The 144,179-nt window shown below is 43.7% G+C and overlaps 2 protein-coding genes and 1 long non-coding RNA gene across 10 annotated transcripts; 1 reads left to right on the forward strand and 2 right to left on the reverse strand.

The window, feature by feature from the left end:
- Window positions 1–11,192: 11,192 nt before the first annotated feature.
- TMEM255A (transmembrane protein 255A) lies at window positions 11,193–89,159 on the forward strand. 7 transcript variants are annotated; one of them, XM_059679483.1, is made up of 10 exons: window positions 11,193–11,420; window positions 17,824–17,966; window positions 29,555–29,617; window positions 31,733–31,822; window positions 36,834–36,902; window positions 38,351–38,422; window positions 38,805–38,893; window positions 48,099–48,261; window positions 54,865–55,008; window positions 88,542–89,159. In XM_059679483.1, the coding sequence occupies exons 1-10, from the start codon at window positions 11,363–11,365 to the stop codon at window positions 88,545–88,547; spliced, it is 897 nt and encodes a 298-aa protein (XP_059535466.1). In that variant the 5' UTR covers window positions 11,193–11,362; the 3' UTR covers window positions 88,548–89,159. The 7 variants fall into 7 exon arrangements, with proteins under 7 accessions (XP_059535466.1, XP_059535460.1, XP_059535461.1 ...); XM_059679477.1 differs by lacking the exon at window positions 88,542–89,159 and adding an exon at window positions 65,028–65,186; XM_059679478.1 differs by lacking the exon at window positions 88,542–89,159 and adding an exon at window positions 65,028–65,186 and having other exon boundaries at window positions 48,102–48,261.
- Window positions 26,437–44,089, reverse strand: LOC132224341 (uncharacterized). Its single transcript, XR_009450653.1, has 3 exons — window positions 43,941–44,089; window positions 43,661–43,832; window positions 26,437–27,717 (listed from the first exon to the last, which is right to left on the reverse strand). It is a non-coding gene; the product is annotated as an uncharacterized LOC132224341 (long non-coding RNA).
- On the reverse strand, window positions 68,003–76,737 carry ZBTB33 (zinc finger and BTB domain containing 33). 2 transcript variants are annotated; one of them, XM_059679476.1, is made up of 3 exons: window positions 76,501–76,737; window positions 74,683–74,898; window positions 68,003–72,911 (listed from the first exon to the last, which is right to left on the reverse strand). In XM_059679476.1, exon 3 carries the CDS (start codon window positions 72,907–72,909, stop codon window positions 70,891–70,893), a length of 2,019 nt encoding a protein of 672 aa, XP_059535459.1. In that variant the 5' UTR covers window positions 72,910–72,911; window positions 74,683–74,898; window positions 76,501–76,737; the 3' UTR covers window positions 68,003–70,890. The 2 variants fall into 2 exon arrangements, with proteins under 2 accessions (XP_059535459.1, XP_059535458.1); XM_059679475.1 differs by lacking the exon at window positions 74,683–74,898 and having other exon boundaries at window positions 76,501–76,735.
- Window positions 89,160–144,179: the final 55,020 nt, after the last annotated feature.

Genomic DNA, 144,179 nt, shown 5'->3' on the forward strand with positions numbered 1-144,179 from the left:
TTCAATAATAGTTTTTTTATCTAAACTATTCAAGGTGTTTTCTAACTTTGAGTACCATCTCTACCCTCTATGGTTCAATTCCACCTCCAAACCCTCCTACACACATACACAACTTATAGTGGCCAAAAACACTAGTCAGTTTTTTGGTTCCTGGATTCCAAATTTATTTCATACAGAGGGCTGTGGGGTGGTGCCTCAGGCAAAACCTAGGAATCTTGCCCAGAGAGAAGAAACTGCTGAGTTGTTTTTGTTTGTTTGTTTGTTTGTTTTGAGTTTAGAGAGAGTTGTTTCAACCATATCCATTTTAATCCCTTTGGTCCTCAAAGACTACCCATTCACTGTAAACTGGGGCCTTAATTACAAGCACAGCTGTCATCCTGGGGTAGATCCTTGTGGTGACTCTGGGGTATACTCTGGCAGGCTTATGTGAAAGTTTTTCATACTAAAGGGAGAGAAATATCTGCAAGAAAGTGTGACTAGCTCATTCAACCTATCTCCACTACTGGGAAACATCTCAAACTACAGAAACTGGTGAGGAAGGCCCAGCATAGTCAGCTTAAATAGAAAGGACACCATGTCATTTGAGTGATGGGACATGCAGTCACCTAGGTCTCTGCTGTATGTTCTACCTGTTAGGGAGTATAATACCAATTACAGAATTTCTGCAAGTCAGTATAATAATCCCTGTGTTTCTAATGGAAAAATAGGCCAAGAAGGGTTAATTAGACCAGGGGACTCCCGTCATTTTGTGAGAAGAGGCCACTTTTCATTTCACTTAAGCCTTGAGAACACCTGTGGGAGGAGGGGAGCTGTATGCTTGAATGTATGTGTCAGTGCTTTGGAAGAAGCTGTGAGCGAAGGTCTTGAAGCTGGGGGTGTCTTAAGAGGGATGGATCTGAGGAGGCTCAGGGAATAGATAATAATGATAGGAGGGGGTCAAAGGAGCTGACAGGAAAGACTCTGATGTGGGGAGGGAAGTTGACAGTAAAGGTCCTTGAAGTGAGGAGAAACTGACAACCTGATAGTGATGATCCTACATGGGGCCATAGAAGGTCTGCTGGTGTTTGCTGCATTTCCTTACTAGTTGATCCAGCGGCCCAGTTGGGACCCCCTGGGCTGGACTAATAATGTACGTGCCCTACTACAATGCCAACACATCAAACAAGCCACCATTAGAACAGGATCGTTTTCCTTCAGGCAGCTGCTTGCTGCAATCATTCTGCTGATTAAATTTCATTCTGGAAAGTACTGCACAGACATTAATCAGGTGTCACAGTCACTCCATCCTATAGAGCCAAAGCCTCTCTGACCTTTAAAAATACACCAAACAGTTGCTAGAACACATCTCCTTAGGGAGGACAGGTCCTTGGGCCAGCCCACAGAGATCTACACTGGCCTCACCCCCTGAGCTGATCTTCCTCTTCCCTAGAGAACTTTCTGACAGTTTTGCTTGGGGGACTCTGGCCAGTTTTCTGTCTTGGTGGTGCCAGAACCCCCCTATATCTGTGAATCTGAAGGTCTAGAAGGGTTTCCACGTTTTAGAATAGCTTCCCCATTGGCCTGCTCCACCACCTGCAATTTTTACTGTAATAAGTGCGCCTCCCAGTTTCAGTTGAAACATTGTAGCCTCCAGAAATCCCATGTTTTTTAAAAAATCAAATAAAACATTTATCTGGAAGAGAGAATCCATAAATAATAATGGAACTTAACAATAACAGAGCATTTTTCCTTGCTTTTAATGTACTTTCCATATTCTATCTCATTTCATTTTACATCAACAATGTGAAGAAGTTATTATTACTATCCCCATTTTACAGATGTCAAAAGAGAGGCTCAGAGAGATTAATTGATTTGCTCAAAGGCCTCGGGCTAGAAATTGGTCTCTCAATGCCAAGCCTTAAGCACTCTCTGTCACACACAAATTAATACTGGCAACAGAATTCTAAAAAGAGACGTGTTTTGATGGGAGTGTAGGCAATGGCTGAGGTCACCTCTAAGTAGGGTGTCAGAGAAAAAGCCAGCAAACAGCCAGGAGGCTTTGTGGAGACCTTGAACACCTGAGTAAAGTGTCAGGGGGCGGGGGGCGGGGGAAGATGGGGAGGTAAGAGGAGTAGAAAGCAGCTTGGTCTTCAATACAGATGTTAGTATTCCTGCTCCCCTATTACTTTCCCTCAAGCCGGTAGGTGGCAAATAAAGTGCCTTATGTCTAGTTGAGTCTTCTTGCCAGAAGTAGTGGAGAGATGATGGATGTAAATGGAGGCAGAAAGATCACATATGTGTGTTCCCCTGGGTTGGGCTGCCCTTGATATGTACCAAAAGCCTCTGGCCGCCCACTCTCTTTAGGCAGTAACCATTCAAGTCCAGGTAATTAGAATAAAGAGCATAACAGTGTATCAGTAATGTAAGACAGTGTCCTGTTCTTAAAGCATAATGTCATTTAAAATGCAGTGTGTAGTAGACTGCAACTTAATTGGAAAGGATGCTTTTGACCATTTGGGACGTTACAGAACATTTGGCATAGCCATTAAGATCTGTTTTCCAGAGCCCAGGAAGCTAATTGCAAATGGTTAGGTAATGCACAGCTGATGGAAAGATTTCCCCTTAAATTGATTCCATGGTATATGTACAGGGATGCTTATTGCAGTATTGTTTGTAACTATGAAAAACGAACTAAATCAAATGTCCAACCATGGGGGCTTGGTTAAACAAATCTGAAACATCTGCAAGATGAAATGCTATGCAGCTGCTAAAAAAATGAGGTAAATCTCTATATATGACATGGAAATATGCCCATTAAATAATATTGGGAAAAATAGTATTAGGTTTTTAAAAAGGTAAGTTACAGAATAATATTTATGGTTTTGTTCCATTTTAAAAAAAATCTATGTGTTTAACTCTGTGTGTATACACATATTTGTTGTATGTGCATATGAAAAGTGGAAATGTCTGGGGAAATATACACCAGACATTTTAAAATACATTTTATTGATTTTTTACAGAGAGGAAGGCAGAGGAATAGAGAGAAACATTGATGAGAGAGAAACATCGATCAGCTGCCTCCTGCACGCCCCCTACTGGGGATGTGCCCGCAACCAAGCTACATGCCCTTGACCAGAATTGAACCTGGGACCCTTCAGTCCGCAGGCCGATGCTCTATCCACTGAGCCAAACCGGTTAGGGCGACCAGACTTTTTTTTTTTAATATATTTTATTGAGTTTTTACAGAGAGAAAGGGAGAGGGATAGAGAGTCAGAAACATCAATGAGAGAGAAACATCGACCAGCTGCCTCCTGCACACTCCCCAATGGGGATGTCCTGCAACCAAGGTACATGCCCTTGACCGGAATCGAACCCAGGACCCTTGAGTCCGCAGGCCGATGCTCATCCACTGAGCCAAACCGGTCAGGGCTGGGCGACCAGACTTTTAATAGAGGTTACCTCTGAGGAGATTAGGGAGGGAAAGACTTTCCCTTTTTAATTTATATATGTCTGTAATTCTTTGAAATTTAGATGCATATTTTATTTTTGTAATTATTGGCTGCTTGTTAAAAGATGGCTGCCTTTATTGAACAGCCCCCTCCTTGTTATAGCAGGATTCTGAGCTCCTGAGCAGAGCTGAGGGGCAGACATGAAGTTAGATGCCTGTCACCTTCAATAGAACTCACAGGTCCAATTGAACTGCAATGCAAGTATTTTATTTAAACAGCAAAACACTAAAATACAACCTTACCAAAAAAATCCTCTCTAATAAAGTTGCTCATTTTATCCTTTTCTCTATTCTATTTGTCCCTCAAATTCCCATCATCCCACCCCAGGCAGAGTTCCTTTATCTTCCCAGAGAGGTTAGTTTCCCAGAAAGCTGTTCCCTTCCAGCAATCCACAGAGTAGACAGCCCCCTGTCGGTGTAATTCCAGGGGCATAGGAAGAGCTGGACCAGAAAAAGTACTTGCCCACCTGCCAGCGCCAATAAGGTTTAATGACAGGATGAAAGAGTAACACAAATTCCTTTGAGAGAGGTGACATATTGCCTGAAACTTGAGAGAGGTGGGAGGTGGGTCCTGAGCAGCCCTCAGGGAGAAGAGTGCAATTAATGAAACATTCACTTGTTTACTTATAAAATGGAATTTGAAGGTTTTTCCTAATTTTAGTAATAATACATGCTCACTAAATATATTTGAAAGATACAGAAAAATATAAAGAAGAATGTAGTTACCTGTAATTCCACCTCCCAGAGATAAAGTGAATATTTTCATAACTTTCCTCAATTCATTTTTCTCTGCATATATATGCAATTTTAAACAAAAATTGGGACCAAACTATACATGCAGTCGTTCGCCTGCTTTTTTATTCATTATTATGGATATTTCTATGTCCTTACCACTTGAAAACACGATTGTAATAGCTGTATATAATATATGCATCTTATGGCTGTGGTGTCATCCAGTTAATCATTTCCCTAATTTGGGGCACTTCGTGGTATTTTTCCAATTTTCACCCTTATTATAAATAATGTTGCCATGGACATCCTTGCACACAAATTGTAGTCCAGATTTCTCTTTCCTCAGTACAGATTCCCAGAAGTGGAATTACTGGGTCACAGAGTGTAAACATTTTTACAGGCTTTGTGGAGCTGTTTGAACTGGGAGCAAATCTACTGATTTCCCAGAAACCACGGAACACAGAAATCCTCTCTAGTCCAAACCTGAACAAAGCAGTTGGACATACACACACATACCTTGCCTGTAACAATGCCACATCCAATTAGGTGTGTAATGAGTGTTTTTTATGGGGATAAAGGAAAAGGATGTATTGAGCTCTGTAATTAATTAGAGGAAGGAAACAAGGTAGTTACAGCTTAACTGAATCCTATCATCACCAACCGCCATCTCTGGGAGGTAAACCTCTCTCTCTCTAAACTGTGAGACCCCCTTAGTGATCTCCAAACCCATTCCTGTGGACTTAAGGCCACTCATCCTCACCTCCTGCCCTTTTATCCTAATTAAAAAGTAATACATGTGGTGATTTTTTTCTGTTTAGATTTTTGCTTCAATACCTAGTTTACTGTATAAAATATGTTGTTTATTCATTGATTGACCTCACTCTATGCTTACCACTTGTAATTATTAACCTCTGTTGCATTCATTCTAAAATTCCCCAAATCATTATCTAGCCTTTTAAAATATTGTTCTCTGTTGTTGTTTTCTGCCTTCAAATTAGGAAAATATGAAATTCTGTGGAAAAAAATACTTTGATCTTAAAAAGAAACTACCTCCTTTGTGTAGTAAGAAACAGATTGTTCTTCTGAAGTTGCCTAGCAAGAATTTACTAGATGTATGCCTGTATCATTTTAATGTTTTTGTTAATGTTTCCAAACAATGTATTTTAAAATCAGAATAATTTATATTCACTTTCCTAAAGTTCTCCTGATGTTCTTCATCACGCTTTAATGATCAGAAACAAGATGCAATTTTTATCCCCTGCCCATAAAAGCAAGGTAGGTATCCTACCTAGTAATAGACAAACATGGTAATTAACCGTTCCTCCAACACGCTTCCCATTGGCTAATCAGGGTGATATGCAAATTAACTGCCAACCAAGATGGCGGTTAACCACCATCAAAGATGGCGGCTAATTTACATACTACAAGCAGGGCGGGACAGCGCCATCCCGTCTGCCCCCCTGCCATCCGGGCCTGCTATCTGCGACTGGGGCAGCAGGTAGCCCGTATGGGACCCAATCCAGGGATGGCCAGCGGGACCACAGGGATCCGTTACCGGACACTCCCATAAACGGCCCTCTCGCAGGAATGCGTGGCTGGCAGGTCCTAATGCACAGATCAGCCACTGGCTTAGCCCACAAACAGCCCTCCTGCGGGATCCCGGGTTGGCAGGTGCTAATGCACCGATCAGACACTGGCTTAGCCCACAAATGGCCTTCCCATGGGGACCCTAGGTTGGCAGGTGCTAATGCACCCATCCTGCGGGGATCCCTGGGTTGGCGGGTGCCAATGCACCGATCTGCCAACACGCACACCCGGCCGCCTTTGCCCTGCGCATACTATGCAACTGGGAGAGGGGAGTGGGGCCGCTGGAAACAGGGCGGGAACTGCCCAGGGTATGCGTCAGGCAGCCAAGAGCGGAGTGCGAACTATCCCGACAGGTAGCTGCTTGCTCATTCACTTACTTGCTCAATCATTCACTCATTCACTCACTCATTCATTCACTCATTCACTCGCTCATTCATTCACTCACTCAGCAAACCCTCTCAGGTCCCTGGCACCAGGCCAGACACTGAAGGTGAAGCAAGATAAGACAGAACTATGTCCTCAAGATGTTAGTAATTCAGTAGGGCGAAGCAGGCACATGAACGAGGCAGCTGTATGCACAGATGCACTGTACTGGGTTCGGTGAGGGCAGTAACTAATGCTGACATTGTTTTCTTGATAAAATGGGGCCTCGGGAGCCAGGCCACCCCAAGCCTGTAGGCCTGTGCCTAGGCCAGGAGTGGCCAGGGTCCAGGAATATGACAGAGGGTGTAGGTCGGGGTGAGGGGCCTGGCCCCACCCCTCACCCTCACCCCAGAGTGCACAAATTTTTGTGCACTGGGCTACTAGTCCTAATATAAATTGAAGGGAATTTTATTATACAAGAATGAACTACTGTTCAGTTTGATTGATTTAAGATGGACTTTGATATGGTGTATTTGAAAGCTATTAAATGCAACTTACAATGCTTAACAAAAATATATTTTATGATTGAAAAAGTTTACTTTTTCAAAGAAGTATTTAACTTTCTCAATAAATAAAAGTAGAAGTACATATGGAGAAAAAAATTTCGGGGAAAATGCATTCCAAACTGGAAAATTGTTGCTATCTCTGGGGAGAAGCATTGTGGGGGAGGATAAACTTGCTACACTGTGCACCTCTGCAGTTTGGGTAATTTTTACAGTGTCATGTTTTATTCTAGTAAGCAGAATAAAGCAAGATTAAAAGTGCTATATATTCACCAAGTATTTTAAGTGCCTACTATATACCAAGCATAACTAAGTGATCATTAGAGAAATTTTGATAGCTACATAAAAAGAAGACTTTGGGTATGTGCAACAGAGACCAATAATGAATAGGACAATGAAAACAACTGAGATCTCTAAGTTGCAGGTCTCTAAGGGACTTGTGAACTATGGCATAGTGTTGCCTGCCTGCTGGGACTGCACTCAGCCTCTGGCTCTTAGATCTGTGGTTCCCACTGGCTGCCTAGTGCCCAGCTGAACTCCAGTGTGGCTTCTTGACTGCCCCTGCCTGTTTCTAACTGTAGCTAGGTGTGTCTTAAGTGCTAACATATCTCCTTTGGCAGGTAAAGCCAAGAGGGTGTGAGGACCCAGGCACTTTCACTTGCTGATGGTGGGAATGTACTTTGCCACAAATATTTCGGAGGACAATTTGGCAATATGTATTAAAAGCCTTAAAAATATTTGGATTTGATGATAAAAATCAGAAGAGCGCTTATCTCTAAGAGGGTTATTGCCTGGGAAGGGGGCTCAAAGAAGCCATCTGGGATGTTGGAAAGGTTAAACATCTTGATCTGGATGGTTAAAGGGTGTGTATATGTAACATGTTGAAAAAATGTTTTCATTAGAAAAATATATTTTGAGTTTTTGAACCAATAATTCCACCATAATATGGTATCCTATGGTAATAAAGATGCAAAGATTTAGCTCATTGAGTTATTCATAATGGTGAAAAATTTAAAACCTTTAAAATATTCAATAATAGGGAATGGTAAATAAATGATGCTCCATCCATTTAAAGTCATGTCATCAAAAATGTCTTACTGGTATTGGAAAACACTCACGATATAGTGTTTGGTAACCGAAGCAGGTTGCAGAATAGGAAGGAAACAATAACAAAGTAAAGACAAATACCAGTTTTGCTCCCTGATGCTATGGTGATTTTCCTGGTACCTACAGAAAATGACCAGCTGACAATGGGAACCAGTCAAGCTTCATGGCTGAAATCTCACCATCAACCATAGTTCTCTTCAGTTAAAATTCAGCTGCTTGTGGTGTGAGCACTGGGTACCAGGCATTAACCTGAAGTCGTCCAGTAGGCACAACTGCAACCTCAATTTGGCTGTTTAGAACTTTTGAGGTTCTCCATTATTCTGAAGCTTCCTTTATATCCTTGGTCAACTCAATTCTGGGAGTTGAGAGGTGGGTGGTGATAATCAGGATAATCAGGCTAGAGAGACAATGGCTAGGATGTGTGTGTGTGTGTGTGTGTGTGTGTGTGTGTGTGTGTGTGTTATAGTAGCCCTCACTGGCATGAAACATCTGTTTTCCTGTTCTTGCATCTAGGTGGCTTGTGTATTGATCAGTTTTGCTATGAGTCTATTAATGTATCAAATCCACATGTGTTTTGAATAAAATCAGAATGGAGCTCATGAAAAAAATGCCTTTGCTTTTTAATTGTCCAGCTCATTCTGAGTTAAAATAAACTTTCTTTTGGGGGTCTTTGTGCCAGACTCGGTTTAAATGTGAGCCTCCCCCCCCCACCCCAGTTCCCATTCTAGTCCTTCCCCTTATCTCAGCTCCTCCTCTGTCCAAACAAGCGTACAATCCCTGGAGAAAAGACTGCTACTATTTTCTGAGCTGCCACAGCTGCTGCTATTGTCACTACCACTGGACTCAAAGTCATTTTTAACTTGACTTGCTGTGTTCCAAGTTCCATAAGGTACCTCAGGAGACAGTCTAAAGGAAATATACATAGTTCTTTTAAATAGCCAGCTCCTGTAGCAATTTCTAAAATAGCTTTTAATCTTCACACAGGATTCAGTAATATAGATGTTGCATAAAGCAAGGCTTACCCCCATTAAGGGCATCTCATTAGTATATGGCTTTGATTTACAAAGGTCAAATTACATATGCCCTCTGTGTCAATTGATGAGTAATGTGCTTCTCTCTAAAATGAAAAGACCTCATTCTCTCCCTTGAAATCAGCATGGTAACAAGTTTCTATTTGGTTTCTTTAGGGATCTCTAGCTATATGGTTGCTATAGGGAAGCCAAACATCTCTAAAGAAGGTGTAAAACAGTCTTTTCCAGCCTGTATAAAACCCTCTTTTCTTCCAGGCTACTTTCACAGAGACAAAATCAGTTCATTATGAAGTACTCCTGAGAATTCAGTGCTGATTGTCAGAGGTTTTTTTTACATTAAATATATGAGGTATTTAGAATTGGGGAGGAAGAGATAAGTAAACAGACCAGAAGACCAACATGGCAAGAGTGCAAATACGGGATTTCTCTCTGCCTTTGTGCAGCTCATGGAGACGGACACATAGGCCAAGCATGCTTAAGACACACATTTCTACAACATCTCATCTCTATCTAGGACATATATCACAGATTTCTAAACCACATCTATAGCGTAGGGTTGCTAATAATACCTGACACAGCATTCAGCCTGGCCCCTGGGGTGTGCCCAAGATCTTTACAAAGTGTTTCCTTTTTAACCTTCAGGAAGCATCTTTTCTTCCTTTGGAAGATTGGAAAGGGCCAGGGCCCTTGGTTCCATTTCCTGCAAAAGGAAACAAAGTCTCAGAGTAGATTAGCAAAACAGAGCTGGGAGAAAACAACTACTCCTCTTCATCAACTCTCAGCAGTTCTATGCTCAGTTCTGAGATGGATTTTTGTGTGTGAGGTGGTGGTGGCGGCAGCGGGGGGGTAGGGTGGTGGGGTAGTGGGGGTGGTGGGGGGAGTCACAGAGAAAGGGCTGCAAGCAATCATCAGGGGAAGGTGGTTGGAAGGAAACCTGGTAAAAGGAACCTGGGAGCTCTCACTTTGAGAGATGGATGCCTTCAAACAGGTCAATTCCCTGGTATGCACAGAGAGGAGTTTCCTGAAGGAGCTGGCACCCACTGTTATCCCCTCCCTCGCCTTCCACTTCCTGTGGCCACCAGGCAGATGTCTCTGGGCGCTTCAACAAAGCCTCATCCTGTTCTGCGACTGTTTTGAGGGCATCAGAACCACCCTTCTGGGCTAACAACATAATGCTCCCAGCCCAATATTCTAACGGGGTCCAAAAGGATGCATTGGAGAAGGACTTGGCTGCCCTCAAAGATTAAGGACATTGCCACCTCATCCCCAGTTTTCCTTAACAATCCACAGTGGATCTCTCAGCCATGACTTGATCCTCTTTCCAAAGCTACTTATGTTTTCATCCTATTGCACCTCTTGGGGCTAATGAATTCCTTAGGTTTTTTAATATGGTATATAGAGTAATAATAATGTTAAGCTGCCATGGTGGGAAGATCACTGACCTGGGAGTCCAACAGAACTGGGTTCTAATCCCACCTGCTAGCTGAGTGACTACAGGAAATTTTCATTCCTTTTCTGAGATTCACGTTCTTCATCTGTAAAATGGGGTTCTTGATACCTCATCTTTCTGCCTTGCATGGCTGCTAAGATGAGAAAATTAGGTGTTTGACTTAAAAGCTCCTTCAACAAAAGCACAAACGGGGGAGCTGATGCAGACTCAGATTTCTTTTAGCTGGATCTCCTTCTAGCTCTTGGATGCTGTTGGTTCTAGAATTCTCAGATGTGGCGAATAAGGAAGGCTGTGTTCCCTCTTTCTATCTCTGCATAATTTTATACACTCTGGTCACATCCCTTCCTAGCCTTCATCTTTCTAGACTGAAGAGTCTGCGTTTGTTTAATCTATCTTCATATGGCAGTGCCCTCCACCCTCCTCCATCCCCTTGATTATAGAGTGGCCCTTCTCTGGATTATGTCCAGCTCCATTATGTCATTCTGGAAGCACTAAGACCAAACCTGCACAAATGTGTGTGTGTGTGTGTGTGTGTGTGTGTGTGTGTTCATCAGCTCTGAACCTCAGACTCTACCCACTCCCCAATTATAAATCCTAGAACACGATGCTTGCCCAAGACCCTCTCTCCAAACTACAGAGAAGGCCATTTGGCCCCAGACTGTAGCCTCCCCCTCTTTCTCTGCGCAGCCTTGGCCCCAAGGGGCTAAAACGGCTCCCTGTCTGGCTTGGGAGGCTGGGAGGTGGATAACTAGGATGGGGAGGGGGGGGGTCGAGGGGGAGGGGGGGGTCTTGCGCAAGCGCACACCAATGCTGGACCGCCAATGCTGCTGCCTCCCGTGCCAGAGGGAGGCAGAAGAGGAGGGAGGGAGAAGAGGAGAGGGGAGGAGGAGGCGGCACTTGGGCTGCAGCTTGCAAACCCAGGCAGTCTCTCTCTGAGAGAGACGGGGAGCGGCTGCCACTGAGTAGGATGCTCCTCGGGGCGCCCTGAGCCAGGGACGCCTGAAGCAGCGTCGTTGGCTAGGGCAGCAGGGCAGCTTTCACCATGCATCAGTCCCTGACTCAGCAGCGGGCCAGCGATATGTCCCTGCCCGATTCTATGGGTAAGTCCAGCCGCTCTTCCTAGGCAGCGGCAGCAAGGGGTGAGTGCACTGCCTTCCGGACAAGGAGTGCCCTGACTGCCTGGAGAGGCGGGGAGCTGGGTTCAAGAGGGGGTCTGCACGCCCCAGCCTCTGGGTCTAGGACCAGAGCCCCAGGGGAGTGGCCCAGCGGGGGAGGGGGCGAAGCGCTGAGGTTGGAGCGCCCAGCTAGCCTGGGAATCTCCCTGCCCGGAGTGTGGGTGTGAGTGTGTTTGTGTGAGTGTGTCGACAGACTTGCAGCCGGTGGTAAATCCCAGCTGTCTGGGGATCAAAACAGTTCCCTGCAACCTGCGCCTTCGCTTGCCATTCGACGGTCTCTCTTTGCAAAGTCCGCGTCACTTCTAAGAGCTCTATAATAACAATAATTAGAAGAAGCGGGGTCCTCGCCCCCTCCCAACTCCATCGAAGCTGCCCTGAAATTCAGAGCTATAGTGGGAGGGGGACTGACTTGCACCTGGCTGACCGGGAGGTTTGCGCAACCCTGGGGGATGGGCGGGTGGGAGAAGAAAAGAGGGGGGCTGGCCGGAGGGGAATTCCTGAAGATTCACTCAAGACAGCCCAGCCCTGCCGTCTGCAGTGGCAGGATCAACATTTCTTGAATTTGATTCCTGTTATGATCCAAATACAAGATATGCAATGTGCGTGAGTGTGTGTGTGTGTGGGGGGGGGAGCCAGAGCGCGAGAAAAAAAGATCGAGCGCGAGCCCGCGCATCTTCTGAAATCGCACTTTCCCTCTCTGGGTGAAATAGAGGGGGGGCGAGGGGGGGTGAGAGGGGGGAGGGGGGAACCCACTAGCCTGATTTGGTTCAACACCTTCCTCATCAAAACTGGGGGATGGCTACCTCCAGGCACTAAATTGGTTGTCCCTCAAAGCTGCTTTCTCCTGGTTACAAACAAAACACAAACCCAGTTCTTCTCAGCTGTTAGGCACCTTCCCAAGCCCTATGATTTCATTGGGCGGAGAAATTAATTTGGAGCCCAGGAGAGCGGGAGGGGATTGTTAAACCCTGATCCCACCTAATCTTAAAAATTGCCTCGGATACACTTTAACCAAATCGAATTCTCTCTTTCCAACATACTTTGCATTCTGCAAAATCCCTCTGTCTTGAATTCCTTCCATCTAGTCTACTCAGGTCTTCTCCGAAGAATTTGCGGGAACATCTGGAGGGGAAGGGCGGGGAGAGGATTGCACCCAGTCTGTGAGCTCCCTATTGCTGGCAAAAGACTAGGTCTCAGCAAAATTAGTTCACTGGAGGGGCCTCATAAATTATAGTCTAGATGGGGGAAAAATCCATATTTTTATTGGTTTTGCATATTCAGTATAATAATTTGCTTTTTTTAAAGGGCGTAGTTATTTGCAACGTGGTACAAATGAGGCCAAGGACTTGGGTCTGAACCAGAACCCAGCAGTACCAGACTCCCCCCAGCTCTCTCCCTAACGTGCACACACACGCACACACAATGCACTCCTCACCTTGGCCAGCTGTGGCGCCAAAGCTGTCCTGGCTCCCAGACGCCAGGCAGCTGCGCAGGAGGGCTGGAGGGGGGAGGGAGTGTGTGTGTGTGTGTGTGGGGGGGGGGTTCTGCAGTACACTGCCTGCAGCCACCACAACCACCTGCCAAGCAGCCCACCCCCTCCATCGCGCCTGGCCATCCAGTTGGGGAGGAATAGGCAGGTTAGTAGCCCAGGGCTTAAAATGTTGCTAGTTGGCACACTGCTCTGTGAGTTGGGGAACAAGAAGAGATTCTTGGGCTCCCAGGGGCCTTCGGCCAATCTTGTGTTTCCTGAAAGGTCTGCGCAACAAGAAGTTAAATGGGCTTCGTCCAGATTCTGCAGGGAAAGAATCATGGATCCCTTATGGAGCGGGAGCATGCTCTATGCATCCCTCTTTGGAAAGTCCGCAGATCCAGGGCTCCAGCAAATTCCTGAGTGGAGTGGTAACCATGGATTTTCACACTTTGGACAACTGAGTCTCCCCGGAGCTTCCTGGCGCTGGCCCTGTGCAGCCCAGGCCTAAATCAGCTCTGGCAACACCATCTTCCTTTGCATGGAGTGGAAGGGTAGTGGGTGGGTCAGTCTCCAAGGGCAGAATTTCTGAGGGGATTCTCCCTACAGGCAAGACACAACCACAGCCAAACAATAAAATTTAAAATTTAAAACACACAGATACACTGAACCAAGGTGTCTGCACTATATGCTGAGTTACTTGCTTACTCGCTGCCTGGGGATGAATGGTTAGTCCATAGCTTGGAGCTGAGCAAAGTGCTTGGGAATAGAAAGATGGTAATCTGACTCCAGTGTCCCTTAATCCCTTCCCAGTACCCCCTTTTTGCAACATCACCCCTAGGGACTAAGGCACCTCTACTACAGCAGGGCACTCCTTCAAATAACACTGCAATTCACCGATGGGTGTCTCTGGTCAAAGATTTGCAAATGAGGGTGGGGGGATTTCAGTGCTTTTAATGAAATGTTTGGGAGACTGGCAGAGCCTTGAGACTCTTATGTGGGCAGCCACCTGTTTCCATCGATGCTCAAGGCTGGGACTTCCTGGGACACCCCCTGTGTGGCAAAGCTAAGGTAAGCAAATCCTAATCAGTTCAAAAGATCAGCCTCGAAAATTAGTCAGTCATCAACAACAACAAATTAGTCAGTGCAAAAACAGGATTCTGGGCCCCCATCCTCCCTGCACTGGGATTACATAATTTATAATCAGGAGGGTAATCAAGAACATGTACAAGGTAAAACACAAGTGAGCAGAGACTATCACTCTACCTACTGGCAACTCTCACCTTGGTGTTCCTGTCAGATACATAATCCTGAAACTGGTGGACATAAGATGTGTTGTGAACCAGACCCACAATTACAATTATAATTGTAGCAGTTATAATTAATATACTTACTGAGTAAGGTACCTAGGAACACAGGGACATGAACTAATGAGTGACTCCAGTAGAGTGAGCTTGGCCAAGGTGACACTTGGAGGAGGTGACTTTTGAACAGGTTTCAGAGGAAGGGAAAGACCAAGATGTGGGGATGGAGTGGGGGGACTTTGACCAGGGGGGAAATACAGAGGAAGGAGAAGCTGGCTGTATTTGAAAGGGTGTAGACAACAAATAATTGGGTGCTTCTAGAGCTGAGCATCCTGGTCCTCATGAATCTGGGGTGGAGGTGGGGCACTGCGGAGAAGGAGGGCTGCAGCAGTCCTGCAGGGAGGCTGCCAGACTGAGGGGGGCAGGCAATGCCAATGACGGGATTTCAGACTCTCATTGCTGTCGTCACAGGGGAGGTTGTTGTTATTCAAACTGGAATATGCTGGGCACCAAGTAGACAGGCTAGTGAGAGACATTGGGGTTGTGACACTAGTTGGCAAGAAAGCTTTTAGTTCTGGAGAGCCATCAGGTGTGCCCTATTTTAAAAAATCAATTCCATGAAAGTTACCTATATTTATTCATACACACCCCCCATAGCCTGTTTTATTAGAAAGGAAGCAATTCTGAGATGTTGCCTCTTGTTTATTCAACAAGTATTGACTGCTCACTAGGTATCAAACACTGATAAGCACTGTTTTCAAGTACCTGCTGCTTTATTTAAGTACCTGGTGGTATTCGAGGGTTTTTTATATGTTCATTTACTAGACATATTCAGAACCAGATGATCCTCTGTTTACAAGAACATCTAAGACAGGTCCCAAATAGTACCATAATAAGAACAGGGCTCTACTTCTTTCCAAAATAAAACAACCACCAGGAAAGTGTCCTAAGCAGACACATGAGTTGCCTTTTAGGAGACCGGGCCACACCTTCAGAGAAAAGGTCTGTCTTGCTCTAAGTAGAGGTGACTTTTAAGTCAAATTAACACTGAAGATAAATGGAGGGATGATTCTTCACTTTTCAATAGAATTCACCCCCAGCATTCCTTAAAATGGTCCATTCCCCAAGTGCAACTAGAAATGATTTCATTTACACAAGTATGGTCTTTATAGTGCAAAATAAGGGGTGACATGGGGGAGGAGGAGGGGACAGAGAATAGATATTCAACCTAGTGATGGGAGAGTTTTCTTAGGAATTTTACCCAAAGCAAATCCTAACTAGAGGCAAGGCCCCGGTGGAGCTCTAGGATCTTTGCCTGGGTTTCTCAGCTGACTGGATTTTCAATTCAGGTTCTAAAGCAGGGGAAAAAAAATAGATTTTCAAATGACACCATGTGGTTTGCTGAGTCACTTTTCTGACCTGGTTCCTGTGCTTTTAAGAGTTAGAGTGATATTTGCAAAGGAGACCCAAAGGCTGTGAATAGGATCAAAAGCCATGTGGGGAAGAAGCAGGCGAGTGATACAAAAAAAAAAAATCAGAAAGACCATGCACACATACACTCCCCCAATTAAGTCTCTAAGGTTACATGTGAGGTGTAGAGATACTTTCATGTGTCACAAAGATAACCTTGGTATATCTAGATGTTTCCCTTACTCTCTTTTGCCAATTTGGGGCAGAGATGGTATGAGTGACAAAGGAGAAAGGCAGACAGGAATGGGAGGTGATATTGGTAAGTTTAGCTCAAAGTCCCTCTGTGAAACCAACTGAAAGATTCACTGAGTAGTATCTATTATTGAATAGACGGAGGGACCCTGGTTTAGAGAATCATTTCGATCCCCTCAAAATCCAGAGGAAGGATTAACTAACCTTCAAGGTAAACAGGTGAAATAAGTCCTGCTCCTCTATCCGCTCCACTTGTAGTCTGGTTTCTCCCAGGATTGCTCATCCTGTTTACCATCAGTCTGCTTGCCAATTGCATCCCAAATAGCCCTTTCACACAAAGGGCCCTGATGTCACAGATCTCTCTAGTGGTCCTTTCTGTTTTCTCAGTGGAGGCTGCACTTAGGCACCACTGGAGGGGAGCCTCATTTCCCAATTCTCCTTACCTCTCTCCTCCCCGGGTGCAATAGGGTGCAGCGTGGGTGCCTATAAATGCTCATGCCACTTCTACATTTCAATGTAAAGTAGTCTTAGACTAATATCCTATTAGAAATGACCCTGATGAGTCATGCCCTCACTTTCAAGGCTGACGTCAGGGGAGACCGCCAGCCCCTCCCACCTCCCTTGGAGCCTTGCAGGGACTGCACTGGGGAAGACAAGGGGATGTCTGCTGGGGGCTGAAGGGTCAGCAACCACCCATCCCTCTCACCACCACCAGGCCTCTTGAATCCCAACAGTTCCCTCCTCCCTCCCTCTTTCCTCAACTCCTCTCTCCCCTCCTTCCTAGTGGTGCAGTCTAGGCGGTTTCATTGGGCAGCAGTTTCCTGAGGCTACAGTGAGGCCTCCCCAATGACGGGATCCAGTGAACAGACCCAAGCGGCCCCTTTTAGGCCCATAAATGACAGTCAAGCCACTGGGTGGGCGACCCCATCAAAAGGCTCCCCACTGCTTCATCCTCACTAGAGAGCTAGATTCTCATAGGATAACTCGTGCCTGGTATTTCCTGTTGAGAGCCCCTCCCCAGGTCAGAGAAATGAAGAGTATGGAGCAGCGCTGCAGTGCTCCAGTGCTCAATTCCTTTAAAAAAATTAAATTGAAAAGCTAGTCTAGATATCATTTTTCTATCTGACTTAATAAGCCTGTTTTCAAAAAAAATATTGGTTTGTGTGATCATGTCTGATAAGCACTGAGTACGAGAATGGGTTTATCATTTATATTTATGTCACCCTCACATAAGCTTATACACGTATAAGTTATAATCCTCTCCATCTACCTCCCCTGATACATATCTTTGCAGACTAATGGCCTCCAAACACTTACTTTATTACACACATTTGTTATGTGACAAATCTTGCCAACACACTGTTTTAAAGTTTATGAGGTAGCAAATGTCAGAGATAAATGAAAAAAAATCCCAGTTCCTAGCTTGGTTCTGATATTTACACCGAAAATGAAATTTCATATCTCCAGCTTATGAAAAAAGCCCTTCTTAGTTACACATTGGCTTTAAAATATTTTCATTTAATACATCCACACGCACACTTCCCATTTATCATATGCCTTATAATTTAGACTAAAACACACTCTACTAAGTGGGTATGACACATCTTTTATAGAGTGCTGAAAGCACAAACGTTTGCTCTTGTTATGTAACTGGTAAGATTTCTTCTGTTTTTTTATTTTCAAACTGGAAATATATATATTTTTATTGTGAATGTGGCACCTGATGATTGCCAAAAAAACTAAAGCTCCATTTCTTCCCCACAATTCCACTCCCCAGAGATAACCCCAGTTACCAGTTGGAATAGGAAAGGAAAACCTTACTAGTAATTTTTTCTTTGTGTCCATCTCTTCTCCAGCCAAAATGAACAATTTCAGTTTCTCTGTGTACTTTCAGGAGCCTTCAATCGGAGGAAACGAAACTCCATCTATGTCACCGTGACTTTGCTGATTGTGTCCGTGTTAATTCTCACGGTGGGCCTTGCTGCAACCACCAGGACCCAGAATGTGACTGTTGGGGGTTATTACCCAGGAGTTATTGTAAGTATAAAATACATAGTTGGGTCTCAGTAGCTTGCTGGCTACAGACATTTGGGTTCTACTTCAATAGTTTTTCAATTCGGTTTGAGTTTCTAATGTTTGCTAAGTTTTCCTCCTTTATATATCTCTATATGAATATATACAAAGACAACTCTGAGCTCATTAAGAAGAACACTGGACTAAGCATCTCCATCCCTAAATAGCAGTGTGATTCTGAGCATTTCTCTCTGGGCATCTGCTTTTCAATATATAATAGAAGTCTCCTGATCTTACCTGAAATCTAAGGTCCCTGGCAGCTTGACACTCTGTGATCCAAAGTGATCCTACACTCCTATCAGGAAAAATGTGTAGAATATTTATTCCTAAAATATGTATATTTGTTTTTTATAAATTATGTACATGTTTATAAAATATACAAAGTGGACATTCAAAATTTAGATACAGTGAAATAAACAGTAATTTTAACATCTTTATATTAACACTAACTAAATTACAAAGAATGATGTGCACATAACATGAAGTCTGTCATTTAAGATAGTGGCTATAAATCCTTATTCAAATAATCCACTAGATAATTTTGAATATTTTTGTCTGACTTCTTACCAGATGATTAGATTGCCATTGCATCATTGACCCAATGCATGGATTCGTGCACATTGAAAGGAAATTAATTAGAAGGTGGCTGGTGGGGGAGAACTGGGTGGGGTCAGACATGCCCTGGAGCCAAACTCCTGCGGTCCCTCCCCAGCGTCTGCGGAGTGAGTGGGATCCCTCCCGCAGCTGGGGTCCATTGGCCTGGCCTGCGGGGATTGGGCCAAAATCGGCTCTCCAACATCCCCCAAGCGGTCCCAGAGTACAAGAGGGCACTCTGCAAAGTTGCTGTCATACAGGGCATGGGATGCAAATGCAAGTGTGCAGTAAACCAGATTCAGGGCCAACAGTGCCCCAGAAACAACATAACCCATGGCTGAAGATGGGATCGCACAGCCCCGCAAGGAATTGGGCTCCCTCTGCTCTGGTTTTGGGGTGCATCACCCAAGAACCTCTGCTGCCAAGTCACTGGAGCTTGGCAGCTCCTGTGTTGAGTGTGTGGGCCCTGGTGGTCAGTGCGCATCATGGTGACCAGTCAATCAGACACTTAGCATATTTGCCTTTTATATACATACTAAAGGCCCAGTGCATGAAATTCGTGCATTCGGGTTGGGGGTCCCTCAGCCCAGATTGCAAGAGGGCACAGGCCAGGCCGAGGGACCCCACCAGTGCACGAATAGGAGGGATGTGGGAGGTTGGCCAGCCGGGGAGGAACCGTGGGAGGGCTCCAGGGTCTGTCTGTTCCGTTTCACTCAGTCCTGATTGGCCAGACCCCAGCAGCATGCTAACCTACTGGTTGGACCATCTCCCCTCTGGTGGTCAGTGTATGTCATAGGGATTGGTCGACCAGTCGACTGTCTGCCCCCTGGTGGTCAGTCACATCATAGTGAGCAGTTGAACAGCCTTAGCATATCATTGGCATATTACACTTTGATTGGTTGAATGGACAACCAGACACTTAGAATATTAGGCTTTTATTATATAGGATGTGTGTGTGTGTGTGTGTGTGTGTGTGTATTGATTTTAGAAAGAGAGGATGGGCCAAAACCGGTTTGGCTCAGTGGCTAGAGCGTCGGCTTGCGGACTGAAGGGTCCCAGGTTCGATTCCGGTCAAGGGCATGTACCTGGGTTGCGGGCACATCCCCAGTGGGGGGTGTGCAGGAGGCAGCTGATCGATGTTTCTCTCTCATCGATGTTTCTAACTCTCTATCTCTCTCCCTTCCTCTCTGTAAAGAATCAATAAAATATATTTTTTAAAAAAAGAGAGAGGATGGGATGGGAGAGGGATAGAGAGATAGAATCATTGATCAACTGCCTCCTGCATGCCCCACACTGGAGATGGAGCCCACAACCCAGGAATGTGCCCTGACTGGGAATATAACCAGTGACCTCTTGGTTCATGGGCTGAAACTCAACCAATGAGTGTCATTGTTTTTTACTGTTGCTCTCACCATGTGGCTGACAAAAAGCTCATCCTAAGAGTTACAAGTGTCAACTCTATTGTTTTCTTATTGCTGGCTTGTGCTTATATTATTAGGATCATCTTCAATTTGTGGTTTCTCAGCAGGAGTCTTTCTGAACTACTTGTCCATTTTGTTGGGACTAATTTAGTTAAAACTAGATAAGACAATCTGGTCACACATAAAATGCTCCTCCATCAACCCTTTGCTGCTTGGAACTTGCCCTCCTCCCTCAGGTAGCTCACCTTGTTGTCTGATATTCACATTGAGGGAGGGTGCCAATGACAGTTTGTTTATTGAATATTTGTAACACTTAATTCCTTTCTTATCTATAATAATAAAAGCTTAATATGTTAATTAGACCGGATGTCCTTCCAGACGACCTTCTGGACAAAGCCAGGACTGCGAGGGAAGCCCAGGTCCTGGGTGCCAGAGGGAAGCCGGTGCCAGCAGCTGGGGGAAGGAAGGCCTACTCTTGCACAACTTTTGTGCATTGGCCTCTAGCTTTAAATAAACAAATAGGAAACAAAAGTTCTAATAGTTTATTTCCATACTTCAGTGGATTGTTTTACCCACTCCCAGGGTGCATGCAATCCACTTTGGAAACTGCTGCACTCTTTACATACAAAACCTTATTTATTTATGTATGTATATATATATTTATTTATTTATTGTAATCCTCACCCAAGGATTTCTAGAGAAAGTGGGAGAGAGCAAGGAGAGAGAGAGAGAGAGAGAGAGAGAGAGAGAGAGAGAGAGAGAGAAGAGAGAGAAACATCTATGTGAGAGAGACACCACGGTTGGTTGCTTCCCCCACTGGCCCCTACCGGGCTAGGGAACTGGCAACCTTGGTACATGCCCTTGACAAACCCGCAACCCTTCAGTCCGAGGGCCGACACTCTAACCACTGAGCAACTGGCCAGGGCACACAAAACCTCATTTTATATAAAACCATCACACTGTACACTTTAAATATATACAATTTTATTTATCAGTTATGCCTCAATAAAGCTGGGGGGGGTGGAGGAAAGAAAAACAAACAAAATCTCATTTGTATCCACACTCCACACACACTGCTGTTAAACCCCAAAACCTAACTCTAGAATTTGGCTCATATTTTCAATATCAAATGAATTCCCAATTGTAATTGTGGGAAAACAGGAAGGTACTTTAGGATGGTTCATTCTTTTAATATATTTTTTAGGATAGCAAAGAGTTCAGATGTATTTGTTGTTTTCTTACTTTTCTTTTTTTCTTTGAGAGGTGGGAATGGGAGAGAGAAGCAAAGAGAGGGAAAGGGGTAAAAGATGGATGCCTTTGACAAGCCAGCAGTGAACAAGCCTGACGCCTGCTGCTTGGGTCACTAATTCCATAGTCAGCCTCCTCAAGAGCCCAGCAAAGCTAGGGCATGACGTGGGCTGGACTCCCAGGAGCTGAAGGTGGCCTGGGGATGTGGCTTTACAGTTTTAGGACCAGCAGAGCTCCCCTAGCCAGCCAAGAGCAGGTGTCCCACAGACACAGTTTGGTGCCCTCTGTTAAACATATGATGTGAGAACTCAGTCCACTTCCTGTGGTGGGGCAAGAAAACCAGTTGTCAGCAGAATTGGATTTTACCTTTAAACACAAGCAAGGGGGGCGGGGGGGGGGGGGCGGCGGGGAGGAAAGGGAGGGAAGATTGCGTTTTGGTGGCTTAGAAAAGCAATCTATAGGGTCTGTGTGACTTTGTGTGTTTCAGGTAGCTTGCATTTAGTGAAATATTTCTGACTGATGAGCTAATAATGCTTAAGCCAAGATTCAGATTCTCCATGGGTGAAGGAAAAGCATTTTCCATGTACTTTAAGAGTAGGAACTCCTATTCACTAAGGGTGGCTATGAACTTTCTCTGTAGAAGATCTGGCTGTGGGTGGCTAGGTGGGAATACATTAACAAAGGAAGGAGGGTGCATGATTGTTGTTATTTGAGTACCTGATGTTCAGCTAGAGCTGCCAGTTGAAGCCGTGGGGGCGTGTGTCTCTGTGTGTGCTTTTCACTAAAAGCTAATCTGGAAATGTTAATAGGAGAGCCATCTTTAACAGACAGTGTGCCCCATGGTTTAACCTTTAAAAATTTGTTCTTATAGTTCCTGTTGATTTTTAAAGGGTGTTAATTATAGAAATCGAAGGGGGAAGGTTACAGTTTGAAAAGCAGAAAAATCCATTTGAGTCTATAGGTCAGATCATGTTGTAACAAATACAATTAGGATTCATACCTGTGAAACAGTAAGTGCCTGAGAATCAAGATTTGTCCAGGAATGGGACACTTTCACTAATTGAAGAGTTTGGCTATTAGAGAGGTACTATATAAACTCCAAGCCAGTAATTTCCCCACCTTGGCATGCATAGAAATGACCTGGTGAACATGTGGAAAATACAGAGCTCTGCTCCCTACCCCCAGAGATCCTGATTTAGTTTGTCTGGGTGGGATCCTAGGACCTGAGCTTTCTTTTCCTGCACTAACCTTTGATTGAAAGAGTAAGACATGCTGAATATGCATTTTAATGAACACCTCAGGGAAGTCTAATTCAGGTGGACAAGCAACTAAAACAATAAATAATAGTATGCTTAGCAATAAAACCAGAATGAGCATAATGTGGCATTTTAAGATTTATACTGTCAAATTGGTCACTTTGAATATAAAATGCTATTGTATAGGACTGTGAAAAATTTTCAGGTTATTTGGAACCCTACTGTTTTGGACTCTGGTTAACTGTGTTAACAATATATGAGAAGTTAAATTTCAAAACAGATAAATTAGGGAGCAATTATTAGATTAAGAGAAGACTTACCATACAATTCATTTAAATATTGAGATCTTGGGCATTTTAAAATATAGCGTTTGCATAACTCTAAGTCATGTGAAACTTTTCTAGGGCATACTTATTTTGCCAAAAGAGATGCCCTTGTAAAACAAGGTGCATTATAATAGTTAGCTACTCACCTGAGCTAGAATGTAGTATCATCGCCCTAAGACACACATGTACACATGCATCTTTAAAATTATACTCATCTATACAGGCTGAATTGTACAATTTAAAAAAATTTAAATCTCCAAAGAAAAACATCAATTTTGCATTTTTACTGTCTTCACATATTTAAGACATCCTATTCCAAAAGAATTTTGGTGAACTTTCTACTCAGAAGGCCTAAAAAAACAAGAGCCTGGTTGTATGAAACTGAAAAAGGCAGGGGAGAGAACCTGCTCCTTCCCTATAATTCTGTAACTTTAGATCCAGAAGAGGGAGGCCTTTAAATGTGTTTCCCAAGCAACCCACAAGATGGAGTTGGCCACCGGATCAGTGCGGAAAGCCTTTCATTCTTGAACCTTCTTCCCAGCTGTTGTACTGATAGGGCCCACACCAGCCTGGGTTTTCTTTCAGGGGAAAAAAAAACAAAACACAGGAGTTTTTACCCCATTTCCTTTGGAGGATGTGGGGTCAGTTAACTGAAAATTTTATCAGGAGACAGGGACAACAGGGATCATTCAGAAACAATTAATAGCCCAGAAACCTTCATTAGGCCAGTGTGACTTGAGCTTCACAGGTAAAGACTCTTGATAAATCCAACCAAGTTTTGACTAACTTGAATGCTCAGGAAATACAAGGAGTTCTGGATAGTGGGATTTGGTGGTTTATTATGAATTAGGCAGAATTTTTGTCCACCTCTTGTTGAAAATGTTTCTAAAATATAAGATCATTCTAAATTAAAGTTGCTACTATAGTAAGTACATTTAAAGATGACATGCAAAACTTGATTTGCAAGATAAGACTTATAATGCCAGAAGGTCCTAACCTTCATTGGTTCCTTGTTGCTTCTTGAGTGTTCTCATTCAAAGCTCTCGCAAGATGCCTTTGGCCTGGTTTCCCATGACCTCTCTTCTGCCAAAATTGTTAATTCACAGTCCCCTGAACATGACTTGGGCTTTTCTGCCTTGATATTGTCACTTTCATGGTTACCCCTGTCCCGGAACATTCACCCTTCTTTCTCTTTCTGTATATCTAAAATTCTAAATGCTCTGTCTTATCCCAACTTAATGACACAGTAGGGACATTTCTCAGCTACTAGGGTCCACAGTGATGTCTACTGTATTTGAACTTACCATAGATTCCGACTAATGATTCCTAGAAAATTCTCCCATCCTGCTTTGTGGGATATTGCACTATATTTTCATTTAGCTTTGTTTATACAGGTCCACAATCCCTTATCTGAACCCTTGATTCAGGCTAGATGTGTTTAGACTTCAGACTTTTTTATTTTAGAAGGCAATATAGTGCACATATCATATGTTATATAACATCCCAGTGGGGTCGTGAGGAACACCCCATAATTGAGCACCTTCATATTTCTACCATAAACTGAATTTTTACACTAGGCCAATAAAGATGATTTGTAAAAAAAAACCTCATATCAGTTTAAAGTCTGGTTTTGCTACCAAGTTAGTTATGATAAACCCTTCTGGTTTTCAGGGCGTTGTGGATTTCATGATAATGGAAAGGAATTGTGGACCAGTTCACCTAATTATAGTTCCTGAAGCTGAATCTTATTGGTGGTCTTGGTGTCATACCCCTCCCTGCCTCCTGGACTCCAAATCACAGTGCCTGCCACAGAATAGGTGTCCAATTGATATCTGTGTATTGAATGACTAATCCTTCTGAGCTTCAGCATTGGGTCTCTGGGGCAATAGATGGAAATAGGCATAGGTTATAGGGCCCAGCCCCAAAAGAGCACTTGCCACTCTGACTTTGATTTCTAATGATTTATCTTTTTTTCTTCTACAAGTGGAGGGTAGCCAAAATAAAGCAAAGTGGCTATTTGTTCATGTAATAGGGGATCAAGCTGGAGGTCCAAAGGTCTGAATGTTCCATGAATCCATGTAGCTCTCAAGGGGTGACCACAGAGATTACCCTTCTTTTAAAAAATAGTTAATTTTTTTGTTTTTTTTTATTGAATTTATTGGGGTTACAATGGTTAATGATATTATATAGGTTACAAGGGCACAATTCTATAATACACCATCTGTATATTGTTTTGTGTGTTCACCACCCAAAGTCAAGTCTCCTTCCATCACCATTTATCCCTCCTTTACCCTCTTCTACCACCCCCACCTCCCGTTCCCGCTGGTAATCACCATACTGTTGTCTGTCTCTGAGGTGTTTTTTGTTTTTTTGTTTCTCAATTCCTTCACTGTTTTCACCCAGCCCTCCAAACCATTCTCCTCTTTGACAGTCTGTTCTCTGTATCTGTAAGTCTGTTTCTATTTTGTCTTAGTTTATTTTGTTTATACACACTATAATCATGTGGTATATATCTTTCTGACTGGCTTATTTCACTTAGCAAAATACTCTCCAGGTCCACCCATGCTATTGCAAAGGGTAAATTTTCCTTCTTTTTTTTTTTACAGCTGAGTAGTATTTCATTGTGTAAATGTACCACAGGTTTTTTTAATCCATTCATTTATGGATGGGCTTTTGGGCTGCTTCCAAATCTTGGCTATTGTAAATAATACTGCAATAAAATTAAGAGTGCATATGTTCTTTCAAGTTAGTGTTTTGGGTTTCTTCAGATATATTCCCAAAAGTGGAATCACTGGGTCATAAGGCAGTTCCATTTTTAATTTTTTGAGGCCCCTCCATACTGTTTTCCACAGTGGCTGCACCAGTCTGCATTCCCACCAACAGTGCACGAGAGTTCTCTTTAGAGATTGTTTTTCTGAGGCTTCGGGAGAGCAAACAGTTGATTAGAAGCAGCTGCCCTTGCCATAACTGGTTTGGCTCAGTAGATAGAGCATTGGCCTGCAGACTGAAAGGTCCCAGGTTCGATTCCGGTCAAGGGCATGTACCTTGGTTGCGGGCACATCCCCAGTGGGAGGTGTGCAGGAGGCAGCTGATCAATGTTTCTCTCTCATTGATGTTTCTAACTATCTCTCTCTCCCTTCCTCTCTGTAAAAATCAGTAAAATATTTTTTTTTTTTTAAAAAAAGAAGCAGCTGTCCATTTTCAGGAAATTCTGTTGATTTTTTTCTTCTTCTTTACTTTCAACCCCTCAGCTCTTCCTCAAATAGGACTTCTCACTCCATCCCCAGAGAGAACTTCTTCCCTGGGGGGGCGGTTGGACAGCTATAAAGGTGACTATAATTACAAACACTGGCCACAAATGCATCAAAGCATGGTTGAAAGTACCCCGACTCTCATAAGACCTGTGGGCTAGTCTTGGCCCTTCCAGTAACTTGCTACAAGAAGGAACATGCCCATACAATGCTATAGACCTCCATTTTCCTGTCAAATGGGAATGATATGAGCACTACCAAACTCCATAACATTACTATGACCAAAATAGAGGACAAGTGCTTCTCAAAATTAAAATACTTTTCAAAGGTATGGTAGTTTTAGTGACACTGCTGAGGTCATCAACCTGTCATCCAGGTGAGTGAATTCTTCCAGCCAGGATTCATAAGATAATTACTTTCCTGCCTAGTGAATCTACCTATCATTTGAGCTCATGTCAAAATGCCTCCTCCTCTGTGAAATCTTAGACCTGCCATGTATTTAGCAGCCTCCTTTATGCAAGTCACACTACACACAGGCATATCTCATTTTATGGCACTTTGCTTTATTATGCTTCACAGATGTTGCGTGTTTTACAAATTGAAGACAAGAACCTCCACCAACATATAGATTACAACTCGCTTTACTGCGATGCAGCTTTATTGTAGTTGTCTGGAACCGAACCCACAATATCTCCGAAGTATACCTGTACCTTATCACATTTAATCCTCATAGTAGCCATGCATTATAGGTAACATTGTGAGTCCCATTTTTAAAATGTAATTTATTTTACTTTTTAAATATATTTTTATTATTTCAGAAAGGAAGAGAGAGGGAAAGAAAGATAGAAACATCAATTATGAGAGAGAATCATTGATAAGCATGCCCCACCCTGGGGATTGAGCCCGCTATCTGGGCATGTGTCTTGACTGGGAATAGAACCATGACCTTCTGGTTCATAGGTCAATGCTCAACCACTGAGCCATGCTGGCCAGGCATGAGTCCCATTTTTTAGATGAGGAAAATGAAGCACAGAGTGGTTCAAAGACTCGCCCAAGGCCACACAATTTATAAGTAACAGAGCCAGGATATAATAAAAAATGAATTATTCTCTGCTCCTATAGCACTTTGTTTATACCTGTAGTCCTTAATCCACACTCTGAATCTCCTTCACTAGATTATGAGTTCCTGGATGTCAGGGCCATATCTTCTTATTTATCTGACAAAATACTCAGTGAATGTTAGAAAATTGGATGAGTTGGAGTAGAACAGAATGGAATGGAAGGAGATGTGAGGGAATTGAATGAAGTAACTGGCTTGCCTGGGATTTTCAGTCCCAGTGTGCCTTGTCTTGCCATTCAACCCCCTGAGACTTTAGCCCATCTCTTCTGGTCACTGCCATTAGATAGCCATATGAGAGTGCAGAAATAGCTAGTGTCTTTGCTTCCCATCTTAAGGCAGGCTGCTGCTGGCGTTCAGGAGACATTCAGTGAATACCTGTGGAAACTGAACTACTCAGTAAAAGCATTTATTTTCCATGTAAGAAGATGCCTCCAACTTCCTCTCAATGTCCACAAGTGTCCCAGAGTTCCATAAGCACAGACTATTCATAGAGTTCTTCCTAAAAAAACTAAAAGCTGTGAAACATATTGGAGGGGAGGATGAGATAGAACATAAGTCTACTACGGAACACAGCAAATCTATAATAATAAAAGTGTAATATGCTAATTAAATCAGACAGCTGAATGACCTTCCGGACAAAACCAGGGCTGCAGCGAGGGCCAAGCCCCTTGCACGAATTTCGTGCATTGGGCCTCTAGTAATGATATAATTTTCTAGCTCAAATCAGGTTAGAGCTGCTCAAAAGTTAATTGTTTTTTAAAACAGTAATAATAATCACTAGAAGAGTAATTAATATTTACTGAATACTTACTATGTACCAGGCACTGTGCAAAGTTCTTTGACTGTATCATCTTGGTTAATCCTTATAAAAGTCCTATAACAGGGCCACTACTACAGTCACTGTTTTCCAAATAAGGAAGCTGAGGTTTAGAGAGGTCAGTCAGTTTGTTTAGGATTGCACAAACATAAGTGGAACACAAGCTGGGGTTAGAAGCCAAGCTAGTCTGATAACCAGGTTTTTTATATTTTTTAAATAACCAGGTTTTAATCAGTACACTTTAGGACAACTCTTTTAAATTACCTTTAAAATAAGACCAGGTGGGAGATAGGTATAGTTTAGCTGTTGAGTGAGGATGTTCTTAGTAGAGTATTAGATGGCATGGGATCTGTACAACCTTATGCACTTCAGCGTCTGTTTCCCAAGAGGGTTTGCTGGCTGAGTGGCCCTGCGGAGTGAGTCTTTGTACATTTGTATTCATTCCTTTCATTCTTGGGTTTCCGAGACAACCACCCTGTCCCCCTACACTGCCCCACCAAACTCCTGCCCAGTCCATGGGTCCATTCGATTTCCAAGCCTACGTGTAAAGTTTAGGGCCTTGGACTGAAATAGATGCCCCTGTGAGCCAAGGTAAGGCTGTAGATAGAAATCCAGACCATTAGTGAGGCTAAAAAGATATGTAACTACATCGCTGAACTTGTGTTAAGGTTTATTGGTCCATTCTCACCACTTTTTACTTCTTTTATTTTCATCCCCATCAACAGCTATCAGTTAGTGATCATTTTTAGCTGAGACTGGCAGACTCAGTCCACTAATGGCAGAACTGAGACGAAAGTGGGTTCTGCTACACCAAACCATCAGCCCAGCCACTTACTAGTAGATAGGGAAATTGTTTTTCAGGGTTTTATGCTGCCATTTCTGTACATCCTTTAATGAATGCTTTCTGTCCGTAAATGAAGCAGAGATGGAAGGAGAGGTGAGTAAGTACTAACATAAATTGCAGTGGGTCAACCACAAATACAGGCTTTCAAAAAAATTGTTCTTTTTTTTTAAGTTTAGGTTAAGGTGCTTGCTGATTTCTAAAGTACTTCCTGGGTTTTATTAGTGTGCCAGATGCATCAAAAATTGTTATTTCAAACCTTTATTTTGTAATCCATACATCAAATTGGAAGGTCACTTTAAAGAGGATAAAGATCAGAATATAATTCATGCTTTTCCCTTTATATGTCTCTTACTGATTCACCACTTACATGCTAGGTAATGAATATTGAAATTGAAATTAGCAGGCTCTGAAAAGCTATGGTTGACTTTGACTTTTAGTTTTTGGGAGATACATTTCTTTTTAGGCGTGATTCCTATCTACAAGGAAAAATTGGCAACTGGTGGGAGAAATACTTTTACTGCATACACTTTATTTGTGTAAGTAACGACTGCATATGGTTTTAGCATCTATACCCTCGTCACTTTCCATTAACCTGAATCATATCTAGAAGCTGTATGATTGTGCGGTCAGGCTGACCATTTCCTAACATGCTATGTGTGCTTTGTTGCTTTGCAGCTCGGCTTCGGATCATTCCTTGGAATCATCGGATCCAACCTCGTTGAGAACAAACGACAGATGGTAAGTTTTCATTACTATAGAATCAAGTTCTTCATCTGAAAGTAACACATTTCTTAAGGTTGCCCAAATTGGGCCACAAAAAAACTGCTACTTTGCCTTTTCGCTTAAGCCTCCAGGGAACTTGTTTTTCAGTGACTCTGTGGTTGGGACTTGTTCTCATCTTGTCTGATGCTCCCTCAGGGGCCTAGCTAGTCTCCTCAAGTCACAGGGATACAATATTTTGGATCTTGCCCTTAGCTTTCCTCCTCACTCCCAGAGGACTGCCCCAGACGAGACTACCCTCACCTAAAATCCCTTTGCTTCTGTGATTTTCATTGCCACAGCCCTGGATTTTTGGTGACTGTCACATCTTCCTCTCTGATGCATAATCTTTTGAAGAAGTTTTTGCAGAAGGTTCCCACTTTTAGGAAGTTATAATCTAGAGTACTTTGATTAAGAGAACAAATATACTTGAGGCACATAAAAGACAAAATAAAATATGGAGTCTTAAAGTATTTCCATTATCTGTAGTTCAAAACTAAGTATGTCGTAAATTTGATAGGGAGGATGAGCATATATAACAGGAGTTAAAATTTAGAAAGTTCTATGTCCTAATGGGGTCCCACAAGGGCAAGCTGTTGTATTTTTCTGGTTCCATCTGAGAAAGCTTCCTAGAGGGCAGGAAAAGAAGGTATGGACTGAATTGCAATCATATTGTAGTTTTATAGGGCTTGTAAATCAAGATGCCTGGTGAGTGGTCAGATGGTGGACTGATTAGGCTCCCCCAGTATAAGTCTCTGTGCATCTTAACTTTGATAATGGGGTCTATTTAACAGTAAGTTTAATCAGATAATGTAATAGCTCTAGGGACAGAGAACTCTAACCATATGCTCTCCCCTAGCAATGTGGGGAATCGCCCTCAGGGGAGTTCTAATAGTTCTTGTTTTCCATTTCATCTGGACTCCCCCCTGCTAGTTGTGTTTGCACTTTGGACCTAAATTATTCAAAATAATGGGGGAGTTTTAGTTGTAGAGCTGATCATAGCATAGCTAATAATGCCAATTTCGTGACATTGTTCATCCATTATTTACCAATTCTCTTTAGTGCTGTGAAGTGAGATTTATGGGGAGAGGTTTCTCAACAACTCCCAAAGGAGATAAGCATTTCCTCCTAGCCTGTTGAGGTGGGAGAAACTTAGGGTGGCCTTGGCTCTGATTCCTCCTTCTCCCTGGAGAGCTGCTTAATGCCATGCTATTTCCCCCTTAGTCCCCCAAACACCTCAAGGAAGGAAAACGCTGAATCTATCTAGTTCTGAGGGTCAACACGAGTAGATGGTGGACTCGGGCTGCACCTATCCATGCCCCTGGAAGCACCTACTCCCTACCACCTTTGTAATGGAAGATAAATGATTAAGAATGTTTCTTTTGTCTAACAAGGTCAGAGAATAGGGCAATCTAGTTCAAGCAAACGTTTTTCTTACTTGAAATTCTTCATATGCACCACACAGAGGCTTCAGTGTCAGAGGCTTCAACCTTTGTAAAATGTCTTTGACATTTAAGTTTTAAGTTGAATGTTCTCTTTATTTAATGATGCAGAAGACCATGTTGGGTTATGCAAGGCCTCAGAATCATCCCTGTATTCATCAATGCCCACTATGAGGGGTTGGGAAGAACATTGGACTAGGAGTTGGTGGCACCAGACTCTTGCATGGACTAGATGGTGATCCTGGGCACACACACCACTTCCACTCTCTGAACCTCTAATTTCACAATAAATTAAATAGAGAGTTGGACTACATGATGTCAAAGATCCAACATTTTTCTGAATCTGAGAATGGAAGAGTCACACAGTCAAATTCTGCCATGGACAGCATGCTGGATACCAGCAAGCCGCCTCTTTGGTGCTCACAGAGTGAATTTCTTTATTTGCCCTGAAAATGTAAAAGGTGCTTCATCAGCCCCTTCTCTGCCTCGCCCTTCCTAAGCTCCCACTAATCCTGCATGGCTGCAAAGAGCATCCTCATGGAGCAGCAAGCCAGAGTTCTGCTTTGTCTGGCAGTCTATTGGGGATCGTCTGTTCTCCAGAAGCAGCAAGAGTGGAAAGCTAACAGACACTTTTGTTTTGTTCCCTTCACAGTTGGTGGCTTCTATCGTCTTTATCAGCTTTGGTGTGATTGCAGCCTTCTGTTGTGCCATAGTCGATGGGGTCTTTGCTGCCAGACACATTGTGAGTATTTTTAGTCCTGGTTTAAAGTAAGTGTGCACTACAGCAAGGCTTCACTGAATCTGTGCTGGATGTGTGCTGAGTGCCCTGAGAGGAACAGAAGAGAGAGAAGATAGGATCCCTGTACCAAAGAGCTGACAGTCAAGATGAGGACACCCATGGACACACAGGCATCTAGAGAACTGAGTCTAGGCTGAGGGTACAGACTCTAAGTACCAGAGTGTTTTATCTTGGACTTCAGAGGTCAGGGCAGGCTTCCCAGTAGTGGTGGGGCTGGAGTTAAGCCTTTGGCATGTGGGTGAGATTTGGAAAGGCAAAGGCAGGGCAGTGGGACCAGGGGAATGGCTTAGAACTGATGTTGGTAAAGAGAAAGTAGGTAGAGAAGAGCAGGAAACCACATACTAGTAACTTCCTGAGAGACTTGAAGTTTTCAATAGATGACCTCTCTCTCCTTCAACAGCAACAAGAGCAGACCACCTTTTCTTGGATGCCTGAACTTTGCTGTCAACTACAGCAGTGATTGGAGAGTAGAGATGTGATTGGGGTCTAGGGAAAGTCCCAGAACGAGAAGCTTCCATTCAGAGCCCAGTCCAGGTGTTAAGATGCCAAATGCTTCCTACTCTGGAGAATCTGTGCCTTGCAAAAGGCCATTTTACTCCTGAAACCCAAATTTGTGCTTATTCTCTGGGGATAAGATAGACACATAGGATTCAGAGCAGTCCTATGTGGCTCTCTATAGGAGCAGATGGCATCATGAGCTAAAATGGCTTTCTCCATTTCCCTTTTTCAGCACTTTCTATTTCATACTATTCTAGACATCTGGCCTAGGGCCAACTTCTCCATTAGGCACAATAGGCACAAGTGCCTGTGATTCACACTATTTTCAGGGGCCCATAAAAATATTATTTTTTTTTCAAATCAGAAGAAAATGATGCATATTTAGGTCAAAAGAAAGTTTTTGTATAATATGAATATATGGTGATTAAATAGTAAATAATTAAAATAAATAAAATATAATTTTCAACATTTTTTAAAGAAGGAGGGAGCCCACAAAGGCAAAAGTGTCTAAGTCCCAGGGAAGTCATAGTGTAGTTCTGATCTGGCCCACAAACAAAAATCAAGCCACAGCAAATAACTGAGCTCCCACAACAAACTCAAATAGTCATTTGATTCCAACTGAACCAACATCAAAAATGAAAACATGTCATGAACTAGTTTGACTTTGTTTTGTTTTGTTTTTTCTAAAACAATTGAATTGGAGCAAAATTGTATTATTGAGATCTTCTGTGGATCAATGATATTTAAGTTCATTTCAGTCATGGGCTAATAGTGCGGGTCATCTGAGGGAGTGTCATATGTATGGTTGGATATGGAAAATTATGATTTGCAACATTATTCTTTTAATTTAAACTTGTTCTTGGACCCTCCTCCCAGACATAACAGTTAGTTCCTCCTTTGCCAAGATTAGAGAAATTCATATGGTCAATGCTGCCACCCAAGCAGTATCTGAAATGGCATCTCTGGAAATGATTTCTGGGAAGGGGTAAAAGAAAAAGGTGGGAGAGAGAGGCCCTTTGCCCAATTTTCTTTCAGGGCCAGGATATAAATGTAGGCCCTTAGATCAGACCCATCCCCTCTGATTTGCGCTGAGAGCAGCCATCTTGTTCTTCATCGTTTTCTTCTTAAAAAGGCAAATGACACATCAGGAACTTATCCACAATCCTATAACCCTCATATACCAATTATTATCATTTTTGCATATTACCTTCAGAACACATACCTATTTTTGTAACATGGTTGCACTCAATCATAATATGCATGCTATTCTGAATTCAATAGGAGCCATCTTGATAACAATAATGCCATATTTTTGTGTATGCATGTAGCGTTTCATTGTGCCTTCACATCTATTATTTCATTTGAGACCCACAGCAATCCTGTGAGGTATGTAGGGCAGGCATTATTATCCCCACTTGACAAACATTATTCACTCTGTGGCGGTCTCCATGGCAACATAGGCCTTGTGGCTAAGAAGCCTGCAGTAGATTTTGATGGCATCATAAGCTAAAATGGCTTCCTCCATTTCCCTCCTCTCCTAATTTTTTAAAACATCTTTATTGAGATGTAGTTCACATCTCATATAATTCACCCATTTAAAGTATACAATTCAGTGACTTTTATATCTTCACAGTTAGTGCAAACTATCACCACATCATTTTAAAAGATTTTCATCATCCCACCAAAGAAAACCCATATCTTTTAGCTGTCACCTCCCCATCCCCTACTTCCCAGTCCTATGCAACCACTAATGTAATCATACAATATGTGGTATTTTGTGACCTGATTTCTTTAACTTAGTATAATATTTTCAAGGTTCATCCATGCTATAACATGTATCAGTGCTTCATTTCCTTTTATGGCCTAATAATATTGCATTGTGTGGATATACCAAAGTTTGTTTGTGCAGCCGATGGACATTTAGGTTGTTTCTACCTTTTGGCTATTATGAATAATGCTGTTATAAGCATTTATGTACAAGTTTCTCTATGGACATATGTTTTCATTTCCCTTGGCTATATATCTATGAATGGAATTGTTGAGTCATGTGGTAACTATGTTTAACCTTTTGAGAAACTACCAGACAGTTTTCCAAAGTGGCTGTGCCATTTTACATTCCCCTTGGAAGTGTATGAGTGTTCCAGTTTCTCCACATCCTTGTCAACTCTTGTTATTATCTGACTTTTTAATTCTAGTCATCCTAGTGGATTAGTGGGTATGAAGTGATATCTGATTGTGGGTTTGATTTGCATTTGCTGGAAACTCTTAATGTTTTATTACTGGCTTCAGTCAAAGGCAATGGGTAAAAATCCAAATTATATTTACCAGAAGTTTCCTCTAATGACCCCTATCTGCCTTTGACTCCAGGCTCTGTGTACCTCCCACAGATAGTGGCCTGAAGTAGCACATTTGACTCAGTGGGTTGGGGTAAGGCTGGATGAATCTTTGTGTTTCCACGGTACCTGTCCTAAGACATCTGCCAGTCCTAATTGACACCCAGAGACTTTTGAGGAATGAGGCTTTATTCACTTATAGTGATATCTGTTGGCCAGTTTAAATTAAAGGTTCATCTTGACCCTGGTTTTGCTTGGATGGGTTAAAGCCAGCTTTTCCTGTTTTTGAGGCCCTTTAATGTCATCTTGCCCTGTCTTTTGGCTTTGGGCATATGAACTTCTAAAGACCTACTTTCCTACACAGCCCTGTAAATGTTTCTTGTTCCTTCTCTCTCTCGCCTCCTAATTCCTCCCTTTTTCCTCCCCCAAATATAGCCATTAACTAGATGGGAAATTCATATTACCTTTCTGTGCCACAGTTTCTCCTTCTCCAAATGGATATAATAATAACCTACCTGTCAGGGTAAGTATGAGGACAACATGAAGTCATGTGTGTGTACATGCCCTAAGAGGGCTTGGCACAGATCAGATACTCACCACAAAGCATTATCTGTTTCCATCCCTTCACTCCAGAGATGGTGATCCTTTAGACTATAAAGGTTGCTGAGCCCTGGCTGAGTGACCTTTCCTTACCTCTCAATTGCATAGGCTTGTTCTTCCTCTGGAATTTGATTGGACTCTCAATGTAGAATAGCAAACAGAAACACCAAATGGGCAGCCATTGCATATGTGTATTTTCATTTAGGGTATTTGATGGCTGAATGCTTTTTGCAGAACCAGGAGGTCAGGAGTGCTGTGACCAGCAAGCACATCAAGCCTCCCATTCCACAGGATAATAATAACTTCTGCTATCACCCGAACATGGAAAATAAACCCTGCTGGGTTTGAACATGAGAACTCTCATGCTTTTCCAGCCCAACTCCAGGCTAAGGCACTAGAACAATGTACTTTTAGAACACTGGGCAGCCAGGAGGTTCATGTAGAAGCAGCTGATGGAAAGTCCTAGGTCCTTGATGGTATGGAGGCTAGGAGGCAGGAAGCACTTGGGTGCCAGGAACAGGAGATGCTAAATCACATATGTGGGGAAAAGCAGCCACCAGGATCATTGGAAATGCTGAGAGAACTGGGGGCAGGGTGGGAAGGAATTGGTAAACTCCCATTGCCAGGATGCTTTGGCCAAACCCTTAAGGTCAGTTTGCATAAACTGATTGTCCTGTCCCAACCTGTTTTTGGCCCAAGCCCCCTACCACTCAGGGGATGTTTACTGTTACCCTGAAAGTGAACAACATCCCCTGCCTGCAAGCTTCCCGGCAGCATTGTATCTATCTGTTCTATGCCAACCCCCACCGGCTGTACCTCATGCCTGAGAACTTCCTTACGAGGAAGCTAGCCAAGCCAGTGGGTAAATCAACTGTTCTTAAAGCCCATGTTAGTTTTCTGGGATTTTGCAGTATTTTTGGAGTTCTCTGTCTTTATCTAATTTGTGAAAATGGCTCATAGTTCGGGTAAGTTAAAATCTCAGTAGCTGCCCATCCCCCTGGAGCTTGCTTCTTGAGCTCTTCCTTCTGGAAAAGCTATGGCCCTGACAGCAGGGAGTACATGTCAGCCAGCCCGGGTCCTGTCCTCAGGTGATTATGAGGCCTCATTGTTAGAGCTATGCTGTCCAACCCCATTCCCTCCCCATCATTTAGGAGTGTGATGTTGCAATTACCTGGAGCTTTGAAGCTCAGTCCCTGGGAACTCTGTGCAAGAAGAAAAAGACTAGGAATAAAATGAGAGAGGAAATTTGAGGAAACCCAATTCTCAGTCAATTTCTTAATTTTCCATTAACCAAGTGGTCCAATTGAAAGCAGTTATTAGAAGATTTTTATCTGATCTTCACATTCTCAGTCTTCTTAGTTGAATTAACTCAACCCACTGCTTACTCTCTCAGGGGTGTGTGTGTGTGTGTGTGTGTGTGTGTGTGTGTGTGTGTGTTTTCAAATCTTTTATTACCCATCAGACCATTTGCTGCTTTATTTTCCAAAGCCGAAACCCCTTTGGTTTGGTGTTTCCATTTATAGGATCTGAAACCACTCTACGCTAACCGGTGCCACTATGTCCCCAAGACATCCCAGAAGGAAGCTGAGGAGGTGAGCCAGAATGAGGCTATATGTCTTACCTTTGGGAAAGTCTTCTGTTCTGTATAAAAGCTTTGTCTTTTACTCCTTTCCAGGGGCCTAAGGCTGGCTGCTAGGTATCTGTTTTTGATTTGCTCTGCGGATCAGAGCACAGTGCTAATAAGGCTATGGTCATAGGTTTGGAGCCTCATGAGGCCTAATAAGATTTACTTTGTTTTATGGACACAGGCTGTCCCTCTGCCCCTGCAGGCAGCCTCTCAGTTTGTGGCTTTGATCACTAGAGAAACAGATAAGAGTACAGAGGCCACAGTGCAGGGTCCATCCCCATCTCTGTGGATAATGATTCAGTTGTCTGTGGTTCAGGTGCCCAAGCTGGAAGAAAAACAGAAGCTCCACCAAGGCACTAGGCCTAGGCTAGGGGGCACATCCTGAGTCCTCCACACATGAGGGGTCAGGAAGTCAAATGAGGGTAATTGGGAGGTCTAGTTCTCTTGGTGGCTCTGGGGAAGGATGGACTGTTAGCCTGGCCCCTTTCATGAGACCGGTCTGATAATGTTTGAATGGGTACATGAGATTCTCTCCTCTGACCCACACAGCTCTCTTTGTGTTCCATGTCCTTTCATGCAGAACTAGAGGTGGTGGACAGTGAGGTGAAGCACGGCTCCATGTCATTTTTGGAGAGCTTCCATTTCAGTACACAGTAGCCCTTCCCCAACCCAGAGGTCACTTTCATAGGAAATTGTACTGTGTGCTTCTAGGAGCCTTGACACTTTGGTTCTCTGTTAATCTCTAAATTGAAAGTCAGCCCTCCCCCGCCACCACCACCCCCGCCCCGCGCCAAAAGTTAGAACAAATTTAAACTTGTGATTGGGAGAAAAGAGAGACGAGTGGATATAAAATGACCACTGCATTACACAACTTCAGGGGAAGCCATTCTATATAAAACATAATGTGAAGTTATATTTTATGGAGTTAGGCAGAGCGATAGCCCTGCTCCCAAGGCATCAGGGCAAATACTTTTTTTTATGGCCCTGCCACCCACTTGCCTTCTTTTTCTTTCCCCAATTACAAATTTACCATTTTTCTAACTATCCTCGGGTTAGAAGGGAGGAGTAGAAATATTGTATGCTTATCAGAAAGTCCATGAGCATTTGGATGAAAATGAATGCTCATTTACTATGAATATTCTCTATAACACAACTGAACAAATTTACAGACACTTCATTGCATCTATATAGCCATATGGGGGAGAGAGTCTGGAAAATTTCTTACCAACAAGAGTAAATGGAAATTAATCTTTAAATTTTTTTGCTAATCATGATGGGTAAAATGTCATTGCTCTTGTCTCGATTTCGTTGTCATTGCTTTCTTGTGTTAATTTGGTGACTGTAAAAATGTTAATAACTTCCATAGGTTCTCTGATAATCCTTGTCCCCCTAACCCTATTTTTCCTATATAAGGTCATAAGTTCCTCAACCAAAAATTCTCCTTCCGCGAGGGTTATGAGGAACCTTACCCAGGCAGCTAGAGAGGTACCATTGTACTTCAGGGTGCATGTGACAGCCCCTCTGTCTTCCTTCCCATCTGGTCCCCTTTCCTATACCATGATTTGCCTTCCCTGTCATATCCTCATTTCCTACCGTCTATTTGTTCTTCTGTCTGTTCTTCCATCCATCCTTCCTCCTCTCCATCTCCACCTTTCAGGGATGGGACACTGAGGGCATGGCTGAGGCTGGATTTGAGCCCAGCTACACAGTGAGTTGCCTCATGCACAATTCAGCCAGTCCCCTGCCCAACCCTCCCGTGCATTGGTGTGTTCATCTCACAGCATGTCGCTAACTCACATTTCCAATCCCAGAGGGTCCTGCCTCCCATGCAATGCCAGCTCATCTCCTCACTGTTGTGTGCCCTCAGGTGAACTGCCCTCACCTCACCCGCGGATTCTGCACGCCTCGCATCCGGGGCAACACCTGCTTCTGCTGTGAACTCTACAACTGTGGCAAGTAAGAGTGGAGCCTCCAGGCATGGGAATATTGGTTTGATCACAATGGATGATAGAAGGGCTAGGATGGGGGAAGGGCATGCCATAGGGATCAGAGAAGTAGAAGACACTGGTCAGTCACCAGATTTCAGCCCAAATGCATTACCTGCCTTCTCTGTGCCAGGAAGCATGTCAAGTGCTTTTAAATATTTTATCTCATTTCATTCTTGTCTATGATGTCTGTAGAATTATTATCCCCATTTTACAGATGATGAGAGTGAGGCTCAGAGGAAACAGACAATTAGCCCAAGGTCACACAGAAGTTGAAAATTATAGAGATAGGGTCAAACACAGTTCTAAGTCCAAGTTGAACAATACTGAACAAGTTGCCCTAGCCAGTTTGGCTCAGTGGATAGAATGTCAGCCTGCAGACCAAAGAGTCCTGGGTTTGATTCTGGTCAAGGGCACGTACCTTGGCTGCAGGTTTCTCCCTGGCCCGGGCCCTGGGTGAGGCTCATGCAGGAGGCAACCAATTGATGTGTTTCTCTCACATCGATGTTTCTCTCTGTCTTTCCCTTTCCCTTCCACTCTCTCTAAAAATCAATGGAAAAAATATCCTTGGGTGAGGATTAACAAGTCATTATTGAGTACTTTCTCTGTGCATGGCCCTATTCTAGACACTGGAGATTCAGCAGCAAACAAAACAAAAATCCTTGCCCTCCTTGGGGCTTCTATTTTATTAGGGAAATCAGTCAATAAGCGTGAATATACAGGGTTAGGCAAAAGTAAGTTTACAGTTGTTCATCTATACCAGCGGTTCTCAACCTGTGGGTCGCGACCCCTTTGGGGGTCGAAAGACCCTTTCACAGGGGTCGCATAAGACCATCAGAAAACACATATATAATTACATATTGTTTTTGTGATTAATCACTATACTTTAATTATGTTCAATTTGTAACAATGAAAATACATCCTGCATATCAGATATTTACATTATGATTCATAACAGTAGCAAAATTACAGTTATGAAGTAGCAATGAAAATAATTTTATGGTTGGGGGTCACCACAACATGAGGAACTGTATTAAAGGGTCACGGCATTAGGAAGGTCAAGAACCACTGATCTATACTAATAAAAGGATAATATGCTAATTAGACCGGATGTCTTCCAGACATCCTTCCTGACAAAGCCAGGGGCTTGGCCAATCTGTGCATTACTGCCCCTGGACCCCTCGCCCAGGCAGCCCCGCCCCCCAGTGGAGACCCCCACCGTGATGGGGGCATGGCCAGCCTGCAAACGGCCCTCAGCCCCTCAGCAGGGCAGCCACGCCCCCCAGCGGGGACCCCCACCCCGATAGGGGCGTGGCCGGCCTGCAAACCGCCCTCAGCCCCTTGCCCATGCTGGCACCACCCCCAGCGGGGACCCCTACCCCGATGGGAGTGGGTTGGCCTGCAAACCCCCAGGCGCCCCTCGCCCAGGACAGCCCTGCTCCCCAGTGAGAACCCCTACCCTGATCGGGGCAGCCAGCCTGCAAACCGTCCCAGGCTCCTCTCCCAGGCTGGCTCTGCCCCCCAAGCAGACCCCCACCCCAATCCAGGACCCCCTTCAGGGCAGACCAGCTGGCCCCCACCTGTGCACCAGGCTTCTATATTAATAAAAGGATAATATGCTAATTAGACCAGACGTCCTTCCAGACAAAGCCATGGTGGTGGGGCTGAGGCAGAGGCAGTTAGGGGCGATCAGGACAGCAGGGGAGAGAAGTTAGGGGGATCAGGCCAGCAGGTGAGGGCAGTTAGGGGGATCAGGCCAGCAGGCAGGCAAGTGGTTAGGAGCCAGTGGTCCCGGATTGCGAGAGGGATCCCGGATTGGAGAGGGTGCAGGCTGGGCTGAGGGACCTCCGCCCCCTCCCCCATGCACAAATTTCGTGCATCGGGCCTCTAGTATGGAAAATAATACAATAATTTAAAAATATTAGTAGAAGAATAAATTTCGTGTTTTGGGTACCCACAACTAAAAACCTACTTTTGCACCACCCTGTATAACATGCCAAGTATTAATCAGAGCACTGAAAAAAAAAGAAGTATAAAAGGCAGATAGATAGTAACAGGAGGGGAATGTGTGTGCTGTGTTAGATGGAATATCAGGAAAGGCCTCTTTGAGGAGGTGACATTTGTGCAGAGACCTGAGTAATGAGAGAGGGCAACCCAAGTAGATACCTGTGGGGGAAGAGTTTTTCAAGCAGAGAGAACAGCAAGTACAAAGGCCCTGAGGCAGGAACAGGATTGGTGCTATTTCTGCTACAACCATTCTGGCTCTCTGCCCTCCAACTGTGAAAATATCATTTACTCTTTCTTTCAAAACATTTAGGAGCTAGGAATACAGAGACTACTGCTGTGGAGTTCACAAGTTTAGTAGGGAAGACAGATATATGAACAATTGATTGCAATATAGTGTGGTGGGGAATCAGTGGGTGGACTGGGAACACTGGAAACACAGATGATTGAAAGTCAGAGCTGCTGGGGGGTGCAGTGCCAAGGGGGAGTTGGTGTGGGAGCTGAGACTTAAAGGATAAATAGGAAGTTAAGAAACAAACTAAAAGTGGGTGGAAGTTGGGAAGTATTCCCAAGCATTGTGGGGGTGGGGTTATACAAGGGGGTAGGAGGTGGTAAGAGCAGAGTTGTAGTCACAGGTCAAATTATGGAGGGCTCCTTGGCCAGAGAAATGCCTTTGGACTTGACTCTGTAAACAATTGGGGTCCATTGGAGGATATAGCATGGAAAATGGATTTGAGTGTTTAGAAAGGAGCTAGGGGGTCACTGCAAGAGTTTAGACCAAAGAGAATGGACCCTGGATTAAGTTGGTTTGGAGATACTAGACAGCAAGGAACACTTTCAAGAGCAATTTAGAAAGTAAAATTGACAGGAATGCATGAGCAAAAGATACAGTGAATAGTCCTGCCTATGGGGTGTGTCAGCCAATTCCTGCCCAGGCACATATTTTCTCTAGACTCTCAGTGCAGGAGTGCTGAGGGCCAGGAGAGGGAGGAGGAAGAGGGGAGTTAGCAGAAGAAGCCTGAATGGAGCTAGATCCAGAGGGGTCTTCACTCACATTCTCTACTTTCTGTATGGGAGGGGTGTAGTTTCTCTAAGTTGAGGATTAAAACCAGACAGATGAACAGACTGGAGGCAGGGAAGAGAAGGGGTAAACTCACACCAGTCCTTTACCTTCTTTGCTAGCATTTCGTTAAAAGGTTTGGTGGAGGAAAGGAAACTTAAAGACTCAAATGAGGTTTGGAGATTATCTGGGAGGTTTAATTATTCATGTTATAATAATAACTAACACTTGTAAAGGACTTCCCTCCTAGCAGCAGTGATTGAGAGCTGGCTATAATTGTACTTCTTGAGTCCATCCTTTCAAAAATGATCAAAGGAATGTAAAATAGGTCCCAGGGGAATTGGGGTTCTGTTTCTATCTTTCCTTTTGCCTCTCTTTATCCCTCCTTCCCCTGCTCTGCCATTTCTTCTCTTTTTTCCTCCTCCTTCCTCTTAACAGCCTCCTCCCTACTCCTTGCTCCCCTCTCCTTTCCGGCTTCAAGGCCTCCTGGGGCAGGGGGCTGGGAGCTGGCCAGAATAGGGCCTGAGATCTGAGAGTGAAACAGGAGGCCCACTGAGGAGGCTGAGAAGCGATTCCTTGCAGATACACCTTTCTCTTTGCAATTAGGTGTATTTCTGACAAAGTTTTGAATAAACTAAAAATCCTATTTTAAATTCCATTTAGCTGAGCCCTTAGATTTTTTTTTTTGAAAGTGGAGACTCAAGCCCAGTTTATCTCTCTGTCAAATCTAATCTTCATAATAACCGACTTTCTAGTTTTTTTCTTTGTTAATTCTCACCCGAGGATATTTTTTCCATAGATTTTTATGCACTGGTCTGAATGTAGTGAGTTATCACAAATGCTTGTACACAGTCTGTTACAGATTGAAAGCCTCCATAGATTTTTAGAGAGAGTGGAAGGGAGGGAAAGAGGGAGGGGGAAAGAAGGAGAGGAAAGAGAGAGAGAGAGAGAGAGAGAGAGAGAGAGAGAGAGAGAGAGAGAGAGAGAGAGAAGAGAGAGAGAGAAACATCAATGTGACAAAGACGCATCGATTGGTTGCCTCCTGCATACACCCAGACCATGACCAGGGATAGAACCTACAGCCTAGGTATGTAAGTGCCCGTGACTGGGAATCAAACCCACAACCCTTTGGGGTGTGGGCTGACACTCTAACCACTGAGAAACACCATCCAGGGCTGACTTTTTTAAAGCAAGTTATGCTAGTATTATCTTCAATGGTCTAAAGGAATTTTATGAGGAGCTGTGCTAAACTCTGGGCTCACTAAAGGCAGTGAACATGACTTCATGTTATCTATATCCCAGTCCCCACCCAGCACCGGCCCAGTCATGAGTGCTTGATGAAAAGGGAGTGACATTTGTTGAAAAGGAACAAAAAGAGGAACATCCTTTTTACCAGGAAAATAAAATATGGGACTAGGCAACTAAGAGGGTCATGGGGACATTGCTCTTAAAGATCTTCAAACCTGGAAATGGTTTTCACCTACCTGGTGCCTGGTGACCAGCCTCGGGCAGCAGTCAAGGCCCTTTGCAAAGTCTGTCATGCTAAGAGTCCAAGGGCAAGGCTACCAGAAAAGCACTTACTAAGCTCTTCATCAGGAAACTGTCACACTAGGTCATAAATCAAGATCATGAGACTTAAGAGGTGATGATCCTACAATAGAGGAAAAAGTTTACCTTGACCCAAGGCTTTTTCCAGCCAGTACCCAAAGAGTCCTAAACTCCAGGCCTAAATATAGCTAGCCACAAGCATTCTGGGGCTCAGAGTCTTTAATTTTGCCGAATGCGTATTTGTTTTCCTCACATGAAGACTATTTTTAATCAATTGCCAGCTCCTTTAGTCCGTTTCCTGGAAAGGAGGCCAAGAGAAAAAAAAGTGGGAACAAACACATCAGGCAGTCATTTGTACAGTGCTACAGAAACACAGAGTTGCTACTGTCCCCTCAAAGCCACAGACCTTCTCTGACGTCAGGGGCAGTGAGGTTTTAATAGCAAACATAGATTATTTTATTTTGCCTTGTGCAGGAAGGTGGCTTTCTCTAGGACACAGATCCCCAGTAGCAGCCTTTCAGAGCACTTTACTCAGCTTTGGAGAGGCCAAGTCAATATCACTGGTTTTCACTGTATAACCTAAAGGAAGTGAAAGGAAACGGGGGTGGTTTGTGAACTGCTTCAGCTGGTAATAAAATGAAAGATGATAGCTTATTTCCACTCATTTCTTCCTTTGACAAACTTTTATCGAGCTCCTACTATGTGCCAGGGACTATTCTAGAAGAATACCTATCAATAAAACATAATTTTACCCTTAAAGAACTCAATTTACCAGGGAGATTGTGGAAAGGGGTGGGAGATTAGACAGAATGCATGCAGTGAAAGAGAGATGCACAGAGGCTGCCCTTGTCATTGCCTGCCAGTCAAGAGTTGGCATATGGTTCCAGGCTCTTATCAAAGAGCAGAAGCATTCCCTTCTGCCTTATCCAGGATCTGATGCCTCCTACTTGGGTAAATTGGTCCAAAACACAGAGAGGTTATCTGTTTCTCCAGGTACACCCAGCAAGGGGATGAGAGCCCATATTGAGTTATCAGTCTCATGATCAATGCAATGATCAGTCTTTGAACTGTTACTCATTCACTAAGTACCTATTGATGACCTATAACATTTCTACAACTGTGCAAGGCATTGAGGGAGTCACAAATGTAGGTAAAAGACCACCCTTGACCTCAAGAGGTTACAATTTAGACAGAGACATCATGTCCACCTTGGCTTGGTTGTAGCTTCAGTACCCAGCACAATACTCAGTACTGAGTAGGCTCTAAATAGACATTGGATTAAATGAATAACTGAATTATTGACGTATGTAAAGTGCAAACTAAGAAAAACAGACTCACCCTAGCCAGTCTATCAGTGGATAGAGCATCATCATGCAGACCAAAGGTTTCTGGGTTCAATTCTGGTCAAGGGCACTTACCTCGGTTGCAGGCTCCTCCCCAGCCTGAGCCCTGGTTGGGACTCCTGCAGGAGGAGGCAACCAATCAATGTGTTTCTCTAACATCAATATTCCTCTCTGTCTTTCCCTCTCTCTTCCACTCTCTCTAAAAATCAATGGAAAAATATCCTCGGGTAAGGATTTTTTTTAAAAAAGAAAAGAAAAACAGACTCCGAGGCTATGGGAGTCCAGGGAAAAGGCTAATGAATCAGCACTGGAGTCCTTGAAGAAGGCACTAGTGAGGTGACTATTGAAGTTTTGATCAGTGGGAGAGATTAGGATAGGCAGAGAATAGAAGGCAGTACCTTGCACATGGGGAGAAATCTGAGCAAGTTTTGGAATAAGTGCCCAGCAAGGCCAGTTGGGGACTCCAGCCTGGCTGGAGTGTGAACTCCATTTTGGAGTCAGATTATGGCAGGCTGAGGAATTTGGACACATTTTCCTGAAGGTAATGGGGAGCCATGGAAGGATTTTGATTAAATGCATGACTTAGTTTTTAAAATGTTTTAGGAAGCTGAATCAGGCAGTGGTGGTGTCTGGCAAGGGATCCCTGCAGCCATGGAGGCTTGAGGGTAGGAGTGCTGAGAATGCAAAAGATGAAATTCCAGAGGAAGTTCTGCAATTCCAGAGACTAAACCAAATGGAACCATAAATCTCAAACAGAAACAAACCACACTAATTTGCTAAATCCTGAACCAGATCTAAGTATTAATGGTCTTTTGCTTCATAGCTCAGTAAAAAATATTTCAATAGCTACTGAATCCACTCAAACAGAAACCAAACATATATTCTCTACAATTATTTAATATTTTTAAATGAACTGCTGATCTATCATGTGATGGCCTGTGCCTTTAAAGCATTAATGCCTTTAACAACAAGATTCAAAGTTAAATCTTGTTGCCAGTGGCTGGCTCTTAGAGGGGAAAAATATATAGCTGTTTTGGTGGGGGCTCTTATTATGTGCTGGAGTGCTGCTTTTATACATTCTCTAATTAAGTCCCCCAGGCCCAGAAAGGTTAAGAAAGTTGCTCAGGGTCAGACCGCAAATAAGTGACAGAGCCAGGGTTCAAATGCAGTCCTACTCCAGAATTTGCTATGCCATACTGCCTATCTATATGTACTGCCAGCCTGCCCTCAGTGTCTTAGGAGGTAGGCATAGAAAATTTGGGGGCAGTCAGAGCTAACTCTCAAGCCTCTCCCGGGTCCCTACAAGCCCACACTTTCCCTTACACCCAGGCCTATCCTTTCCAAGGGGATAGTCCTTGTCCAGCTGTGCCTTTTTGAGTTTAAGTAATCTGTGTGTCCTCCCTGCCCCATCCTCAGGACTGAGTACAGTGCCAACTAACAGAAGACACTCAATGTATGCTTATGGATGGTCTCTTCAATTATGTTCTGGAAAATACTTAAATCCAATTAAAATTCTGATGAATTGCAATACCTTTAAAATTCCACAACGGCAGCTGACTATGTAAAACAGTGGTTCTCTAACATCAGTGATCATGTTAACACAGATTCCTGAGCCTCACCTGCACCCCCCCCCACACACACAAATTCTGCCAAATTCAGTAGGACTGAGGCTGGGCCTAAGCATCTGAGTGTTAACTAGCTCTTTCTCAAAGACATATAATCATACACAAAGACACCCATAGGCACACACAAATAATGCACTGACACACAGGCAGACACACATACACACAAACACAGATGATTCTGACCCAGGCTGTCCTGTAACCACACTGATTTCAGTTTGTTAGTGAAACACCGATTTTAAGGAATCCTAAGATAAATTCATCTGTCAGGTTTAAAAGTCTTTTCTTGTGTGACTAATCCCTCCCTGATTCATTCTGAAGGTTAACCTTTAACTTTTTTCCCTTTTTTCATTTTCAGCGTTCTTATAGCAGGGGAGTCACGTGTAATAACCATCTTGATGCCAGGACGTTTGGTTCTGACTTTCATTTTATGAATCACAGTGTTTTAGTATTATTTTTTAAAATATATTTTTATTGGTTTCAGAGAGGAAGGGAGAGGGAGAAAGATATGGAAACATCAATGATGAAAGAGAATCATTGATCAGCTGCCTCCTGCACACCCCCTACTGGGAGTTGAGCCCGCAACCCAGGCATGTGCCCTTGACCGGAATTGAACCTGGGACCCTTCAGTCCATAGGCTGACGCTCTATCCACTGAGCCAAACCAGCTAGGGCTGTTGGTGTTTTGTTTTGTCTGGAGAAAGGAAACACTATATCTTTGAAGCCTGAATTCAGATCCCAGCCCTTCCTCTTGCGATTTGAGCAAGTTCCTAACCTCTCTGTGCTTCAGTTTCTTCATTGGTAAAAAGGGAATAGTGATAGTAACTACCTCACAGAGTATTTTAAGGATTTACTGTGCTGTCTAATAGAACTTGATGTGATGATGGAAATGTTTGTAATCTGCTCTGTCCGGCACAGTAACCAGCCACTAGTGTGGCTATTGAGCATGTAACACGTGGCTGATGAGACTGAAGAACTGAATTTTAAAAATTTTACTTTATGTTAATGAATTTAAATTTATATAGCCACATGTGACTAGGAACTGCCATATTAGCACAGTTTTAATGAATTCACATATGTAAAATCCTTAGCACTGTGTCTGGCATATTGCCAAGTGTCAATAATGTCATCTACGATTAGTGTTAGTGATAACAAGTGTTTCTCTAGCAGGTAGTAGTTTTTTATTGTTGATTTTTTTAAATATATTTTATTGATTTTTCACAGAGAGGAAGGGAGAGAGATAGAGAGTTAGAAACATCGATGGGAGAGAAACATCGATCAGCCGCCTCCTGCACATCTCCCACTGGAGATGTGCCCGCATTCCAGGTACATGCCCTTGACCAGAATCGAACCTGGGACCCCTCAGTCTGCAGGCCGACACTCTATCCACTGAGCCAAACCGGTTTCGGCATATTGTTGATTTTTAATAAACAGCAATCACACTTGGATTTATTATAATATCTTGCTCCCCACGTGCATTCATACCTGTGATATCCCTTACAATAGTTCACCTGTTTTTCATTGAGCTGGGTGGTAGCCAAAGCCCTAGGGCCCAACCTGCTCCCCTAGGACTGACTGAAGTGTGCTTCTCCCTGTCCAGCAGGGTGGAAATTACTGGTGGGTACTATGAATACATCGATGTCAGCAGTTGCCAGGACATCATCCATCTCTACCACCTCCTCTGGTCTGCCACCATCCTCAACATCGTCGGCCTATTCCTGGGCATCATCACTGCCGCTGTCCTTGGAGGCTTTAAGGACATGGTAAGGAAGGGTCTTCCCTTTCCACAGAGGCCCCTGTTGGGGGTGAGAGCCAGGCTTGGGGTAAGGAACAATGGGCATATTTTGAAGGGAGGAATCAGAAGCAATTGCTTCAAGCATGTAACTGCCTTCAAACATCTGCAAATATTTCTTGTTAACATGAGTTGCTTGTGTTCTTATGGTACATTCTGGGGTGGAAGGAGAGGAGGGTGTTATAAATTCTCTGGTTCATTCTGGTTATGTAAATACTACAGGCCCAGTGCACGAAATTCGTGCAAGGGGCTTGGCTCTCGCAGCCCCTGCTTTGGCCGGAAGGTCGTCCAGAAGGACATCTGGAAGGTCATTCAGCTGTCCAGTCTAATTGGCATATTATGCTTTTATATAGATAGATAGCCTTTTCAAACTCTCCCCCACCCTAAACATACTTTTAGCAGAAACCTTTTTGGGTAGTTTTTCCCCTAACAGACTTGGGGAGAGATGGAAGGCAAGAGTTGGTTTTTCAAAATCTTTATTGTTGAGAGTATTACAGATGCCCCCCCTCTTTTTCTCCCCATTGCACCTCTACACCCAGGTCCTGTGGTTTTTTTAGCTACAGGTAAGAGTAATGGTAGTTTCCTCTTCTCAGGAATTTCATCCTGGAGTTTCTCCAGAAAAAGCATCTGGACTCTTTTTTTTAACTCCCCCCCCCCCGCCACTGCCCCACCCCCTGCATTTGAAGAGCCAGCCCTGGGCTAAGCTGCTTGCCAGGTCTTGTCCTCAACCTCAACCTCAGCCTCCCCACATACCCTAACCTCTCTTTCAACTCTTTTCCATCTTTGTGTGTGTCTGCAAAGGCACACCAGGACTCAGCACCCAGTAGGTGCTTCATAACAGTGGGCTCCTTTCTTCTTTGGTTTTTAAAGCATTTCTAAGCTTTTATTTACTTATTTAATAAACCTTGATCTCAAATTATAGAGATAATAGCTTTAGAACTTATTATCCTCCTGGCTTCCTATGAGAATATAATCAATTGAGGTGCTTAAAAAAAAAAACCCAGATTCCTGGGCCCCCTCCTCCAGAGATTCTTATTTAAATGGTCTAAATTGAAACCCAGGCGATTCTGATCTACAGCCAGGGCTGTGTACTATTGCTTTAAAGGAATGTCCCTCATGTGTTTAGGGAATTATTTTGTACCTAAAAGCGGTTTTCCTTTGACCTCAGAAATGAGACAGATAACCTCTAGGCCCTTGGTTATTTCTGTCCCATTTTGGGGTCCCTGAGGAACAAGAACCTGAAATGCAGTTTTAATTTGACTCTGGACTGTCAAAAGGCTGGGTAATAGAAAATGAAAGATGGGCTAAAAAAATACTGCAGTTTTGGGCAGCAAATCCCTGGCAGAATCATGCTGACTGGAAGCATTGAGTGTTCCTGCTGGTGACCTTAAGTCAAGAGAAATCCTTTCCTGTTCATGCCCAGCCTGTCTGTCTGTTTCTCTCTCTCTTTCGTATGTGTACTTCTCATTCCCATGCCCCTTTTTCCATTCAGGAAAGCCCAAGCACAGAGGAGTGGGGGAAGCATCAACAAGGTGGGGCCCTCCGAGGTAGAAGGAGGAGGAAGAAGGAGGAGGGAGAAGGATTTCCTGTTTGGACCTGAGGGAACTTTGGGTGTGAGAGCGGAAAAACTGTTTCTGGGTTGGGGCTTTTTTGGAAAAAAAGAATGTCCTTTGTTCTTGAAAAATTTCCCCAGGGTATAGGTGAAAGCCAAATCTGAAATAGGCTGGCTGGTGGAGAAGCTCCTAGGTTGGTGAGTTGAGGAGATGGGTCATGAGGACCAGTGTGAAGAGTACTCTGAATCATTCCTAGAGCATTCAGACATGGGCACAAATGGAGTGGATGGTGGCTACTTGGTAGTTTCAATGGGGTTCCTGGCAAGGACCCCTGTCAAGACTCAGTGGACCATTGATGTCTAGGTTTATTTCTGATTCATAACTTCACTGTGTCCTTGGCTCTCTAGGGGGAAAGGGAGGGTTGTTGATGGTCTGTCCTCATAGGTGGCAGCAATGGCCCTGTACTCTCTATGAAGTGCTTTTGCACAATTACTTTCTCCGCTCTGCTAGTAACTTGTGAGGTAAGTAAGTATTCCTGCCCCCATTTCACAGATGAAGGGCCAACAGAGGTCAAGTGACTTGCCCAGAGTTAAACAACAGAGCTGGGACTGGAGCCCAGGTTTCTCAGATGCCAGAGCCTTTGCTCTTTCTACTCCATCCCAGCTTCTCTTAACTAGTATTTGGATAGCCCTTTCTAATTCTACAAGGGTTTTAACAGAAATTACCTCCTTTGTTTCGATGCTTTAATTTCAAAAAATTAAAGCAAGTTGTTTACAACTATTGGGAGCTTCTTTAATAGTAGAGGAGGAGAGCAAGGGAAATTTTGTTCATTATCAAATGCCAACCAAGCCCAGGAACTCAGGCAAGGACCAGTGAGGAAAATGAAAGATGAAAGCAAAGAACAGGGGGGCAAGATATTTGATTCATAAGGTGAGAGAACACTAGTAGGAGTGTAAGATGGGGCCACCATGGAAGAATTACTTAGCTCGCTGTATTAAAATTATACATGGTGTAGAAAATCCTGGAACATCAACCAAATGAACCTAACTAAAATCCTCAGTCTAGGTCCAAATGTGGCTAGTGACTTTCGATGTACCTTCCCTCTGAGTAGAATGGCCTGAGGTCTGCACAGAGACTCAGGGGTGCTGGCTAATGAAAGCCATTCCCTAGGGAGTGAGGATAGGAGCCAAGGGCTGTGAGCTGGCAGTCCTCAACAGGATCAGCTAGGAGCCACCATTGCCAGAGTTGTGGGATCTTGAAAGGAAAAAGGACAACTTCATTCCCTGACCAGAGGTGCTTGGTAAAAAGGATCCTAAAGAAATGTTTGATAAAGTATTTGCTGACCAAAGCTATAAGGATTAGAAATATATCTTGCAAAAGTGATAATGTCATTTTCTCCTAATTGTTGTCTCTGGTTTGGAGTAAAGTGGGGAGGAATAAAAGTGGCATTCTTTCCAAAGTCTGCAATTATTGTCTCAGAACAGACTCCGTTTTATCCAGACTAGATTGCTTTCAATGTTTCCTGTACTACCTAGCAGCCTTTATTTCACTGGAGTTTAGAATGCTACTGATCAGTAATGGGGGTCTTATAGCTTAAACTCCAGAAATTTTAATAGAAATACACACATTCCTATATACACACACAAATAGAGACAGTGCCCAGCTCTTGATTATCCATACAAATGGAGAAGGTGTCGATGACATGGAAATGGAAAAAGTATTTAAATTTATTGTAAAAATATTTAAATGTATTGTAAAATCAGAATTATTGCTTTAAAACATAACAAGACCATTATTTGGGGCCATCTCTTTTGCTCCTTCCTTGCCCAACTCTTCACTCTATCTTCCTTCAATCCCTCATCTTATCTTATTGCCCTGTCCATTTTCTCTATCTGTCCTCTACTCTGACTTTCTTCTCTCTGTGGCTTTTCAGTGTTCATTCAATCTTCCTCTAATATTTTGTCTGTGTTTCTTTCTCTATAATAGTCAACTTCTTTTCAAAGATTATCCTGGCCCCCTGGACTTGGTGAACACACACAAAAAAATTTTTATAGATAGAGTTTACATTGCGTGATGGTTTCTCTATAGTTAGGCTTAATTTCTTTGCATAGAAGAACTTTGCAAGAGCTGGAGGGTATGTTTGTTTATTTGTTTGTTTGTTTGTTTCTTGGTGGATATTACTGAGATTTCATTGGTGACCTTTCATTTTTAGGAAAAGAAATATATGAAAACAAAGTAATGACAATGATAAAGCACTGAATCTAGAAATACTCTAATTGGATGCCAAGTTATAGAAATACTAATTATCTTCTTACCTCTTTAACTCAATACAAATAATTAATTCATTATTTGTTGAATTACTACATCAAGAATTAAAATTGGCCATAGGTTAGCTATACAGTTGGAAAAGATATTTGGAAGTATTTGGTTGTTGTTCTGAGAAAATACACAATGAACCATTGATCTATTATGATGTATTTGATAAACCATGCTATTGTACCCAAAGCATTAGCAGCCAAGTATAAGCATGTATTCTGATAAAGATGGATAATGACTATCTAATCCACCTTGGTTAGTCAAATCTCTTGATTATAGATGTGGGTTTTTTTAATTGACAGAAGGCCTAGGGAATATGATTTATGGGACTTCCTCCAGGGATGAAATTTATTCTTAGAATTCTGGTGGAGAGGTAGGGGCATTTCTGAGCACTCTTTCTCTGTAAAGCAAATAAAGCTTTGGGATCCAAGATCTCAGCTCTCTCCCACAAATGAGAGAGGCTAACAAACATTTCTCTGGTTGCCTGTGAGCTGCATCATAATGACTGAGGTTTGTAGCTCTTCAAGCCTCCTAGAAATGTAAACAGTAACCCACACCAAAGAAGAGAGCAACAGAACTGTGTTGAAACTTGCTATAAGGGAGTTTCCCCTGCCAACACCCCAATATGGTTGCCTGTGCCACTGCCAAAGCCTGCCCACACATTTTTATAACTTTGAAAGTAAGCTGCTGCTCTCTATTAATATAGAGTATACTAGAGGCCCAGTGCATGAAAATTCCTGCACTCGGGAGGTCCCCTCAGCTCGGCCTGAGCCCTCTCACAGTCTAGGATATCTCGGGAGATGTCCATCTGCTGGCTTAGGCCTGCTCCCTGGGGGGATCGGGCCTAAGCTGGCAGTCAGACATCCCTCTGGCAGCCCAAGAGCCCTTGGGGGATGTCCACCTGCTCGTGGGGGGGGGGGGGGGGAGCAGGCCTAAGCCGTAGTCGGACATCCTTAATGCTGCCGAGGAGGCAGGAGAGGTCAGCCCAGCTTGTGGCTGAGTGGAGCTCCCCCTGTGGGAAGGCACTGACCACCAGGGGGCAGCTCCTGTGTTGAGCGTCTGTCCCCTGGTGGTCAGTGCGCATCATAGTGACCGGTCTTTCTGGGTTGTTCCGCCCTTAGGTTCAGTTTGCATATTACCCTTTTATTATATAGGATGTGTACCAGAAACAAGACACATTGATTTTGAAAACAGCTCTTGATTATCCATACAAATGGAGGTTTCAATGACATGAAAAATGGAAAAAATGTTTGCCCCACACCTTGACCCATGTGGCACTCAAAAGATACAAATCACAATCCTCTTTGGGAACTAATGAGCTGTGATGACTTCCTTTAGCAATGCTTTGGCCCTGTTGGGAGCAGGACTCCCATCCGGGACAAGATTAGCCTTAACCTTTAAAGGGCTATACACATCACCATATTAAAATAGTATTTAATTTTTTCTGCATTATTTTGTTTGCAAAAAATAATCAGCATACTCTGCTTGGTCTTTCATGGTTTCTGTTCACTGCTAGGGTTTTGCCTCCAGCCTGCAGGGCTGATGAAAAATAAATACACTTCATGTCTATGTGGGAGCTCCTTCAAAGGATTGGAATCTACCAGAATCCTCACAACTCTTAAAATCCCTTTGTGACCCAATACATTTTTTCGTAGCAAAAGCAGTAGTCTGTTCAGCCTTGTCTATTTGACATTGTGTATTTTGGATCTTTTTTTTTCTTCTTTATTTTTTTAAATATCACAAATAAATAATTTTAACTTTTCTATAGGTTTGAATTTTTCAAAATAAGCTGAGGGTAAATGACACAAGTATTCATATTAGTTGTAAAAACTCTGGCTATATAACAGAAAGTGAAGAGTCCTCATTTACCTCCTACTACTATTCCCCTTCCCAGAGATAACCACAGTTAACAATGTGTTGTGAATCTTTCCAAATTAATTTCTTTTCATTTACAAATATACATATATAATTGTTTGGGTCTTTATTTTTTACATAAATTGGGATCATGCTATATTAATATAACATGATGGCTTCCTTTTTATTTATTTTTTTGATTTTGGAAAGAATTTATTCTGAGTCAGTCCATTGTGTATCTCCCAGATATTTTCATGTTTCTTGTAGTGATTTGTTAGATGTGGTGGCTTCCTTTTTAAAGACTTATTTTTTAGAGCAGTTTTAGGCTTTCAACAAAATTGAGAGGAAGATACAGAGATTTCCCATATACCCCATGCCCCCACACATACATAGCCTATTATCAACATTCCCCACTAGAGTGGTACATTTGTTACCAAGGATGAACCTATATTGACTCATTTTAATCACCTAAAAGGCCATAGTTGACCATATTGTTCACTCTTGGTATTGTACATTTCAGGGGTTGGATAAATGTATAATGACATATCCATCAGTGTAACATCATATAGAGTATTTTTACTCCCCTAAAAATCCTCTATGCTCCACCTACTAATCCCTCCCCACAGCCTCAACCCTTGGCAACCACTGATCATTGTCTCTATAGTTTTTCCAGTGGCTTATTATTTTTTTTATTTAACAACATATCCTGGACAACTTTTTCTGTCACTAAATTATTTATCAATAATGGTTATTTCTGCATGGTATTCTGTAGTACAGATGTACCACTGTTTATTTAATCATTTTCCTAGTGATGAACTTTAATGCTGTTTCTAATGTGTGGTTTTCTACAGAATCCAACTCTCCCGGCACTGAACTGTTCTGTTGAAAATGCCCATCCAACTGTTTCTTATTATGCTCGTCCTCAAGTGGCATCCTACAATACCTACTACCATAGCCCTCCTCACCTGCCACCATATTCTGCTTATGACTTTCAGGTATGTTTTGAGGAAGAAAAAAAAAGAACTCTCTAATACCCTTGCTCTCATTCATGTTCTCTTGTTCTCTCCTTAGTCATGGAACCTCCCTAATATGTATGAGGTAGCAGGCTCTCTGTCCCTGATGGCTTTTAGCAACCTTTGGATACCAGTGACTAGCATAAGGACTATGTAGGCATGCAAAAATAGGATAGATGGGAAGGGCAAGAAAGACATAACTGGAGAAGAAACAGAGAGATGGAAGAATAGAGGAAAGATCAAGTTATCTCAAATTGCCTTTCCTTCACCAAGGAGAAGATGGTTCTCATTAGTACCTCACCATGGACCCCTGTCCAATAGTGGCATTTTCTATTTCTCTGCCACAGGAAGAGACTTCATCCTGATCCTTAGCACAAAGACATTCTGAGCCACACACGGGTTTGAATCAAATCTGTAAGAATCCCTTCTTTTTCTCCAGACTTCCTAACTAGGACTACACAGAGAAAATATTTTTATAACTCCCCCCTCTCCTTTGTTGTCCTATTATCAAATAGGTCAGGAATAATGTTACCAAATTTGCACTTTCCCTATTTTCCTTTGAGCTGAGACTAAGCACAGAAAAATGGAACAAAAAAAAATGGCTCTTAATTAAAAGGAATTCATTGTGTGCAGAGCACTTTGAGAAAACAAATGAAACGATCCTTTAGGCATTTTTAGTGGTGGTAAACTTGGCCACAGAAAACTAGAATTACATTAAAATCTGGTTAATTCAAAATTTGGGAACCAAAGGCAATATCTTTGAAGGACGGGAGGCTCATAATGAATTTACTTCTATTGATTAAGAGCCCATAAATGCTCCAAGGGGACATAAAAGCAAGAGTGTTTGGGTGCTTCCAGTTAAACAGCTAGTTTAGAAATGCAAAACCCTTGGGAAACCTAATTTTAGGTTCAGATTAACAAAATAATTGAAACTAGAAAACCCCATATAGTTGAATAAATCATATTTTTGTTTGGGTTAGATACAGTTTGGGGAGGTCTAGGACTCTACATTGCAATAGTAATACTGTTGACCCTTAAACAACACAGGTTTGAACTGCACAGGTCCACTTATACGTGGATTTTATCAATAAAGAAACAGTCAGCCCTTTGTATCTCAGGATTTTGCATCTGTAGATTCAAGCAACCACAGATGGAGAACAGTATTTTCCATCTGCGATTGGGAATCTGTGGATATGGAGGGCCAACTGTCTGCATTTTCCTATGCCATTTTATATAAGGGTTTGAGCATCCGGGGATTTTGGTATTCGGGGGGGAGGGGGATGTCTTGGAACCATTCCCCATGGATATCAAGGGACAACTGTACATATAGTATGAACATGGACTTGTTCACTGTTATAAAATACAATACTAGAACCAGGAGGTGTCCATTAAAACTTGGAAAACATAATGTTAGAAATTGTTTTAGAACCTACATATTCGCAGGTAAACAATTCAGGGAACTTATTACCCAAATAGATGATATAAACCGGAAAATGCAGGTATGTTCAAAAAGTGCATAGATAATTTCAGTTGTAATGGAGGCAAAAAAAAAAATCCTTTAAGAGAATGAAAGGATGTTAAAGCCAACACGAGGAGGGTCATCATTCTCTTCAGTCCCTGCAATAAAAAGTCATCCTGAGATAGAGGGGCAATACATGGATTCAATGAAGAGGCCGCCTCCATTTTTTTTATATCAAAGTAAACCATATTGATTACAGGAATATTCACTTTATAATGAGCCCCTTAAGTAGTAACAATGATCTCCCTGGTGATGATGGTTGCTGCAAACTCTAAGATAGGAAGCACTGAGAGGAACCAAGATGGCGGCATAGGTAAACACCTGTACTTGCTGCCTCGCACAACTACATCAAAACTACAACTAAAAGACAAAACGGATATCATCCAGAACCACGGGAAGACTGGCTGAGTGGAAAGAGAAAAGCGCATTGAGACTGGTAGGAGGTGCGGAAGTGCGGAGGTACGGAGGCGCGTGCGAAATGGGCTGGCAACTGGGTGCACTGTTGTCTTTTTCAATTGGGAGGGAAATACAAGCTCCCGAGTGCTCTGAACTCCAGTTCTGGGAGAGACTCTGGGGACCCAGACTCATACGGGGAGAAACTGGACTGTCTGGCACTGGGACAGGACAGGAGGGTGGCTTTCTCGCAGAGGTGCTTGCAGCGATCATTGTTCATGCACGGGGTTGCGGGACACAGAGACCCAGGGACCTCTCCGGGGCAGGGCTGACTGTCAGCCATTGCTGTTTGCTCTGCCCTGGTGATTCCCTGAGACCCTGCCCCACCCAATTTACAACCCCACCCAAGCTGTGTGTAGAGGCTTTTGAATATGAATGGCCTGTCCTTTTGCAATTTAAAACCAAATAAACTGCAGCTGGGTCAGAGAGCCCCAGAGCTTCCAAAATAAGGCCTAAGGCTCAACAGCAGCCTGCATTGCTTCACAGCTGGGCCTCATCTGGGCACCTCCAAACCCCAAACAAAGAGGAGGATTCTGTAGATCTCTCTGTAGCTCCTGCTGGGTGACCACAGGCAGTGGCTGACTTTGCACCTCCTTGAAGATCCAAGAGCCAGTGTACGCAGTGGTCAATGTGAGACCATACCAGATTACAACTCTTCACATCCATAAGAGACACACACTCAAGAGGCAGACTCAGTGAGCACCAAAGCCCCACTGAAGCAAGTCCTGCCCCATAAGGGTATCTCCAGCATAGCAGTTCTCCCATTGTAGACACAGCTGGTCCTCACAGCCAATTGGCCTGGAAGTCAATTCCTCCCAGTGATACCAACAGCAGTCAAGGCTTAACTACAACAAGACTGTGCACACAGCCAATAAAGGGGTGCACACAGCCTCCCTAATTACCACCTTAGGTAATTAGGGAGGCTGAGCCACTGGGCCCTATAGGACACCTAATACACAAAGCCACTCTATCAACACAGGGAAGCAGACAAAATGCGGAGACAAAGAAACATGTCACAAATGAAAGAAATGGAGGAAAGCAAACTACTGGATATAGAGTTCAAAACCACGGTTATAAGGTTACTCAAGAATCTTCTAGAAACCTCCGAGAAATTCAGTGAGACCCTCAAGGATATGAAAAGGGACCAATTAGAAATGAAGCATACAATGACTGAAATAAAGAATAATATACAGAGATCCAACAGCAGACTAGAGGATCACAAGAATCAAGTCAAAGATTTGAAATACGAAGAAGCAAAAATCACTCAACCGGAAAAGCAACAAGGAAAAAGAATCCAAAAATATGAAGACAGTGTAAGGAGCCTCTGGGACAACTTCAAGCATACCAATATCTGAATTATGCGGGTGCCAGAAGAAGAAAGAAAGAAAGATATTGAAAACCTATTTGAAGAAATTATGACAGAAAACTTCCCCTACCTGGTGAAAGAAATAGACTTATAAGTCCAGGAAGTGCAGAAAACCCCAAACAAGAGAAATCCAAAGAGGACCACACCAAGACACATCATAATTAAAATGCCAAGGGCAAAAGACAAAGAGAGAATCTTAAAAGCAGCAAGAGAAAAACAGTTAGTTACCTACAAGGGAGTACCCATATGACTGTCAGCTGATTTCTCAACAGAAACTATGCAGGCCAGAAGGGAGTGGCAAGAAATATTCAAAGTGATGAATAGCAAGAACCTACAATCCAAGATTACTCTACACAGCAAAGCTATCATTTAGAATTGAAGGTCAGATAAAGAGCTTCACAGATAAGAAAAAGCTAAAGGAGTTCATCACCACCAAACCAGTATTATATGCAATGCTGAAGGGTATTCTTTAAGAAGAGGAAAAAGAAGAAAAAGGTATAGATAAAAAGTATGAACAACAAAGTCACAACAATTACATATCTATCAACAAGTGATTCTCAAAATCAAGTGAATAAAAAATCTGATGAACAGAATAAACTGGTGAATATAATAGAATCAGGCATAAAAAGGGAGTGGACTGACAATTCTCAGGGGGAAGGAGGTGTGGGGGGTGCAGGGGGTGTGGGAAGAGACTGGACAAAAATCGTACACCTATGGACGAGGACAGTGGGGGGGTAAGGGCATGGGGTGGGATGGGAACCGGGTGGAGGGGAGCTATGGAGGGAAAAAAGAGGAACAACTAATAATCTGAACAATAAAGATTTATTAAAAAAAATAAGATAGGAAGTGCTATCTTAGAGTATGGAGACATCTCTTTCTCTATCATTCCTCATTCAAACACTACTCCAGGGATGAAGGCAAGATTGACAATGCCAGTGGTGACTCAAGCTATTGGTTTCAGTTCAGCTAATATTTACATTGTGTTCCCATGTTCTAGGCACTGTGCTAAGAGCTGTGGATAGAGAAACTGAGGCATAGGCCCTGCATTATGAATTAGACAGTCTCTAGATTTGAGGGAGTGATAGGGGACAGCAGTGAGGACAAAAAAGTAAATAGACTATTACCAAGAGTGCTATGGAAACCCCAAAACAGGGTACCTAACCCAGCAAAGGGACCCAAATTTATTAAATATGTTTTTATTGATTTTTAGATAGAGAGGGAGGAGAGAGAGATAGAAACATTGATGAGAGAGGAACATTGATAGGCTGCCTCCTGCATGCCCCCTACTGGGGATTGTGCCCACAACCTGGGCATGTGCCCTGACACGGAATTCAACCGGAGACCTCTTGGACCATGGGATGATGCTTAATTCACTGAGCAACACTGGCTGGGCAGGGATCCAAATCTAGCCACCTCACCCAAACCTACACTATGGGCTCATAGCAGGGCCTCCAGGGATTTGAGGAGGCCTCTACTTTTTAATAACAGCTGCTATACATTGAGCACTTACTATGTATCAAGCACTATGCTAAGAAGTGTTTTTATATATATCATCTTGCTTAGTCCTTTGATGAAAATACCCTTGTCATTGTCATTTTTAAGATGAGATGACTAAGTCATGGAGAAAGTAAGTGACTACCCCACAGAGATGTTAAGTGGAAAAGCAAGGGTTTGTATCCAGGTCTGACTTGAGAGATTGGCTTGAGGTTCTTCGGAAAAGCTGTACATTTGAACACAGTACAGATCTTTCCCCCAGTTAATTTTAAGATATTTATATTTCTACTGGTTTAAATTATGGGCTTCCTAATCATGACTCAGAAAGGGTCTCTTATTACATTATTAAATTGCTCAACACTGCAGGGGCTACTGGGACACATACCTCTCCTAGTTCTTTCCCTAGGTTCAAATTGTCTTTTGTATTTTCCTTTTGGAGACTTTATAGTTGTTTGATGGGGATATGAGGGGTATGTTATGTGATTTGCTTCCCTTTAGAACTTAAATGGTATTTTGTTCTAATCTAGTGTTTGAGTTGAGCTTTTTTGTGTTCACTAAATTCCATTCCCCTATAGTTTCATAGGAGGAAATACCAATCTTTACTCAAGAAAGCCAAAAGGACGGGGAACATCTGCTTATGTTCTCAGATAAATAGAAATCAGTCAGGCCCTGACCAGGTAGTTCAGTTAGTTAGAGCATCGTCCCAATATGCCAAAGCTGTTCAATCCCAGGTCAGAGCACATACAAGAATCAACCAATGAATGCATAAATAAGTGGAACACAAGTCTCTCTCTCTCTCTCTCTCTCTCTCTCTCTCTCTCTCTCTCTCTTAATTAATAAATTTTAAAAATTTTTAAAAAGAAGGCAGTCAACAAAATGTACACTAGCTCTTATAATAAAACCACCAGAAGCGCAGACCTCACCTCCCCGCCCCAAAAAAGCCAGAGCTCCCTATGCTCTTCTCGGATTGTAAAAGGGCCCAAATCATATCAGGAAAACTGACCTTTCTAGACTTTCTTCTGGATGACTTCTCCTTTCTGCTCATTTCCAAATAGGACTATTCTGGTGACTTCTGCTTCCCTTTTACCCTGAAGCTGATATAAGGAAGAAGAAAGAGGTTTATAGGGTTTTGTTTGAACCCCTCAAAGTCATGCCCTTACTGGGTAGCTGTTCAATTAGGAAGCTTGGGAAACATTTCTTGTGGACAGACATGAGCAGGCACTTGGTTCTGGTCAGCTGGCCCCGAGGATTCTGTGAGAGCTGAGCTCGGAGAAACAGGATTCTTTCAAACATGGGGCTCCAAGGTGTTCTTGCTTCTAATGCAGCGGTTCTCAACCTGTGGGTTGCGACCCCTTTGGCGGTCGAACGACCCTTTCACAGGGGTCACCTAAGACCATCCTGCATATCAGATATTTACATTACGATTCATAACAGTAGCAACATTACAGTTATGAAGTAGCAACAAAAATAATTTTATGGTTGGGTCACATGAGGAACTGTATTTAAAGGGCCAGAAGGTTGAGAACCACTGTTCTAATGAAATCCCCATCCCCCAAGGCAGGAAGGAGATAAACAGACTACCTTTGCCTCCCTGCTCATCACCCCAATACTCACTTCTCTTGCCCCTTGCACTCATTTCCCCATTACCTGTCCTTCCGCTCCAGCCAAGTAGTCCAAAGTCTATCAGGTCAAAAGCATCAGTTTCTACCTCTCCTGGGAAAGTCAACCCAGCGTAACTTTATGTAAACCACTTAAGGATTCCAGCCATACTTCCCAGTCTAGCTGCTGGGCAAGTCCCCGGGCTTTATTCTAACCATGGACTGATCTGTTTCCTGTCCATTTGGTGAATTGCCAAGTTTAGCTTAAAACAAAAGTCTAAGCCTATGAAAACTGTAAGCACCTCTGTTTATGCTCTTTATTTAACTACATGAGGGTACACACTAGATTTCATCTTAGCCGTGAAAAAATGACCCTTTATAAATTGGACCCACTTAATGAAAGGTCTGCTTTCCTGGGGGAGGTGGTGTATAGCACAGGTTGCTAAGAGTCTTAGAAGGTGTTGCTGATGCTGCTACTCAACCTTTTCTCTTTATTTCCCTCCTCCTGCCAAGGTTTTCCTTTATTCTCCTCCTTTCTCAGGTTTCTGACCTCTCCCTTCTTTTTCTTCCTCTTCCTTTTAGCCACTCTCCTCTCAATCTTCCCTGGCTTTTCTTTCTGGGGAAGAAACAGAAGGGGGATGCAAAGACCAGGAGACTCTGGCTTTTCCCCTGGGAACACAGCATCTCTTGCTGGTAACCTTTATCACCTGGTCAGTGCCAGGGCTATTTTCTGAGTTACTGCCTCCCAGTACTTCTGAAGAGAGAAGCCCACTGTAACAGAAATGCAGGTTGGTCTTATAGAGTATGGGTCAGCCATCCTGCAGAGAGGGGGCAGGCAAAGATGCAAGAGAGCAGTGTGTGTCCTGAAAGGGTGGTGGTCCTCTTTTAGTGCCATCAGCCTGTAGGCACCCCAGCCTCTAAGAAGCAGCTTGGGTAGTTTGAGCCGACTAGGCCTAGCAGTAGGCTCTTTAGATGGTTTTCATGCTTTGTGGTGTGCAAGGATTCAAAGCTCTGTTCTTCTGAGTTGCCTGTCCCATTAGTAAAGTCGACTCTTAGGCAGGAACCAAAATGCACCAGACCAGCTCCTCTGCTGCAACAAAGCCAGATCTTTCCCAAGGTGCCTGCCTGTTGCTAGGAAACTATGCACTGGTACTGTGGGCCTTTCCTCCCCACCCCCAACAACTCAAACCCCAAGGGTGTGTGGACTGCAGCCAATGAGCCCTGTAGCTCTGCCAAGAGCCCTTCAATTTTATCCTTAAGACTCCCAGCAGCCTCAAAGGAAGTGAGAATCATTCCACCTCTCCCCCTGCTAATACTTCCCAAACATGAAACTCAGAAGTGAAAACCAAAGGCCGTTGTACCACCCCCTTTTATTATCAAAGTGTACAACTGCCACCCACAGCAGCTGCTGCCCACAGAAGCCTTTAAATGCCTTTCAGGACAGACCTGCCTTTGGCTCCACTGTAGGAAATGTGCCCCTCCCTTTTGTGGCTGGGAACACATGAAAATGGCCTCCTGACTCTACCCATCCTAGAGCTGGATTCAAAGGACAGAGTTCCATACCCCCAGCAGAGATCTGGTTCCTGGTGGGGTTTTGCTCTCCTCTTTGGTTAAGACAGTGTTATCAGTTCAAGAAAGCACCAGAAGAGGAAGGAGGGAGAGAAGGAGAAAGAGTTCTGGGGCACAGAGTAAAAAACTAGGGAATCACCATACTGATACATATTCCCTTGGAGGGAAGAAAAAATTGAGATTTTAGAAAGGAATCTGGCTTGAATCCATTGCCTCAAGTTGTTTTGCCTTGAACAGCTTTGCAAGTTGTATGAACCTGTCAATCCTTCATTCAAGATGAAATAATGGGTGGGGTGGGAGAGGAAGGGGGAAGATTGCAGCTACAATTTCTTCTCAGCCCTAACATTAGGTGGTAAGGGACAGATATTTCAGTGTCTCAAGTAAAGCCTAGAAACCTGGGCAGTGGTCAGGACTGGGGATGAGGAGAATCAGCCAGCTGGTCTCAGGCTGACTCTAGATTGTTCCAGGCCTGGAAAAAATACATAATCTACTCAGACTCTGGCAAGCTGAACAAAGTAAGGGTGCGACCTCTCCAAACAGTACTTGAACTCTTGAGAAATTTTGGTGTAAGTGGGTTTTTAAAAAAAGTATACCAACTCCTCCTAGAGTTGAGACCATTCTCCAGCCCTATTTGTTAGCTAATGTTTGCTCTTCTGGAGAGCCTAAAACTGACCTCTTGCCTCTTGCCATCCCTCCAGCCTCCTCCAGCCTTCAGGTCTCAGCCATGCTCCACCATTGGAGCAAGGCAATGATCCCCATGAGATGTGACCATATTCTTTGAAAATAGGTATCATTTAAAAAAATAAACATGCCAAGTTCATCTTACATACTCCTGAAGTTATAGTCACTCATTCAATATTTATTGAGTACCTACTACTTGCCAAGCTCTGTTCTGAACTCTGGAGGATACAGCAATGAACAAAACAGGCCAACTCTTTTAGAGCAGAAAAATCATTAGGGTCCAGGGAAAGAGAAGGGGTAAATGACTCCTAACATGCCAATTCATTTGGTATTTCTTAAATCCAAATCTGCTCCCTTTTCAAAGACCACCGGTTAGACAACACAAAGTAAAATGGAATCCTCAGTCTCTCTGCAACTTTACATATTGCTCCACCCTCTTTTTTAAAAAATTATTAGTTAAGGTATTACAAATGTGTCCTTATCCCCCCCCCCATTAACCCCCGCTCCACCCTCTTATTCATGCCTTTGTTCTTTTCTCTCCCACCTACCCTGTATTGAGGGGGTGGGCCACAGTTAAGATGAAATTGAAGTTGGACTTAGATTAAGACTCCAGATCCAGCCCTGGCCGGGTGGTTCAGTTGGTTGAAGCATCATCCCATACACCAAACGGTTGCGGGTTCAATTCCCAGTCAGGGCACATACCTGAGTTGTGGGTTTGCTCCCTGGTCAGGGTGCATACAGGAGGCAACTGATCAGTGTTTCTCTCATATCAATGTTTCTCTCTCTCCCTTTCTCTCTAAAAATCAATAAAACATATCCATGGTTGAGGATTAAAAAAAAAAACACACACAAGACTACAGATCCAAGAAAGCCATTTAACCTCTCTGACCTTAGTTTTTGTTTTGTTTTGTTTATGAGATGGGTTCTGTGATATATTCTGGTAGCAAAGACTTCCCCATGTATTAGTGACTTAACATCAAATATTCTTAAGGCCCAAACTACCTTTTTGAAGACTAGTTGGGATGCTATTGCCATAGCTCAGAGAGAGGTATTGAAGGCTTGAGTTATAAACATGGAAAAGGGGTTCAACGAGAGAGGTAGAAGGAGTCCACGGTATCTCTGCATGAGCTTCACAGCTTGAGTGACCAAGAGAAAGTGAGACCAGCCCAGTTTCATGCCCCTCATTAACTTTGTGGTTTTAGCTCTTTGTTGTTCCAAACAGAAACAAACTTGGTCTACATTTCATTTTTAAATAACAACTGACTTTGGGGGATTACAACCTCACTGCCCAAACTGATGTTGTTTTATTTTCATTACACAGCATTCTGGTATCTTTCCACCCTCGCCTCCCTCTGGACTTTCTGATGAGCCCCAGTCTGCCTCTCCTTCACCCAGCTACATGTGGTCCTCCAGTGCACCACCCCGTTACTCTCCACCCTACTACCCGCCTTTTGAAAAGCCACCACCTTACAGCCCCTAAAGAGGAATGTCCGCTGGCTATTGGGATTATTGTGGCTTTTGTATTTCTGCTTTAGTGGAAGTGTATAGGGGACACAATTTCAAGTGTGATTCTTATGCATAGTTTCAAGTTTTACAACAGCTGCCAGGCTAGGGAAAGATAGGAATAAAGTTTATTTGTTATCAGTGCTGAGCAGGGGTGGCTAGGCTGAACCCAGGACTTCCATGAAGAACAGTACACATGCTCTAAGCAAGGCTGGGGAGCCAGCCCAGCAAGAAGCTTGTCATGTTTGGACCTGTATTACCCTATGGCTCTGCCTCTGTATTCAGCTAAAGTGTGGTTGTCTGGGTCAGCTTTAGCTCAAGCGGTTACTTCGGATTCTGCTTGTTGCAGACACATAAAGTGTGGTTGTCATCTGTTTCATTTTGTGTAAATGGAGTGTTGTCCTCAAGCCCTTGGCAGATTGCCACCCTAGTACCTCGGCTGACGTACCTGGCTTATAGGCCCTATCTTTCCCTACTACTAAAGTCAGTTCCTAAGGAAAATTTCCCAGATGATGGGGCTACACAGTAGTTCCAATGCAGAGAGTTCTGACTAGGACTTAGTTTACTTGTGTCTGGATGTTGTAAAAAGCTGCCCATAACTTTTCCTTCTCTATGAGTATTATAAAAATGGCTGTCGTGATCATTCAGCTCAGCTTTTGTTGTTGGTACCTCCCAAAGGGAAAAGTGCAATATCCATTCAAGTAGCGGGAAACAGGGTTGATTGTTCTGGAAGCACTGAAATACAGAGAGCAACATGTGAGTTGTTTTAAGGAGATCTGTTATACATCTGATAACTTAGGAGACAGTGGTTCTACTACATGTTGCAGTATCACAAAAAACTTTTGCTACAGATATAAATCTTATGGTTAAATTCAGAATTAAAATGCTAGATTAGAATCTTGGTTCATGACATGAATTGTTACTAATCTTTGTGACTATTTAATCTTCAAATATTGTGCTTCAACCCTAGCAAACCGCACGTATCCTGCACTCTACCCCAAAAGACCATCTGTGTTTTAATGCCACCGCTCTTATTGGTCCCGTTTCTGTTGAGACCAATTATGACAGTGTTCAAGATTATGAAAGTGTTACAATGCTGCTTTAAATCTGCAAAACCTCAAATGTAGCCAACTTGACAAATTATTGTGTTATTGTTGATTAAAAATCCATCTGGCACATTGTGGTAGTTATTTATGCAGTTCTTTTAATTAGGCATAGCTTTAAACCATCAACCTGATGGATTTAACACTTTGGCACTCATGCCTTCACTTCAAAATGAACACTTACATTGCAATCTTATGTTAACCTGAGGATTGATTTTTTTTAAAAGATCGATAACCCTAGACTTGTATCATGTAAAAATACAGAGGCTATAGGAGGGTACCTAATTAGATAGTTCTGCAAACAGAACATACTGGAAAATTTTCCAGCCAATTTAGCTACCTCCTGACTTGATGGATTAGAGTTAGCAGGCAAATGCTGGTGCTCCCATCTACCTTGCAGACACCCAGCCATCAAGAATTATCAAGGCACAAGTGCACTCACTGTTCATAGTAAATGTTTGCAAGACATTCAGTTTAATTTTCAGCACCATGAACGATGTCTCATCCAGATTTCAAATCTGAAAAACTATAATCTTTTTGTGTTATATAAAATTACTATTATTTTCTATAGTTCTGAGCACATTAAAATTCTATTGGATTTCAAAAGGGACTAATAACCAATTGACTTACAAGTATCAACTTGTAATATTCAATTAAATATTTTGCTGTTTACACTTTACCTTTTGCTTTAGTGAATCTGTATCTAATTTTTTAAAGGCACCATTACACAATATATCCTACATTTATTACATTTCTTAAAGTGTTAAAATTCTGGCTCACTTCTATGTATTTTTCTTACTTTACAAAATAACTTGAAACAGTACAGATTTTGTAACACTTAATTTGAGCAGCTTCTTTTTTATTACATCAAATTACATGAAGTGTATGTTACCTTAGAAAAATTAATATTTGCTGCTTTACTATTTTGCAAAACATTTGCTGTAATGAAGGAATTTGTATTTCCAATATGTACCTTGACTGCATTTTGTAATCTTTACTGCTTTATTCCTAATTCTGCTTTAAAGTATTGAACTGGGCATGAAATATTAAAATATTAATCCAGAACCTATAAACTGGATGTTGCTTAAAATCTTTATCACTGCCATGTTGGAAATCCAGACTGCTTTTGTGATGTTTCAAAATAATAAAATTTTCCTCCTCCTTATCCACTTACATACGTCTTCATGGAAACTACAAAGGTTGTCACAAATGTTCTAAAGCAGTGATTTTCAACCCGTGTGCCACAAGAATTTTTAAAACACGCAGTACCTATTTAGTCAGGGACACTGACCTCTTTTCCCTTAGATTGTCAAATAAAAAAAAACTGACACCAGCTACCACACTACCTGCCCAGTGTGAATAAACCAAAATTATGCCTATTTTTTGTTATATTGGCAAAAAAATAGATGTTTTTTGGTGTGGCACAGAATTTTAGTAATTAGTTTATGTGTGGCATGAGATGAAAAAGGTTGAAAATTGTTGCTCTAAAGTGATAGACAGCAGCCGACTCACTTTTGACTATCAGGGTTCAAGATACATTGGGCATGCAAATAACCAGTATAAAACCTAATGAAGAATTCTATCTTGCTGTCATCAGATAAGTAGCTCCAATCTCCTGCTACAAAAAATTGAAAAAACAACAGAATATAAAGGTCTATATAACTTCTGACAGATAGTCTTGTAAAAAAAATGCACTCAAAAATCACAAAACATTTTATTTTTGCCATATGAATCTCTACGAACTAATATCAGGTAACAGTTGAAATGTAGAACTTAAAAGTCATGATAGGGAAGATTGTACAAGTATGAATATTACAGCATTAGGTGAAAATGAACAAGGTTTCATATGATTGACAGAGGTGAGGAAGCCAGTGCTATTGAATAGCAATTAATTTTTTAGAATATGCATGCCTTGACCATACAAAATACCTTGGGTCATTTTTACCATTTGTTTTATCTTTTTTGGTACAATAGGAAACACTGCAGCATTAATTCCTCATAGTAGTTGCATGTGGGGAATAATTACCACCGAAATGATAATGATCATTTAAACATCTTCACTTAGTTTGAGCAGTTCACTTTCTGTCATCTTAACAAACTGCTATTTCAAATAGTTCCTATCTAGAATATTTATGGGTAATTTATCACAGAACCAAATTTGATGCAAACTTGAAAGAAAAAGTGAAGTTCAATAGCCAGAAAACTAAGGGTAAAATAAGAAAACCCACGATAAGTTTTATACAATGTCTTGCTGCAGATTTCCAACCTAATAAATACTGGGAGTAAAGGGTGTTAACCCTTTACTAGAATATTCCACATGGAATTCCAAACTTCAAATAAACGTCTAGAAAAACTGAAGACCCTGATATACATGCAAGTAAGAGTCTTCTGGCAAAAATACCATTTAATTTTCTGGTTTTCCTCCTCCCCCCAAACTCCGGAAGATACCTTGGTAGGCACAGTTTAAATCTCAAGACTCAGAATTTACATAAAGCACAGCAGAAGCAAAAAATAATATCCATATTACTCAGAATGGATAGTGTTCCATTATAGAATTCCTGGTTTGACATAATAGCCCATAGGAAATACCAAGTTTTATGATGACAAACTAATTTACCTAGCACTTAAGTCTAAAAAGTCTGGAAGCCCTGCTGGCATCAGTATCACACACTTGTAGAGTAATTACGTCTAACTGGTGAAATAGCATTAATGAAACTCAAATTTCTACTGAAAATATTTCAGAATGCACCTATAACCAAAGAGTAATGGTATCAACATCTACACAGAAAGGAAACAGATATTGTGAATCCAGAGATTGCCGAGTCTTGAGTTATAAGGTAATTTAAAATTTTCCAAGGATTAGTTTACAAAATGGTTTTTGACAATATAGACTCACAGAACAGAAAACAGATGTACATCATTCTAAGCCTCAGTAAGCAATAGATTACTTTTTCTTTCTCCTTGTATTATTGCAAATACTGATGCCTGATACCCTCAGCTACCAACTTTAGAAACACTGAAACCATTATCTTCAAATCTAGTTTACCATCGGAAGAATGATGTATACATGAGAAATTACGATTAAAGCTTTAAGTTTGAAGTCAAGAAATAGACTATTTTTAAAAATACATTGTTAAGGAGAAAGAAAATATCTATGTTGAATTAAGAAATACTTAAGCAAAGTTACACATGGCTAATAACTATGCACAACAATCTTTTTCAGTATCTATTAAAATTTTTTCTTTGCAAAGTCACTTACAGAAGAAGTTCAACAAGTTAATCTTGTTATAAATGCTAGGCTATATTTTCCAACCTGCTTCCTTTTAGTTCTAACACTTCAATAAGTTTTTACTTTATTTTCTAAATGTTTAAATATGTGTCATTTAAAAAGGAAGAAAGGTGGTATTTACTGGTCTCAAGATAAATGGGGATCAACAGGCCTATATTACATTCCATATATAGTGTCTGATTGCTATAACATTGCAACAATTTGCAGATGGAATGGAGCTTATTTTCGAAAGGGTAAAAACCTAAAAGGTCCTGCTGATAAGAAAGTACTAGATTACTGATTCAGCTATTTCAAATGAAAACTTCCTATTAGAGATTCTAAGTAATATGAACATTGAAAAATATATGCCAGTAGCCTCCTACCCAAAATATGTAGGAGTCTCATTTCTGGAACGTATCATGTATAAAGATTTATACAGAATTAAAGATTTATTTTGGTGGCTTACAGATTCAAAATTTGAAAATTTTCATGGGACTATTTTTAACCATAATGAACAAAAAGGCAATAATCCAATCACTCCCACTCTGCTTCTAACATGTAAGAGCAAAAATTCAAAAAATAATGCAACAGAACTTTTCATCTCCTCCAGTCTGCATTACCGAGATTAGTATTTTTTTACCACAGAGACCACATAGCAAAGATATATATACACTAGTCCCAGCCACCAAAGTCTTTTCCACACTATGGCAATAAAAGCAAGATTTAAATCTAATGAGCTAAACTAATTCTTCTGATGAGACTTGACTGCATGGCCATTTTCATGGAAGGAGGCAGGAGGTTGCTATCCATTTGGACTAGCAGAACACACAACCACGCGGAACCTTGTTTCAAAAATTTCCAGAACAACTTCAGAAGTTCTTGTTTACTTTTTATGCCATATACAAACACAACACACATTTATAGTCTCAATATTAAGAAAATTGAGAATTGAGCAGTAAAGTGCTAACATAGAAGGGGAAAGTTTAAGATATACTAGGGTATGCTAATAACTCCAGTTATTTTCAAAAAACATTCAGACTCTTCAAATTCTATTCTGGAAACTATCTCTCCAAGCTTTATTTGCCCCTTTTAAATGAGCTGACAGCTATCTATATAAACAGATACTTGGGGGTGGGACTTCTCAATCTCTACAAACTTTCAGAATAATTTGCTTCTAAAAATTATCAACAAATAATTCAACTAAACTACCTTCAGATGACGTGTCACATAAAATTTCTTAATTTGTTTTATAGGTCTTCTGAAAGCCCTACCCCTTAATCCAAACCAAAACTTTGATATTTCAAAGGAGTTCAGTAAGATTCTGGTATTATAAATTCAAACTCAGTACTGCCATCTGTTACATTCTGTTTGAAAATTGAATCATTTTCCTGCTGAATAAAAATATCTTCCCAGGTCATTGGCTTGTTCTGAGGAGTGGATGTGGTCCCTACTGGAGGTTCTTTCCCAGCATCAACCTTATACCCAATACCATCATCCTTCATTACAGGCACAGTGCCTGACCTATCAGAAAGGTATGCGTATTGTCTGATCTGTAAAGACCTGCATGGATGTAAACGATAAAGCTTTGAGTCTCCAGAAGGATCTTGACTATGAACTGACTTTATGTGTGAAGACATAAATTGATAGTTGATGAAAGATTTGCCACAAGCCAAACATTGATATCTTCGTTCTCCTGTGTGATGAATTTCATGCTTTGTGCGATATTCTGCAAGAGGAAATACCTTCTCACAGTAACGGCAAGGATACTTCTTTTCCCAAGAATGAATGTTAAAATGTCTCCGCAAGCTTGTCAGACAGACATATGACCTTTTGCATACAATACAGATATAATAGACCCTTCCATCTACTATTAACTCATAGTGATCATCATGTTTTACTTTCATTCGTTTGTTGGCCGGCTCACTGCTAATTGTTTTTGGTATCTCATTCTCAAGTCTGGCCTCCCCTTCATCAGGGTCATCTTTGACAGGGATCACTATGTCATAAGTATCTTCACCAATATTTGCATAAACTTTGCAACCAGTTGACAAGCCTTCAATTTCAGTAGCTGTATCTAAAGTAATGATCTTCTGACCCTCCATTAGATGTTTTGATTCTAAACCTGGATCATTAGTGTTTCTAGTAATTATATCTGAAACTTTTAAAGAATTGGAAAGTGGCTCTTGCAGAAGTGTAGGGATCTGCATCTTCTGTACCAGAGATCCATCAAAAGTGGCATTTTTGGGAGTATCAGCCTGTGGGACCAAAGATGTATTACTGACAGCCGAATCTGGACTGGAGCTAATAGTGTCGTCATCATCATCTATAATTTCCTCCTCCTCGTCGTCATTGGCCTTGTTTCCTTTCAAAACAGTACTGTTTGGTGTCTGCTGATTCTGCACAAGTAAATTGATTGAAGGAGACATATGATTTGGAAGTGAAGGACTGACATTTGGTGGCGTAGTATGTGGTGCCTGATTTAACAAAATGATGTTAGGAGTCAGATGTGTCTGGGCAGAAGATACCAGCACTTTTTCACTTCCTTGTGTCTGGCTCAGAGTTGCCTGGTTCACAGGAGTAGGAAGTTTCTGAGGAGGTGTGTTATTTGTTAAAGGGGGGGAGTTATTGCTAGCACAAGGTGCAGCATCTGAAATAGCAACAGAGCCTGAGTTAGGCTGGGCCTGTGCCACTGCACTGGTACTTGGCAAAGTCTCCTTTGCAGGCAGAATCTCAGAGCAGAAAATAACGTCGTCATCATCATCATCTGAATCAGTAACAATAATCTTTTTTGTCTCATAATCTTCAGCAGATAAGGAAAAAGACTCTGTTATAATAGGCATTATAGTTGCCCCATTATCTTGGGTTTCGTCTTTTGATTTTTGTACTTCAAGGTTCTTGTCACTAGAACCAGGAGGTAAGGTTTCTGAATTACCATCCTGAGCTGTACGTGAGATGCTTTTAACCTGTGACAATGGGACACCAAGCTCTGCTATAAACTTAACTCCTAACAACTGCCCTGATTTAATTAACTCATCCAGTAAATCTGATCTAACACGAACAATTTTAGAACTATAGATATAATTGAGAATTTCTGCAAAGATCTCTGCTCTTATAAAGCTTAGTTCAACAACTTGCCCAGCAACTGAGAAGAGCTGATGGAAGTAAGTACTAGAAGCAGAAAGAATATTCCTGTGGGCCCGGAATTTTCGATCTTCCACAATAACGGTAACATCACAGAAGAGTCCATGGCCACGTTGCTCATTCAAGGAGTTCAGCAGACTGCCAGAGTATTGAATGTCTGTAGCAGAAATCAGTTTTCTACTCTCCATGCCTATTAGAGAAAGGGAGAAGGTACAGGTGAAAGAATATTAGGAAAGAAAAGCAAAAGTATTTTACCATTCAGAATTTTAGCTACAGCATCATTAAATAATTTGTTCAAGTTTTAACTGAAGTTTGGCATAACTTTTTGGCTTTTATATAAATTGTTCATATGGGTTGGGTTTTGGACCATGTGTCAAATCTCATGACTTCCCCCTGAGAAGCAAGTTTTAAACTGATCTACAGATGTGAACAGTAATCTCTTCCTTTGCATCTCAAATACATGCATCACCACTAAGCAATTTTTAAATATTAGAATTAATTTTCTTGGTTCCAATTTTGTTTTCTCCTCAAGAAGAGTTAAGAATTAAGTTTTAGCTGTCTTAAAACTTTTTAAAGAAAAACCTTCATCATGAACACAAAAGTTATTTCACCTGTAAATGAATGATTTAAATGTCAGAAAAGTTTGTGGCCCGCTGGCCACAAGTTTGCTATGCGTGATGTATACAAAAATGAGTATGAAATATATACTCTTCCTAAATTTTAACTTATCTTTAAGAACATATTAAAAAAATACTCCCTGCAGCCAATCACTAAATCAGCATTTACAAGCACTGACAATTATTTCCTCTAAATGTCCCATTATTATTCTATTCTTATTTAAATTGTGATGCCTCATTAGGATAAACCAGTAAACACCTTTCTTATCCTTTCCTTTCTTCATTCCCTTCCTCCTTCCCCTCACCTCTCTTACAATCTCCAGAGGTGGAATATTAAAGAGTGCCAAATGAAGTCAACAGATGCTACCATAAAAAGTAAGATAAAGGCCAAAACCGGTTTGGCTCAGTGGATAGAGCGTCGGCCTGCAGACTGAAAGGTCCCAGGTTCGATTCCGGTCAAGGGCATGTACCTGGGTTGCGGGCACATCCCCAGGAGGTGTGCAGGAGGCAGCTGATCGATGTTTCTCTCTCATCGATGTTTCTAACTCTCTATCTCTCTCCCTTCCTCTCTGTAAGAAATCAATAAAATATATATATAAAAAAAAGTAAGATAAAGGAAAAGAAAAGTTTACCATTTCTTAATGCCTATTTGCACGAAAACATTTTGTTAGTAAAGAACTATGTGCATTGGTATGAGAACATTCTCGCATCAAATGAGTTAGTGAAAATGAAAATAAGCTTATTGGAACAGTGCAGATATTGCTCTAGAAAAAATGGGGGGATGTCAGTAAATAACATTATTGCACTTCTTAACAGATATTCCCTGTCACAATGATCCTGAGCTGTTAAAATACATAGGGTGTCCCCCAAAATGTATATACACACTTTGAATAATTATAAAGGCAATATTTATTAAAATACATTTCATTTCATTTCCAAAATTGAGCTATCAGCTGTTAAATTATATATACATATTTCAGGGACACCCTATCCTATCCTATATAATAAAACTATATATATAAAAGCCAAATGACCAGAACGACTGGAATGACCAGTCGCTATGTTTTGCACTGTGGCTGGCCAACCAGCCCAATCAGGGGCGGGGCAGGCCAGCCAACCTCCCACGGCCCCTCCCCCCCAGCCAACCCCATCCCTGATTGCCCCCCCCCCATGAATGGGGGCAGGGCTGGCCAGCCAACCTCCTGTGGCCCCTCCCCCTGACCAGACCCGATCAGGGTGGGCCAGCTGGAACCCACCTAAGCCTCTAGTCCTCCTATATAATATAAGGCTAATATGCAAATCGACCAAATAGTGGAACAACCGGTTGCTATGATGCGCACTGACCACCAGGGGGCAGATGCTCAATGCTCTTCCACAGGGGGAGCACTGCTCAGCCAGAAGCCGGCTCAAGGCTGGCAAGCAAAGCGGCGGTGGCAGGAGCCTCTCCTGCCTTCATGCCAGTCTGACATCCTCCAAGGGCTCCTGGACTGCGAGAAGATACAGGCAGGGCTGAGGGCCCCCCATCCAGTGCACGAATCTCGTGCATCAGGCCTCTAGTATCTATAATTACAAAAGCGTAATATGCTAATTAGATCGGACATCCTCCCTGACGACCTTTTGGATGAAGCCGGGGCTACGAGGGAAGCCTGGGTCCTGGGTGCCAGAGGGCAGCCGGGGGATGGAAGGCCTATTCTTGCATGACTTTTGTGCATCGGGCCTCTAGTATAAATTAGCTGATAAGTACTTTTGGTAAAGAAATACTTCTATTGCTAATATTTCCCTTTAGAATTACCAAAATAGTACCATTGTTGCAGTGCTTAAGTTATATATAGGATGTCCCAAAAAATGTATACACGCACTTTGAATAATTATAAAGGCAGTGTTTATTAAAATGCATTTCATTTTCAAAATTGAGCTAGCAGCTGTTAAAATGTGTATACATTTTTTGGGACACCCTGGACACATGAAAGGCAGAGGCATTTCAAATACCTTCTCAATATTTCAAAATTATAGCTTCTAAAAAGTGAAGAGTCTAGAGATCAATGACTTAAATCATCATCAGTAACAAGGCATTGCTTGTTAACAGTACCAAGGAATTCCAGGTTAGGCATTCATCAGAAAGGGTGACCTTTGGACAGCGAGCCAGCAACCAGGGCTTCAGAAATATGGGGATTTGGAAAGAAGTCACTTTTCAGTGGATAGATGGGTTTCCTGAATAGGATCTCACAATTTTTGTCATTTGCAAATGTTCTTTTTTTCCAATGGAGGAATGCGTGAAGTGGACATGTTCCGATGACACTGGGACTTGGTTTCATTTTGTTTAGGTTTCCCCTCCTCCCCGTTAGGGTGGGCCCAGGAACAGCACAAACTGGTCTGATTTGTGACCTGACTGTGGAAAAGCCATTCCGCACCACTGGGAGAGAAATCCTTGACTGGGGGGTGCGGGGGAGGGGCAAGCGATGGTGGAAAAGCGAAAAACGACATCCGCTGCAAGGGAGTGAAACAAACCGACACGCGGCTCCCAACAGCAGCTGAACCCCATCTTCCTTCCTCCACCCCCACCCCCCCGCCCTTCTCCATTTGCACCCGGCCGGCTGCAACCAAGGTTTTTAACCCCCTTTCACGCAAAAGGGCAGCGTCTCGCAAACACAGGCAGAGGTAGGAGCAGCACAGTGAAAGCGGGGGTAATAAGGCTAGCTGGGGAAAGTAGAAAGTGGCGAAGAGGAAGGTGGGGGTGCTGGGAGGGGATAAGGCCGAGCAGGCGGCATTGTTATGCCCCGGAGGAGGACAGAAGGGGAGGATGGGCCCGGCAGAAAGGCTCTAAAACAAAGTAGGGACAAGGAGCAGAAAAAGAGGCACAAAAAGGCAGGTTATAGTGCAAGGGAAACGCCAAGTGGGCCTCCGTGGAAGGCTTCCCACGCTCCGGGCCTACCCAGGGCACCCGCAGCCCCCGGGCCCCTGACGGCGAAGGACACAGCGCCGCGGCCTTCCCGGGTCGCCCCCTCCTTCACTCCCTGGCCCACACAAAGAAAGGACTGGAGGAACGAAGCCTCCAACTCGGCCGCTTCCTGGTTCAAGTGAGGAGGAAGCAGACGCAGGCGTGGCCGGGGACGGAGGAAGCAGCGCGGCCCTCGCTGCTCCCGAGCCGGGCCGGCTCTTTACCTGCTTTTCCGCGTCGCCGCTTCTCCTCCTCAGGCCGCGCCGAATGGTGGGAGTCCTCCAACAACAAGAGGCCGGACTCCACGGCGATTCGGCTCCTTCTTTAAACGTCGCTCCAGTCTAGGGCGACGTCGACGCGGCTGCCGCCTCCTGCCGCCACCGCTGCAACCGCTGCCCCACGTCCGCCGACAGAGGGCACAGCGCGTGGGCGAAGCGCTCTAGTCGAAGGCGCCTTCCAACTCCGAGCGCACTCGGGTCTTTCCGGAACGGCCCCGGCTGCCGGCGGGCCGCTCTGGCGCCTCTCTCTCAGTCTTCGGCTTCTTCCGTAAGGGGGCAGAGGAAGCCTGGGAAGCCCTTGGAACGTTCAGCCCTTTCCGGAGGGCGAAAGGGTGGGAAAAAGGAAAGGGAAAGATAGGGTAGTGTAGTCATGAGGAGCCTTAGGGATGCAAGGGAAGCTAGACGCTTTCATCTAAATTCAGTTTAAGCATCTAAGGCGTAAAAACTTTGAGAGGCTATCCGGGTTTCATTTCTTCAGCAAGTTTGGAACTGCTCTATTAGCTTGTTTCTTAGATGATAAACCACCTTGAAATATAATCTGAATAAATAAAATCAAATAGATTTCATCAACTTATGATAATTCAAGTTGTAGGATAATAACTACATTACAGTAACATTCCAACTGTCGTTTACTGACCACCTTGTTTGATCTGTACCAAATCTTATGCTAGGTTCTGTAGAATACAAACATGAATAAGCCAAGTCTCTACCTTTTCAAAGAGGTCAGTAGATAGATACCTGAACATGGACCAAAGTGTTTGTACAAGGTATAGAATACAGAGAAGGGAATAGTATATTGAATGCTAACATTCGAGCTGTACCTTGAATGATGAATAATATTAACACTTGCATTATTTATTATTTTTATTTACATAGCATTTCCTACTCAGAGGGCTTTAGTGTCAGTTGCATAGTAGGTGTTCAGTAATTGTTTAATGAATGAATGAGTTGTGGTAATTTTTTTAAAATCCTCACCTGAGGATATTTTTCCATTGGTTTTTAAAGAGAGTGGGAGGGGGAGAGACAGAGAGAGAAACATTGATGTGAGAGCGATACATCAATTGGTTGGTTGCCTCCTGCACACACCTCGACCAGGGCCCTGGGCCAGGGAGGAGCCTGCAACCAAGATACATGCCCTTGACTGGAGTCGAACCAGGGGGGACCCTTCAGTCAGCAGGTGATGCTCTATCCACTGAGCCAAACTGGCTATGGATAGTTGCGGTAATTTTTTAAAAATCCTCTCATAATACACTTCCAACTGAGTACCATGATGAATGAAGCAACAGGACTGGTGTTTGGAGAGCAAAATATTTCCCTTTAGGTTGGTTAATGATCATATTCAACTAAGGAACCAAAATAGTAGGTTTTTTTCTTTGACAATGAAAGGACTCATGGGTATAAGTTTCTTTAAAAAAATATGTATAGGATAGTATTGCATCTGTTTCCAAAAACTTGAATTTGCACCTATTTACCTTTCAGTCGGAATCTCTGTGCTTCTTTCCAACAAACATCACTGAAAATATTCATCAGGATAAAACAGATCTAACTATATCTAATTTTCTTCAACATTAAATCAGATAAGGATATTCCCATCTATCCATCCCCAATCTATTCTATATTCTCTTCAATAAAGTAAAGCCACATAGTAAAGCATTAAAATAGTGTGATACAGTTGTATTTTCACATGGAAATAAGAAAGTCACATGAAATTACTTGATTACTTCTCCAAGATGTTATATTGTGGGAAAACAAACTATGTGAGACTTATTACATCACTAGAGGCCTGGTGCACGGATTCATGCACCGGTAGGGTCTCTCAGCCTGGCCTGTGGTGATCGGGCTGAAACCAGCAGTCCGACATCCCCCAAGGGATCCTGGATTGTGAGAGGGCACAGGCCAGGCTGAGGGACCCCACTGGTGCACAAATCTCTGCACCGGGCCTCTAGTATGCATGTAAGATCTTTGGTTAATTTCTTCCTGCCCTCCCCTCTCCCCCCTTCCCTCTGAGATTCATCAGTCTGTTCCATGTTTCCATGCCTGTGCATTGAGTGTCTGCCCCTGGTGGTCAGTGTGCATTATAGCTAGCGGTCAAATGGTCAAACGGTTGGACAGTTAGCATATTAGCCTTTTATATATATATAGACTGGTTTTGTTAAACTAGGATTTAAAATTATGAAAGTTTCATTGTTTAATATAAATACATTTCATGGGAAGTAGGAGTGTGTTGTTATAAAAGAAACTAAAATAGATGGTAGTATTTGCCTGGCAACTGAGTACTCAACAAAATTAGTTAGCAGATTAATGACCATTTTTGAGTCATTCTCCCTCAAAATTTAGTAGCAAAAAATATTAGAAAATAGGAAAAAGTACATCCTTTTTAAAGTACATCTTTTTTAAGAACTTTAAATTTTATTTTTTCAATTACAGTTTACACTCAATATTATTTTGTATTGGTTTCAGGTGTACAGCATAGTGATTAGACAATCATATACTTTATGAAGTGTTTCCCCCAATATTTTTAGTACCAACCTGGCATATATAGTTATGGCAATATTATTGACTATATTCCCTATGCTATAAGTTATATTTTCATGACTAATTTGTAACTGCCAATTTGTACTTCTTTTTAAAAATATATATTTTATTGATTTTTTTTTACGGAGTGGAAGGGAGAAGGGGAGAGATAGAGAGTTAGAAACATCAATGAGAGAGAAACATCGATTCAGCTGCTTTCTGCACACTCCCTACTGGGGATGTGCCTGCAACCAAGGTACATGCCCTTGACGGGAATCAAACCTGGGACCCTTCAGTCTATCCACTGAGCCAAACCGGTCAGGACCAATTTGTACTTCTTAATCCCTTCACCTCTTTCACCCAGTCCTCCAACCCGCCTCCACTCTGGCAACCATCAGTCTGTCCTTTGTCAATAAGTCTGTTTCTATTTTGTTTGTTCATTTATTTTGTTCTTTAGATACCACATATAAATCAAATCATATGGTATTAGAACAAAGTACATCTGGAAAGTTTAGGATCTGTTTACCTTTAAGTAGCTAAACTGACTAAAACTAAAAGGACTTAACTTTGAAATACAGATCACAATGGCAGTAACTGCCACACTTGATATCAAATGGGTTTTGGTTACCACTCAGATTTCAATTGGAAGACACACTCAATACAACTTCTTTTGCACCAGTATGATCAGCACTACAGCTGCCCCCAGGATTGCCTTGCCTTTTGGTTTCTTTCACGAAAAGACCTTAAAAGTGTGGAACCTTAAATGAAGTATGATGAAAATCTGTTAATTCAAAGCACAGGAAGCTTCTCTTCCCTTCTGTCCATTTCACTCACCCCTATCTCAGCAAAAACTAAACTAAAATTAAAAATTATTTGTAATTAAAGGGGATCCAATGGTTAGGAAATGAACTTTTGTAGGTAAGCAGAGCAGACCACTTAGGGAAGATAGGATTTACTAGGTGGCCACAAACTGCTGTTTATGTCTCAGTTTCCCTGTTCCGTTTGTCCTGGAATTTTCCTAGCTTCTTACTATTCTGTAACAGTTTCATATTTCAAATATAGAGAAAATGAGGGACTATAATACCCATGAGTTCGTTATAAAAATTATTTGACAATATGAAATCAAATAAGAAATGAATCAAAAGAATTAAGAATGGACATTTTGCAGTGAGCCAATCTATTTAAATGGAGGACTAAGACCAAACAGCAAGGTTGATTATGAATATGTGACAGAATGAAATTACTATTAACACTGACTGACACAAAAATCCATTCATTTGTTCATTAAATACATATAATTTAGTACCTACTTTGTGCCCGGCAATGTTGTAGGCACTGTGGATACAGTCATCATCAAAATGAAGTCTCAGTCCATGAAACTCAGATTCTGAAGGGAGGCAGCCAATCATTGATTCTCTCACATCATTGATGTTTCTGTGTGTCTCTCTCTCCTCTTCTTTCCTATCTGAAATCGATACAAATATATTTTTTAAAAAGGGGAGAGACATACACTAAACATTTGTGTATATATTACCTAAATATATAACATCAGACAGGAATGAGTGTTTGAAAAAAATTAAACAGTGTAAAGGGACAGAGAATGATGAGGGTGCCATTGCAGATAGTGTGGTCAGGGACCGCCTCTCTGAAAAGATGATGTATGAGCAGAGAATGGAATAAACTCAGGGAAAGAGTCATGCAAATACCATTTGTATTATTATTTATGGGACATACTTGTACTAAAGCATTATTTGTTGTGTATCTGAAATTCAAATGTAAGTGGACCTACTGCATTATTTCCTTTTGCTAAATCTGACAATAAAACATTTCAGCTGCTTAAGAAATAGTTTGAATACTTTGTGCATTTTCTTCTTATCACATTTAGATTTTTCTTTTAATTCCAGATAGACTTAAAAATATGTACAGTTGACCCTTGAACAATGTGGGGGTGGTGGTTAGGGGCACCAACCTTCCAGGCAGTTGAAAATCTGCCTATAACTACCTAATTATATTGTAGCCATTCCTATGTATAGGGTGGGGCAAAAGTAGGTTTACAGCTGTGAGTATGTGAAAGTTTATTCTTATATTATCATTTATTAATTATTGTGTTATTTTCTATACAAACTGTAAACTTATTTTTGTCCCACCCTTATTCTTTCTATATGTATATATGTACACACATATTTTATTTACACTTATTATATTATTTATACATCTATTATTTATACATACATATACATACATACACATATATGAAACAGTTAGTACGCAATAGTATAGAATATGTAACGCACAGAAAGCACTTGAAACACAAGCAGAATTGACTCTATTGTTGATAGGACCACTCTGAAATATATCATGTGGTCTGTCATTCTTCCCTTTAGTTACTTCCAGTACAAGGCTGAGAAAGACATGGTCTCTGGTCCAATCTGGACCTGTCAGGGGACCCATGGGGAACCACAAGGATGCCCGGAACCAATTGTAACGGAGGCTTGTTCACACGATTACCCACACTCCTTTCACGTCCGCCGCAGGCCACGTAAGCCTGGGGAAGGGTTTTGCGGATGTACCCGGAAGGAAGGTTTCCACGGTCTCCAAGCTTTGGGAGGTTGCGCAGTGGCGTGGTCTGGGAGGTAGGCGGGTTCCTAGGCTCTGTAAAGTGGTACCTACTTTGCAACAAGGATGGCGCTGGTGCTTGGCGCTCGAGCCTGTGCGGGGCGGGGCGGAAGGCAGGCCTCGGGCTCCAAGGGGAAGCCTTGCAGTTCCTACAGCCTGGGGCGCAGCGAGGCGGCGCGTTCGGGGAGTGGGGGTGGGGGTGGGGGTGGGGGACCCAGCTCTCGGTCAGGGGACCCGAGTAGTCTTGGGCATCAGCTGGGTGGCCTCCGCCAAGGTCCCGGAAACCCGCCCCACTGCTCCAGCTCAAGGTACGGTTCTCCAGGGCGGAGCTAGGCGCCGGGTCGCTTTTGCCTCCTTGGCTGCCTGTCCCAGGCAACAAGCCCTGGCTTAGGCTGCTGGACACGGGCAGGGAGGAGTGGGTGGGAACTGCGCGCTTTTGATCTGAGGAGCGCACCCCTGCTTTCTGAGTCTCCATCTTTCACCCTGCTTTTGACCATTTGCATTTTGCTTCCTTCTACCTTCCTTGCACCTATTTTCATTTTTTCTTCAGTCTACCCATGGTAGCCCCCTTTTTGGCCTTTTTTCTCCCTTAATTCTCACTCATCCTCGGGCCCCTTCAGACAGTGCCCCGAGCTCCCTTCACACGCCCACCCCCTTCCACCTCTGGTCTTGTAGCTAATATGGCCAAGGCTCCCAGACCTATGTATAGCATTTATGTGCTTTGTGTTATTTGAACAAATTTCTATTTTCCACCATACTGAGTGGGAAGGAGGAGTTATGTGAGTTATTCATCACAGAATTCGCTGTTCTTATCTATAATAATAAAAGCATAATATGCTAATTAGACTGGACGTTCTTCCAGACAACCTTACAGACAAAGCCAGGGCTGCGAGGGAAGCCCAGGTCCTGGGTCCCTGCCTCCCTGCCAGCGGCCGGAGGGAAGCCGGTGCTGGCAGCCAGGGGAAGGAAGGCCTACTCTTGCAGGAATTTCATACATTGGGACTCTAGTCACTTAATAAGAGCTCAACCATTGCTTGTCCAATATATATTGATCTGTTGGAGATGATAACAGGATGTGTAAGTGGAAAATCTTTGTAGGGTGTTGGGAAGGATTGAAGTTAAGGGTTGAAATTGGAAAGTAGAAAAACCTTCCTCCAAGCCATGATTAGCTCAATGTGGTGAAAGTGATGTGCTAAATTGCAGAGGACTCTCCCTTGAAAAGGGTCTTGTTAAGTGGTCTCTATCTTGACCTCGAGGAATGAGGGGAGGGTGAGATCAGTTTTCCTCTATTGAAACTGAGTATTGGAGTGGAAAATTAGTTTAAGAAGGAGAACGAAAGAGTTACAATTATTTCTGTGTAAGTATTCATTTCTAATGTTTACTGAACATGTCAGGTAGCATACTAAGTGCCTTGAATGTGTTTAAAAAAATGAGAAATTTAAAAACATTCCAGGCATTGAGGGGTAGGTTGAAATTACAACAGCTGGGACATGTCTTGATGGTGTGTGTTTTCTTCCAGCAGTGAGATGTAATAAAGCACAGTGAGAAGGAGTATAGTTGAAGGATTATGACTGCCTGAGTTTGAAGCCCTGCTTTGCCACTTAATACCTGTGCGGGGAGAGTTTAGCTAATCCAGTGGTTCTCAACGTTGGCTGCACATTAGAATCATCTGGGAATCTTTTAAAAATCCTGATTTCTGGGCTTCATCCTCTGGAAATTTTGTTTCTTTGTTATGGGGTGGGGCCACAACATTAGTAACAAAGAAACAGAATTTCCGGAGGATGAGGCCCAGAAATCAGGATTTTAAAAAGATTCCCAGGTGATTCTAATGTGCAGCCAAGGTTGAGAACCACTGAGCTAAGTTATTCCATGATATTACTGCCTCAGCATCCATTTTGTTCAGCCAAGTGGCTTGCAGGGACCTTAAATCGGCACTATCCCCCTCATGCAAGCACATGCGCTACGTAGCAGCACACACAGTCACAAGCAAATGTACGTTCCTGATATGACTTCCCCAGCAGCCCTTGTGATCAACAGTCTCCCCTGCCTCCTAGCATCTGTGTGCTATATGGCCTCTTAGATAAGACACCCTGGGGTTTAGCAAAACCTCACTCTTTTGTTTTAAATGGACTGATCTGGACCTAGCCCAGGAACCCTAAAGTACTCCACCCACAGACCTTAATAAAGGCATGTGCCCCAGGTCCTGTCGTCTTTATTTGTATTCTGTCTTGACCTCCCTATGTGGACTGTCCAGGCATGCTGTGTATGTCCTTCCAGACCTGTGAGTAATAAACTACTCTATTTCAATTACACTTGTGGTCTGTTGTTGAACTTTGGCTCACCATCCACTTAACAAATGCTAATTTAACAAAGTCAAAACATTGGGTAAGTTCCTTAAACTCATTTCTTATAAAAAGGGGATAAAAATAATACTAACATTTTTAGTGTTGTGATGATTTAATACCTGGAACATAATACACATTCCTTGTTAGCTATTATGATTTCATGCCTGGGAGTAGAAATGTAAAAACAGTCCTCTGAGTTATAGTGGAGACCTACCTCTCCAAGTTAAATGTTTCAAAAAGGTGCCCCCAGTCTGTCAATCAAAAACAAAACCGCTTCTTTTTCTTTAAATCCTCACCTGAAGATAAACTTATTGATTTATTTTTATTTTTTTTAGAGAGGGAAAGGGAGAGAGAAAGAAACATCTATGTGACTGGGAATTGAACCCAAAATTTTTCAGTGTACAGGATGACACTCCAACCAACTCAGCCACACTGGCAGCCAGGGCAAAACAGCTTCTTATTTTAGAATCTTAACCAAAAGAGATAAGAACAGCTTGGATGAAATTTGCATTTGTGTATGTAGAAGATAATTTATCTTAAGGGTACAGATGAAACCAGTTAGCAGCAGGGACCATTTTAATGGTCTCCTACTCACCCTGTTGGTGAGAGAGGAATGGATGTCCTCCTTAGAGTTATGGGGAGGCTGAACACAGGATACTTGACACTGGACAAATGAGATCCACAGACTGGCAGGGTACTCAGACTCACTACCCAGGCATATCTGGAACTGTATCTTTTGATAAAGAGGGTTGTTTGGCTAGGGGACCTATAGGCAGGAGCAAAGTGGGGAGGGAAATTTGGCGTTAGGCCATTGGATGCCCTACTGGTTTCCCCAGAATTCTAGGCAGCACATAGTAGTGGGCCTTAATTTGATGCTTTACACCTTAATGACTGTGTGTCTTTACAGTCTGGCAGGCTCCATTGCCCCCTACACTCATATATTAGAAGAACTATATTTGCATGTTTACTTATGTTTACTTTTAGATTGTCTACTTCTCTTTTTCTTTCTTTTCTTTTTCCGGCTGCTTTTTGTTTATTTTCCACTTGGTAAAAGGCAAGAGGTTGTGGTTACAGGGTGTCAGGAAAGCTCCCCTGTGGCTTGGATATTAAAGAGCAGGCCTCCCTCAACACCTTTTTGGTGTTTTGCTGTTTTGACAAAAAAAGAACCCAATTGTTTCTATTTGCTGAAGCCTGCCTAGTCTATGGGGTGAGGTGGGGAGGGGGAGAGGGGATAAAGGAGGAGGGATGAGGGCCCTCAAAAGAGCCTAGTGCCTCTAGAAATCTTGTGCCTGGTGGTGGCCACTAAGGATGGGAGCCCCTGCGTTGGCTTTGGTGAGCTGGCCACCAGGATGCTTCCTTAGGGCCTCAAGCAATGCGTAATCACAGGTGGCAGGGACCAGAGCACTAGGCCAAGGAGCCCATTTGCAGAGCAGACTGCAGGAGACAAGGGGAATAGAGATGTGGGGGAGGAGATTGCCTGCTTCTTGAAGTGGGAGACATTGCATTCCAACCTTGCACAGTTGTATCTTTTTCCCTGAATAAAGAAGTAAAAATAAATTTATTCAAACAATGAAACCACATATATTTACTTGGTAAAGATTTAAAAAACACAAATAGAGACATAGCTAAACTTTGGGAATTTGAGACCCTGTTGTTTGTTTTCAGTTTATGAGTAACTGCAAAAATTAAAACAAAAAAATGACAAATATAAAGGAATTAAAGGAAAAAACAGGAAGGAAACCCTGAATGAATTTCATAGATTTTAATTTTTGTTACATGGAACTTTTTTTTCAGAGCTCCGTTTATTTTCTAGTGCTTCATTTTTTACTAATTCCTGGGTTTCTGAAAACTAAAGTTTTAACCAAACGGAAACAGACTTTTTTATTTTATTTTATAAATGTGTGTAAACAAATGCAGTTATTTCCCAATGTAAAACTGTTTCTGTCACATGAGCAGTTGGGAGCTATGTCATGCCGGTGACAGAAAGGATGCACTTGATAGGCTCCCAGGCTGCATTTCTGGCCCAGCCTCTCAGGCTGTTTGTGGTCTGTACCATTTGGTATCAGAACATCAAATCCTAAATGTTGAGTTTACATTTATACCAAGTTTTATCAAAGTTTAAAATGAGAAGAGATACTTGGACTTAACTGGATCTATTGAATTTCACGCACGCGCGCACACACACGGATAAAACAGAATTCAGCCATTGAGTTATTGACGTGCCTATATATTCTGAGAGATTGAGAGAGGATTGAAGAATTGAGAGTTCCTGAAGTATGAGGACTTTCTCCAAAGAATCTTGTTATAGACTGAATGTGAACCCCTCACCCCCAAATTCATATGTTGAAGTCTAGCCCTCAAAGTGACTATTTGATCATAGGGTCTTTAAGGAGGTAATTAGGCTAAATGATGGCATAAGGATGGGCCCTGACTTGAAAGGACTTATTAGAAAAGGAAGAGACACCAGAGATATCTCTCCTCCCCACCCTCATGCCCAACAGGAGTGCACAGAGGAAAGACCACAGGAGGTCACAGGGAGAAGGCAAGAGCCTATAAGCCAGGAAGAGAGGTCTCACTAGAAACCAACCTTGATGGTACCTTAATCTTCAACTTCTAACCTCCAGAACTGCGAGCAAATAATTTCTGTTGTTTAACCACCCAGTCTGTGGTATTTTATTATGGCAGCCCTAGCTGACTAATACTATCCTGAATCAGAGTAATTTCTTTAAAAATATTTTTAAAATTTTATAATACTTGTTAAGTCCAGAATCTATTGTTAAATTTTATATTAAGTAAAGAGCTTTAAGTACATCTCACATTTTTCTTATTTCGTGTGACTTATTCTTTTATATCCCTAAAGTTTTAAAAACATGAAACATACCTAAGAATTAAAACATGCTGCCAGTGGATTTTACCATGCTAATTGTTCTCTTTAAATTATAATCCAGAGTGCTAATTTCTTATTCATAAAAGGGTTCAGTGTTAAAGCAAATAATACATTTAGCCCTGGCCAGTTTGGCTTAGTGGATAGGGCATCGGCCCATGGACTGAAAGGCCCAGTCCTGGGTTCAGTTCTAGTCAAGGCCATGTACCTAGGCCTAGTCACTTGCGGGAGGCAACCAATCTCTCTACATCAATGTCTCTCTCTCTCTCTCTCTCTCTCTCTCTCTCTCTCTCTCTCTCCCTCTCTCTCTCTCTCTCATTCCCTCCCACTCTCTCTAAAAAATCAATGGGAAAATATGTGCAGGTGAGGATTAACAACAAAAATACATATATATGTTGTTATTTTGAATTATTTTTTCTTAACTAACCCAATGGTAGACTGCATGCCAGATGTTAGCATTACAAAGGTATTTTAACAATGAATGTACTGGTATGGTTTTGTTTACTTAACTTTCCTATATCTAATATTATCTGAAGTCTTAATGCTTCTTTTTACTTATTTCTTTTCTCTTTGGTGCTATTCATAAGCTGCTGTTTCTACTTTAGGTTGAGTTGAGAAAATGTACTTCACACGTAAACTTTGTAATTTGTGACAGGGTGATAAAGCATTATTATCAGAAACTTGTTCTTACAGATATCCTTATAACAATCTGAAATAGAATTCGAGTTAGAAGGAACCCTAAAAATAACTTTTCAGCCTGGCCTGTGTGGCTCATTGGTTGAGCATCAACCTATGAATCAGGAGCCCATGGTTCAATTCCTAGGCAGGGCATATGCCCTGGTTTCGGGCTCTCGTCGTTGATATTTCTCTTTTTCCCTTTCCCTTCCTCTTTGAAATCAATAAAAATATTTTTTTAAAAAAAAAATAATTTTCCAAGTGATGCCTAAGTTATTCCAAATTCGATCCCCAGAGGAAAAGATTATAAGATATAAAAATACCATTTTTAAACTGTTATAGAATTTTAATAACTTATTTTCAGAACTTTCTACAGCAGAATGAAATGTGTTTGTACTGTTCTGTGTGAGGTTCTTCTTGATCTTCTTATAACTACTTTCTTTAATCTTTCCTTATGGTTCCCTACATTTGTTCTGAGGCTTCTTCTGAAAATATTAATCTTACATGCTGCTGTCAGTTTGAATAGCACTTTGTAAACTCTAAAGCAGGAGTCCTCAAACTTTTTAAACAGGGGGCCAGTTCACTGTCCCTCAGACCGTTGGAGGGCCAGACTATAGTTTAAAAAAAAAAACTATGAACAAATTCCTATGCACACTGCACATATCTTATTTTGAGGTAAAAAACCAAAACGGGAACAAATACAATATTTGTATTTGCATGTGGCCCGCGGGCCGTAGTTTGAGGACCCCTGCTCTAAAGCATTATGCAAGTGTAAATAATTATATTATTATGAAGGTGGTAGACTATTGAACTGTATTCTTACAAAGTTATTCCAGTGTTTGCTTTTAAAGGTTCTTGGGCAGTCAATGTCATTACTGAAATATTTTAATTTTACGTTTTTATATTCCATGGTTTATATTTCTAATTTTTATAACCATCTTCTTTAAATTCAGCTCTGATGAACATACACAGTAGAGGATGAAGATTCAACGAAAAGCACCACTTCAGAAGATATTTTTAAAATTCAGAACACTTTAAAAAAATCCTCATCCGAGGATATGTTCTTATTGATATGTATTTTTTAAAGAATAGTTTATTGATTTTTGGAGAGAGAGAAAGGGAGAAGAGTGCAACATCAATCAGCTGCCTCTCACACGCCCCCTACTGGGGATAGAGTCCCCAATACAGGCTTATGGCCTGACTGGGAATCAAACCAGCCCACCTCTCCGTGCAAGGGATGATGCCCAACCAATTGAGCCATACCAGCCAGGGCTTTATTGATTTGTTTTTTAGAGAGAGAAAGAGAAACATTGATCCATTGCCACCTGTATGTTCCCCAAACTGGGATCCATCACGAAACTTAGGTATGTGCCCTGACTGGGAATGTGTACTGGATGAGGCTCCAGCCAAAGGAGCCACCTGGCCAGAGCAGAGCTTTTTATATTGGGGAGGTAAAATAAGTTTGTAAATAATTGAACATTAAACTTTGCTTTTACTCAGTTTACCCATCATCTTTGCCTTGACAGTATTTCAAATATAATAAAATTGATACTCAGAAATACTTCTTTAGAGGTTAGTTTTAATTTGTATTTTGTGTAGAAGAAAAGAGAAGAAGTCTAGTCATTCAAAAGAAAGGTCCAAGAAAAGGAGAAAGAAAAAATCATCCAAAAGAAAACACAAGAAGTATTCTGACGATAGTGACAGTGACTCTGATTCTGAAACAAACTCCAGTGGTAAGAAAGTCAACATCATTCTGCAAGCCTCACTTCAAAACTACTTTTACTTCTTGAAGTTTATTTCAGAAGTAGGTTCTTAAAACAATAATAATAATCAAGAGTTTTTTAACACTTAGTGACTTTGTGCCCAGCACCCTACTAAATGCTTGCTAATTAATCCACACAGTAACTGTAGGGTACATCTTAGAGATGGGGAAGGGGAAGCACAGAGCAGCTTAAAGTACCACCCTCAAGGTCACACATTTTGGATTCAGACCTAAGCAGTGTGATTGTTTGTGTGTAGTTACACAAGGCCCGTGGCACTGAACCAAGTTGGGGTTGGGCTGCAAGGCGTGTGATGCCAAACCAAGCCATACAGGGCTGCATCAGCCCAGTGAAGCAGCTCTTTTGTGTAATTCTCACACTCAGTGGGAACCTTTGTGCAATTTTCAAAAAGTTACATATAAAGGTCCCCCTTCAGGCTGGCAGCTGATTGAAGGAAGGAAAATACCTCTGTGGGGTGACACATCAAAAGCCACTTTTTTTGTGCCCAGTGCTGGCTGATGATTGACAGAGGGTATATCCTTTGGGGACACATTACACAAAGTTGCCCTTTCCTCTCATATTACCTGGGTTTCCTGGCCTCCATTGTCACTTTTCTTCCTCATTGTTGGAAGACTGGACTTTCTTAAAGCACTGAGCATGCCAGTCCTCTACTGAATGCTTCATTCAGTAGCTCTTCATGGCCTTCAGGGTAAAGTTCAGACCTTGACTGATCTGCTTTAATTATATTACCCTCTCTTTTTTTTTGATTTTTAAATTTTCTTTTAATATAGTTTTATTGATTTCATAGAGGAAGGGAGAGGGAAAGGGAGAGAGAGAGATAGAAACATCAATGATGAGAATCTTTGATTGGCTGCCTCCCGCATGCCCCACACTAGGGACCAAACCTGCAACCTGTGCAAGTGCCCTGACCGGGAATTGAACTGTGACCTCTTGGTTCCTACTGAGCCACACTGGCTGGGCCACATATACCATCTCACTTTATCTCAGAGCATCCTCTGTAGCTTGAGAACTACTTTCTGTCTCCTCAATATTCCATGTTTTTTCTCTTGTTGTTGTTACTTGATACAGAGAGTCCATCTGCCTGCAATGCCAGTCTCTCCGTGCATGCGACTTGGCTTACTCATTTCAACAATGGGCATGCATTACTTTTGTAATAGAACTGATGTTAAAACACATTAGCTTAAGGGTCACCTTTGCCTGGCCAACAATTCCTGAACCACCCTCTCCAAATCAGCCTGATTTTGAGACTCCTCTGTAGGCCCAGAGTGCCCCAGGCTTCCCCCTATCACTCCAGATTCTATTTATCTCTTCACCTCTGCCTCCTCCATTACACTGAGCTCCTGGAAAGCATACCCCCAAACACACATAGGGTTTTCTCTCTTTCTATCATGAAGATACCCAGACATTCAGAAAAGTAAAGAGAATAGTATAATACCATAAATATCACCTTGATTTTAACAATTTTTAGTATTTTGACATTTTTTTCAAATATAGGCTTTTTTGCTGAGGTATTGGAAGTAAGTTACAAATATTGATGCTAAATATTTCCATAAACAATTCTTTAAATACCTAGTGTGACTTTTAAAAATTCTTTTTATTTTATTGAATTTATTGGTGTGACATTGCTTAATAAAATTATATAGGTTTCAGGTGTACAAGTCAGGTTACATCAACTGTATATTGTATTGTGTCTTCACCACCCCAGGTCCAGTTTCCTTCTATCACCATTTATCCGCCCCCTCCCCATACCCTTTTCTAGCTCCCTCTTGTAATCACCATGCTGTTTTCTGTGTCTATGTTTTTTTTGGTGTTTTTTTTTTTTTTTTTGCTTAATCCCTTCACCTTTTCACCAAGCCTCACAACCCACTTCCATCTGACAGCTGTCAGTCTATTCTCATTCAATGAGTCTGTTTCTATTTTGTTTGTTAGTTCATTTTGTTATTAGATTCCACATATGAGTGAAATCATGTGATACTTGTCTTTATCTGACTGGTTATTTCACTTAGCATAATACTCTCCAGGTCCATCCATGTTGTTGCAAAGGGTAAATGTACCACAAATTTTATCCACCCACCTACTGATGGGCACTTGGGTTGCTTCCAAATCTTAGCTGTCTATACTAATAATAGCCTAGGGCCGTCACGACCATTCCAACGACTGAACAGCGGGCCCCGGGCGGCTGGGGTGTGGTAGCAAGAATGACCACTCCACCTCTCAGTCCCTTCCCTAGCCAGCAGCTCCCATCGCCCAATGGCGAATGGGGAGCCAGAGGTGGGTGGCAGGGGACACGGACCATGCCAGGCCAAGGCCTCTGCCCTGCCAGTCCCCCCACACACAGAGGGCCAATTCCCTGTTGGGGTGGGCCAGCGAGTGGGTGGGAATAGCGGACCCTCTCCCTGGCCTGCAGGCTCTAATCCAGCATGGGCAAACTAGGCCCACGGGCCGGATACGGGCCGGATCCGGCCCGTTTGAAATGAATAAAACTATTGAAAAAAAAGACCGTACCCTTTTATGTAATGATGTTTACTTTGAATTTATATTAGTTCACACAAACACTCAATCCATGCTTTTGTTCCGGCCCTCCGGTCCAGTTTAAGAACCCATTGTGGCCCTCGAGTCAAAAAGTTTGCCCACCCCTGCTCTAATCCCTCATGGCGAATGGGGAACTAGGGGAAACCCAGGGTGGGTGGCTGGGCATGCAATGGCGCCAGGCCAAGGCCCTGCCCCCCATCATCCCACACACACAGGTCGACCAGCGCCAAGGGCAAGGCTGGCGAGCGGAGGGGAATGGCCTGGCCGACCTCTTGGTCCCTCCTCCTGGCCCACAGGCTCTGATCGCCTATGGCAGTTGTTCTCAACCTTCCTAATGCCGCGACCCTTTAATATAGTTCCTCATGTTGTGGTGGCCCCCAATTTCATTGTTACAAATTGAACATAATTAAAGCATAGTGATTAATCACAAAACAATATGTAATTATATATGTGCCCTGTGAAAGGGTTGTTCGACCCCCAAAGGGGTCGCGACCCACAGGTTGAGAACCGCTGGCCTATGGCATACCAGTTTCCATTAGTGGAAAGAAGATACAATAGAACAACCTGGAAACGGTAAGTCTTTTTCCTTATTGATTCTTTATTGCTGCTCTGGAGAAATAATGGTCAGGTCCCCTGTTGGGTCCCTCTGAGCCCCGTCTCTCCTCCTCTGCTCAGCCCTGCTGATCATTGGGTGTCCCAGGGAAAGAGGGAGAGAAAAGCTGGACTTAGCAACACCACCCTCCCAAGGGTTGGGGGTAACAGAGGGACGTGGTGACTTTGGAGTCACACAGACTCTGCCAGTTAGACTTGTGTAACCTCTCTGAACCTCGGTTTCTTCATCTATGAAATGGGTATGATAATAGTACCAGCCTCAGTGAAATGTTACTGGGTGTGCATAAGATTATGCACATAAGGCTCACAGCCCCGTGCTTGAGAGGTGCTAAGCACTCACTGTTGTCACTGTGATTATCTTCCCCCTGCCCTCACTGGGCTTACGAACCCCAGTGTTTAACTGGCAATGTAGGCAGGTGTGGAAATTGCCTGCTCCCTGTCCTGGGGGCCCCTGGGAGAACTCGGATTCCGGATTCCCAGGCAAGATGGCTCTACAATATGAAACTCCTGAGGATCAGGAGCCCAGCCGGGCCCCAGCATGTGCTCCCTGGGTCTCCGGGTCAATACTGCTGCCTTCCCTCTCTTCCCGGCACTGTCCTGTCCTGCCTCAGTTGTCACTCATGCCGGGAATCCCTGCGTCATCTGTGTGCACATCTGTCCCCCTGCAGCCCCCACTCCGTGTGCCTCCCAGCTCTGCCCTGCACTTGGGCAAATCACTTAACTACTCGCGCCTTTATTTTCTCATCTGACAGCTGGGAATAAGAGTGCCAGCATCCTCGGGTTGTTGATCAAGCCAGGTCATCAGGTGAAGCACTTAGAAGAGTGCTGGGGCCTGTGTTAAGTGGCCATTCAGTGTCAGCTGTTCTGTTACTACTGTTGAAAGGCCTGTCTCCTAGGAGTAGGGGTTCTGCGAGGTGCCACTGTCCTGTGAAAACCCTGAATGAGAATCTTCAGCCTCTTTCAGAAACTGTGAACTCATTAGCATAATAAACCACCTGTGAAGGACCTTTGACTCCTATAAGCATTAACAACAAGGAGTAAAAAGCCTGACGTCTGTCCTGTATACCAATAGGTTGCTGGTTAGGTTCCCTGTCAGGGCACATGCCCCGATTGTGGGCTCAATGTTTCTCTCTTCCTCTCTCTCACTCAAATAAATGAATACATATTTTAAAAAATAAAGTTAGAGGTGAAGCCATTATGGTCCCATGGCTGCAAACTAGAAGAAAATATAACTCAACAAGAATAAGAGACTCTTTTTAAAAAAACAAATTATAGCCATAAAAATAACATAGAATTACAATGAGGAAGAAAACGGGCATCTAAAGGAATACATGTGGCTACAGGGGAAATCGCTAATGAGCCTAGATTTTAAAAGACAGACTGGGAAAAACGTATTTGCAGTAAATATTCGATAAATACTTAGTATCTAACATATAAGAGCTCACACAAATCCTATACAATAAAAGCCTAATATGCAAATCAACTGAACTGCTGGACTGGCAGAACGACTGGTCGCTATGACACGCACCGACCACCAAGGGGCAGACACTTAATACAGGAGCTGTCCCCTGGTGATCAGTGCGCTCCCAGAGGGGGAGCACTGTTCAGCCAGGAGCCAGGTTCACAGCTGGTAGCACAGCAGCGGTGGCAGGAGCCTCTCCCACCTCTGTGGCAGCGCTAAGGAACAGTGAGCCAAGAGGTAAGGAGCAGCGAGCAGGCAGGTGGTAAGGAGCGAGGGGTCCTGGACTGGGAGAGGGATCCCAGACTTCGAGAGGGCACAGGCTGGGCTGAGGGACCCTCCCCCCCCCCCACACACACACACAAACACCCCAGTGCACGAATTTCATGCACGGGGCCTCTAGTTGTAAATAATGCTGCAATGAATATAGGGCTGCATATATTCCTTTGAATCAGAGTTTTGGGTTTCTTCATATATATTCCCAGAAGTGGAATTGTTGGGTCGTTAGGCAATTCATTCTTAATCCTTTGAGTTAACTCCATACTGCTTTCCACATTGGTTGCACCAATCTGCATTCCCACCAACAGTGCACAAGGATTCCCTTTTCTCCACATCCTCGCCAGCACTTGTTATTTGGTGATTTCTTGCTGATAGCCATTCTGACAGGTATGAGGTAATATCTCATTGAGATTTTAATTTGTATTTCTCTGATGATTGGTGATGTTGAGCATCTTTTCATATGTCTATTGGCCATCTGTGGGTCCTCGTTAGAGAAGTGTCTATTCAGGACCTTTGCCCACTTTTTAATCAGAGTGTGTGTGTGTGTGTGTGTGTGTGTGTGTGTGTGTGTGTGTGGAGAGAGAGAGAGAGAGAGAGAGAGAGAGAGAGAGAGAGAGAGAGAAACATCCATGTGAAAAACACCTGCCCCCTACTGTGGATTGAGCCTGAAACCTGGGCATGTGTCCTGACTGGGAATCAAACCAGAGACCCTTCTGTGCATGGGATGTTGCTCAAACAACTGAGCCACACTGGCCAGGGTGAGTTTTATAAGTTCTTTATAAATTTTCTTTATTTATAAATCTCGGACATTAACCCCTTATCAGATGTATTATTGGCAAATATGTCCTCTCATTTAGTGGGTTGTCTTTTCAGTTTGTTGATGGTTTTCTTTGTTGTACAGAAACTTTTAAGTTCAATGTAGTCCCATTTGTTTATTTTTTCTTTTGTTTCCCTTGCTGGAGACAATATATCAGGGAAAATATTGCTATGAGAAATGTCTGAGATTTTACTGCCTATGTTCTCTGCCTGGATTTTTATGGTTTTGAGTTCAACCTTTAAGTCTTTAATCCATTTTTAATTTCTTCTTGTGTTTGGTATAAGAAGGTTTCATATTTTTGCATGTATCCAATTTTCCCAGCACCATTTATTGAATAGACTATCTTTACCCATTGTATGTTTTTGCCTCATTTGTCAAATATTAATTGACCATAAAGGCATAGGTTTATTTCTGAGCTCTCTGTTCTATTCCATTGATCTATATGTCTGTTTTTATGCCAGTACCATGCTGTTTAGATTACTATAGCTTTGTAGTATAGTTTGATATTAGGTAGAGTGATTCCTCCAATTTTGTTCTTCTTAAGATTGCTGTGGCTATTCAGGGTCTTTGGTGGTCCCATATAAATTTTTGGAATATCTGTTCTAGTTGTGTGAATTACACCATTAGTTTCTTTCTTTCTTTTTTAAAAATATGTTTTTATTGATTTCAGAGAAGAAGGAAGAGGGAGAGAGAGATAGAAACATCCATGATGAGAGAGAATCATAGATTGGCTGCCTCCTGCACATCCCCCACTGAGGATTGAGCCCACAACCTGGGCATGTGCCCTTGACCGGAATCGAACCTGGGACCTTTCAGTTTGCAGGCCGACACTCTATACACTGAGCCAAACCGGCTAGGACTCTTTCTTTCTTTTTTTAGGGAGATGGGGGAAGGGGGAGAGATAGAAACATTAATGATTGAGAAACATAATTGATCAGCTGCCTCCTGCTTGCCCCATACTAGGGACTGAGTCTATAACCCGGGCATGTGCCCTGACTGGGAATCATACCATGATGTCTTTGTTCCTGTGTCAATGCTCAGCCACTGAACTACACCAGCTGGGTGGCCATTGGTATCTTGATAGGAGTTGTGTTGAATCCATAGGTTGCTTTGGGTAGTATGGACATTTTAATGATGTTAATTTTCCTGTCCATGAACAAGGTATATGCTTCCATTTATATGTATCTTTTTCAATTTCTTTCTTCACTGTCTTATAATTTTCCAACTACAGGTCTTTTTACATCCTTGATTAAATGTATTCCTAGGTATTTTTTAAAGCAATTGTGAATGGGATTTTTTTTTTAGTTTCCCTTTCCAATAATTCATTATTAGTGTAGAAAAATGCCACCAATTTCACCCTGGCCAGGTGGCTAAGTTGGTCAGAGCATCATCCAATACACCAAAAGGTTGCGGGTTTGTTTTCTCATCAGAATGCGTACCTAGGTTGCAGGTTTGATCCCCAGTCAGCGCACATCAGGGAGCAACCAATCGATGTCTCTCTCTCTCTCTCTCTCTCTCTCTCTCTCCCCCCCCCCTTCTTCTCTCTGTAAAAAAATCAATAAAAAATATCCTTGAGTGAGGATTTTAAAAATACCACCAATTTCTGGATGTTTATTATCTACTAGTGTCCCGATGCATGAAATTTGTGCACATTAAAAGGGAATTAATTAGAGGAAATATTTTAATATTGCTATTTCTCTATAATAGAAGTGTGAGAGATGAAAGGAAATTAGTAAACTGTATATGAAAATAATATATAAATTTATTAATAAATAAACAGTAGCAAAAGGATATAACAACAGAGGCATGATAGAAAAACAACAAAAACATGATATGAAAACAACAAAAACATGATATAAAAACAACAGTGATGCAAACAATGACTGAATAAGAGTGGTGAGAGTGGGCGTCCTTGTCTTGTTCCTGATTTTAGAGGAAAAGCTTTCAGTTTTTCACCATTGAGAATGATGTTGGCTGAGGGTTTGTCATATATGACCATTATTATGTTGAGGTACTTTCCTTCTATACCTATTTTATTGAGCATTTAAATCATAAGTGGATGTTGTATCCTATCAAATGCTTTTCTGCATCTAATGATAAGATCATGATTTTTATCCTTTCTTTTGTTAATATGTATACATTAATTGATTTACATATGTTGAACCATCCTTATGGCCCTGGAATGAACCCCACTTGAATCAAAGATTGGCTGCCTCCTACAAGTCCCCCACTGGGGCTCGAGCCCACAACCCAGGCATGTGCCCTTGACCGGAATCGAACCTGGGACCTTTCAGTTCGCAGGCCGATGCTCTATCCACTGAGCCAAACCAGCCAGGGCTTTGGGAGATTTTTGATGGTTGTTTCTATTTCCTCACTGCTGAACGGTCTATTTAGACTTCCACTTCTTCATGATTCAGTCTAGGAAGGTTATATATTTCTAGGAACTTGTCCATTTCTTCTAGGTTATTGAATTTGGTGGCATATAATCTTTCATAATATTCTAATATGATCCTTTATATATCTATGATATCTGTGGTGACTTCTCTCTTATTTCTAATTTTGCTTATATGAGTCTTTTCTCTTTTTTTCCTTAGCAAGTCTAGCTAGGGATTTGTCCATTTTATTAATCTTTTCAAAAAAATAGCTCTTTGCTGTATTAATTTTTATACAGTCTTTTTGTTCTCCATTGCATTCAATTCTGCTCTAATTTTTATTATTTCCTTTCTTCTGCTGACTTTGGGTTGCTTTTTCCTTCTTTTTCTATTTCTTTAAGATGTAATGTTAGGTTGTTTACTTAGGATTTTTCTTGTTTCTTGAGATAGGTCTGTAATGATATAAACTTTCCTCTTATTACTGTTTTTGTTGCATCCCAGAAGTTATGATATGTCATATTGTCATTCTTGTTTGTCTCTATGTAGCTTTTGATCTCACCTTTTATTTCTTCTTTGACCCAGTCATTTTTAGTAGTATGTTGTTTAATCTCCACATGTTTATTGGTTTCTTTACTTCCCTTTTGCAATTGATTTGTAATTTCAAAGCATTGTGGTCAGAGAATATGCTTGCTATAATTTAAATCTTCTTGAATTTGTTGAAGGTAGTTTTGTGACCCAAAATATGGTCTATCCTTGAGAATGTTCCATGTGCACTGGAGAAGAGTGTATAATATAATGTTCTGGGATGAAAGGTTCTGTAAATGTCAGTTATGTCCATTTAATTTGGGTGATCTGTCTAGAGCTGTCAATGGAGTATTAAGGTCCCCAACTATGATTGTGTTTTGGTCTGTTTCTCTCTTTAGTTCTGTTAAGTAGTTACTTTACATATTTTGGTGCTCCCTGATTAGGTGCATATATATTGAGAAGTATTATGTCTTCTTGATGTAGTGTCCAATCATATGGTTTTTATCCTTTTTAAAATGTGGTGCATTATGTTTATTAATTTTCAGATATTATACCAACCTTTCATCTCCAGAAAAAGCCCACTTGATCATGGTGTATGATCTTTATGTATTGTTAATATTTTGTTGAGTATTTTAGCATCTATGTTCATCAGGGATATAATATATATCCTTATATAATAAAAGGCTAATATGCAAATCGACCAGATGGCAGAATGACCGTCGCTATGACGTGCACTGACCACCAGGGGGCAGATGCTCAATGCAGGAGCTGCCCCCTGGTGGTCAGTGTGCTTCCACAAAGGCAGCACCACTTAGCCAGAAGCTGGGCTCATGGCTGGCAAGTGCAGCAGCAATGGCAGGAGCCACTTCCACCTTTGCTGCAAGTGGGCAATAAGGAGCGAGGGGTCCCAGACTGTGAGAGGGATGTCCAAGTGCCGGCTTAGCAGACATCCCCCAAGGGGTCCTGGACTGCAAGAGGGCACAGGCTGGTCTGAGGTATCCCCCTCCCCCACATGAAATTTCGTGCACCGGGCCTCTAGTTAGTCTATAATTTTCTTTCTTTGTCATATCTATCTTGTTTTGGAATTAGGATAATGCTGGCCTTATAAAATGAGCATGGGAGTCTTCCCTCCTCTTGAATTTTGGGGAATAGTTTGACTGTTTTACCTAGTATGACTTTAAGTTCTTTGTTCCCAGTGCCTATCATGGTTCCTCACATAAGTGTTTGAACAAATGAATTTATTTGTAACAACAAATGGTACAGCAAAAGCATATTTATCTGCTCAAAGGTATTATGTTTAGAGGTAAGTTTTTAAAAATCATAATATGTTTTGAAAAGAGGATGGAAGATGGCGGCGATATACGCAGACGTGTCCCAGGTCGTGTCCCGGAGCAAATGGAGTGAGCAGCTGAAACTAATAACACCCACACCGAACTGGCAAAATTGCTCAGCTGGTGAGACGGTTTGCAGCCGGGAAGAGCAGAACTCCCCTGGAAAGGTAAAAAAAAAACCAGGGATTTGGGCAGGAAAGTTTGCCAGACCTCTGAGCCCAGAGAGTCGGAGGGAGACCGTGTGGCAGACAGCCGTGTCCTTTGGGACAGGCACAGCCCCTGATGGGGGAAAGGAGAACCGTGGGATTCCTGGCGCCACCAGGGGAATTGAGAACTGGGTTCTGTGATCACAGAGGACTGAGCCTAAAGAGGGCAGCCTGAAGAGCTGACCAGACCATGCAGTCCCGGTAAGAGAAGAAGCTTACAGAAACCAAGCCTTCCCCGTTTCCGCGGCCGGCGTTTGTTTGTTTGTTTTCACTGAATCCTGTTCATGGAACATTTCGGATACAGACAGTCACCTATGCTGAAGAGAGGGAGAGGGTGCGAAGGAGTGGAATCTGGGGAGAGACTGAGGAGAGAAGAGGGGCCGGGAGAGGTGGCAGCGAATTGAGTGCTGAGACACCCCTGAGCCCAAGACTGGGGCAGCCATTCTCTCCAGAGAGTGAGACTCCACACCCCTGCCCCCAGGCAAGGAGCACAGCCACACCCAGATTCCACCCTGAACAAGATCAAGGATTAAAATAACCTGATCAGTCCCTGGGAGTTAACAGGGTCTGGCCTATAGAGGGATTTTCAATCCCAGCAACAACACAGCGCCGGTAACTAACTATTACACAGCCAGCTCTGGGCAGTGAACTTCCACTGGACAGAGAGGCCCTATAGCCTCAGAGGCCAACCCCAGAACACTGCCACCCAGAGGCTGACCCACAAACTGACTCTTTGCTAAACACAAAATAAGGCAGTCTGGGAAACAAATGCGGCCTGCTTTAAAATAAGGACTGTGGTTTACAACACAGAGGAACAGTGTATCGCAGGGAAACTCAAAACTCTCCTGAATATCTGGCAGGACTAAGGCGAGCCAGACTGAAGAATAGAAGAACCGAAGGACCTTCACTACTGCAATTTTTTTTTCTTTTTTCACCTTTTAACTAAGAAACCAATTTTTTTTCTTTTTTTTTCTTCTTCTTTTTTTTCTTTTTTCTTTTTTTTCCATCACCTGATTTTACCCTTTTAATTACTACCTTCTTATTTTTAACCAGTATTATTACTGCTACCATTTTACCATTTTTTAAAGTGCCATTTTATTCTCTCTTTATTTTATTTTGGGATTAGTGTTCTCCATTCTATTTTCATCGTTATATTATTGGTTGTTTCTAGTTTGCATTCATCTCCAGGGAGCTGTTGCTGGAATTTGTTGGGATTAGTGGCTGTTCTATAAGAGCATTCGCCTCATATAAAAAGTCTCTTCCCCTCTTCCACTTCATTCTCTCTTTTCGCTCTTTTTTTTTTCTTTTTTCTTTTTTTTTCTTTTCTTTTCTTTTCTCCATTTTATTTCCCCCCCTCCTTTTTCCCAATTTCATTTTTGCAATCTTTTTTTTGGTCCCTACTTTTCTTTTCTTTTTTCTCTTTTATCTTTTTCTCTTCCTTCTTCCTTATCCCCTAATTCTATTAATTCGGGTGGTCACCTTTATTTGGGGTTATTAATATCGTTAATATATTTGTGTATAGTGCCTGGTACGTGGTGCCTTGTTGTGTTGTATTTTGTGCCTTTAAATCAACGCAGCAGATCCAAGCAACAGCAACCTCCTGAGCACCACACCCTCTGCTAAGGAACAGCAGCTGTACGTGAAACCTCGCCCCACCAGCCAGAAGAGCCACCACAGCTGTGAACAGCACCCACCAGAGGAGCTGCTGCCAACTGAAGAGCAGCTGCTACCACAACCGCCCGAAGAGCAACCACAGACAAAGGAGTCACTGCCACCAAGGGAGCAACCACTGAACGACTCAACGTCTAGATATGTCAGTGAGATCAAACATGGGTAGACAAAGAAACCCCCAAAGGAAAGAGAAGGAGGACTCTCCAGAAAAGCAGCTAAGTAATACAGAGGCATGCAACATGACAGAAAAAGAATTCAGAATAAGGGTCCTAGAGTGCATAAACCGAGTGGAGGAAAAAATCGACAACCTCTGCAAGAAGCAAGAAGAAACAGATGAAAAAATCGATAACATATGGAAGAAGCTAGAAGAAACAGATGAAAAAATCAACAACTTAAGTAAGTCCCAAGAAGAAATGAAGAGTGATATAGCTGCAATGAAAAACTCCATTGAGCCAAAACCGGTTTGGCTCAGTGGATGGAGCATCGGCCTGCGGACTGAAAGGTCCCAGGTTCGATTCTGGTCAAGGGCATGTGCCTGGGTTGCGGGCACTTCCCCAGTGGGGAGTGTGCAGGAGGCAGCTGATTGATGTTTCTCTCTCATAGATGTTTCTAACTCTCTATCTCCCTCCCTTCCTCTCTGTGAAAAATCAATAAAATATATTTTAAAAAGAAAAGAAAAGAAAAGAAAAACTCCATTGAAAGTATCAACAGTAGACTAGGAGAATCGGAGGACCGAATTAGTGAACTAGAAGACAAGGAAGCAAAACACACCCAAAATGTACTGCAATTGGAGAAAAAAATTAAAAGACAGGAGGAGAGCCTAAGGGAGCTTTGGGACAACATGAAACGAAACAACATACGAATAATAGGGGTACCAGAACAACAGAAGGATGAACAATGATTAGAAAACGTATTAGAAGAAATAATATCAGAAAACTTCCCTGAGGTGGGGAAGAAAAAAGTCACACAAGCCCAGAGAGTCCCAAACAAGTTGAACCCGAAAAGACCCACACCAAGACACATCATAATTACCATGGCAAATGTTCAGGACAAAGAGAGAATCTTACAGGCTGCAAGAGAGAGACGGAAAGTTACATACAAGGGATCTCCCATTAGATTGTCAAATGATTTCTCAACAGAAACACATCAGGCCAGAAAAGAATGGACAGAAATTTACAAAGTGATGCAAAGCCAAGGACTGAATCCAAGAATACTCTATCCAGCAAGGCTATCATTCAAAATTGAAGGGGAAATAAGAAGCTTCACAGAAAAAAAAAAAAAGGCTAAGGGAGTTTATCACCACCAAGCCAGCAATGCAAGGAATGCTAAAGGGACTGGTATAAAAAGAAGAAATAAAAAGCTCAGAAAGAAAACAGCCACACAAAAAAAGAAATGGCTACAAACAAGTACCTTTCAATAATAACTTTAAACGTAAACGGACTAAATGCTCCAAACAAAAGACATTGAGTGGCTGAATGGATAAAAAAACATGACCCATACATCTGCTGTCTACAAGAAACCCACCTCATTAGAAGGGACTCACACAGACTGAAAGTGAAAGGATGGAAAAATATCTTTCAGGCAAATGGAAAGGAAAAGAAAGCTGGGGTAGCAATACTTATATCGGACAAAATAGACCTCAAAGTGAAGGCCATAACAAGAGATAAGGAAGGCCACTTCATAATACTAAAGGGATCAATACAACAAGAAGATATAACCCTGGTAAACATATATGCACCCAATGCAGGAGCACCCAAATTCATAAAAAAAACTCCTGGAAGATATCAAAGGAGAGATCGACAACAATACAATCATAGTAGGGGACTTTAATACACCAGTGACAGCACTGGATAAGCCCTCTAGACAAACAATCAGCAAAGATACAGCAATCCTAAATGACTCACTAGATCAGATGGACTTAATAGACACCTTCAGAACACTTCACCCCAAAGCCAGGGAATATACATTCTACTCAAATTCTCATAAGACATATTCAAAAATAGACCATATATTGGGTCACAAGCAAAGTATCCCCAAATTCAAGAAGATTGAAATCATAAAAAGCGTCTTCGCAGACCACGATGGCATAATATTAGAAATAAACTACAATAAAAACAACCCAAAATACTCAAACACCTGGAAGCTGAATAGCATGCTATTAAATATTGATTGGGTTACCAATGAAATCAAAGAAGAAATTCAAAACATCCTGGAAACTAATGACAATGAAAACACAACAATCCAAAACCTATGGGACACAATGAAAGCAGTCCTGAGAGGTAAGTTTATAGCTCTACAGGCCTATCTCAAAAAAAAAAGAAAAAATGGTAGTAAATCATCTAACTCTACAACTGAAAGAATTAGAAAGACAGCAACAAGAAAACCCCAGAGTGAGCAGAAGGAAGGAGATAATAAAGATTAGAGCAGAAATAAATGACATAGAGACCAAAAAAACAATGCAGAAAATCAATGAAACCAAGAGCTGGTTCTTTGAAAGGATAAACAAGATTGACAAACCTCTAGCCAGACTCACCAAGAAGCAAAGAGAGACGACCCAAATAAACAAAATCAGAAATGATAGAGGTAAAATAACAACAGATCCCGCAGAAATACAAATGATTGTTAAAAAATACTATGGACAACTGTACTCCAACAAACTAGACAACCTGGAGGAAATGGCCATATTACTAGAAAAATACAACATTCCAAAACTCAATCAGGAAGAATCTAAAAATCTCAACAGACCAAAAACTATGGAAGAAATTGAAGCAGTCATCAAAAAGCTTCCAGCAAACAAAAACCCAGGACCAGATGGCTTCACAGGGGAGTTTTACCAAACATTCAAGGAAGAATTAAAACCTATCCTCCTCAGACCACTACAAAAAATTCAAGAGGAAGGAACACTTCCAAGCTCATTCTATGAAGCCAGCATCACCCTAATTCCAAAACCAGGTAAAGACAACACAATGAAAGAGAATTACAGGCCAATATCCCTCATGAACATAGATGCCAAAATCCTCAACAAAATCTTCGCAAATCGGATCCAGCAGTACATCAGAAAGATCATACACCATGACCAAGTAGGATTTATCCCAGGGATGCAAGGATGGTACAATATCCGCAAATCAATAAACGTGATACATCACATAAACAAATTGAAAGAAAAAAACCACATGGTCATATCAATTGATGCAGAAAAAGCATTTGACAAAATTCAACACCCATTTTTGATAAAAACTCTCAGCAAGGTGGGAGTAGAAGGATCATACCTCAACATAATAAAAGCCATATATGACAGGCCCACAGCCAACATCATACTCAATGGACAAAAACTAACACCATTTCCCCTAAGAACAGGAACAAGACAGGGATGCCCGCTCTCACCACTCCTGTTCAACATAGTACTGGAAGTGTTAGCCATTGCAATTCGGCAAGAAGAAGAAATAAAAGGCATCCAAATTGGAAAAGAGGAAGTAAAACTGTCCTTATTTGCAGACGACATGATATTATAAATACAAAATCCTAGAGACTCCATCAAAAAGCTACTAGACTTAATACATGAATTTGGCAATGTAGCAGGATACAAAATTAACCCCAATAAATCTGAGGCATTTCTATACACCAATAGTGAACTTTCAGAAAGAGAGATTATAAAAACAATCCCGTTTACCATCGCACCAAAAAAATTAAGCTACCTAGGAATAAACTTAACTAAAGAGGTAAAAGACCTCTACTCAGAAAACTACAGGACGTTAAAAAAAGATATAGAGGAAGACATAAACAGATGGAGGAACATACCGTGTTCATGGATTGGTAGAATCAACATCATCAAAATGTCCATACTACCCAAAGCAATCTATAAATTCAACGCACTTCCCATTAAAATACCAACGGCATACTTCATAGATCTAGAACGAACTCTCCAAAAATTCATCTGGAATAAAAAAAGACCCCGAATAGCTGCAGCAATCCTGAAAAAGAACAAAGTAGGTGGGATCTCAATACCAGATATCAAGTTGTATTACAAAGCCACTGTTCTCAAAACTGCCTGGTACTGGCACAAGAATAGGCATATAGATCAATGGAATAGAATAGAGAGCCCAGAAATCGGCCCGAACGAATACGCTCAATTAATATTTGACAAAGGAGGCAAGAACATACAATGGAGCCAAGATAGTCTCTTCAATAAATGGTGTTGGGAAAATTGGACAGATATATGCAAGAAAATGAAACTAGACCACCAACTTACACCATACACAAAAATAAACTCAAAATGGATAAAGGACTTAAATGTACGACAGGAAACCATAAAAATTCTAGAAGAATCCAAAGGCAAGCAAATCTCAGACATATGCGGAAGCAATTTCTTCACTGATACAGCTCCTAGGGCACTTGAAACTAAAGAGAAAATGAACAAATGGGACTACATCAAAATAAAAAGCTTCTGCACAGCAAAAGAAACCATCAACAAAACAACGAGAAAACCCACTGTGTGGGAAAACATATTTGCCAATGACATATCTGATAAGGGCCTAATCTCCAAAATTTATAGGGAACTCATACAACTTAACCAAAGGAAGATAAAAAAATCCAATCAAAAAATGGGCAAAGGACCTAAATAGACACCTTTCAAAAGAGGACATTCAGAAAGCCAAGAGACATATGAAAACATGCTCAAAGTCACTAATCATCTGAGAGATGCAAATCAAACCAACAATGAGGTACCATCTCACACCTGTCAGAATGGCTATCATCAACAAATCAACAAACGACAAGTGCTGGAGAGGATGTGGAGAAAAAGGAACACTTGTGCATTGCTGGTGGGAATGCAGACTGGTGCAGCCACTATGGAAGACAGTATGGAGTTTCCTTAAAAAACTGAAAATGGAACTTCCATTTGACCCTGTGATCCCACTTCTAGGAATATATCCCAAGAAACCAGAAACACCAATCAGAAAGGATATATGCACCCCTATGTTCATAGCAGCACAATTCACCATAGCTAAGATCTGGAAACAGCCTAAGTGCCCATCAGTAGATGAATGGATTAGAAAATTGTGGTACATCTACACGATGGAATACTATGCTGCTGTGAAAAGGAAGGAACTCTTACCATTTGCAACGGCATGGATGGAACTGGAGAGCATTATGCTAAGTGAAATAAGCCAGTCAATGAAGGAAAAATACCACATGATCTCACTCATTCATGGATAATAGAGACCATTATAAACTTTTGAACAATAATAGACACAGAGGCAGAGCTGCCTCAAACAGATTGTCAAACTGCAGCGGGAAGGCCGGGGAGGGTTGGGGGGCAGGAGGTAGGGGGGTAAGAGATCAACTAAAGGACTTGTATGCATGTATATAAGCATAACCAATGGACATAAGACACTGGGGCATAGGGGAGGCTAGGGGACTGTCTAGGGCGGGGGGGGGGGTAAAATGGACACATATGTAATACCCTTTGTAATACTTTAAGCAATAAATTTTAAAAAAATAAAAATCATAACATGTTTTAATTTTCAGATTAAGATACAAAAGGTGTTATCACCAATAAGGGTTTAATCTCCAACATTTATAGGGAACTCATACAATTTAACAAAAGGAAGATAAACAATCCAATAAAAAAAATGGGCAAAGGACCTAAATAGACACCTTTCAAAAGAGGACATTCAGAAAGCCAAGAGACATATGAAAACATGCTCAAAGTCACTAATCATCCAAGAGATGCAAATCAAACCAACAATGAGGTACCATCTCACACCTGTCAGAATGGCTATCATCAACAAACCAACAAAGAACAAGTGCTGGAGAGGATGTGGAGAAAAAGGAACACTCGTGCACTGCTGGTGGAAATGCAGACTGGTGCAGCCACTATGGAAGACAGTATGGAGTTTCCTCAAAAAACTAAAAATAGAACTCCTATTTGACCCTGTGATTCCATTTCTAGGACTATAGCCCAAGAAACCATAAACACCAGTCAGAAAGGATATATGCACCCCTATGTTCATAGCAGCACAATTCACCACAGCTAAGACCTGGAAACAGCCTAAGTGCCCATCAGCAGATGGATGGATTAGAAACTGTGGTACATCTACACGATGGAATACTATGCTGCTGTAAAAAAAGAAGGAATTCTCACCATTTGCCACAGCATGGATGGAACTGGAGAGCGTTATGCTACGTGAAATAAGCCAGTCAATGAAGGAAAAATACCACATGATCTCACTCATTTATGGATAATAAAGACCATTATAAACTTATGAACAAAAATAGATACAGAAGCAGAGCAGCCTCGAACAGACTGTCAAACTACAGCAGGAAGTCCGGGGAGGGTTGGGGAGCAGGAGGTGAGGGTAAAGGATCAACTGAAGGACTTGTATGCATGCATATAAGCATAACCAATGGACATAAGACACTGGGGGTTAGGGGAGGCCAGGGGATTGTCAAGGGCGGGGGAAAAAAAGGAGACATATGTAATACTCTTTGTAATACTTTAAGCAATAAAACAATTAAAAAAATAAAAAGATTGACAAAAAAAGATACAAAAGTAATTTTTTTGTTAATCCTCACCTGAAGATACTTTTTCAGTGATTTTTAGAGAGAGTGGAAGGGAGGAGGGAAAGGGGGAGAGAGAGAGAGAGAGAGAGAGAGAGAGAGAGAGAGAGAGAGAGAGAGAGAGAAAGAGAGAGAGAGAGAGAGAGAGAGAGAGAGAGAGAGAGAGAGAGAGAGAGAGAAACATCAATGCGAGAGAGACACATTGACCGCTTGCCTCATGCACGTGCCCTGACTGGGGCTAGGGAATTAAACCTGCAACCTAGGTAATACCTTTGATTAGGAATCGAACCTGGAACCCTTCGATGTCCGGGCCAATGCTCTAACCATAGAGCAACGCCAGCTAGGGCCAAAAGGAAATTTTTAAAGAGTCAAGAAGAAGGAAAGGAAGAAACACAGATGGCCAGGATTTTATCTTTTATTGTAATGGGAAATATAAAATATATATAAATGTACAGGGTGTAGTGTAATGATCACCCATGTACACGTTACCCTGCTTGAAAAAGTATCAACTTGTGGGAAGTTGCCATGGCCCCCAATTAATTTTGAAACAAATCTCAGATATCATTGCATTTAAAACAATTCAGCATGTTTCTTTAAAATATATTCTTTCTTCTTAAAACATAACCACAATACCATTACAGTGCCTTAAATATGTAACAGTAATTTCTCAATTCTTATCTCATTCCATTTTTATTTTTGTTGTTTTCTAGCCTGGCAGTTTCACATGATAAAGACAACATGAATAAAACCAGGTCTGACTGCTTCTTTTCAATGACCCATTAAGCTGGAATATTTATCAGGGGACCATCTCCTTCTTTTTGCTTCCAGCAGCACTAAGAGGTTCATTTTTAGTGTAATCATCAAGAACCAGGAGCCTCTCAAGGATGTTGAATGAAACAAATAAACATTTGAAGGTGTCATGGTCACTTCATAGCTGGGGAAGGCACAACAATAATGCTCCTGTGGTGGGGGAGGGGAGAAGACTTTCTTTCTGGCCGTGTGGAATTTCCTCTTGAGTTTCTTGAAACATCACGACCTTTGGGTCAGAATGGTTCACCTCTGGTCTTCACAAAAATGGATGGCAGTGAACAGAATTTGGAGCATACTAGATGAATGTCTGGATGTCACTTTACCATAAAGATCTATGAGTAGTTTCTTAGGAAAATTCCTTTAGAGTCCAGGATTGTGTCTAACCTCTTTAACATGAGTGGAGCTCTGCCTCTACTTTCAATACAATGCTCTGTCACTAGAGATTTACCCAGCCTCATTTTGCACATGTACAGTATGTATCCAAGAAGTGTAGGGCTTATTGGTAGTAACTCAGGGATGTCACCTCAAGAAAAGAGGCCTCATTTTTATCCTTCAGCAATTCCTATTCATACACTACTAGCCCCACTTGGTACGCAAAAACATGTATGCAAAGAATTCACATCTTTATTGAAAATACAAAAACATGCCCTATAAAACAATGCATAGATTTTTTTCATTTATTCAATTCATTTAATAGGGAATTGGTAAACTGCTCTTGATAATGTGCTATGAAAAATCTGAATCTGGAAGAAAAATACATTGGAAAACTGTCAGAATACACATACCTTGGAAGATAGGGATTCCGAAATGAATGCTGAGACAGGGACGCATGCTAGGTCAAAGCCAAGCCAAAGGAAAGCTCAGGTGGAGGAGGCAAGGATAGACAAGGCATGGATGGCTTGGAAGATATGGGTATTCTAGGCTACAATGATGCCAGAGGACCTAACTCCAATTGGGCTCCAGAATAAAAATGTCATTATAGGGTCCATCCAAGATTATGATAACGATGACCCATGGCAAAGGGGACATATTTTTGAGAATTAAAGTCCTCTGATGTCTCCCAACACTTGGCCCTTCTATACTTAAACTGAATCTTCAATCAGAAAAAAGGGATTGATTTAGTATATCAAACAATTAATATCATAATAGAAAAACACAGCATGCAAATCTATATGCTATTGAGATTTTAAATCACAATGGGAGAAGCTATTTCTTTATTGCTAAAGTATCTTAGGGAAGTTAATACTGTGCTCCCTAACTTCAGCTCACCCTTAGTAAGAGTGAACTATGTGCCCAGTTCTGATTAGGCTTATTGCTTTGTTTCTATCCTCCCACTTTTAATATTCTTTTTTTAAATATATATTTTATTGATTTCTTACAGAGAGGATGGGAGAGGGATAGAGAGCCAGAAACATCGATGAGAGAGAAACATCAATCAGCTGCCTTCTGCACACTCCCTACTGGGTATGTGCCCGCAACCAAGGTCCATGCCCTTGACCAGAATCAAAGATGGGACCCTTGAGTCCACAGGCTGACGCTCTATCCATTGAGCCAAACTGGTTAAGGCTTAATATTCTTTAATTATTTTCCAGGTCTTAGATGCAAGACTAACTAGTGAGTTTCACTGTGTACTTACTGTTAATACTTTGTCTGGTAGCAGGATAAAGATATATTAGCATCCTGAAAGCAGACTATCAGCTTTCCAGCTGTTCTGCTCCCTCCTCACTAGAGAAAGTGTCACTCTGGTGATAGGGGGAACTGGGCATGGTAAAACCTCAACCCCTTTCAAAGTCATACTGAGAGAACCAGCCCCCTATTTGAAAAGGCCATCTTCATCCTTGTTGGGGAGCACAAGAGACTTGGTTGGAAAGTTGTAAGGAGGACATTGTGATAAAAGGGAAGTATATGGAAGGCCACCAGCCCTGTTATTGGAATTACAACTTAGGGGAGACTTAGGGGAGTGTCAAAGGTAGCGCCCCTAATTACTCCTTGACCTTTCCAAACAAGTCTGTGTACATGCAGACCCCCAGGTATTTACTGGAGTCCTGAATCTTAATCCCTGGATGACCTTGCCTAGAGTACAATGTAAACACGTGTTCTCCCAAGATTACTCACCCTACTGATTGTATCTAAAGATAAAAATTCCAATTAAGGCCTAATGAAGCAGGCAATAGAGGCTGTCTTGGCCCCAGAGCCAGGAGCCCCTTAGCCCTCTCTTTCACAGTCAAACTGTGTGAGTAATCTGTTCATCCGTTGTTCAGGAGCTGCATGTCAAAGTTGCGGTCCACAACAAATATTTTTGTGACCCAGACAATATAACAGTAAGAAATTTTTATTTTTTTAAATATATATTTTATTGATTTTTTTACAGGGAGGAAGGGAGAGGGATAGAGAGTTAGAAACATCAATGAGAGAGAAACATCGATCAGCTGCCTCTTGCATACCCCCGACTGGGGATGTGCCCACAACCAAGGTACATGTCCTTGGCCGGAATCGAACCCGGGACCCTCCAGTCCGCAGGCTGATGCTCTATCCACTGAGCCAAACCAGTCAGGGCAAGAAATTTTTATTTTTTTAATAAAAATTTCATAACTTAATTTTTACAATATCCTGTTATACATAATCCTATCTAATAAAAGAGAAACATGGTAATTGGCGTATGACCGCTACACTTCCCATTGGCTAATCAGGGAGATATGCAAATTAACTGCCAGCCAAGATGGTGGCCGGCAGCCAGGCAGCTTGAAACTAACATGAGGCTTGCTTGCTTCAGTGACGGAGGACTCCAACGTTCCCTGCCTGCCGCTGCAGGCCTCTGAGCTGGCAGTTTGAAACATAGTTACAAAAATAGAAGCTAAACAAAACCCCAGAAACCAGCTTTCAGCTAGCCGGGATCTCAGACCTGGAGTTGATACAGAGTTTCGATTGTAGAACTTAAACAAACCAGATACCTGCTTTCAGGAGAGGAGGCCTAAGAGCTGGAGCCTCAGAGCTAAAGCTGGCTCAGAATAAAATTAAAAAGTAAAATAAAAAAAGGAGTGGTTGGGAGCTTCAGTCCCAGCCTGAAAACAGCCCTCAGCCCCTCACCCAGACTGGCCAGGCACCCCAGTGGGGACCCCCACCCTGATCCGGGACACCCTTCAGGGCAAACCAGCCAGCCCCCACCCATGCACCAGGCCTCTATTCTATATAGTAAAAGGGTAATATGCCTCCCAGCACCGGGATCAGCATGACAGGGGGCAGCGCCCAAACCCCCTGATTGCCCTGTGGCTCTGTGTGTGACAGGGGGCAGGGCCACAACCTCCCTATCGGCCCTGCTCTGTTCCTGACAGGGGAAGGCGCCCCAACCCCCTGATCGGCCCTGCTCTGTGCCCGATAGGGGGGAGCTCCCCAACCTCCTGATCCCCCTGTGGCTCTGTGTGTGACAGGGTGCGGCGCCCCAACCCCCCCACCCCACGGGCCCTGCTCTGTGTGTGATGGGGTAGAACCATAACCTCCCCATCGGCCCTGCCCTGAGTGTGACAGTGGCGGCGCCCCAACCCCCTGATCGGCCCTGCTCTGTGGGTGATAGAGGGCGGCGCCCCAACCCCCTGATCCGCCCTGCTCTGTGCATGACAGGGGGGAGCTCCCCAACCCCCTGATCGGCCCTGCTCTGTGCATGACAGGGGATGGTGCCGCAACCTCCCCATTGACCCTGCCTTGAGTGTGACAGGGGGCGGTGCCCCAACCCCCCAATCGGCCCTACCCTGAGCGTGACTGAGGGTGGCATCGCAACCTCCCAATCCGCCCTGCTCTGTGCATGACGGGGCGGCGCCCCAATTCCCCAATCGGCCCTGCTCTGAGCCCGACCAGGGGCTACACCTAGGCATTAGGCCTGCCCTCTGCCACCTGGGAGCAGGCCTAAGCCAGCAGGTCGTTATCTCCCGAGGGGTCCCAGACTGCGAGAGGGCACAGGCCAGGCTGAGGGAAACCCCCTCCCCCCCCTGAGTGCACAAATTTTTTTGCACCGGGCCTCTAGTTACTAATAACAAACTACAACGTTCGCTAATGACTGATTACTATAATCGTGTTGCATTCGTTTCCCTTAAGACCTTATGCGCAGGCACACCATTTCCATTAATACTAGCAGCAAATATTTTTAAAATATATTTTATTGACTTTTTACAGAGAGGAAGAGAGAGGCATAGAGAGTTAGAAATATGGATGAGAGAGAAACATCGATGAGCTGCCTCCTGCACACCTCCTACTGGGGATGTGCCCGCAACCAAGGTACATGCCCTTGACCAGAATCGAACCTGGGACCCTTCAGTCCGCAGGCTGACACTCTATCCACTGAGCCAAAATGGTTAGGGCAACAGCAAATATTTTAACAGCCGATTAGTCTTGTACTGACTTGTTTGTTCTGTGCAACAGGAAATATTTCGCTTTTGGAGAACAGGAAAAATGGGTTTATTTGTGTTACACTTATTTGTGGAGTTATTCAGTGTCTGATAAGTTAATGTTCAAGAAAAATATTAATTTTCATTAAAATGTTCTATTATTTTATGATAATAATTATTTATTTCAGCCCTTTGTATTCAGCATGTCTCTATCAAAATAAACCTACGCTTCTATGAAAATTGAAGCTTTTGTTTTTTTGTGGCCCACATAAACTTAAACCTTGTTTATTTGGTCCGTGTTAGCCTTTGAGTTTGACATGCTTGTTCTTGGGAGTTAAAATGGTGGTCTGGCAAGGGAGCCAAGTAGGTTTATCACTTGTCTTGCTGGGACATGAGAGTTGCTGAAGCTCTGGACACTGCTTTGGTATTTTAGCCTTTAATGCTAAGGAAAGTTTAGCCAAGCTAGGTTAAAATTTATTAAAACTCAATTTCTGCCCAGCCAATAGTTTGGAGGGAAAGAGGCATACCATTGTCAATTTTGCATGTGCCCACCCTGGATTCAGGACACTGTTAGCTAATCCAAGTCTAGCTGCAGGTTCAGGATTCCAGATGGAAGGTGATGTTGCCTGGGGTGGAGGAGCACCCTAGGCCCCTGCCATCCTTACTCCCCAACTAGGAGATCCCAATTCCATCACCAATTCCTAAGACAGGGGAGTGGAACTAGGCATTTTAGAACAAGGTTAATATTCACATTATATATATATATATATATATATATATATATATATATATATATATATACTAGAGGCCTGGTGCACGAAATTCGTGCACTGGGGGGAGGGGTTCTCTCAGCCTGGCCTGCACCCTCTCCAATCTGGGACTCCTTGGGGGATGTCAGACTGCCGGTTTAGGCCTGATCCTGCACCAGTAGTTGGACATCCCTCTCGCAATTCAGGACCACTGGCTCTTAACCACTCACCTGCCTGCCTGCCTGCCTGATTGCCCCTAACCACTCTGTTTGCCAGGCTGACCACCCCCAACTGCCGCCCTGATCCCCCCCAACTGCCTCCCCTGCCAGCCTGTTTGCCCCCAACTACCCCCTGTCATCAGCCTGATTGCTCCCAACTGCCCCCCCCTCACCAGCCTGATTGGGGTTGGGGGGCCTATTGGGGGAGGGGCTGGCCATGGGGAGGGGCTGTGGTTGGTGGGCTGGGCAGCCACCCCCCCAAATGGGGTGGGGGGTGGCGATCGGGGCCAGTGGCCTGGGGGAGGAGCCATGGGTGGTTGGCCAGCCAGCCCTGCCCCTGATTGTGGTGGTGGTGGGGGGGCAATCTGGGGTCAGGCTGGGCAAGGGGAGAGGCTTCAGGAGATTGGCTGGCCAGCCCTGCCCCCTCTTGGGGTGGGGGGATCAGGGGTGGGACTGGCCTGGGGAGGGGCTGCAGGACGTTGGCCGCCCAGCCCTGCCCCCTCTTGGGGTGGGGGGGAGTGCAATCAGGGTCAGACAGCCACGGGGAGGGGCTGTGGGCCTATTGTGGTGGGGCAGGTTGATCAAGGGTGGGGCTGGCGGGGGGGCGGTGGGAAGAGAGGGGGTATTTGGCCAGCCGGCCTGCTCTTTTCTTTTTTTTTTTTTGGCAACTTCACAACTTTTACTTGTGGTGCCTGTGCTATGTCTGAAAAATACCTTCTCCCCCTGCCCGGGACAACGATGGGAAGGGGGCAGCAAAAAATAGAAGACATCCCTCCCTATTGCACACGGGCCCTATATACAGGCTCACCTGGCCCAGGCCAACAGGATGCTTGGCACATTCTAGGATCCCTGCTCAGGGGCTGGAGGGGTGACTGGTGGCAGCACACGTGAGAGGGGACCTCTGGGTGACCACTCTGGTCCTGGCTACTGGTCTTGGCACTTCCTGGTCCCCAGTTCCTTTCTGGTCCCTCCTGCAGCCCTGGTCCCCCTACCTGGTTCAGCCTCCTGTTTCCATCCTGGACTCAGATGGCCCCCTTGGCTCCTGGGGGCTCTGTCCTCCCCTCCTAACCTGGAGATCTCAAGGAAGGTTATGGCTTCTCAGAGACTCCTCAACAGCCCTGTCACTCATGTTCACACAGGGAAGGGGTGCATGTGGCAAAAGCAGCTGTATAAATGCGGGTGCAGGGGCAAGTCCTCCGGGGTCACTTGGACAGTTTGCTGATGACGCAGATCAGGGCCACATTCTCATCCTTGAGGCACTGGTTGTCAGCTCGGAGGTTGGACAGGCCCTTCAGCTCCTCTTCCAGTTCAGCGGCCTTGCACTCCAGGGCCCTGCACTCAAATCTCGCCAGCTCCAGGAGGGCCGGCCTCTCTGCAAAGCGCTCTGCCTCTGCATGGCGTGCTCCAGCTCCACCTTGAGCTGCGCCAGCCACAGCGTGGTCTGGGTCAGGGCCTCACGAAGTCTCTCGTTCTCAATGTGCAGCTTTGCATAGAGCTTCCTGAAGCTCCCTCAGGCTCTTCCAATTCGGGCCGGGGTTCTGGGTTAGGTCCTGCTGCCTCTGGAGGGGAAGGGCTGGATTCTGGGCTGATGTCCACTGGCTTCACCTTCTCCCCCTTCACAGGCCCTCTCCTCTCATCGCCAACTCTGCGGTGCTCCCTGGGGGCCTGTGGTCCCTGTCCCTGCCCCCCTCCGGCACCTCTACTCTCTGGGCAGGGCCATCAGAATTCTCAACCCCAGAGACTCGGGGCTGCCCCTCAGGCACCTCTGCTCTCTGGGCAGGGCCATCAGAATTCTCAGCCCCAGGGACTCCGGGCTGCCAGGAAGGGTCCAGGCTCTGTGCGCCCTGCTCTTGATGTGGATGGGAGAGTCTGATCAGGGGAAGGCCAGCAGGGGGGAGGGGCTGCGAGGTTGGCTGCTGGCCCCACCCCCTGATCAGGCGTGTGCTGGCTACAGTGGGCGTCACAGCGACTGGCCTAATCAGGGCCATGTTCTGCCCGCTGGCCACTCCCCAGTCCCAACACTGCCTTCACTGCCGGGCTAACAGGCCTTTGGGATCACCAGCTCACAGCACCTGCTTTCCCACAGGCTTGAGGCTCTCAGGCCTGTGGGAAAGCAGGCGCCGGTGACTTCAACTGCATGCATGTGTGCCGGGTGGCGGCTGATGGAACGCACTGCCCGCTTGGGGCCACTCACACCTGGGCGGGCAGGTCGAGGGCACTGCCGCCACCGCTACTGCCACTGCCGCTGCTGCTGCTGGGGCTTGAGGCACTGACTGAGGCTGCCGGCGACCTACCCACCCTGGGTTGGGTGACACATAGGATGCACTGGCGGGCCAATCGCTGCGGCCGCCCCATGTCCCTTCACACAGGAGATACCGGGGCGGGTACCCGATCACTGCGGTCCCACCAGCCAACCACCAGGTCCCCCGTGGGAGGGCCTGATGAGGGCGGGGCAGGTGCCCGATCACCGTGGTCCCACCTGCCAGCCCTGGGTCCCCCGCAGGAGGCCCCTATGAGGGTGGGCGGGTGCCTGATCACCGCGGTCCCACCCGCCAACCCCGGGTCCCCCACAGGAGGCCCGGATGAGGGCGGGGCGGGTGCCTGATCACCAGGGTCCCACCCGCCAGCCCTGGGTCGCCCGCGGGAGGCCCGGATGAGGGCGGGACCGCTGCCGCCAGCCCCTGATAGAGGCGAGCTGGCGTTGGCACTGTCCCGCCCTGCCTGCAGTATGCAAATTAGCTGCCATCTCGGCTGGTGGTTAATTTGCATATTGCCCTGATTAGCCAATGAAAAGGGTAGCGGTTGTACGCCAATACCATGTTTCTCTTTTATTAGATAGGACTAGAGGCCCAGTGCACAGATTCATGTATGGCGGGGGAGGAGGGAGGGTGTCCCTCAGCCTGGCCTGCACCCTCTCTCAATGCAAGACTCCTTGGGGATTTAAGCTCAATCCTGGCAGTTGGCCATCCCCTGAGGGATGTAGCAGTGCATGAAGTGGCAGGTGGCCGGGGAGGAGCCCAAGCGCCGTTCTCTCGCTGTGCTCTTGCCACTCTTGCTGCTCCTGCCACTCTCGCTATGCTCACTGCTCCTTATTGCTGCCACGGAGGTGGGAGAGGTTCCCATCACCACTGCTGTGCTCGCCAGCTGTGAGCCCGGCTTCTGGCTGAGCAGCACTCCCGCTGTGGGAGCACACTGACCACCAGGGGGCAGCTCCTGCATTGAGCATCTGCCCCCTGGTGGTCAGTGCATGTAATAGCGACCAGTCGTTATAGTTGTTTTGGTCATTCAATCATAATGGTCGCTTAGGCTTTTATATATAGAGATATAATTTAGCCATAAAAAGTTATGAAATCTTGGTGTAACAACATGGATGGACCTTGAGGGCTTTATGCTAAGTGAAATAAGTCAGAGAAAGATAAATACTATATGATCTCATGTGGAATCTAAAATACAAAGGAACCAAGCTCAGATATAGAGAACAGGTTGGTGGTTGCCAGAGGTGGAGGCTTGAGAGTGGGAGAAATGGGTGACAGAGGTCAAAACATACAAACTTCCAGTTATAAAATAAATGTCATGGAGATATAATATACAGCATGGGGACTACAGTTAATTAAACTATTGCATATTTGAAAGTTGTTAAAAGTTTTCATCACAAGAAAAACTTCTGGAACTGTATGGTGACTAATGACTTGATGTGGTGGATCATTTTATAATACAAATATTGAATCAATGTTGAAACTAATATAATTGTCCAGAGGCCTGGTGCACAATTCATGCATGGGTGGGATCTTTCGGTGTAGCCTGCAGGGATTGGGCCAAAACCCACAGCCCAATGCCACCTGCTGCTCCCACTCATCCCAGCCCTGCTGCACCTGCTGCGGGCTCCTGCCCAGTGCGTACTGATTGGGAGAGGCTCATGCTGCTGCAGCAGTACTCGCCAGCCATGAGCCCTGTGTCTGGTGCCCGTCCCGAGGCGGGGGGCTGGGACACCCTTGCCCACCTGGGATCCGGATCTGTCCCGCTGATGTTAGTGATGGTTTTCAGGAGCCACCTGGCAGCCACTTTTATATCGTTTCTTCCTTGTGGAGCATCTAGAGAGGGGAAGCAGCCACAGTGCTCAAGGCTAACTTCCAGGAGGCCAGCGGCACTGTTGGTATCATGCCGGCAGCGCTGGTCTGTTGGTGCCTGGCCTGTTCTCTGGAGATTGGACCTGCAGGATTCCTGAGGGAGTGAGTGGCTGCCAGGATGGGTCAGTCAGCTGAGCAGCACTCCCACTGTGGAAGTTCACTGACCACCAGGGGACAGCTCCTGCATTGAGCATCTTCCCCCTGGTGGTCAGTGTGCATCATAGCGACTGGTCAACCAGTCATTTGGTCATTTGGTTGTTCAGTCATTCAGGCTTTTATATATCTTTATATGTCAATTATACCTCAATAAAAATGAATTAATTTTAAAACCAACAACAATGTGGAGGTGGGGGTCACACAAAAAAGGCTTTTCCCTAACTGCCTGGAAATTATTTTTTTAAAAAAAATAGTAAATTAAACCTCACAGTCCAGTCTGGCCAGTGTTGCTCAGTGGTTGAGCGTCAACCTATGAACCAGGAGGTCACTATTGGATTCCCAGTCAGGGCACGTGCCCAGGTTTCAGGCTGATCAGTGATTCTCATAACTGATGTTTCTATCTCTCTCTTTCCCTTTCCCTTCCTCTCCCTGAAATCAATAAAAACATATTTTTTAGAAAATTTAGAACACACACACACACACACACACACACACACACATACATCTCACAGTGCATTCAGTATCCCAGTAATGGAATTTACATTATATTTAGTCCGTTTAGAAGTTCATAATCTATGGACTGAGACTCTGTGGGACTCCTCTCCCTGCCTGATTCCTCATTTTTGCTCACCAATTTTAGGTTTTAAAATCCTTTCTCTGCATGAGTATATATAGAGGGGCAAAAGTAGGTTTACAGTGGCATTTTGGTATTTTTTGAGTTAATGAAGCTATTGTAATAATCATAACCTGCATTTTTTAAAAGTATATTTTTATTGATTTCAGAGAGGAAGGGAGGAAGGAGGGAGAGAGAGAGAGAAACATTAATAATGAGAGAGAATCCTTGATCAGCTGCTTCCTGCACACTCCACACAGGGGATCAAGCCTGCAACCTGGGCATGTGCCCTGACCGGGAATTGAACCATGACTTCCTGGTTCATAGGTCAATGCTCAACCACTGAGCCACGAAGGCCAGGCATAACTTGCATGTCTTTCCATATGAACAACTGTAAACCTACCTTTGCCCTACATTGTAGTCTAAAGAAGGCCAGTGTAATACAGTGTTGTTTTCTTACCTCAGACATTTTTAGTTGCTGGGAACCCCTACTTGACCTATACCAGGCTACAGCCTTAAGTGGTCACAGTGGGCATAAGGCTTTTGGCTTTCTTGGTTACTTCCAGGCTCTTGTGAGCTGATATTGTCTAGGTTGCTCCAAAAGTAGTGTAGCCTTCTGCCTGCCCCATTAGCAGGATATATGCCAATCCAAGTAAATGGTCACCTACCACAAAGATGCCTGCATGTAAATGTTACCAGGAAGGAAAGTGTCTAAAAGTGGGAGCTTCTATTATACAAGGGGCATCTGAGGTCACCAAACTCAGAAGAACATCACCATTTTTCCCTCCCTGGATTAATTTGGGTGCCAACCAGGCAGCTCCACTCATAAGCCCACAGCCGTGTCTCCTGCACAGGGTCCCTTACAGGACTGCAAGCCAAGGGGTAGTGAGGAAGAGCCATGAGTGGGTGCTGGAGAAGGAGTGCCATAGGTGTCAGGCAAGGAAATCAGACCTAACAGTACACCCGCCACAAGTGCAAGCCAGCCTTCTAAGCAGTTAGCTCCACCCGACATGCACGAATTTTGTGCACAGGGTCCCCTCAGTTTAGCCTGCACCCTCTCCAATCTGGGACTCCTCAGGAGATGTCTGACTGCCAGTTTAGGACTGATCCCTCTCACAATCTGGGACTGATGGCTCCTAACTGCTCACCTGCCTGCCTGCCTGATCGCCCCTAACTGCCACCCCTGCCAGCCTGATCACCCCTAACTGCCTCTGCCTGACAGCCTGATTGCCCCTTACTGCCCCCCCTGCTGGCCTGCTTGGCCCCAATTGCCCCCCCTGCCGGCCTGGTCACCCCCAACTGCCCCCCTGCTGACCTGGTCGCCCCCAAATGCCACCCCTGCTTGCCTGGTCACCCCTCACTGCCCGCCCCCACCAGCCTGATTGACCCCAACTGCCCCCCTGCCAGCCTGGTTGCCCCCATCTGCCCCCCCCCATTGTCCTGGATACCCCTCATGGGCCCCCTGCTGTAGGCCATGAGGCTGAAGTGGGCATAGGGGCGGATCTCAGCCCATCCTCTGCACCTCTGCCCAGCCCCTCCCACCACAGCCCCTGGTCTCCTAATGGCTTGGAGCCAGCGATTGCTGTCCCAATCACCCCTCAGTAGAAGGGGAAGGTGGAGAAGCCCTCAGGTGTGATCAGGGACAGCAACCGCCACTCGCACCCACTGATGGCACTGAGCGATTGGGACCAGTGCTGGGCTCTGGCAACAGGTGCAAGTGACAGCTCCAATGCCGGCAGTGGGTGCGAGCTGGGCTGGCGCCAGCAGCAAATGCAAACAGGGCTGGCGCCAGTAGCAAGTGCAGCCTCCAAGTGGGACTGTTGCACAAAGGAGCAAAGAATTTTCAGTAATCACCAGAGGCTCGCCCCAATGACAGTGACTGGCACCCCACCTAGGTCTGGCGCCCCCAATCACCTGCTCCACCATCCTGCTGCAGCCAACGCCCCCCCCCCCCCCATGTTCCACACTCTGCCACATGCTGCCTATGCCCGCCAGGTTCCACACACACCCTGGATGGTCAGCGAACATCATAGCAACCAGTTGTTCGGTTGTTCTGCTGTTTGGTCTATTTGCATATTAGGGTTCTATATATATAGTTGACATTTATTTCAGCCCTTTGTATTCAGCATGTCTCTATCGAAATACATCTACGTTTCTATGAAAATTGAAGCTTTTGGGTTTTTGTGGCCCACATAAACTTAAACCTTATTTATTTGGCCGTGTTAGCCTTTGAGTTTGACATGCTTGCCTTAAAGTGAGCATTTCAGGTAATAGGAGGGAAGACCAGAGAGAAAAAGACAGCTTTGTTGGGTGACCTAATGATGGGATCTGTGGAAGATGTGAAAGACGCATTTGAACATGAACCAGAGGTTTTCCTTTCTATATGCCCAGTTACAACCCATTTCCGTGCACATGCCCCCACAAAAATCTCTGTGCACGGCCAGTGACATGGATTTCTTTCTGCCACTAGGTGTTTTTTCCCACTTCAGATTTCAAAACATCCTTTGACTCACTCTTTTTTCTTTAGTGTTCAAAGGGAATGGAACAGGGACTCTTCATTGGTTACTCCTTGCATACACCCCATCCACCCCAAACCAAGATTCTTGGGCCAGAAACAGAAAATCATGTTCCAAACCTGCAATTCTCATGGAGACCCGTTTAGTGTGGGGGCCTGAACTTGGACAGAGCCAGGTGTACCAACAGGCTACCCATGGATGAATACCAGCACTTAAATCACTTGTGTCCCCTTGCTCGTGAAACACAAAGGAAGGTGCTTCCAGACAGTCCTTTGCATCCCTATTGGCATAATGAAGGTTTCCAAACCTTCAGCCAGCTTCCCTAAAAAGTTATTCCATCACATGAGCGGAGCAGGCTGCTGTTCCTTAGCTGTGCTGCCAGGTGGCAGGCTAGCTTTGCAGGGAGATGGGAGGAAATGATGGCTGTGGTAGTGGAGTCACAGGCAGCCTTTTGTGGGAAGAGTAAACTGCATCACTCTCCCAAGGCTCTGAGGTTGCTGTGCAAGAGGGAACACCAGGTCACTGAATGCCTTGTGGCAGACTATGGGCAGCAGCTTAGTGCTGAGCCTAAAAGAGAAAACTAGAGTTAACAGCCCTTTGGAAGAACAAGTTCTATGCCGGATGGAGGTTATAAGTGTTGAAGGTCTGAACCGGGGTGTGCACTGCACATACCTAGATGATGCTGGGCCAGGGGAGGGCATGGCCACCAGAGGCTAGCCTTCTCTGGAAGGAAGTCTGCATGCTCTCTCTTGCAGGCCATCCCACTCTGCCCTGGGCTTGAGTTCCTCATCTGTAATGTGAACGGATACCGGCAAAAGTCCCTGCACTATAGACAGACTATTGTGGTCTCTTCTTTTAGACCTGGCGGCCCCCAGAAGAAAAAAGGTACTTTGATTGGAGAGCAGCATAAAATGATGACACTGGTTCTCCATCATTTTCACCCTTTTACTGCCAGACCCCTCAACCAGTGAGTTTCTTGTAGAGGACAACATTCAGTCAACTAAGCCACACTGGCCGACCACAATTAAAGGAGCTTCATTTGCTAACTGTTACTCCCAATTAAAAGTTCACCTGATAAGAACTCAATGCTTTTTCAAAAGTGGGCCTTGCCTCTTGACTCTCCTAACCTCATTTGCCCCTACCTTGGCAGTTCCACTCAAGGTGTCCAGTGGAAACTAAGGTACAACTGCTTCCTTCCAATGAGTGAGTCTTCTGCAACACGGCTCTGGAGACCCTCTCCGTACACTGGATTTGAGCAGCATCAAACCCAATGTTCCCCGTTAGTGTTCTGCAGCACAATCTGAATTCCCTCCAGGTTAGCAAAGGGACAAGGAATGATAAAATGCTTTCCTGGGCTGGTGCGGGAGGGGATGAAAGGGAGAGGAGCCTGTTTGTGGCCTTGATGAAATCTCCTCTCATATTTCTTTTGAACCAGCAAAACCAGTGGAACAGAATATTTCCCCAATCTCCTCCCCAAAAGGGAAGTGATGTGAACGGGTGTGGAGCACACTGGATGAAGGTTTGATGGTCACCTTCCCATATGCCCTGTGAGTAGCCTTTTGGCAGATTCCCTTTGAGTCCAGTGTTCAGCCTGAACTCGTCAGCTTGAATGGAGCTCACCCTGTCTGGAAACACACTGCTCCCTCACTGGGGACACACCCCGTCCAATCTTGCTCATTTTTGTGATCCCAAAGGGGCAGGGTAGTGATGACGATGGGAAGGAATTGTTGGTCAGCACTAGGAAATAAGAAATTTTTACTTCGAAATCATCTGGTGAGAATGGAAATGAGCCTATGGTGGGAATAGAGGAGAAGGAATGAGTCAGTGCAAACTCACCCTGGGCACTTGGGACATTTCTGTGATGTGCAGGGCCTATTGACAGTGACTCTGGCAGGTCATCTCATGAAAGGAGGGCTCCTTGTCATTGAGTTAAAATGACACTTCCTTCACAATTTCCATACATACCCTACTAGTCCCATATGGCACACAAACAATCACATGCTGAGAATTTACCTCTTTATTAATAACACAACTGCAGAGGAGGTGAGGGAGGTGTGGGTGCCATAAGGGTCAGTGGCAACAGACAAACTGATCCCCACTCAGGAAATTGAACCAGGATGGCATTCTAGGGCTTCTGCAGCACCTTAAAGAGAAGGTGGTTCAGAGTAGCAGGTGGTGCGTTCCTCAGCATCGCTAATCTTTGACTCCTCGAAAACTTGGCCCTCCTATTCTGAAACCAAGCCTACAATGAGAGGGAAAAGGATAGTTTTAATATATTAAACAGTCAGTGCCATCATAGAAAAATCACCACATGCAACATTATATGCCACTGAGGCTTCAAATGCATGAGAAGCTATTTACATATTCCTAAAATACCTCAGCAAAGGTAACACCACCACCACCTCCCTTCAGCTGACCCTTGGTGCACACCCCTTACTACAATAGGCTTATTATTCCCAGTTTTAATTTTCTAATGGCTTTTGCCAGGGGTTGGATGCAGGTCTAGCCTGAGTTGCACCATTGCTTGGTAACAGCATAAAGAAAGGTGTGTATCCTGATAGCTGTCAGTGGTTCATCGGGCTTCTGCCCCCTCCCCACTGGGGATAGTAGTGTCACTTTGTGCGGGTGAGAATTTGGTCATGGTAAACAGTGGGCCCTATTTTAAATCATAGTGAGTTTAAAGGCTCCCTATTTGAAATCCCAATCTTCCGTGTGAAGTAAATTATTGGAAGGAACCTATGGGCTCTTTAGATGGAAGGTTTCCTTCAGGGATGTCTAAGGGGTCATTAGTCTTCTGAAACCTGTTGAGAGTTAGAAAGGTGCTCCAGCAAGGAAGGCCAGTCATGGAGCCTGTGGTTTGTCTACTGGGCCATGGGAGTTGCTGAAACCCCCAGACACAGCCTTGACATGTAGTCATAAGCTGTCTGTGGCACGGGGTCATAGCGGGTCTGTATGCCCAGTACGTGTTTCACAAAGCTGTTCTATTAGCAAAGGAAAGGAGGAAACCCCTGCAGTAACCTTCCTGTGGAAATTCGACAGTAGGGTTTGGAAATGGATGAGAACACTGTTTCCCCCGATTTGCTTCTTGGGGCCCCTATTCCCTCTCAGTGCCATCGAGAGAGCAGGATGGGAGCCCAGGGAAGGGGTAAAGCAGGCCACAGAGCCTCAAGTTCTTTCTTTCCTTCTGCGTATGCCCTGCCAGCCTGAGAAAGTGCTCCCAGCCTCCTCCCGGACTTTCCACCGGAGCCAGGCCTGTGAGCCCAGTCTGTGCTGTCAGGGTGACAGGTCTCAGTGGCCTGCCTGGCTGGGCCGCAGCCCGTCTCCATCACTGCACTCACACATGCATGTGTAGCGAAGCTCAGGAACCCATCCTGATTGTCTTCACTTTCCTTGTGCAAACATCACTTTGATACAACTTTTGGTCCCAGGACCTACCAGTTAGTCACCTCATCCTGCAAGACTGAAAAAAGTATTTGAAATGAACACATCCTTGATTTCTCTAAAACGGGGCCACCCTCCACCACCAAACATATTCCATGAAACTAGCATGTTCAAAAGAGTACCATCAAAATGGGAAAAAGCAAAAATGGCGGCAGTGTAAGTGGAGGCTGCAGGACGTGCGCCCAGGAACAAACTGGTATTACACCTAAAATACAGAAAGAAAACTTCCCGAATAATCAATGGAAAACCCGAAGGAGAGGACCTTGGTACCCTAGGACTGAAAGCAGAGACCTCAGAGAGACTGGTAGGAGTGCGGAGGCACCAAAGGGCTGGCCGGGCGCCCACAGACAGCAAATGAAGCCCTGGGGAGATATCTCAGCTGTGGGGGGCTGCCACTGAGAACTCTGGGATCTAATCCCCAAGCTGGGTCCCCAGCAGAGAGCACCAACACTGAGGAGGGTACCCACATAGCATCTGCCTGTGAAAAGCAGTGGGATGGAGTAACAGCTGAAAATTCAGGCACCCTGTTAAAGGGCCAACACACTAAATTCCCTATGCAGGCACCAACTTTGTGCTCTGGCAGAGGGAGGGTGAAATGGACTGGAGCTGTGAGGGCAGAAGCCAAGACTTGGGACTCGGGGGATAGAGCCCAGAAGGCAGACACCCCAAGTTTCCTGGGCTAAGTCGTTCCCTCACATAGTGAGAACTTCTTTCCCAAGTAGACATTTGCCTTGCCTGAGGGGAGGAAAGTCGACACACCCTATTGGAAAACACCTTGCCCTGAGGCCACTTAAGAGATTAAAATTAATAAGTAGAGACTGGTGTAGAAGATGGCAACCAGCAAGAAGGCAGGGAGGGAGAGTGTGTGAGAGAGTGAGGGAGTGATAGAGGAGTTTGTGGACCTGTGGTGTTTGTGTGTGTGTGTGTGTGTGTGTGTGTGTGTGTGTGTGTAATCTAGGGACAGTTAGATCCTGCAGGTTTTTCAGGGGGCTGCCAAACCAGGCAGTCTTAGACTGCAAAACCCCCTGCCAACACAAATACTCTGGGGTGGCCAGCACAGGCACAGAAACCATGCCAACTTGAAGAGCAGAACTGCCTGTGACTAGGATCCTAGCCTCACCACCACCTAATCTGGTCTCAGACGCAAACCGGGACCCTACAGCCACTCGGGACAAAGACCTGCCACCACAGCTGCAGACTCACGGACATCAAGACTACAGATATCCCGTCCGCAGATTTCTGAGAGTCACAGAGTGCATCCCCCTCCCTGCAGGCCTGCTGCAGTGGCATAGAACCTGCTCCACCTACTCCACACAAGCAAACCTCCTGCTGACACAGGGTGGCTGTGCTACCTGACTTTGACTCTGGGCGTGCACACACAGGAGTCTGTTTCCCCTGGCAGAGCAGTGGGCCTCCCGCCTACCTGACTTTGACTCTGGGCATGTGGACACTGGGAGTCTGTTGTACATGACCAGGCCTCCCGCTGACACAGGGGAGCTGTGCTACCTGACTTTGAATCTGGGCACTCACAAACAGGAGTCTATTTCCTGCAGCGAAAGACTAGGCCTCTTGCTGACAAAGGGCAGCTGTGCAACCCAGCCCCCCACGCAGAATGGAGACCCTGATTCTATGCGGGAGAAGCTGCACTGAGCACCAGTGGCTTGACTCTCGGCACGCAAACATGGGGACTCTGTTTCTCATCTCGCTCGCACAGGATCCGTGATTCTCAGTGCATGCCCACTGAGCGCCAGTGACTCCAATTCTCGGTGCACACAAGGACCCTGATTCTCAGTGCAAGGCCACACTGAGTGACCTAGGCTCTGATACTCAATTCTTGGTGCGTGCACATGGGGACTCTGATTCCTGACACGTGCTAGGGGACTCTGATTTTTGGCGAATGCCCGTGAAGACTCTTTCTCAGCATGGCACATGTGGGGTCCCTGGTTCTAGGTGCATGCACGAGGCCACACTGAGCGCCAGTGACTCTGATTCTTGGTGTGCATGGCTCCCACCCACCCACGGGAGCCACACGTCTAAGATTCGGGAGCTCTTCAGTGACAGTTGGGTGGCACAACGCTCCCACTGCACATGGCTCAGGCCCCCACAACTCAGCATTTTAAACTTCTGGTGATAAGCTAGAATGGGGAGACAACAAAACAATTCCCAGAGGAAAGAAAAGGAGGAACAACCAAGAAAGGAAATAAGTGAAATGAGGCATTCAATATGACAGAAAAAGAATTCAGCAAAATGGTCATAAAGTTCATAAACTGGATGGACAAGAAAATCAACAACCTCTGCAAAAATCAGGAAGAAATCAAAAGTGATATAGCTACAATCAAAAACACTATGGAAGGTTTCAACAGTTGACTAGAAGAAGCAGAGGACCGATTTAGTGATTTAGAAGATAAGGTAGAGAAACAAGCCCAATCTGACAAGCAGCTGGAGAAAAAAATTTGAAAGCAGAAGAGCCTAAGGGAGCTTTGGGTCAACATGAAACAAAGTAACATACATCTAATAGGGGTGCCAGAAGGACAAGAAGAGCAGCAAGGATTAGAGAATCTATTTGAAGAAATAATGACAGAAAACATCCCTGGAATGGGAACAAAATAGTCACTCAAGTACAGAGAGTTCCAAACAACATGAAACCCAAAAGACCGACACCAGGGCACCAATCATAATTACAATGGCAAATGTTAACGACAAAGAGAGAATCTTAAAGGCTGAAAGAGAGAGGCAGAGAGTTACCTACAAAGGATCCCTCATCAAATTATCAAATGATTTCTCAACAGAAACATATCAGGCTAGAAGGGAATGGAATGAAGTATACAAAGTGATGCAAAGCAAAGGACTGAATCCAAGAATACTCTATCCAGCAAGACTATCAATCAAAATTGAAGGGGAAATCAGGAGCTTTGCAAACAAAAAGAGGCTAAGGGAGTTTATCATTACCAAGCCAGCAATGCAAGAAATGCTGAAGGGAATGCTGTAAAAAGAAGAAATAGAAAGGGAGGAAGGAACACAGGCATAAAGTACAGAAATGGCTACAAGCAAGTGCCTACCCTATATAATAAAGGCCCAGTGACTGAAACAGTGGAATGACCAGAATAACCAGAGACCAGAACAACCACGGCCCCTTGCCCTGGCTGGCCCTGCCCCCCAAGGAGGAGTTAGGGGTGATCAGGCGGGCAGGCGAGTGGTTAAGGGCGATCAGACAGGAAGGCAAAGGTTGTTAGGTGCAATGAGGCAGGCAGGCAGAGGCAGTTAGGGGCAATCAGGCAGGCAGGTGAGTTGTTAGGGGTGATCAGGCAGGCAGAAAGTGGTGGTTACAGTAGATCAGACAGGCAGGCCAGTGGTTAGGGGCAATCAGGCAGGCAGGCGAGTGGTTATGGGCAATCAGGCAGGCAGGCAAGCAGTTAGGAGCCAACAGTCCCAGATTTTGAGAGGGTTGTCCGACTGCCAGTTTCGGCCTGATGCTACAGGGATCTTTACAGATTGGGCCTAAATAGGCAGTCGGATATCCCCCAAAGGTCCTGGATTGCGAGAGGTTGCCAGCAGGAATGAGGGACCCATCACGCCCTCCCATGCATGATTTTTGTGCACCTGGCCTCTATTCAATAATAACATGGAATGTGAATGAACTAAAGGCTCTGATCAAAAGACATCGAGTGAGTGAATGAATAATAAAACATGACCCATATATATGCTGTTTACAGGAAACCCACCTCAGGACAAGGGACTCACACAGATTGAAAGTGAAGGGATGAAAAAATATCTTTCAGGCAAATTGAAATTTAAAAATAACCCCACTGGGGTAGCAATACTTATATCTGACAAAATAGACCTCAAAGTGAACACCATAACAAGAGACAAGAAAGGCCACCTCATAATTTTAAAGGGATCGATACGGCAAGATGATATAACTCTGGTAAACATATAGCACCCAATGAGGAGAACTCAAATGCATTAAAAAAAGAGAAAACCTTCTGAAGGATATCTGGGGAGAGATTGACAGCAATACAATCATAGTAGGAGACTTTAGTACCCCATTAACATCACTGGATAACTCCTCTAGACGAAAAAAAAATTAGGGAAGAAATAGCAATCCTAAATGACTCACTATATCAGATGAACTTCATAGACATCTTTAGGACATTCTACCACAAATCTACAGAATATACATTCCTCTCAAGCACACATGGGACATTTTCAAAGACAGACCACATATTGGGACACAGGAAAAGTATCTCCAAATTCAAGAAGATTGAAATCACATCAAGCATCTTTTCAGGTCACAGTGGCATAAAATTAGAAATCAACTACATTAAAAACAATCACAAAATTTCAAACGTTTGGAGGCTGAATACCATGCTATTAAACAATGATTGGGTTACCAAAGATATCAAAGAAGAAATATAAAAAACATACTGGAAACAAGCAACAATGAAACACAACAATCCAAAATCTTTGAGACACAGTGAAAGCAGTCCTGAGAGGAAAGTTCATAGCATTATAGGGCTTACGCAAAATAAAACAAAACAAAACAAAACAAAAACAAGAAAAACTGGTAATAAACCATCTAACTCTGCAACTTGAAGAATTCAAAGAGAGCAACATGAAAAACACAAAGTGAACAGGAGGAAGGAAATAATAAAGATCAGAGAAGAAATAAATGACATAGAGACAAAAAACGAATGAACAAACAAACAAACAAACAAAAACAGAAAAGCAATATAAAAGATCAATGAAAGCAAGAGCTGGTTCTTTGAAAGGATAAACAAGACTGATGAACCTCTAGCCAGGCTCAACAAGAAGCAAGGGAAAGGACCCAAGTAAACAAAATTAGAAATGAAAGAGGCTAAATAACAACAGACCCCACAGAAATACGAAGAATCTTAAAACAAAAAAAACACAAAAAAAACAGAAAACACTATGAGCAACTCTATTCCAACAAACTGATCAACGTAGAAGAAATGGATATATTCCTGGGAAAAATACCACCTTCCAAAACTGAACTGTGGAACATTTACACAATGGAATACTATGCTGCTATAGCCCTGGCCGGTTTGGCTCAGTGGATGGAGTGTCAGCCTGCGGACTGAAGGGTCTCAGGTTCGATTCCAGTCAAGGGCATGTACCTTGGTTGCGGGCACATTCCCAGTAGGGGGTGTGCAGGAGGCAGCTGATCTATGTTTCTATCTCATCGATGTTTCTGACTCTCTATCCCTCTTCTTTCCTCTCTGTAAAAAAATCAATAAAATATATTTGTTTTAAAAAAAGAAGGAACTCTTAACATTCACAACAGCATGGATGGACCTGGATAGCATTATGCTAAGTGAAATAAGCCAGTCAGAGAAAGATAAATATCACATGATCTTACTCATTTGTGGAATATAATGAACAGCATAAGCTGATGAATCAAAATAGAGCCAGAGGAAAACATATCTAAATCTATATCTATCTGTATCTACATCTACATCTACATCTATCTATCTATCTATCTATCTATCTATCTATCTATCTATAAAGAGGTAATATGCAAATTGTCCAGGATGCTATAACATCATGACTGCTCAGGAGGGGCTGCGCATGCAGTTTGGCGGGAGGGGACTGCATGCATGGTGAGGCAAGCCACACATGGGGAGGCCTGGGGAGAACAGAGGGCTGGCTAATTGCTGCTGCTGAGGGGAGTCCTGGGGAGAGCATAGGGCCTGCTAGTCGCCATTGCTGTGGGGAGGCCCGGGGAGAGAACAGGGCCCACCAGCAACTGTAGCTACGGGGAGGCCCAGGGAGAGAACAGGGCCTGCCAGCTGTGGCACGCCAGCAGTCCCGCCTCTGTGCATGAGCTGCAGAGGAAACACCTTTTCTGACCGCTCATTGGCTAAGCTCCCAGTATGTCAGTCGCAGTGTTCTTGGTAATTTGGGTAATAAGAATCCAAGAAGGTGATGTAGGGTTTTTCCACATCACTCCTGTTGGAAAAAACGAAGGTCCACTGCTGGAGGGGCTACAAAATGTCATATCCTGCCCTAGCCAGTTTGGCTCAGTGGGTAGAACCTTGGCCTGTGGACTGGAGGGTGAAGATTTGATTCCAGTCAAGGGCATGTACCCTAGCTGCAGGCTCCTCCATGGCCAGGGACCAGGTCAGGGCTCATGCAGGATGCAACCAATTAAAGTGTCCGTCTCACATTGATGGTTCTCTCTGTCTTTCCCTCTCTCTTCCACACTCTCTAAAAATCAATGGAAAAATATCCTCAGGTGAGGAAGGAAAGAAAGAAAGAAAGAAAGAAAGAAAGAAAGAAAGAAAGAAAGAAAGAAAGAAAGAAAGAAAGAAAGAAAGAAAGAAAGAAAGAAAGAAAGAAAGAAAGAAAGAAAGAAGGAAAAAGAGAAAGAGAAAGAAAGAAAGAAAGAAAGAAAGAAAGAAAGAAAGAAAGAAAGAAAGAAAGAAAGAAAGAAAGAAAGAAAGAAAGAAAAAAGAAAGAAAGAAAGGTCATATCCTATGAAAGAGACATCTCAAAAATGCCTAAAGAAAGTTGTCATTTTTTTCATGGTGAAGGGACTGGACGCCATGTGATGAAAACACCTTGATGGCTGCGGCAGCAGCAGCAGGGTGATGGGGGTGGAGCCTTCCCCTGATTAGCCAGGTCATCTCCCACAGAGGGTGGCCAGTTCGTGCCATCAATAGGACATCCCCTGAGGGCTCCTGGACTGTGAGAGGGGGTAGGCTGGGCTGAGGGACCCCCCCAGTGCACGAATTTTCATGCACCAGGCCTCTAGTTTTAGAATATAATAGACATAATCTTGTATTTCCTACAACTTTTGTGATATTATACTATGCTAGTACAGTTTGGGTAATATTATTATATTTAAAATCTTTTTCTTGGAGATATTAATGTTTATTGCATGAAAAAATAAAATCCTATCTAATAAAGAGGGAATATGCTAATTGACCCTCATCCTGTTGTAAAGATGATGTCACCCAGAGCCATTAAGGAGGGAATATGCTATTGACTGCCCCACCCTCAAAGATGGCAGTGCCCACAACCAATAAAAAGGGAATATGCTAATTGCTTCCACGCCCTTAAAGATGGTGGCACCCACAGCCTAAGATGGTGGCACCCAGTCTTCTCAGCCTTGCCTGGGCAGCAGGTGCATGGCAAGGCTGGGCCCGCCCCCAAGCAGGCCTGGCCACTCCGCGTGCCTGCCTCCAGAGTCCCCCAGCCCCCTCAGCCCCACAGCTGCCCAGGGCTGGCCTGAGGTACAGGCAAGCCTCAGAGGTTGGCTGCCCACCCACCCAGGGCCCCCCGAGGCGCAGATAACCAGGGCCAGCCAAAGTTTGAGCTGCCAGCCGTGGCAGCAGCAGAGTCCTGATGGGGCATCACCTTCCCTTCATCGCCAGGTCACCTCCCGCCCCTGAGGGCTCCCGGACTGTGAGATGGGGCAGGCCAGGCTGAGGTACCCCCCATCCAATGCATGAATATCCATGCACCGGGCTTCTAGTACAAATATAAATATAAAAAAAGTAAATGGCCCTGACCAGTTTGTCTCAGTGGCTAGAGCTTCGGCCTGTGGACTGAAGAGTCCCAAGTTCCATTCCGGTCAAGGGAATGTACCTTGGTTGCAGGCACATCCCCAGTAGGGGGTGTGCAGAAGGCAGCTGATGGATGTTTCTCTCTCATGGATGTTTCTAACTCTCTATCCCTCTCCCTTCCTCTCTGTAAAAAAACAATAAAAAACATATATATTTTTTAAAAAGTAAATGGGAAAAATCCTTAGATGTTAGAAATTTCTCATGAGAATATTCACTTTTGCATTGCATAGATTCATAACTGAATTTGTGTAGGATCAGAAGGCCTATTCTGACTGTATGTAACTCCTCTCTAACTTTTTCACCTTTCTTAGCTCAATTCATATTACTTTTAGCTCATTTGTTTCATTCTGTAGAGAGTTTCCAAAGCCAGCCAATTTCTTCCATTCTCACCATGAGATTATCCTAGCAATGTTTTCAGGTTGATACAACAAAGTGTTTCTGAACGTGAAATTTGGGGCTCTCACTCTTTACAGAGCCTTACCAAACACTTAAAAACAAAAAGAGGAGAACCAGGCGATGAAATATGTAAGCAATCTTCCCCTACTAGCTTCAGCTTAATTAAACATAAGTTTTTGGTATCAAGCTGCGATTGTCAACTTTTTTGATCTCATGGCACACATAAACTAATTACTAAAATAATGTGGCACGCAGGGTGAACATCGCTGATATAGAGCATTCTCTGGATAAGATAGTCCATCACCCCAATATTTATAAATTTATTGAGTTAGCTAAAAGCTTAAGCTTGGTTTTAATTAATTTAGTGCAATTGGGCCCTCCTATATGCTGCCCCTCTGTGCATTAATCTGAATTCTTCCAAAGTCAGGCTGAGCCCCAACATGACTCCTCACAGAAGTGCACCTTAACGGATACCAGTGCTAGAAGTTGAATGTACTGATGTGGCCCAAGGCAGGCCGCCCCAAAATATGTTCATGTGGCATACTGATTTTTTAAAATATAGTTTTATTTATTTCAGAGAGGAAGGGAGAGGGAAACAGAGATAGAAACATCAATGATAAGAGAGACTCATGATTGGCTGCTTCCTGCACACCCCACACTGGGGATTGAACTGGGAACTTGAGCATATGCCCGATCAGGAATTGAACCATGCCCTGCTGGTCCACGTTCAACCACTGAGCCATGCCAGCTGGGCCATACTATTTCTCATGAAAGTTACTTGAGAAACAGCTGGTGTAAGAACAACACTCTGACCCTCCTCACTCTGTCCCCCTAAGAGCAGGAAATAATTCTCCCTTATGAAAGTACCCTCCCTTAACCAGGAGTCAAAGAGACATCCTCACCACCAGAGATAGGGAATTCAGGACCCAGAGGCCTACACAAACAAGTCTCATTAATTCTTTAATAATTTACTCCGCTAAGCCAAACTCTGCTTGGAATCTTCACTGATTAAGTACCCACGCCTGTCTCTTTGCCTTGTCCATTCCTCACAAATGTATCATTTCTTTATCTAAAAAGTAGAAAAGTGTCCACTTGGGACATTTCCTTAGGTCCCAGTCTGTGAGAACACTGTATTAAATTCTTTTTTTCCCTCCTGTTAATCTGTCTTGCATCACTGCACTTGTGAGAGATGGGAAGGGGGGAAATTTCCCCTTGCTCCAATGATAGTCTTACACACACACACGCACACACAAACACAGACACACACACAAGAGGCCTGGTGCATGAAAATTCATGCACTGATGGAGCGGTGGGGGGGGGGTGTCCCTCAGCCCTGCCTACCCCCTCTCACCGTCTGGGAGCCCTCAAGGGTGGGAGGTGACCTGGCAATCAGGGGAAGTTGACACTCCCATCACACCTCTGCTGCTGCCAGTGCTGGCACCGCAAGCCTCGGCTGGTCCTGCTTGTCTGAGCCTCAGTCAGTGAGGGGTGCAGGAGGACCCGAGGCCCCCGGTGGGGTTGAGAGGACTGGGCACTGCCAACTTGTGGCTGTGGGCACCGCCTTCTTGTGAGGGTATGGTGGTCAATTAGCGTATTCCCTCTTTATTATACAGGATTTTTACAGACACAAATACCTATGTTTGTAAACAATATATGTTTAATTTTGTACCCAGGCTGGGTGAAATCATTCAGCTTCATCTTTTCCTTTAAGAAAGCATGTCGTAAACAACAAAGGGGACATCTATAAATCTTTCAACAATAAAGATACATTTTAAAAAAGATGGTGTTCTGTCTGGAAATGGGAAATGATCCTAAGTTGGAGTTTACATTTCCCATTTCCCTCCACAAAGATTCCTAAGGGCAACACTTATTTGTCAACAGAAAAACACACCAACGTGAGAATGTTTAGAGAAAACATCCCTAAACCCTGTACAAGTCCTGAAACAGGTTTTAGGTCGGCTCCACCTCCAAGTGGTGTTTTTCAGGTTTACTGACCTTCACTCTGGCTTCAGTATCACCGATGCGTCTCGCAAGGTCCCTTCTAAGAGGAGAAAATGACAGATGTTCAGGATTTGGCATTGTAAATAAAATGAAATGCCTGCATACACATTTCATGCTTGTTTAAAATTTGCATTCTCCTCTCAAGAACCCCACAAGTAAATTTTTCTGTCATTTCCAGCACCAGGCTTGCTTTGTAGATGGTTGGCCCTCAAATTTAAGGTGGCATCAACTACTCAGCAGTCATAATAAATAATTTTAATGGGCTATTTAGAAATATAAAAATATATTTTAATTTAGGCAAAAATCTATGATGAACCAATTATAAAAATTTGAAATAAAATAAGGATCCGCATTGCAGTTGTTTGAGAGAACCTCATTCTCCTTACCCTGATTCCAAAAACCCTACTTACAAACTCAAGCCACCAGCACAGGCAATAAAAGAAAACATACATAAATTAGACCAATCAAAATTAAACACTTCTGTGCATCCAAAGGACACAACCAGTGGAGTGAAAAGGCAATGCACAAAATGGGAGAAAATATCTGCAAGTCGTATGTCCCAAAAGGAGTTTATATGCGGAATATGTCAAGCACCCTACATCAAAACTCCAACAAAACACTCAGATGAAAAAAGGGCCAAGGACTTGAGTACACATTTCTCCAAAGATAATAGACAAATGGTTACTAAGCACATGAAAAGGTGCTCCACATCACTAACTAATCATAAAAAACAATGACAAATCGAAACCATACTGATAACACTTCACCACATTAGCATGGGTGCAATAAAAAATTAAATCTGAAAATAGAAAATGTTGTGGAGGACATGGCAATATTTGCCTTTTGTGCACCGCTACTGGGAATGCAAAGTGGTACTGCCTGATTCCACTTGCATGAGGTACTTGTATGGGTATAACACAAGAGAGTTTCAGTTTTGCAGAATGAAGAGCCATGCAGATGGATGGTGGCGATGGCTGCACAGTAAGAATAATGTACTTAATAACACTGAACTGTCCACTTAAAAATGGTTAGGAGGGCACATTTTACATTATCTGTCTTTTACCATAAATAATTGTGAAATATAAATTATTCTTATAAAAAATTGAAATGGTCAAAGGACTTAAGAAAGCACATTAAAAGATGCTTAACATCACATATCAATAGGGAAATTAAAATGAAAACCATAAGATGCCACTTCACATGCACTGAGATGGCTAATATCAAAAGGCAGAAAATGACAAGTGTTGGGAATAATGTGGAGGAATTGCCATCCTTGTGACTGCTAGAAGAAACGTAAAATGGTGCAGCTACTATGGAAACCAGTAGAGCTGTTGCTCAACAAAAAATTAAAACAGGATTACCATATGATACAGCAATTCCACTTCTAGGTCCACACAAAATACTTGAAAACAGTGGCTCCCTAGTGATTTTGCACACCCATGTTCATAGCATTATTCAGCAAAAGATAGGAGCAACCCAAGTGCCCATTAATAAATAAATAGATAAACAAACTACGTATTTCCACATAATGGAATGTTATTCAGCCTTCAAAAGGAAGGAAATCCTATCACATGCGACAACTTGGAAGAAACTTGAGGGCGTTAGATAAGTGAAATAGTCCAGTCACAAAAAGAAAACCACTGTATGATGCCACCTCTAGGAGGCACCTGGGTAGCAGAGCTGTTTAAGGTGCACAGTTTTAGTTTAACACAATGAGAAGTGTTCTGGGGGTTGATTGCACAGCATGGATGTACTGAACACCACTGAACTGTACACTGAGAAATGGTCAAGATAGCAAAATTTATCCTTATGTATGCATCACCACATTTAAGAAATGACCACTGACCAGAAACCAGACTTGATTCGCGTGACGACTTCTGAAAATATGTCCCTGATGCGCAGAAGGCATTCCCCGCCCCCAACCCTGGAGCACAGGTGGCTTTTTGAGCTTAGAAAGGAAAGAAGGCGCAGGGCAGAGAAAAATGAGCCGAGAAGTAGCCCAACCCGTAGAGAACTGGGCGCCCGTGGAGAATGCCACGTACCTTGTGTTCCTGTCCAGGTATGGATGGTGCCGGTACACGCTTTCCAGCTCCTCCACTTGGGCCTGCGTGAACTTCCGGGGTGGCTTTCGTGGTTTCGGGTTTTCGTGCTGAGGACCGGCAGCGGGCGGCAGGTCGGCCATGGCAGCCAGCTGCTGCTGGGGCTCCTGGTCGCCTCCTCCGCCTTCCTGGCCGTTGTCGCCTTCCTGGCCGTTGTCACCTTGCTGGTCGTTGTCACCTTGCTGGTCGGCCTCGTAGTTGATGTCGCCTTCTGGGTGGACGATACTCAGGAGGCTCAGCTCTCCTTCAGCATGGGTTTCCTCAGCTTCTGGCTCCACACCCTGCACAGAGTCTGAACTTAATAGCACGTCGGGGAAAAGTTCACCTAGGCTCCACGATCCGAAGTCACAATAGTCCCAGGACGCAGCCTCCTCCATGGCTGCGGTGCAGCCAAGGAAGAGAGCGCCCTGGGACGGTGCTGGTCCTGGGAACCCAGCAGCCGGCAGAAGCAGGGAATGTTTCTGTTTGGCCCCTGGTCGCGGTTAAAACCAGTTTGTAGCAAGTTCAATGTCTATGCCACCTGATTTAGATGATTTCTATTGGCTGTTCCTCCGCGCTCCCTCCACTGTCTGCTTCCCAAGCGAGTGTTGCTGGGTAGGACTTACTTAGGCGGGAAACCTCAGGGGCGTGGCCAAAAAAGAGATACCATGCGAAAGAACGTTGCTGATAGTGGGCTTGCTTGTGTGGAATCTGTGTTCTAACTTTATCTCCACTTACATCTCCCGGCTGTAGCAGAGTGTCTGCCCTGAGGAAAGGGCTGTGCTTTCTTGTACAGGTTGCCTTGGGGTGAGGGGCATCAAGAGATAGATAGCGCCCAGTGTGTTACCTCACAGAACCACAGGAGCCCGCGAGGAAAAGACAGGGGACTGTCTCAGGAACCAGCATTGAGCCCTGCAGGCCACGGGCTAGGAATTAAGCTGAAATGATAAACCAGGGGCTTATTGCCCTGGGTTTCCGGGAGGACCCTATAGGCAGAGCAGGCTCTGCTCCCCGGAAGCCAGGAGGCCGATCTTGGGGCGGGGTGTGCACAGTGTCCTGGGCCTGACGCCCTCTGCAGGAAACCCAAGGCACCCCTTGAGAAAGGTCAAGGACTCCAGAGCTGTAGACACCAGTCCTGCCCCAGTGCAAGCCTAGCCCCGCCCATTGCCTAGTGCGCCCTAGAGCGCTGGCATCGCAGGGTCTCTGGACTCGGCAGTGGCGTCTGTGTCCTCTTCCTGCCAGTCCAAAGTCTCTGGTTGCAGGAACTCAGAGCAACTTCAGGGCTCCCTGTGCTGGGCCCTGGCTGTGAAGCCAGGTGATTTCCCCCTGTTCCCCCTGCTGCCTCGTTCTTACTCCTCTCCTCACTTTTTCTAGAAATATATCATGACCAATTCCTGAGGAAAAGGATAAACTGTATTTATTGTAAAGAAAAGTAGATCCAGGCAGACTGAGGGCTCTATGGTTCTCCCTTCAGGATGTGCTGTGTATATGCTCCATAGGGTGCTAATCTCTCAGATATGGAAAATAGCTTCTAATAATGGGCCCTAGGCTTGGTATTCTACATCATCTACCCTCTTGTTACCATCACCAACACCACTGTCCTCAGCATGATTTTATGAAAGATCTACTGGCCCCGTGAAGGAAATTCATGCACATTAAAAGGGAATTAATTAGAGGAAATATTTTAATATGGCCATTTGCCCTTTCTCTATAATAGAAGTGTCAGAGATGAAAGAAAATTAGTAAAATGAATATGAAAATCTTATTCCTGTTAGAGTATGGGGAACACTGCGGAACCCAGAGCCAAGTACCGCCCACCCTCATGTGCCTCCAAATCACGTGAGGTCCAGACCCTGCTGGCCCCAGACCCAATGGGTGAGATCCAGACCCAGCCGGCCTCACCTCTGTCAAGCCCCGCTGGGCAGGGGGCACAGCCTCCGTTCCCCTGACCCAGTGCCAGGTGGGGTACACAGCCTCATGTCCCCTGGCCTGGTGTGGGGTGGGAGGTGCAGCCTCACGTCTCCTATCAAGCCCCACTGGGCAGGGAGCCCAGCCTCAGTTACCCTGGTGCACCCTCAGGCTCCCGGCCCAGTGCTAAGGTGGGGGGCACAGCCACAGATCCCCTGGCCAAGCACCAGGGTGGGCGGCATGGCCTCAGGTCCCCTGGTCTGGTCCAGGGCAGGGGGAATGCTTTGTGGTCCCCGGTCAAGCCCCACTGGGAGAGGGTTGTGGCCTGAGGTCCCCTGTCAAGCTCGGCCAGGCGGGGGGTGCTGTCTGAGAACCCCTGGCATGGCGATGGGGAGAGGGGCATGGCCTGAGGTCCCCCATCAAGCCCCACCAGGTGGGGGCCTTGGCCTGAGGTCCCTCGCCCTGGCCTGGCAACACACAGTCTCAGGTCCCTTCTGATCGCTCCTTATGGTTCATTATGGGAACCCTGCCTATCTGTGGGCACAGCCAACTTGTGATGGCATGATGGCTTGAGGGTTAATTTGCATATTACCTCTTTAGTATATAAGACTAGAGGCCTGATGCACAAAATTTATGTAAGGGGTTCGGTACCCAGCCCGCCACAGTGGCTGCCTTGGCCACCGCCACCGCCTGCCCTTTGCCTTGACCACCGCTGGCCCTGGAGGCAGCCTCTGCCTCTGCCCCACCCGCAGCAGCTTTATCCAGAAGGTTGTCTGGAAGGACGTCCGGTCTAATTAGCATATTATGCGTTTATTATTATAGATTATACCATTTTTTGCATCCTCAAAGGTATGGGGCTTAGGAACTTCACAGGTTGTACCAAAGGAGTAAGTGTCCCCTGCTTGGATTGTAGAGGATGGCTAGGAAAGCAGCTAGGAGATGGTGATTGACACATCCACAGTGTGTGTGTGTGTGTGTAAGAAAGAGGGAACCGGCAATAACGCAGAGGCCAGCTCATGACTTGGATGGAGACCTGGGATGCTTTCTTTATCTTTACTTTTTCTTTAAATAGGAAATAACTAGACTCCCTCTGAAGGCAGGTCTGTGAAATTGCAAGAAATGCTCCATGAAGTCCCTTCACATAAAAACACATGTAACATAAACAAAACATACCAATATTCTGAAAAACTAAGAGATGGGCACATTGAAAACTTTGGATTGAAACCCACAGATATTCTGACCATATTAATGCTGTTCACTTCTCTTGCCAGATTTTGATATCATTGCATTTAAAGACTGCTTACCACTCACCCAGGGAGAACATCACCTTCTCTTTGGAAAACGGTCGGCGTAATGCACAGTTGACTTGTTATTTCTTACTAGAGGCCTGGTGCATGAAATTCCTGCCCTCGGGGGGAGGGGACCCGCAGCCGGACCTGGGCACTCTAGCAGTCCAGGAGCCCTCAGGGGATGTCCGACTGATGGCTTAGGCCCGCTTCCCGGGAAGCCGTTAATCAGACATCCTTAGTGCTATTGCAGAGGCAAGAGAGACTCCGGCCACCACCAATGCGCTCACCAGCTGTGAGCCCAGCTTCTGGCTGAGCGGCGCTCCCCCTATGGGAGTGCACTGACCACCAGGGAAAGCTCCTGCATTGACCGTCTGCTCCCCATTACTCAGTGCGTGTTGTAGTGACCAGTCATCTGACACTTGGTCGATTTGCATATTAGCCTTTAATATAAAGGATTGCACTGCATGTACCTGCCATGTTATATATGCCCTCAAATTCTAAGACAGAATAAGCACACGCATGAATGAATCAAATAAAAAAGGACTCAATGCGGAGGAAAGGGAATTCATTAAATGCTGCAGGTAGAAGAAAGCACAAAACCTCCCTCATCAGTACTCAATACTTTATCCTTTAATATTTTACCTCAAAATACTGCATCTGGCTAAAGTGAATCCTTATTTAAACAGAATGTGCAAGAACTCTTTTAGCATCCTACAATACTTCTGTCTGAATACTTGTTGGAGTTGAGGTTTTGGTGTGACTGGGTGGGTTTATGGAATTCATGTGACATCCTTGCAAACTTCTCCTGGTTGGAATGTCTAAATAGAACCTGGATATTACTCGGGGTATGGGAATTGGGGAAAGGGCCAGCAATGATCTTATTTTGAGACATACTCCCAGTCATAACTTTTGTTCCATCTTTCTGAGTATTTCAATCCTGGTGAAAACCCTTAAAGTGAGCTTTTGAGGTAAGAGGAGGGCAGGCCAGACAGAAAAGGACAGCTCTGTTGCTTGACCTCATAATGGGATCTGTGGAAGATGTGAAGGACTCATCTATGTATATAAAAGCCTAATATGCTAAGTGTCAGACCTATTGGTTGACCATTTGGTTGACTGCTCGACCAGTAGCTATTATGCCCACTGACCACCAGGGGAAGATGCTCCAACGGGTAGGTTAGGTTGCTGCTCAGGACCAGCCGATCAGGACTGGGAGAGATGGGCCAGACATGTCCTGGATCTCTCCTGTGGTCCCTCCCTGGTCAGCCAACAACCCGCAGTCCCTCCCTTGCTCACCAGCCCCCATCGGCCCCAATCAGGACTGGACGAGACAGCCCCAATCCAGGGCAGGCCAAGAAACCACACCCGTGCACGAATTCATGTACCAGGCCTCTAGTTTGAATAAAAACCTGATAATTTCCTTTCTCTGTACCTAGGTAACACCCATATCCCTGCGCATTTCCCCCCCCCCCGGCACCCCACCATAGATCTGTGCACAGTGATTGACACGGATTTCTTTCCTCCCCAAGGTCTCCACAGCTTCTTTCCCACTTCAGGTTTCAAAATATCCTTTGCAATCTATCTTTTTCTACAATGTTCAAAGGGAATGGAACAGGGACTTTTCCTCGGTCTCTACTTGCCTACATCCCACCCACCCCAACACAGATTCTAGGGTCAGAAACAGAAAATCATGTTCCAACCCTGCAATGCTCATGCAGGCCCGTTTAGTGTGGGGGCCTGAACTTTGGACAGAGCCAGGTGTACCAACAGGCTACCCGTGGTTGAATACCAGCACTTAAATCACTTGTGTCCCCTTGCTCGTGAAACACAAAGGAAGGTGCTTCCAGACAGTCCTTTGCATCCCTATTGGCATAATGAAGGTTTCCAAACCTTCAGCCAGCTTCCCTAAAAAGTTATTCAGTCACAGGTGCAGAGCAGGCTGCTGTTCCTTAGCTTGCTGCCAGGTGGCAGGCCTAGCTTTGCAGGGAGATGGGAGGAAATGATGGCTGTGGTAGTGGAGTCACAGGCAGCCTTTTGTGGGAAGAGTAAACTGCATCACTCTCCCAAGGCTCTGAGGTTGCTATGCAAGAGGGAACACCACGGCACTGAATGCCTTGAGGCAGGGTGGGGGCAGCGGCTTAGTGCTGAGCCTAAGAGAGAAAACTAGAGTTAACAGCCCTTTGGAAGAACAAGTTCTGTGCAGTATGGAGGTTATAAGTGTTGAAGGTCTGAACCGGGGTATGCACTGCACATACTTAGATGACGCTGGGCCAGGGGAGGGCATGGCCACCAGAGGCTAGCCTTCTCTGGAAGGAAGTCTGCATGCTCTCTCTTGCAGGCCACCCCACTCTGCCCTGGGCTTGAGTTCCTCATCTGTAATGTGAACAGATACCAGCAAAAGTCCCTGCACTCTAGACAGACTATTGTGGTCTCTTCTTTTAGATCTGTCGTCCCCCAGAAGAAAAAAGGTACTTTGCTTGGAGAGCAGCATAAAATGATGACACTGGTTCTCCATCATTTTCACGCTTTTACTGCCAGACCCCTCAACCAGTGAGTTCTTCTTGTAGAGGACAACGTTCAGTCAACTAAGCCACACTGGCCAACCACAATTAAAGGAGCTTCATTTGCTAACTGTTACTCCAAATTAAAAGTTCACCTGATAAGAACTCAATGCTTTTTCAAAAGTGGGCCTTGCCTCTTGACTCTCCTAACCTCATTTGCCCCTACCTTGGCAGTTCCACTCAAGGTGTCCAGTGGAAACTAAGGTACAACTGCTTCCTTCCAATGAGTGAGTCTTCTGCAACACAGCTCAGGAGACCCTCTCCTTACACTGGATTTGAGCAGCATCAAACCCAATGTTCCCCGTTAGTGTTCTGCAGGACAATCGGAATTCTCTCCAGGTTGTGCAAGGAGACAAGGAATGATAAAATGCTTTCCTGGGATAGTGCGGGAGGGGGTGAAAGGGAGAGGAGCCTGTTTGTGACCTTGATGGAATGTTCTCTCATATTTCTTTTGAAGCAGAAAACCTGTGGGACAGAATATTTCCCCAATCTCCTCCACAAAAGGGAAGGGGGGTGAACGGGTGTGGAGCACACTGGATGGAGGTTTGATGGTCACCTTCCCATATGCCCTGTGAGTAGCCTTTTGGCTGATTCCCTTTGAGTGCAGTGTTCAGCCTGAACTGGTCAGCTTGAATGGAGCTCACCCTGTCTGGAAACACACTGCTCCCTCACTGGGAACACACCCCGTCCAATCTTGCTCATATTTGTGGTCCCAAAATGGCAGAGTAGTGATGATGATGGGAAGGAATTGTTGGTCAGCACTAGGAAATAAGAAAGTTTTACTTCAAAATCATCTGGTGAGAATGGAAATGAGCCTATGGTGGGAATAGAAGAGAAGGTATGGGTCAGTGCAAACTCACCCTGGGCACTTGGGACATTTCTGTGATGTGCAGGGCCTATTGACAGTGACTCTGGCAGGTCATCTCATGAAAGGAGGGCTCCTTGTCATTGAGTTAAAATGACACTTCCTTCACGATTTCCATACATACCCTACTAGTCCCATATGGCACACAAACAAACACATGCTGAGAATTTACTTCTTTATTAATAACACAACTGCAGAGGAGGTGAGGGAGGTGTGGGTGCCATAAGGGTCAGTGGCACCAGACAAACTGATCCCCACTCAGGAAATTGAACCAGGATGGCATTCTAGGGCTTCTGCAGCACCTTAAAGAGAAGGTGGTTCAGAGTAGCAGGTGGTGCGTTCCTCAGCATCGCTAATCTTTGACTCCTCGAAAACTTGGCCCTCCTATTCTGAAACCAAGCCTACAATGAGAGGGAAAAGGGATAGTTTTAATATATTAAACAGTCAGTGCCATCATAGAAAAATCACCACATGCAACATTATATGCCACTGAGGCTTCAAATGCATGAGAAGCTATTTACATATTCCTAAAATACCTCAGCAAAGGTAACACCACCACCACCTCCCTTCAGCTGACCCTTGGTGCACACCCCTTACTACAATAGGCTTATTTTTCCCAGTTTTAATTTTCTAATGGCTTTTGCCAGGGGTTGGATGCAGGTCTAGCCTGAGTTGCACCATTGCTTGGTAACAGCATAAAGAAAGGTGTGTATCCTGATAGCTGTCAGTGGTTCATCGGGCTTCTGCCCCCTCCCCAC

The sequence above is a fragment of the Myotis daubentonii genome, chromosome X (assembly GCF_963259705.1).
Source record: "Myotis daubentonii chromosome X, mMyoDau2.1, whole genome shotgun sequence".
NCBI classification, from domain to species: domain Eukaryota; kingdom Metazoa; phylum Chordata; class Mammalia; order Chiroptera; family Vespertilionidae; genus Myotis; species Myotis daubentonii.

Coding starts and splice junctions, on each gene's coding strand:
- ZBTB33 (XM_059679476.1), bottom strand. CDS start 72,909: ATGGAGAGTAGAAAACTGATTTCTGCTACAGACATTCAATACTCTGGC.
- TMEM255A (XM_059679477.1), top strand. CDS start 11,363: ATGCATCAGTCCCTGACTCAGCAGCGGGCCAGCGATATGTCCCTGCCC. Junction 17,967..29,554: donor GTTATTACCCAGGAGTTATT/GTAAGTATAAAA, acceptor GTTGCTTTGCAG/CTCGGCTTCGGATCATTCCT. Junction 48,262..54,864: donor TTGGAGGCTTTAAGGACATG/GTAAGGAAGGGT, acceptor GGTTTTCTACAG/AATCCAACTCTCCCGGCACT.